Here is a 144,179-nt window from a genome sequence, read left to right as displayed (position 1 = left end):
GTGAGCAAAAATTTTAGATCTGAGTGCTGTAAAGGGGCAGTGAACTCAAAACACTTCACAACCAGTAACAGTGTGGTAGATTATCATGAATTGTTCAAAAAACAGCATTCAAAGTGTTGACTGCCACTCCTGGTTGACGTTTACTGGCAAATTAAAATTCTGTTTTGTATTAAGGTGGCTTATCATGGTGCCGAGCCGGGCCACTTTAAGGCGTTGTTCATTGCTGACATCGTCCGGTCCACTTCTGAGGCAGAGATTAGGCGTCGTGGCCCGGCGCTGCAACAAGCCACCTTGGCCGACAAGGCCAGCTGTGACGAGGTGGCTGCCGGCCTTGGTGGCTCGTTGCAGGCGGTTGGGGTGGCTCATTTTTGCCGCCGAGGTGGCTTATCTTAGCGCCGAGCCGGGCTGCTTTACGGCGTTGTTCATAGCCGCCGCCGTCCGTGAAGGACAAAACCATCGAGCTGGGGCCCTTTACAGCGATGTTCATAACCGCCGCCGTCCGCGAGCCCGACACACAGCCTTCGCTGAGGCCGTGACCGGCGGACGCGGTGCCTCGGGTGGGGTGGCTCATTTTATTATTGGCTGGCACCAGTTTGTTGATCTTCATGTCCCGTTCGTGTGCTCCGTTATCCCTGATCGAACCTGTGTGTACCGACCATTGCATGTTCTCCGACCAACCTTGTAAGCCTGACTCCTTTGATACTTCTGCCTGCGTTGATTGTTCCCCTGTGTACCGACTCCTGCCTGCCCGCTCATCTGCTCTCTTCGCCCGACGTCCCAACTACCGCTGCTGCACCGGACTGCCTGCTCGATCCCCTACCTCTGCATATAATAATCGTTTCTCCTTGAACTACCTGGCATCTTCCGAGTCCTGCATTTGGGTCCTACTCCCGTTCCGATGGGACTTGATAGAACGAACTGACCACAACAGGACCCAGCAGGAAAGACCCGGCGTCGCCGGGACCGACGCAAGGTAGACCGTCTGCCGGAGGACCAAGCCTGTCCGATCCGGGTAGGCTCCCTGATGTCCTCCGCTTCCGTGTCTTACGCTCCGCCAGCGAGGTATGAATACGTCCCGAACACGACCCGTCCGGCTCCTCATATTGTTCTGGACTCTGACTTTTCGGAATATGAGGAGGACCGTGCTTTGTATGACCGTCTGCCGGAGTACGACTCCGATTATTCTGATTATGAATCTGCTCGTCCGATCTTTCATCCCAGTCAGTTTGTTTCATCTCCCCGCATTTCCAGCACCCGAACGTCTTCGCCCGGTAGGTTTAAGTACACCAATCCGTATGAGGGAACCCGCTTGGCCATCTACCCGGGACCTCCGCGTGGCGGCCAGAGGAGACGCCCCGTCCGGGCGCTTCCCGGTGCCTCCCGCTGCGCGGCAACTAAGACATCGTCCTCCCACTCCTCGCCGGCAACGGCGAAACCGGCAGACCCGCAGCTGGTGGCGAAGCTTCTAACCCAGAGGGAGGAGGAGTCGCCAAATCACGAGGCGTTCCGCCGCGAAATGCGGGCAGAGATAGAGCGGCAGAGCGCGGAATTGGTGGCTCTCATGGCCCAGGTCCGGCAAGGATTGGCGAACCAGCCGAGCTACGCTGACGTCGCAACGGCGACGGACTTGCTGCTGACGCAGGTTCACGTGGCAGTTCGAACTGACCCGCTCCCGAGACACGCCCACGTGTCAGTTTCGACTGACTCTCTGCCTAGTCTTGTTCACGTTGTCATGGAAACCGACCTGCCCCCTCGCCAAGTGCACGCCGCAGTGGGTACGGACTCGCCACCTTGCCAAGCGCACGTAGCTGTGGAAACTGACCCGCCTCCTCGCCATTCCCACGTCGAGGTTTTGGCTGTTCCGAGCAGAGTTCACGCGGCAGTTGGAACTGACCCGCTCCCGAGACACGCCCACGTGTCAGTTTTGACTGACTCTCTGCCAACTCTCGTACACGTTGCCCTGGAAACGGATTCGCCACCGCGCCACGCCCACGTTGCTATTTCAATGGATGCACTGCAAGCTCACGTGGCAGTGGGGACCGACCCGATGCCGCCTCACGTTGCTGTCCAGGAGGTGGCGACGTCTCCACAGCTGCTTCTCGTCCGTGCTCTGGAGTGCCAGTGGCGACCGGCCCGCGGACGCTCCACACTCCTGCTCTGTCGGCGACTGGCCCGCGGTCGCTCCCCGTTCCTGCTCTGTCGGCGACGGGCATGCCCATACGTTCCTGTCCAGGAGGTGGCAGAGGTGACACTGACTCTGCCTTCTCACGTTGCTGTCCAGGAGGTGGCGACGGTTCCCCAGCCGCCTCACGTTCCCGCCCAGGAGGAGGTGGAGTTGGTGATGCTGCCTCCGCCTTCTCACGTTGCTGTCCAGGAGGTGGCGATGGTGTCGCCGCCTTCTCACGTTACTGTCCAGGAGGTGGCGATGGTGTCGCCGCCTTCTCACGTTGCTGTCCAGGAGGTGGCGATGGTGTCGCCGCCTTCTCACATTGCTGTCCAGGAGGAGGCGATGGTGTCGCCGCCTTCTCAGGTTGCTGTCCAGGAGGAGGCGATGGTGTCGCCGCCTTCTCACGTTGCTGTCCAGGAGGGGGCGATGGTGTCGCCGCCTTCTCACGTTACTGTCCAGGAGGAGGCGATGGTGTCGCCGCCTTCTCACGTTGCTGTCCAGGAGGAGGCGATGGTATCGCCGCCTTCTCACGTTGCTGTCCAGGAGGAGGCGATGGTGTCGCCGCCTTCTCACGTTGCTGTCCAGGAGGTGGCAATGGTGTCGCCGCCTTCTCACGTTGCTGTCCAGGAGGTGGCGATGGTGTCGCCGCCTTCTCACGTTGCTGTCCAGGAGGAGGCGATGGTGTCGCCGCCTTCTCACGTTGCTGTCCAGGAGGGGGCGATGGTGTCGCCGCCTTCTCACGTTGCTGTCCAGGAGGAGGCGATGGTGTCGCCGCCTTCTCACATTGCTGTCCAGGAGGAGGCGATGGTGTCGCCGCCTTTCAGGTTGCTGTCCAGGAGGAGGCGATGGTGTCGCCGCTTCTCACGTTGCTGTCCAGGAGGGGGCGATGGTGTCGCCGCCTTCTCACGTTACTGTCCAGGAGGAGGCGATGGTGTCGCCGCCTTCTCACGTTGCTGTCCAGGAGGAGGCGATGGTATCGCCGCCTTCTCACGTTGCTGTCCAGGAGGAGGCGATGGTGTCGCCGCCTTCTCACGTTGCTGTCCAGGAGGTGGCAATGGTGTCGCCGCCTTCTCACGTTGCTGTCAGGAGGAGGTGGCGATGGTGTCGCCGCCTTCTCACGTTGCTGTCCAGGAGGAGGTGATGGTGTCGCCGCCTTCTCACGTTGCTGTCCAGGAGGGGGCGATGGTGTCGCCGCCTTCTCACGTTGCTGTCCAGGAGGAGGCGATGGTGTCGCCGCCTTCTTACGTTGCTGTCCAGGAGGAGGCGATGGTATCGCCGCCTTCTTACGTTGCTGTCCAGGAGGAGGCGAAGGTGTCGCCGCCTTCTCATGTTGAGATCCAGGAGGAGCTGGGGAGTTCTGTTGAGCCACCCTGGAGCTGGAGAGACTTCGGGATGGCGGTCATGGCTCTGGTCCTTCTCTCCATCATCCTATTCGCTCCAGATGGCTCCCAGCCGCTTCATGACCTGGCCTCATTGGTGACCAATCCACGGCTGCCAACTGACCAAGCCTCGGTGGCGACCAATCCCCGGTCGTCTTGCAACCAGGGCGTGGGAGGTTCTCGTCCGGAGCAGTGGCCTGCCTTGTTCTGGTTCCTGCTTCGCCGTTTGGTTCCTCACAGAGGTCATCTGCCGGAATCGCCCCTTGGCGACCCTGGTGCTTGGCTTCTGGGTCGTCCTCCTGACCTGTCCACCCGTACGCCTTGTGTTTGGTGGCCTGGATGGCCACCAGACTGGGGTTCTGGGGGGATGGGCGTGCCCTCCTCCGGACACCCCTTCCGCCCACCCCTACCTGTGTTAATTATTGTCTGTTTTTTTTTGTTTAGGCACGTCTGGGAGCTGTGCCTTTGGGGGGGGGGGGGTACTGTCATGATCCTGCCACTCCAGCATGAGCTGTGTGGGTGTCCGTGCAGGTGCGCTGATTGGGAGGTGCACACCTGCGCCTCATGCAGCCTGATTATGCTGTGGATTTATATGACCGCGATGACAACTGGCCGGCGCCAGCTCGTTGATCTTCATGTCCCGTTCGTGTGCTCTGGTATCCCTGATCGAACCTGTGTGTACCGACCTTTGCATGTTCTCCGACCAACCTTGTAAGCCTGACTCCTTCGATACTTCTGCCTGCTTTGATTGTTCCCCTGTGTACAACTCCTGCCTGTCCGCTCATCTGCTCTCTTCGCCCGACGTCCCAACTACCGCTGCTGCACCGGACTGCCTGCTCGATCCCCTCCCTCTGCATATGATAAACGTGTCTCCTTGAACTACCTTGCATCTTCCGAGTCCTGCATTTGGGTCCTACTCTCGTTCCGATGGGACGTGACGGCGACGATTGTACTTTACTCCCAAAGTCCATTTCCTTCACACGATGCTTTCAATGAGTTATGCTGTGTGTTGCGTATTAGAAGCACTCAAACCTCAAATGCATCCATCATGCATACACACGTGAGAAATCCATCATAAACGGATTAATTAAAATGTGAGAGCCTAACAGCCCTGTGACATAATATTCATCAAATTCATAGCGTACCGTACACGCCAAGCCATTTTTGCTCCATGAATCTTTTTTTTTTTTTAATTCACCGCTTATCTCTTGCAAGTAAGTAACTGAGCTGCAGTGTAATCTGTGGCTTTAAAGTGAAAATTTCTTTGTGACACAATTTACTCTGTACCCCATTTCAAACGCATTTGATTTGCGTTACTATCTTGAAGTAGCAGCACAGCTCCTTCCTCTCAAAGGAAAGGAAAAAAAACACACACACACAGAGAAGTGACACCTTTCTTGCTATTCTTCCTCTGGTATGACGTGACACAGCAGTCAATTAACTATGACACCGTACATTCGTCTGTGGGTAGTATCCGGTATCAGACTGGGAAGCCGTTTTAGAATTTATTTCAAAGATTCTATATCCAGCTTAAGATCCGTGTACTAGTTTGGGGTGGAACACTCGATACCAGTCTTGGGACTGGCGGGAGCGAGACATGTCCACTCATCCATCCATCCATTCATTTTCTTAGCCGCTTATCCATACGAAGGTCGCGGGGAGTGCTGGAGCCTAATCCAGTTGTCAACGGGCAGGAGGCGGGGTACACCTTGAACTGGTTGCCAGCCAATCACAGGACACATGGAGACGGACAACAATTGCACTCACAATCATATCTAGGGGCAACTTAGAATGTCCAATTAATGTTGCATGTTTTGGGCATGTGGGAGGAAACCGGAATGCTCGGAGAAAACCCACGCAGGCACGTGGACAACATGCAAACTCCACACAGGCGGTGCTGGGATTGAACCGAGGTCCTCAAAACTGTGAGGCCAACGCTTTACCAGCTGATCCACTGTCCCGCCCCATCTCCGGTCACTCAACAGTAATTAAATTTGTTTTTCTCAACCACAATGACTTCATATTTGAAACAATATGCAAATGAAACACTGCGGTGTGCAAATTCTTCTATAGTGAAGTGCTTTATGAATTGATTGATGTATTAATGCTAACAACATTTTGAAATAGCACAAGTAGTATTCGTAGCACACAATTTTACCTAAGTAGTAATGTGGTGTTCTAATGTTGTGTAGAAATTGGGAAAAATGTCATACAGTAGTCACTAGTGGAAGCCACTTCGGAAAAAACAGAGCTAGTAAGACACATTCGTTCTACTTCTGCACCCGAGTTGTTCTGCTTGTGGGAATAAATGTCTTAATAGGTAAGAGGTAAGTTGAGGTGTACTAGTATGCTAGTTTACATCCTAGCAGTGCATCAGCATGCATATGTCAACTAGTTCACAGTTTTTACCTCACTTGTAACATGTAGTTGTCTTACTATTATGCAAGGGTTTTCTTAAAAGTGTGAAGACGGAGCATACTAGGATATGGACCTTAAGTTGGATATTGGTCAATTGACTTGCTATAATCAGACGGAATGGTTTTATGGAGATAAAGTTACCCCTCAGCAAACAATCAGAATAAAAACTCTCCCGATCGGAAGCAACATGTCATTTTGGAAAGGATGAACATCAGCTGTGGAACGGGACCCACTCCCCCAAGAGATAAGAGTGGGCAGTAGGCTGTGAAATGAGGAAACTTTCTGAATCCCGAAACACCTCTCGCCAAATAAACACATGTACCACAGGGAGCGTTTGACGTGGGTTAAGCGAGAGCACACGAAAAGGCCTGGCACATCTGGCGACAACAATTAGACATGGAACGCCGACCACAACGCGGGCCACTTGAGAGCACAACAGCTTGTTTTTGGTTTTCATTTTTGGCGCACGCAGCCAAGTGGCTTGTCGCATCCCAATGTGGGGCAAACGTATGGAAGTAATCGGACAGGGAGAGTTTGTGAGAGTTTTATCCTACTCCATCCTCATTTTGCTGCTTTGAACTCAGACATCTCAACTGCGAGGCAGACGCACTCACCACTCGTCCACTGTGCTGTCCGTGTAGGAAACTCATTTCAGGCAAACCCAAAGAAATGAGTGAATATATTATTCGTTCAAGGCAATTCATCATTTGCCATTTGTACATTTCTGACTGTATTTCCAGTTCCCGGATTTCATTCCAATTTAAAAGCCTCCGGGAGACTCCCGGCGAGTCGGGCAGACTTATTGTCCTCCCAGATGTGGCGACCGATGCAGCATTAGGATATTCACTTCTCTGGCTGCACCTGCTCCCAATCTGTAATGAGCTTGAGGTGTGCACATGCACGACCTAAATACCACCTCCCCCCTCCTCCTAAAAAAAAACAAAAAAACGAAACAAAAAAAAAAACAGCTTGATAGGAAGCTGGCGCCAGATTGTCACAAATAACAACAATAAGCCATTTATAACTTGACTGTCAGTGTGGGTGTTTAATTAAAGCGAACCCCCTTGACTGCATCTGCAATGTGAGGAAGACGTGTGAAATTGAAAGAAGCTGTTGGAGGCATAAACATTACTGGCTGCCAAGCAAATGAATGGCCATTTGTTTAGTCTTAAAGGGCGTCCGCTGCATATTGAATGAAACCTCATCAATACTGCTTATGTATTGGAACATCATATATATTTTAAGAAAGGCATTAATTAACTACTTGAATATTAATAAACAATCCAAGTTTGCTTTAATGAGATAATACTTCACCAGAAAGTATTTTGTGACAACTCAAACTATAACACACACGCACAAACACACAAAATGAGACTGAGAAAGGGCTTTTAATGGCAACATAATTACTTATTTTTAGAAATACAACTAAGATCCGTGCTGTGAGCGACACTGACTCACCGTATGGCTCACGTTGAATGTCGGCGACTATATTTATATGGTTTTCACTTGATGATCTGCGTCATCTGGTCTCACAATTTTGAGACATCGTGACACATTATACTATAAATGCTCTGTTTGAGTGTCAGCTCCCTGACTTGTCTGACTTTCAACGTTTCAGAATTTATTTTCCTCATAACTGACTTGACTGCCTTAGATTCACCCCCAATCGTTATTTTCCACTCACAAAATGTGCTAATCTCAAATCCAAAGGAATGCGATGCCACTATTTACATTGATCTGTTCGTCATTACGAACTGGAATCTCTCCACAGGGGGGTAAAGGATAGACCCAGGTGGTGGCGCACTTTCAATCCCTTTCTTGAAGAAAATAACCACGTAAGGATCACATTCGTTCACGGGCTGTTGATAGCCACAATTTACACAGAATAACTCAACATGTGGAATAGCGAACAGTTAGCCTGAGCTAGCACGGCCAACTGCAGACTTTCATCGCTGACTCTGGCATCACTCAACAGGCCAGCCCCTGCCTCTTAAGACACCGCACAAATTCACAGATACTACACAATGTGAGGATGGCAACACCAAATGAACAAAAAAAAATACCTGCACCTACCATGGATATTTTTTTAATTGGTAGTATGTGTAAAGCTAGATATAGTATTTGGTCACTCTTCTGCAGCCTGCAGTTAAATGCACGCTGACCTTGGTTTTCCCTTGCAATTCAATATGAATCTGATAGTTTGTTGACATTTCCTTTCATCACATCTCCATCTTGGACACATCTAGCTGCATCTGCATATCTGGCAATCCCCGATTGTTAATGAGATATCGTGTCAAACAGCCATTCTCTGTTTTCTTGACTCATTTCACTCACATCAACAAAGAGTTTTATCTGCGGCAAACAGTCGGGCAGATGGCATTTTTCCAGCCTACTCTCATTTGGAGCTGCGTTCGTGTCATTCCTCAAATGCTCTGATAGCGCAAGTCGTCCCTGTCAGGCAGCAGACAGACATTCCATTAAAAGAGCACGGGCAACTCGTTTCCTCACAACATTCATCCCATTCGGCCTCACTTCACCGCGTCCAGACGAGAGAACTTTTCAATCTGCCGTTCATAGGAATTGATAAACATCTCCTCCGGGAGCTGTCGTGTGCTCAGCGTATCGTCGATTTGGAAAAGATCAGCCTCAGAGAAGCTGTTAAATATAAAATACTTTATTTTGTCACGCTGTCTAATGTGGCGCTCGGGAGCGCGAATAGGTTTACTCTCTTGGATCAAACATCCCTTATCCCTGTGTAATGATGGCTCTCAATCACTGAACACGCACAAAACTACGGTGGGCGCTTTGTTGTGATCGCTGCTGTGAAATGAAGGTGAAAATAATCCCTGAAGATTCCAATGATTGCGGCTCAAAGGATTAAATCGACCGTATGCTTTACTTTACTTTAGTATTTTCTTAGTTTATTTCCCCCCAAATGAACAAACTGCGTCATGCAGGAATCCCAAACCTTGGAAGACAATATACATATTTTAAGTTCTACAGGCAGATTTTCATATGCAGCACTGTGTTTTAATAAAGTCAAGTAATATTTATGACACAATAAAGTTTTTTTAAAAAAAAGATAATTGGGCCTGGCGGCAAGGTGGGTCAACTGGCAAAGCATTGGCCTCACAGTTCTGAGGTCCCGGGTTCAATCCTGGACCCGCCTGTGTAGAGTTTGCATGTTCTCCCTGTGCCTGCATGGGTTTTCTCCGGGCACTCCGGTTTCCTCCCACATCCCAAAAACATGCAACATTAATTGGACACTCTAAATTGCCCCTAGTTGTGATTGTGAGTGCAGCTGTTTGTCTCGATGCGCCCTGCGATTGGCTGGTAACCGGTTCAGGGTGTACCCCGCCTAGTGCCCGTTGACAGCTAGGATAGGGTACAGCACTCCCCGCGACCCTTGTGAGGATAAGCGATGAAGAAAATGGATGGATAATTGGGCTTTGATCAGAACGGGACAATTGGACTCAAACTAATTTGTCTAAGAGGATGTGCATCACCATCTAGGTGCTCCGTCCCGTGTTTGTTTTGGTAACCATGTGGGGAATATGATATATACAGAGATACTGCACGTAGATGATAACAGTAAAAAAGATTGAGCTATAGTAATATTAATCATTGTATGCAGAGGATAAAGAATATATTATGTGTATTGTTGTACGCGCTACCTGCAAGTGTGTTACTGTACAAATATAAGTTGTTTAAAGCTGTAGAATTACCACACAGCTGATGCTATTTTTTTTTAGCCTGTCTGTGACTTTTTTTGTGTGTTTCCATTAAGCCAGCTGACTTTTTTTCAGAAAAGCTTATGTTGTGTGATTCAATACACAATGTGTCTTCCTTTTTTTTAGGTTCAGTGTTAAAGTAAACTTCAACTGGGAGTGGCAAAAATAACTTGAGGCAAGCATTTGGCATTTGTGACATGCAAGTTTTTCTTGTGAGAGATACCTCGTATATGTTTTATGTAGATGTGAAGACATGTAAATAACGTGAATGGTGCAAAAACAATACTCATGGTAGCACATCATTGTTTTCTGAATAACTCCAGTGTGAAGTAGGTTCTGCATCTTGAAGAGGCGTTCACCTTCACATCAGTCTGCCCCACCTGCCATTAGAGCCGTGCTGCATTCAAAGGCTAATGTGATGTGACAGTTGTCAAACCACGCGGCAGGTCACCTCACATCCTTCGAGGAAAGCTCATTCTGCGGTTCCTGCTTTTTATAGCATCCCTGTTTTGAAAAAAGAAAAAGGAAAAAAAGAAATGTGACCGTGTCATATCTGCGAGTGGGCTTTGCTCATACAACAGAGACTGAGAAGTCATTGAGGTTACAGTCAATTCTACCTTGAACACAGTAAATAATGCCCATTGTGATTGTGATTGTAATTCGTCGACGTGGACAATTCCATCCAGTTCATCGCTGCCTCGCTTTGAAAGATGCGTGGGGCCAGACGGCAGAGACATTGTAGCCCTTGTAACAGAAAACAGGTCAGGAAAGATGTATTTTTTTCGGGTTGCGGACATAATTTGATGGCTAACTATATTTTTAGAAGTGGCCAAATAAGGAACTGGCAATAAGGAAGCGGCGAAACTCGTACCTATGAATTTGTCCCTACTGAAATGAAGAGAAAACACATTACTCCATTCCAGTTCACCCAAAATGCGAGTTTAAAAAAAAAATATATGTAAAAATATAATATTTTCATCCATCCATTTTCTGAGCCGTTTATCCTCACAAGGGTCGCAGGAGTACTGGAACCCATCCCAGCTATCTTTAGTAGAGACGCAGGGGACACCCTGAGCTGGTTGCCAGCCAATCACGGGGCACACAGAAACATACAACCATTCGCACTGACATCCACGCCTATTGGCAATTCGGAGTCTTCAATTAACCTACCATGCATGTTTTTGGGATGTGGGAGGAAACCGGAGTGCCCGGAGAAAACCCACGCAGACACAGGGAGAACATACTAACTCAGCGGTCACCAACGCGGTGCCCGCGGGCGAATGGTAGCCCGCGTGGACCATATAAAGGCGCCCGCGAGGTTTGTTTGCAAGCAAAAGCTGCTTATTTAGGAATGGGTAAATTTGTATACGTTTGGATTTTACATCATGTTAATTTATATCCATTTCCTCTTTCCAATAAACCTATAAAATATTTGAAATGAGAACTCAAACGGGAGTTCCGCTTACATGATCATCTACGAACCAGAATGAGGGAAACATTTGTTTTGTCGATTGCTGAGTCTTTGCGCAGGATTTACTGTGCTTATGCAAGTCACTTGGGAGTCTACAATCCTCATTAATAGTGAGCTATGCTTTTAATAGAAAAAAAAAATGCCATGCAATTGCTATTTCTTCTCTGGTAAGAGATTTCATCTGCACTTATGAAGTCTCTCTCTCTCTCTTTCACTCTCATACTCTATCTCTTGCTTAGACTTCCATAACAAGATGGCCACAAAGGAGTATTTATTGAGGAGAGGATGATCCCATAGGCAGCAATGTACATGAGAAGCCGTTAAAGACAACTTAAAAAAAAAGGCTCAATCTTATTATTGGTTACAAACCAATATGTTATTAGCGTTTGAGTAATATAGAAAGATGTAATACAAAAATTGTGTAAGAGTGCAAGTATGGCTTGCTACTTGTCACCATCCCTGACCGTCGACCTCTTGTCTCAGAAGCTCAGTCGACATCATCACTCTTCACTATACACCCCCCCCCCCACACACACACACACACTCTATCCTTATTAATCTATCCTTATTATTGCAGTCCAATTTACGCTCCCTTCTGCCTACGGCTTTCCGTCAAGCCTTGATGACAGAACCGCCGAATGTATTTTGTGGAGTTGATGTTAATAATGTGCTTTAGAGGAAAAGAAAGGGAAGAAAGAAGAAAACAATACGCACACACGTTAATGCTATTACAATTTCAGTTTCAAGATGATTCTGACAAAGACCATTACCGGTTTCTTAATCTAACAAACTGGTAATTCTAAAATTCATTAAAAGAGACGTGGGTCAAGTTTGACCTTTGTAATTTTGATATCACCTGTACGCAAGAATTACATTATTTTATCATTTCCATTTTTTTAGTGTACTTTGGCACACTTTAGAAAAAGCCATAACATTATAAGGTGAAAGAATGACAGGACATTTATTATCAATTGTCAAAACGGATAACGCTCAAAATATATAGTAATAAAGAAGACATTTTGAATATGTTATACAGTCACAATGTCATTTAATGATATAATTAGGAATATGCCCGATAATGGAAGGAAAAACAACGTGTCATGTAACAGAGGGGAGGACGTGCCAAATAAATTGAAGAATTGAATCCACTCTAAAAAAGTCAGTTTTCACAAAAAAGCCTACGAGAACTTTATCTGGATTAATTTGAGGTATTTTATAGCGTGGGGGGGTAGGGGGGGTCTCTGACTCCCACTTAACACGAGTTTCAATACCGTTGGATGATTGTGAACATATGGCATATCCCCAGTTATGAGAGGGTGTGTAGACTTTTGCCACCACATTCTCAGTTGTTTACTTTTATCTCCCTTCTTGAAATAATTTCAAAAAAAATCCTTTGCGATTCTAGGTGATATTAGTGGTGATTGTGAAACGTGAAACTCTTGATCTTTGTCTGATTTAATTTTTTTTTCATTTGAACCGGCGTGACAGGGGACAAATAATACACCGGAAAGCCGATGAACACTTTTAGTTGGATGGACCGCCTCAGACCTGACTGTACTTTGCTTTTTACACTGTTCTTTCCTTGACGTTTAAACCATTCGCTGTCAAAAGCAGCTCCCTCTAGAAATGGCCTAGTGGGTTCTCATTATATCTTAAAATGTCATCGCTGCATCAGCAGGTGACCAGCACAGTGACGCGCAGACAGCTTGTCACACTCTCCCTGAGTTTGTGTCCTCGTCGGCATTTTGACAGCTTTTGTGTGTGTGTGTGCACGAGCGCTGGTGTGCGTTGCTTCCAGCGGGATTTCTTGGGAGTTCAATAACCTCCTGACCCCTTCCTAATGCCAACCGCATGGCTGCTCCAGGGGCGACTGCTGTCACTTCCCTGTCACATGGCATCGCTACATAAGAATACGTACGCAACGACCAGTGGGGTGGAATAGCGACGTACAATTGTAGTAGCGCCTTGAGAGATGAGTTTAATACTTTCCATGATTACGCTCCGAAGATAAATCAATCGTATCTCAAACTGTCTTTCCCCATTAACGTGTTAATATGTCCTATTTTTGCAATGGAAAATAGCACTCTATAATACATGAACATAATTAATATGAACGTAATGATTTAATCAGTTAATCAGATTCGTTGTGGCTCTTTCTGGTGTGTTGTCTTGCCACAGTATGATAAAGTTATCTAAACAAAGGGAAAAAGTTTCACAAATATTGTAAGTGACTCAGGAAGTAAGTTTTATCTTGCACAGGGAAAGAAAAATGCCTGTATCGTTATATATTGTCTGTACTTACCTATTTTTCTGATGTCTTTTTTACATCTTTTACTTCCTTCATTTGGAAGCATACCAGTACTTTATACTCTTTATTTTGTCAAAACAGTCTCCTTTTCTTCAACACCCAGGGACAGCTACACCACATAAAAACGACAGAAAAAAAGAGAGACAGAGAGATAGAAAGTCAACAGAGATTGAGAACATGATTGGCAGATTCTAGTTCTAGTTCTAGACTCTAGTCTAGTTTTTTTGACAAATGATTTATTGTTAAGGCGGAACAGTGGATCAGCTGGTAAAGCGTTGGCCCCACAGTTCTGAGGACTCGTGTTCGATCCCGGCCCCGCCTGTGCGGTGTATCAATATTCTCCCCATCACTGCGTGGGTTTTCTCCAGGCACTGCGGTTTCCTCCCAAATCCCAAAAACATGCAACATTAATTGGACACTTGCCGCATTGATAATCGGCACAATGAAGGCTTTCCAGCTCACTCTCGATGTGAATGGCACGAGCGCTACGATATCGACATGGCTGCCGTCTTGTTTGATAGGCCGTGCTTTGACAAATTGTGCCTCGGCTCCCATTTACTACTCCTAATAAGAGCTACTAATTTGCCCCTAGTTGTGATTGTGAGTGCAGCTGTTTGTCTCGATGTGCCCTGCGATTGACTGGCAACCCTTTCAGGGTATACCCCGCCTCCTGCCTGTTGACAGCTGGGATAGGCTCCAGCACTCCCCGCGACCCTCGTGAGGATATGCGGCAAAGAAAATGGATGGATGGATTTATTGTTATGAGACATTTTTAAACTTAAATGGTTCAAATCCTCTGATTTCAGACTCTCTGTAGCAAAATATTCTCCAATTTCTGTAATTTGTTTTAAATCTTTTTTCACACCATCCAGTTATCAATCCATAGTTAGTTATGAAAATATCGCAGCATAGTCGTTTTCAGAGTTTGGTCATGTCTGCAACGCAAGTGTGAGAGCAGTTGTTATGTTCAGTTCGAGTGTGATATTTCATTGTTGTTCCACAAACGCTATCAATCTCGATAAGTAATGTATTCTACCTGTACTTCTACTTTAATGCAAAACGTGTGTACTTTTGGCACCTCCGACAACAACACGGGAGGGTGGGGTAGTTCTCCCCGGGTGCTGTTGGGTTATGATGTGTGGCCGGCCAAGATGAAAGGTGTTGTGATGTGTACTTTCACCCGATTCAATCTCACTTTCTCCCGATTGGAGCCGCCGTGCTCCCGTCACGTCACATCCACGGTGTAAAAATAACCCGAAGTGACATCGTTGCTGCAGAGCTACTCAGAGTGAAAAAAGGCAATTTTGCCCCTGCTATAATATTTTGTATACAGTAACAGCAACTGAGCTTTGCCAGGAATAGAAAAAAAAAGACGATGATCTGTAAAGACCTTCATATTATTTTCAAAATCAATGTATTTAATTTTAAACTTATAGATAAACAACTTTTTTTTCCAATACACTATAGGTACAGTATATCTCCACACATCTTTTTATTTGTATGATTTTTGTGACATAAATAATAAAACCAAGATTAATCATTTCAAAACGTTTACCACCCTTAATGTGACCTTTGACCTGCAGAACTCATTTGAAATAATTTGGGAGGAAAGATGTAAAAATAAACAACAGAAATAATGTGATTGAAAAAGTCTGCTCATCCCCTTATCATTGAGATGTGGTTGTCATCAGAAATAATCACATTTCATCTCATGTTAAGTGGGAGTCAGAACTCACTTGCCACCACTTGATGAGCCTCACATTCACCCAAATGAAGTTTAGATGTTTTGGTAGGCTTTTCCTGAACGTTTTTGAACTTCAAAGCTAGTTTTAATTTTTTTTAAATAGCTTTTACTACTTTAATCATGATGAAAGAGTTCCTCTCACCCCAGAATAAAACATGGTACAGTCCTGTCATCTTATGTCATCTCCTCTGTATCACGTGTGCATTTATGATTTGTGTTATTGAATTAGGCTAATTGTTGACATCCATGCTTCCATCCATCCATTTTCTTAGCTGCTTATCCTCACAAGGGTCGTGGGAGTGCTGGAGACTATCCCAGGTGTCATCAGGCAGGAGGCAGCATACACCCGGAACTGGTTGCCAGCCAATCGCAGGGCACATAGAGACAGATAACAGCCGCACTCACAATCACACCTTGCCACAATTTAGAGTGTCCAATTAATGTTGTATGTTTTTGGAATGTGGGAGTAAACCGGGGTGCCCGGAGAATACCCACACAGGCACGGGTACAACATCCAAATTCCATACAGGTGGGGCTGGGATTGAACCCGGGTCCTCAGAACTGTGAGTAAGGCCAACACTTTACAGCTGTGTCACCACGTTTACATTTTGTTTCAATTTCAAAAATTTATGTTGCGCCAGGGGGGCACAGTAGCCTCTTGGTTAGAGCAGACCCGGGAATTCTATGGCCCAATGGCTGACTGTAATCAGGCTCTGTGAGGCTAATCATAAATTAGAAAATAAATGTAAAGAAATGGGGATGTCGTGCATGCAATACAATTGTGTTGGTTTCATTTTTTAAGACATTACATTCATATTTACTTCCGTGTGGATGCACATGCAAGCCGTGCTGTAAGTAAACGGCAACAAGTGATGCTAGCTAGGTTACCCTCAAGATGTCAGATGACACCAAGAAAAGACAAGTTGATAACGAATGCTGTGTTTTCAACAAGACATGGACTGCCAAGTACTTCTTTACAGAGGTCAAATGTATCATATGTTTAATTTGTGGTACATAGGTCGCTGCGTTAAAAGACTACAATTGGAGTCGCTACTACATCACTAAATACAAGGATTAATTCACAAATCTGTCTGATGAAGAGCGCGCAAAGCAGTCTGATACGTTGCTAACAAAACCCAAAAGTCAACAAAAAAGTAGGGCTTTTTATGATGGAGAGTACGTCTTAGAACCTTTTGCGCTGATATGCCCGGAGAAAGGGGGAGCATTCGAGGACGTGCCGCTCTTTCGACGCACTGTAACGGAGCGGGTTGAGGACATCGCTGAAAACGTGGCGCTTCAGATGAAGAACAGAACCCCGACTTTATTTTTCTCTGACGTTGGATGAGAGCTGCGTTGCGTGTGCCACTGCCCAGCTGCTCATCTTCTTCCGTGGGTCAACTGCAGAGTTTCAAATCACCGAGGAGCTAGCAGCCACGCAATCAATGAAAGTGACCACCGCTGGGAGGGACTCATTCACAGATACAGTGACGCACAGTCTCAGTCACAATGGAAGTCTTTCCAACCACCTCATGGCCATATTGTTTGCCATCCACTGCCTCATTCTTATTAGGTCCCAGAATGCACAAGCTGTCACTCACGTGTCGTAGGATAAACAACTTAAAAAAAAAAAAAAAAAGAAAAACAAATTCTCTCCATTTTTTTTTATTGGGAGAGATTTTTGTTCTGGTAAATTTTAATCCAGCCCGTGCTGTTATGTTTGTGAGGCATCTGACAGTCACTGGTGAAGCCGTGTTGCGTTACAAAACACGTGACCTGCTGTGTGGGCCAGCAGTGGAAAATCCCATGGAGTCATACGCATTGATTCGAATTGTGTCTCATAACAAGAAGAATGAATGTGAGGGAGGGCTGTGGGGCTTTGGTGGGGGAGCAAATGCAGCATCTTGTATAGCCAATAAACACGAGAAATTTGTGTCATCTTGCTGTATTACAGTAAAAGGAAGGAGATTTGAAAAGGACACAGACATGAGGACAGATGCTCGGTGTCAGACGGCGAAGCGGGTAAACACGCCGATGAGATGAGTCGAGAAAGGTAGCACGGGGTCCGGTGACCGCCCCGAGGCACTGTCGAGGGAGATGATGGCCCGTGCTCGTGCATGCGTGGAGGAGTTCAGGACTCTGAGACTCGCACCAACTGCAGCTGCTCAGATGGTCTCATCAATGACAGCTCATGACATTGTGCATGCACCTGTCCAACAGTCACTTTGGATGAAAATGGACAAGCTTGACTGGGTTCTGACACTCCTGCATGAAGCAGGATATAGTGAACCCCCACCTGTATGGGGGTCACCATTCACAAAGTTACATTTTCACATTTTTTGGTGGAAATTGCACGTATTTGTCATTTTGCGCTCTTTCTCTGCAACAAAATGCCACCAAAGATCAGATCGGAGCGGAACAATTAGTGTCAAGTATGTATAAGTAATACATCTTGACCGTTCTAAGTACTGTACAGTGGTGTCTTGAGATACTAGTTTGATTTGTTTTGTGACCACACTCATAACTTTAAAATGACCGGAAATGTAAATAATCCACTCCAGCCTCCCAATTAATTATAATGTATAGATAGATAGATAGATAGATAGATAGATAGATAGATAGATAGATAGATAGATAGATAGATAGATAGATAGATAGATAGATAGATAGATAGATAGATAGATAGATAGATAGATAGATAGATAGATAGATGGATAGAAAATGTAAATAATGAAACATTTTTGCCACATCATCGTTTGCCTCATTTTAAAGAACATATTTCTGTTTGTGCATTAGTTTCACATCTCAGTAAATTACACTAATATTAGTAATTCCGTACAAAAGATAAAGAATAGGCAACATGGTGGAAAACTGGTTGGCGTGTCTGCCTCACAGTTCCGAGGTCTGGGGTTCAAATCCTGGCGCTGCCTGTGTGGGGTTGGCATGTTCTCCTTGTGCCTGTGTGGGTTTTCTCCAGGCACTCCGGTTTTCTCCCACAACCCCAAAACATGCATTATTCGGAGACTCTAAATGGCCCATGAATGTGAGTGTGCAGTAATTTTTTGGGCAATATTTTTTTGTATTTCGGCCACAAATAAAAAATAATAAAAAACCCCAAAACAAAACAAAAACACCACCAGAATAATGTCATGTATCTCAAAAATTTGCAAAGTGCTCAAATCTCAAGGTGCAAGTGTAGTGCCACGTCGTGGAGGAGCTACTGTATGTTTAACTGGTTCTTCATGCTTGTTCATAAAGAGTGGCAGATGTATTTATAGATTTTTGCTCTCTGGAATGGCTATCAAAAAGTTAACAAGCTCAGGACCTTTCTTTATTGCGTGGCATTTGGAATCTTGAGGGTTTCTGAAGCTGCTCTTCATGTGCATTTTTCCCCCCCAAAAGCCTCTAAAGAATTCTTATTTAGGGAATGTTTTAAATAAGTTTGCAAATATAAGTGTTTTGGAACTATAAAAGATTCTCCTGAGTGATTCTTCTATGGTATGAAGTGTTTTAAGATGAATGGTATCCCCCGCCCCAATCTTCGTGCAAAATGGCTGGGGCCCACAATTTGAAATGTTAAACCTGTTCACTCTTTACAATGGAAAATCCTCATGTGTGGTCAACCGAGATGGAACGAGCCATGGAAATAAATATCGTTATGTGTGTGGTGTGCCCAATTGATCCTGAGTACATCAAAAACAACAAAAGAAGCAAGAATGTAACACACACACACACACCACACACACACACACAAAATGATAAGAAAAAAATAAGAACATAAGAAGAAAAAATTGGTATCCACGTACCCCGCTAAAGTCAGCATACTATAAAACGGCGCCTTTTGGCCTCCACGTTAGCCCTGGAATCAGTCTTTGTTGTACAGGCAGAACCATGGTTGGAATTTTAATATAGACAGGGAAACAAAGCTTTTGGGAAATAATGTCGGCTCGACTGTTTTTCTCAAATTGTTTTACACGCACGTCTGTTAAAGGCCGATGAGAGAGAAAGAGCAATAGAAATATTTGCCTCCAGGGATTTGCGGCAAATCAAGCTCAACACCTTTTCTTATTTGCCGGAAAGTAAGTCTTGACAAAATGGAAATGGCATCGCGCCACTCAAGATCCCGCGTGCATGTAAACATACAGAAGCATTCGTTAGTTCAGTCTGGAAAGTTTTATCATTTTAGGATGGGCAATAAGGTGGAGTGGAGGAAGGTGATCGTGAGTATACATCAATATGGAATCTTGCAATATAGAGGCCATTTTTAACAACAACTGGGATATTACATGCATCCATACATTTTCTAATGAGGTTGTGCAAATTAGGAATAGTTCATCATATATTCCCCCCTTCCCTCTTGAATGGCACAAAATCTCAAAATTCAATGTAGATTTATACCTGAGACTTCATATTAGTGAGCATCAACAGGTTTAAAACTGCATGTGGGTTTTGTGGCAGCGTGCCTTCAAGCCCCACCCATCATAGGGGTTTATGGAGCCGTGATTTGTCTAGTCTGGACCCACAGGATCTGTTTGTCACAATTTAGTCCTTAGGATCATTGATAGAAGCAGCCAAAATGAGTTGCCTCTGCAGGGTGTTGGGGCACTCCCTTAGAGATAGGGGGAGAAGCTTGGTCATCCAGGAGGGGCTATGTGTCGAGCTGCTGCTCCTCCGCATTGAGAGGAGCCAGCTGAGGTGGCTGGAGAACCTGATTCGGAGGCCTCCAGAACGCCTCACTGGTGAGACACATCCCACCGGAAAAACACCCGTGGATGCCCCAAGACATGCTGGAGAGGGTATGTCCCTCAGCTGGCCTGGGAACGTCTCGGGATCCCCCCAGAAGAGCTGGATGAAGAGGCTGGGGAATGGAAAGACTTTCCATCGCTGCTGGAGCTACAGCGCCCGCGACCCAACCAAGAGAAGCAGTAGAATATGAATGGTTTTGTGGCAGTTCATTTTACTTGTGCATGACAGTAAAGAAAGTAACAATACCACGTTAATAAGGATTTAATACAGATTTTAATACAGTTGCGGTTCCTGGTATGTGCTACGTGTGCACACAAAATATTTGAACGCCATCAGATTCAGGATTCTTTTTTTTTTCATTGGGTTTCTTAAGTGAATCCAAATCACCACTGATTCATTTGCAGCTTTAGCCGGGAGTTACCAAAAGATGAAATACCACCTGCCATGGCAGTCTCTATGCTTAAGCCTTCAAAGGCCAACATTGCTTACAAGCTTGCTGTAGTAAAACCCTGTAAATGTCTCCTCAAATGATGTGGATGAATTTATTAAAACCAATATCATAACGAAAAGCTTGGCAAGGCATAGCTTTAAAATCAGTTTTCTTGTAATTACATCTGAATTGCATCAAACCAACCTTTTTTTTTTGCATGCTCTCACTGCCCTGGTCACAATCACACTGTACTTATAGACACTGTAAAGGCCAGTCCACTCCTCCTCTTTTCCATTCTAATCACAAATCAATTTCCCTCGAAAGGAAGCAGAGGGCTGTTAACGGCTCCAAAGAGGCAGAAACACACGACGTAACAGATCAAAGCGTCGCTAATACTCATCCAGGTGTAAACCTTTTATATGGACACACGAGCAGCCGCATTGATAATCGGCACGATGAAGGCTTTCCAGCTCACTCTCGATGTGAATGGCACAAGCGCTACGATATCGACATGGCTGCCGTCTTGTTTGATAGGCCGTGCTTTGACAAATTGTGCCTCGGCTCCCATTTACTACTCCTAATAAGAGCTACTACAGTGTAAACATTTTTTATTCTTGATTTAAATGACACTCTCAATGGGGCATCTTTCGCAACACTTTATTAATTCCGTGTGTGTGTCAAAAGCCGTAATGGTTATTACAGCCTGATGGCATTTTCTCGATGACTGCAGGCAAAATATTACAGAAATCATTCGGTTGGAAATAATGGAAATAGAATTCATCTATTACGTGAAAGTGACCATCATTAAACCCTTTTTAGATGAACAGATGGCGCGGTGTTTTAGGTGATATTGACGCACACAATTAAAAAAAAAAAGAAGAAAAAAAAAGCCCAAAACTTTTTCGGGTATGAAGCCCGATTTGACCACTCACCGCCAAGCTGTATGACAGTATATGACAGTGCTTTATATGTTGTATTTTATAATAATACTTAATCGTATAATTTCATATGTACATCTGCTTAAAGTTGAAGCTAATGTCGAGAGAGTTTTTGTCACCGTAATGCAGTTTACAACTAATATTACGATAAAATTTCAGGTATGACGTGAAACTTGATTGAAGCAAACAAGACGTTCTTTAGTACACTCTGAAAGGAAAGTAAATCTTCATATTCCACCATAAGCACCAACCATTTGACAAAAAGATCCATGGAATGAAAAACCTGTTCAAGGACCTGGTCTGGGATGTCGTTCAGAACCTCCTGAATGTGCCTCCATGTCTTCCAAGACCACTGCTTTCCATTTCCTTATTGATTCAGGTTTCATGAGATTTTAAAAAGTTTGATGTCTGTTTTTTTGGGGTGTTTTCTCTATGTGTCTCTAACCCACCGCCCCACCCCCGCCACATTTCCACCATTGATGCTCCTTCCGAAAAATGAAAGAGTGCAATATTTGTGGTGAGAGTGAAGTATGAGTGTGGACTAAGAAATGTGATAGCTGGACCATGCTCAAGGAGCCTCATATCCCCGTTTGATCTTTGATGAGGTCCGCATTGAAAATTTTAGAACATAATAACGGGAAACTAGTTTTTGACGTACAGCGTGAAAGCTCCTTTCACAAGCATCTCCCGCAATTTTCCACGCACAACCGCATTAGTGTGAGCGCTTGTCGCTCAACAACTGAACGTTGGGTGCGTGCTAATGCGAACTGACAGCAAATAAGGGATAAGAAGAGCAAAGCGCCCCGGTGACTCAGATCCGCTCGAGGGGAAAAAGCAGCGGGGACAAAAGAACTGCAGCGGTCCGTTTGCCTCCCGCACCGTCCTTCGGGCCTGAGGCGGATCCAGGGTGACAGATGCTGCGGTAGAAGATGTGGATATGTTTGGTGGGTTGTCAAACGCACAGTGGCATGAGTACGCTCTGAGTACTTAGAAACGATACTGGCATGAGTACGCTCAGGGTATTTAGTACCTATACCGTCTCAGAAGCCAACAAGGTGATTAGGGATCAGTCAACTTCAAGGTTGGAAAGTCTACATGGAGTAGCCAAGTCAACTCGTTCATTAATCAGTTCAGCGGCTTTTGTGTCTTTTGCGAGGGTGAAAACCAAAAACCTCTAACTTTGGAAAACTCTGTAATGTGAAAAAAAAAGTTAGCATTGGCAAATTTTGCACGTTTTTAGTTCACAATGTTCGCAAAGCTATGGGATGACTTGTTCTGATTCCGTAGCATAGATATTGCACCAATGCTAGCTAGCATGTGATTTCATAAAACATGTCATGTGAATTTTTTTATTCTTCTTATTATATATATATATAGTACTGTATTTCCTGCTCTATAAGGCACACAAAAGCCTTTAATTTTCCCAAAAATCGTCTTGGTGTTTCCATTTTATGAGAAGGCGCCATCTCTCCATCCACACAAGGACTACTGTGGTGCAGCAACTGCTCGCCGGTTACAAAGAAAATATAGATTAAAAAAAATGTGTATTGTGAGTGTATTGTCAAATAGTAGATATGTTATGATATAATAGTATATATAGAATATAGTTTAATTAAACTCACTTTTGCCTTCGTTATCTTGTTTCGGATAACATGTTTTAGTATGCGTCCTAGCATACAACAAATATTACGATAAAATTTCAGGCATGACGTTACAACTTGATTGAAGGTCATGTATATTTTAAATACAGAAATAGACCCCATAATTGAGTCTGCACTTTCTAATCTGGTGCGCTTAATGGTGCAGGAAATAGGATATCTGTACTTCTAAGTACAAAGTGTACAAAGTGCAAGTATTTAGCCATTTATACAGGCATACATACCTCATATTACACACGCCGCAAACTCAACTAAAATTTCCTTGATCAAACTTAAGATGTAATAAAGAAACAATGTACAGCCGACTCGGAGTGCAGTACACACAAATTTAGCCTCCCGCAGTGAGCAGCCACAGCTTGATATTAGTGACATTTACAAACATCATCTTGTTCAGACGCTGTGAAGCCGCACAGCTTGCCAAGTGAGTGATTCGGATGCGGTGTGACGGGAAGTGACGTCATCGCCGGCATTTTCTTGGATTGCGTTTTCCTTCTCTCAGGAATGTTTATTTTCTCTCCCTCTACCATTATTGCCATAAGTTTATGATCGATCCTTTCTGTCAGCGCGAACTGCTTATCGTTGGCCACGCTGCATCTTTCATGAAATATGATTTATTTAAGAGTCAAACATCAAGTCAGTTTGTTTTTATTCTCTTAACAAAAAAAGAGAATTTTCCAGAAAAAAATGTTTGGCTACTTTATGTTTCATGACAAATGTTGTTTTTTTTTTTATTTTGGGAAGAAATCTGTACCTTAACTGCAAATTTAACTGTATATATTTGCGTGCCACAATTTTGGATATCTACTGATTTTAAATTTGATTTGTTGTTAAATGTAATAATCACTTTTAGGGGCAAGTGTTTATCTGTAAGAATATAATGAGATGGCTACACATTAAAATTTCATAACAGCTCTCTGCCGTAAACCATAACCAAATTGTGGCCTGCCAGCAAAGTTAGTTTGAAAATCATTTCATCCCTGATGGCATGGAATATAGATTGTGGAATGTAATACACTGTGGTCAACAGAAAAAGGAGTTTGCAACCACAAAAATGTAGTTGCCAGATAAGATAACAATTAGTCTCGTTTCTTTACCAAATACTCTCCTCTTTCTTCTTTGTACTTTCCACCAGTATGGATACTGCCTCTCGTATGTCAATCTTTCGACAGGCATCTGGTTTGGGGGAGGATACTTGTTTTTGTCGATGGACATACGCTCATATGTTCAGAGTGCTGTGTTGGTTATCCTGAGTACACAACACACTAAAGCAGCAATTTTGTGTGGGGTTGCTCATGCTTAAAAAAATCAAGATGATAAACATCTGGGGGTACCCCACTTGGGAATTTTGCAAAGTACTATTGTACTAGTCAAAACAATATGACAATGTTTAAAGTTTCCACGACGTGCCCAAAGTTAATGTACTGTAGGCCTACAATGGACCTTTCTGACTGGCGGTCTTCAGCTCCGCCCCCCTTAGCTACAGTTGCCTCGCCCACAATCTTCCAAAATGGAGATTGAACAGAACATGTTTGAACTGGATCCTCTGTCGCGTATTCCAGATAATATTGGGGTATGTTTTTTGCCAAATGCGTCAGACTTGTTCAAGAGAGTGCTACAGAGAGGTCTCAACTATTTCACACAAGGATATGTACACGGAATTAAGATTTTGGACAGAGCAGGATGCAATGTCAGAGATACAGCGAAACGTTGGTGATTGATGTTAAAAAAGGATAAAATAGTGGAATCGTACCGCACATTTAAAGCAGGGTATATACTTACTTATAATTTACGTGGAAAGATCACGAGTAATATCATTGTAGTCTTTATAAGGGAGTGGGTGTATTCATTCAACTTGGCTCATAATGGAACCCAGTGCCCCGTCTTAAAAGTCCGATGCGATGCAAATAGACATTTCTCTTGCATGACATCGCACATTTACGTATCACTAACCCGACTCGTCGGCATAAAATATTACTCACTTCATTCTGGTCAGTGATACACTAACAAAGTGAAAGATGTTCTCCTGCAAAGTATAAAGCACTGATAATAATGAAACCAAACTCAAAGACGATACTTCTCCCTCAATTACCTTCGAACATACAGCCTTGTGTTTGTTATTGTACTCACTTAGTTGTAAAACGCGTGCTCTTTCGCGAGCCTTAATCCATCGTAGACACTTCCTCAACTGTGTTTTAGGCTTTGGAAAATAAATCAACCGGGACCCTTGTAACCTAGCCGGATGTCTTTCATCAGAATTGCACATTCCCCAAGCGCATCTGAGGACCATTTTGTTCGTAACATTAACTTTTCCAACCGCACGCGACCGATAACTTGCTTGTGGGACATGAGTACAAGAGGGTCAGGGCAAGCCAGGGGTTAAGACAATGCGGCTATCTGATTGGTGATTATTGTACGAGTGATTGACAGGTTGGAAAGCTCCATTGTACCTTGATTTAGGAGGCAGGGGTACACCCTCAAGTGGTTGTCAGCCTATTGCAGAGCACATGGAGACAGACAACAGTCATAGTCACAATCATACCCAGGGGAAATTTAGTCTCTCCAATTAATGCAGGTTTTGGGGATGTGAGAGGAAACCTTTACAATCTATTTGAATATTTTATTACTGTATGTTTTAGAAAGTACAGTGTAGTTCGGTATTTTAAACATTACAATTTGTTCAAAGTCAAGATACCACTGTACAGACTGAAGGCATACAATTAGTGCATACCAAATGAGAAGACTTTATGGTTGCAACTTCCATCGGGAGGTTAGCAGATTCCTCAGATTACTTATTACAGTATTTATATGCTTGTACGCTGTACACAGAGCAGCAGAGGCAATGTCTGGAGCGTGTAGCGCTTGCAGACAGAAGCATGTGATAATGGAGGTGGGCCTGAGGGAGATCAAGCTCCCAGCACTGTGAGACGCATTTTGAGGAAGCTCAATAAGTCATGACCCTGAAGAGGTGTAGCGGCCTTACTACGCTCATGAGCTGTGACAGAAGCAGGAGGTGCACCATTAAGCATGAATTCTCAAGGTACAGCATCAGACAAAAAAAATTCAGGACACTTTGCTCACCCTGCAAATCAGATTGGAGCTAATGCAGACAAGATTCTGAGTGCAATGTGAGACCATGTGCTCCCATAGAAACCTGAGCCACACCTCGACAGCATCCTGTCAGTGACAATGTTGAGCAAATATTAATCAAATACAATTTACACATTTTTCTACTTAAGAGCCTTTGCTTGGTCAATGTTTGTGTGTGAAATTTGAGTTGCGAGAGAGCTTCGTATGTCCTCAAGTAGGGATTTGTGAGTAGTACTACTGATACTAGTTATCGGTATCGGGATGATACCCGGATATCTACCTGGATTCTTGTAACGGCTGCTGATACAAGCCAATGATCCCTCCTCTGCAGCTGTGCCACCACGCTTCCATATTACATCCAACCATCCAGTTTCTGAGCTGCTTATCCTCACAAGGGTTGCAAGAGTGCCGGAGCCTGTCCGAGCTGTCAACGGGCAGGAGACGGGGTACACCCTGAACTGGTTGCCAGCCAATCACAAGGCACACAGAGACAGACAACAGTCGCACACACAATGACACTTACGGCCAATTTAGAGTGTCCAATTAATGTTGCATGTTTGTGGGAAGAAATCGGAGTCCCCGGAGAAAACCCTCGCAGGCATGGGGAGAGCATGCCAACTCCACACAGGTGGGCTGGGATTGATCCTCAGAACTGTGAAGCCAACGCTTTACAGCTGAGCTACCATGCCGCCCAAGCCATTGATATTTAAGGCAAAAAAAAAAAAATCTGACATTGATTAAGTCCTCCTCACCAGTAGTTGGCACTACACACTCACTGGTGACTCATCATGTGTGTGAGAAAGGAAAAAGGTATTATTTTGTTCACTATTATATGACATAACACTAAATTTAATTGTATCTCCAGTAGTTGTATGAGTGAAAGGAAGTAGAATGAATACGAGTACTGTAGTGGTCTGGAAAAAAAGTGTATTCGAACACTTACACTCGAGGGAAGGAAAAGAAGAAACAAATGTTTATTGAATGCGACAAACTGTCAAACACATGAATACGAAACAAGAACACTCACCTGGAGCAGATCCTCGTCGCGAACAATAACGGGACAACTTTATTCCTGGTCCACTAACGAGGCCTTACCCCTGAAAGGCACACCTCCAACACATAATTATTTTGACAATTTAAAAAAAAAAAAAATCTCTTTAATTATGTTTTTACAGAATACAGGGGCGTTTTTATGGGCGCTGAGAAGGTATTAATAAGATTTAAAAAGATTTCAATCGGGAAAACGGATTCACTTATGCAAGTAAACTGATTTACGAGGTCAATCACCGTACGAATAAATTCATATGTCAAGGTACTGCTGTACTCGGATTGATACTTAATGCGTGAAAACACCTGCTTCTACGACTTGACGACAGGGGAAGGCGGGCTCGGCCAAAGGTGCTTCATTACTAGCTCAGTCGGCGAGCACATCTGACAGCCGAGGCAAGGCAGCGTGCGCCACATACGGAGGCCGGGAACTGCTACCTGGCGTTGATTCCGAGCGTCACTTCTGAAGTGAAAGAGGGTCTTCTCATCAGTGTATCTTTGCTCATCTGAGAGTGCTGCAGAAACCTTTTTACGCTACTGGAAATGGAATCATTTGCGGTGATTGCTTGAAGATATGTGATGATGAAATTGCATCAACATTGCATTGGTGAGGTCTTCTGCATAAAATATGAATCCTATGAAGGTGATGTCAAAGCTGCGCTATCAGCAGAACTGGGCCTGGCACAAACTCCTGGAACCAACATTAAACAAAGAGAGACCTATACAGCAATGATATTCCTATGTATTTTTAATACATGAATCATAATTGGATCAAATTAGACTATTGCCACAATTTACACTTTGCTGTGAGCTCTTAATAGAAGATTCATTTACCAGAAATGTGTCATGTGTCATTCACTATAAAATGTTTTCCCTGAAATGAAACTCCGTTATATCCTGAATGCATCATTATTCAAGATGTCTGCAGAATCTCTTCACAATAGGAGAGCTAAAACTTTAAACTGCTGGACATACAGTACGTATCCAAAAGTTGAGCAGCCGAGTTAAGTTCACCTGGAAAGGTTATAGTGCATTTTAGGATTTTCCTCAAATTCCACCTGGAAGCAAAATACTGTATTCCTAACTTTTGTGAGTTGTTTATTTGACGAATTCAGGAGTTCTTCTAAAAGGAGGAGGATTGGCCGAGATTATCTCAATGTATGAGTTGACCTCGAGGGGGCTGAATAAAATATAAACATCATGCCGAGCGAGGTCACGAGTCGCTTGGATAAGGCATGTTTCATTTCACATCCTGCTGTATGTTTAGGAAACATTTCACTGGATTTATAAAATGACGCCTAATGGCATCTTTAAGCTGAAGTCTTTAGAGCGCACTCTTACGAATATACGCGGTATACGTACCGTACGTGCGGGCAAAGGAATACTTCAGGCACTCCTGATTTTACCGATATAATAAAAAGCCAGCCAGTGTGCTGACTCCATTGGGACAAAGTGTGAAGACCTTGTCTAATATTATTTATACCAGCGATAAGTTCTGGGTCCGTCTTCTGCGGGGCAGTTAAATAGCCCTTGACTAAAGTTTATTCCGGTTTCTTGAAGAGGCCGCAACCCTGGCCCCGACGAAGCCCTCCTCCAAACGCTTGCGGAACTTTTCATTTTCCAGAGGTTGTGGTCTCTTGCGTCGTTGAAGAGTTGCTTGATTAGAGGGTCGGACACATGCCCACGCAGGAATGCAAATGGCTTCCGGAGGTCAATAACACATCTATTACATTTAGAAGCTTCAATCTGCATGGCTGAAATGACTAATGAGCAGGTCATGGCCTGTCTGCAAGTCCAGAATTATCTCGACCTGTTTGCGCTCATTAAAAAAAAAAAAAAGTTTAATTGTCCTCATCCAGACAGCTTAGCCAATGTCACTATAAGGTGCCTTTTCCACTGAACTTTGTATTAATTTCATTAAGTAGATGTTATGCTGTTACAAATGCATATTGGTCAAGCTGTCACATTTAAAAAAAAAAACGCAAAAGTAAATTAACTGCAAGCAGACGATGGACACGCAAACAGTAGATGATCTGAGCATGCTGACAAGTGTTTTTATTTTCTTAAACTTGCTTGTGTTTGTTTCAAAGAGGTTATGGAAAGTTCAACACTCACAGAAACAATAAATGGATGTTTCGTTTTGTTAAATATGCAGTAAATTTTTGTTTACTAGTGTTGGCATCAACTGTCTATGAATGTGTAGTCAAAACAAGCAGAAATATATCTGCTATTTGTAAGACTCCATTTCCTCTCAGTTATGTCAAGACATGATTCATCATCCATCCATCCATCCATCCATCCATCAATGGGAGCAGGAGGCGGGGTACACCCTGAACTGATTGCCAACCAATCGCAGGGCACATAGAGACAAACAGCTGCACTCACAATCACACCTCGGTTAATGTTTTAATGTTGTTAATGTTTTTGGGATGTGGGAGGAAACCAGAGTGCCTGGAGAAACAATTTTAACAAAATAAATGTCTGAAAATCAACAGCTCGTAAAAAGTAGATACAAATGTATTGGCGTTAAAAAGTAAAAATACACCCAAACTTGACTGGATTTTAAAAATGTGAGGGCAACGTTGCTGCTTGAAATGTAATCCTTTCACTTACCGATAAATTATTTTCCGCGTCACTCCATGACGGATTGATGATTGCGTATATAGCCCTCGTATGTGTTTTGAGATGTTACCATCTATCGATGGGATTCCTGCCGCCATAAATCAATCAACTCACCTCAAGATAGACGCATTTCACTCTGGGTTGGCTGCACTCATTACCGCTATTAGTTCCTTTCCGCCAAATATTTTTGGCATCAATAGAGTGTTTTATGTTGATGGATTTCATACCACAATCACACACTTTCTCGTTTTTTATAGGCTCTCTGGCCAATTCATGAAGTACACGTGCATAATCTGGTTTGAGATTATTTTAGTAAAAAATATTTGTGTAAAAATCTTTTTTTTTTTGTTTGCTAACAACTTTCCACTGAGGTGATGTGATGCCTTTTTATTATAATGTCCCTTGATTGGTCAGAGCATGTAACTTTGACTCTAAAGTCCTTGCACTGGCTTCCAGTCAGCTTTAGAATAAATTTTAAAGTTCTGCTACTGGTCTATAAATCACTAGATGGTTTAGGTCGTGAATACATGAAAGAAATGCTAATGGGATCCAAACCCAGTAGAGCTCTGACATCGACTGACTCAGGTCAAATAGTGGAGTGGAGAGTCCATAGCAAACATGGTGAAGCAGGATTTAGCTATTATGCTGCAAAAAAAATTAATAAATTGGCAACAGAGGTGACGTCAAATGCAAGTGTGAGTGTTTTCAAATCCAGATTAAAAAGTATTCTCATGCGTTTTAGAGTACTTCCACTTTTTTATTTTTGTGTTTGAATGCTTTTAATCATGTAAAGTGCATTGAGTTACCTTGTGTATGAAATGCACTACACAAATAAATTTGCTTTGCTTTACTTTGCTATGATCATCATCCATGTAACAAAATTGGCACATAAAAGATGCATGTAGATACGAAATGTATTCCATTTGTTTTCCACCCTGCCTCCTACCCAATGACAGCTGGGATTGGCTCCAGCACTTCCTTCATGAGGATAAGCATCACAGAAATCGGATGGATGGATTGATTATAACTGCTAAAAAATAAAAGGGAACACTTAACATCCTCAATATCATCTTTATTCATTCTATAGTGGAATCCCTTGAGAACAAAATAACATTGGAATATTTCATGGACATCAAACTCCATCCCAAGCAGGTCTGGATTCAGAATGACACACAAAATTCGACTTCTGTGGAAATCAAATTGAGCCTCAGTGGTGTGCCTGGCCTGTATGCACTCCCTGCAACGCCAGGGCCTGTTGCCGATGAGACGATGGATGTTCTCCTGAGCGATCTTTTCCCTGAACCGGATCGGAACATAATCAAATTTGGAAGAATGAGTGGTGCGATGCGGCGTCGGCGGATGGAATGAGACGCGACGTCCCAGATGAGCACAATTGCATTCGGGTCTGGGGAACGGGCAAACCAGTCCATAACGTAGATGTCTGACTGAGCTGCACTATCTGAGCAACTTCTGTGGGTTGTAGAATGGGCAAAAGGAAAACGTGACCGGAAAGGAGGCAAACATGCGAATGGTCTGTAGTCGCCGTCTACAGATCCGTTCCTTTGTAAAGTCGTCTTGCTAATTTCCGCTCATTACCACCTGTTGTCTGTCCTGATTGCACAACGGACATGGAGCATTTTGATGCCCATCCAAAACCATTTGGATGCCCCTTTCCATGTGGACGCCCAGCCCCCCTGCATGCCACAAGTCCAACTTTATCCCATATTCCAAAAACATAAATGTTAAGATTAAATTGTCCAAAGCTGTTTTATGGTTGTTTATCTAGACATGCCCAGTGATTGGTTAGCAACCAGTCTAGGGTCCACTCACCCCCATGCCAAAGTAAGTTGGGATAGGCTCCAGCTCAGCCTATAACCTATAACGAGGTTGAGCACCAGTACGGATGTGAGAGGTTGAGCCGTTGCAGATCTATAGAAGAGAAAATGATAAAAAACGACTCTATCGACAGTACATCGCTGTATAAAAACAGTTTTCCTGTCACAAACTAGTAGGTGTTAAGTAACAAGAGGGCAGAGTGAAACGTGAGACGAAAGAGGAGGCGTTTGATAGTGTCCTCCTTCCTGCTACTTCCTGCAGAGCTTTTAGTCGCTATCGGCTCCATCGACTGGACCGCTGTGAGCCAGCCAATCACGCGCTCCCAAGCCAGGACCTGAAACCTCTTTTTAGCCCGCAATCAACGCCCTGCAGTGGCTGTGGTTGCGGCCGTGGAGCACAGCCGTGACTGACTTTCTGACCCGTGGAGAATACACTGAGTGAGATCCTACTGCGACGTAACACTTGGTCTGTGCATCCAGACATGTTTTGTGGGGTTACACGCATTCCTAAATATCCCGGGAGGTATCACTCACAAGCTCTATAGACAGATCAGTTTGTTGTGCACTACTGACTGAATGCTGGCACTATATCTTACATGTCCCTCGGTGTTAAGGTGTGTGTGTGCTTGGTGCTAAGGCCAGACTGTTGGGACATGAGGAAAAATGTCCACAAAGACACTCTAATCTCCACATTTTCTCCTCCTCAGAGACTCTACTCCGAATAAAAAAGGTACGGGAAAGACGAATATTGCAAGCAGTATGCTGCAAATTGATAATACTTCATTTAAATGGATGATGATTACAGTGTAAGGGACCATAAGAGAACTCGAGAAAAAAATGGGTTCAAGCTGCCCTGAAATGTTCTTGTGCCCTCCCCCCACCTCCAGAAAATTGGTTTGTTTGCCATTATTAGTCCTATTTTCTCCTTAAGTCCCCACAAAATGTTTACTTCAAAAAAAGTTAATCTACGACATTCAAATTAGATCTACAAGATGAGGTCAGAGAGGTCTGACTTTTCCAAAGATCACTTTCCTTATGTACTCCTGTCAGGTCATAATGACAGATTTAGTGAAAATGACCAAAAGTGCTTAAAAAAATGAATACACATTCCATGCAAATGTTGCATTTATTATTCTCAATTAATATTTACAATAGGACATTAAATCTTACTGTCATAGTATCACAGTTTTTGCCCATTTTAGCATAAACCTACTTTGTAAGTATGCATCTTTTGGTGGAACCACTGCCCAAAAAAAAAATCTCATTTTGCCAGCGCGCAAGCAAGCACACCACGCATTCCAAAAAAAGACTCCCATTATTTTCTATTTTACCCCTAAACTTTATATGGAAATTTTTGAAGCAGGAAAATGTAAAATTAATGCAGATGATATACATGTGATAAGCATACTGACTGGTTTGCGGTGGTAGACCCAGATTTCCAATTTTAATATTCCTCTACTACTTTCTGGACAACTGGCAGAGACCAAAGGGGAGAAAAAAATAAGAAAATCTACTGTTTATGTGTTCCTCAGTCTGCTTTGAAGAGATCATGCAATTAAGCACACTTGTTGCTGTCCAATGAAAAGCATATTTCGCCACATTTCGTTTTTAATCCAAAAGACACACACGCATGAAACAAAATCAACATTCAATTGATATAAATAAATAAAATATATGTTGCTTTCAACTTGAAAAAAAAAAACAAGTAAAAGCTTTAGAGACCCATGCTTTTTCATTGGATAGTGATGTTAAGAGCGTTACGTATTATTTCAGATATTGGTAAGTAGTATGAATGCATTTTCAGCTAAAATAGAAAACGTGCTTTCACAGTTATTGTCATACAAATACTGTAATACCTGAAAGGTGAAATATGCTACATCCCACCTTTTTCAAATACCCTGTACTGAGCTATACCGAATAAGATGGGTTTTAGGAAGTGGGTAGGTATCTAATATGCAAAAACACCTTAATTAAAACTGGGGTCTTTAATTACAGAGTGAATTTATTCTAATTAAGCAGCTGTAATGCTCTCTCTCTCTCTCTCTCTCTCTCTCTCTCTCTATCAAACACACACACACACACACACACACACACACACACACACACACACACCACACACACACACACACACACACACACACACACACACGCACACGCACACGCACACGCACACGCACACATACTTGTGCTCATTGTATGCAAAAGATACAGTTCATATTTACATGATGCTCCTTTGCCACCAACATATCTAATGATAACAAGGACTGCAACTATAGTGACATTACAACAGTGAATACGGTATAGAAAAAAAAGACCTCTTGAAAAAAAATACAAAAAATAATAATAATACAGCCCCACAGGAGTGACCAGTTTTTACCTCCTGGATCAATCTCATTGTGCACGGGCAGGAATCCCAACTCCCGAGTCCCAATCCGGGGGTTTTAGTTCAGTATGCCCCAACAATGACCGCCTCGGCCTCTTTTGACGGCCTCCTGTCGGTCACCAAGAAGTTGATCATGCCCTCCGACTTGATGAGCAGGTTGCAACCCAGGAAGAAGATCCCGAAGACCACCGTGAGGGACAGCACGCACATGACGGCGATCTGCACCACCCGCATGACGAACAGGCTCCTTTCGTCGGGGGAGGCGCCCGTCAAGCCTTCGTCGCTCACCACGGATGACAAGTTGCAGCACAGCATGCCCTCCGTGTGGTTGAAGCCGGTGGCGTTCATGGCCACTTCCGCGGTGTTCTTCTTGGAGGAAAATTCAACTTTCCAATTGTAGGGTGGAGGTGATGTGTCGAAGTTGGATCCCGAGTGATGAGGATGGGGAGGATGGGACTTGGAGAAGTTCACACAGAGGTCTTCTGCTGGACTTCAACACTCTGCTCCGGCTTTGCATCTCGTGTGTTACCCATCGCAGATCGGAAGCACAGTTGATCATCACCAGAGAGAGAGAGAGAGAGAGAGAGAGAGAGAGAGAGAGAGAGGAGAGAGAGAGAGAGAGAGAGAGAGAGAGAGAGAGAGAGAGAGAGAGAGAGAGAGAGAGAGAGAGAGAGCGAGAGAGAGCGAGAGAGACATGGAAGCGGGGGTTGGGGATTGGGGGAGACAGCCTACACTACACTACACACGCATACAGACCGGCTGCGTGCCTTGGAAGCACGCACACGCGCCGCCCAACACAGCAAGAGCGCCCCCATGCGGCCTGACAGCTGTCACATCTTGCCTTGTGCAAGTGGCCCTTCTATCTACGGTAAAATCGCGTGTTTCATTTATAGCTAAAGTTTGTGGTTTTCAACGTAAACCTTTTGTTAAAATTAGCCAGTTTTGGCCCTATCTTGTGCATCTGATTTTATTTGCAAGAACCACGGAATCCGAGAGAAAAAAAACAAAACGATCAAGAAAACTAAAAACGGGGTTCTCCAAGTAGCAGATCAAACGAAAAGGCTGAGGCGATATGTTGAGAAATATTTTCTATGAATGAAGGAAATTGTGTACAGTTCAAAATAGCAGCTAATGCTACCACACAAAACCTTTAGGTTTCTGCAAGGAAGAGAAAAAAATCCTGCAAATTTCTACTAATGTCACGATCCTGCCGCTCCAGCACGAGCTGTGCGGGTGTCCGCGCAGGTGCGCTGATTGGGAGGTGCACACGTGCGCCTCATGCAGCCTGATTATGCTGTGGATTTATATGACCGCGATGACAACTGGCCGGCGCCAGTTCGTTGAGCTTCATGTCCCGTTCGTGTGCTCCGGTATCCCTGGTCGAACCTGTGTGTACCGACCTTCGTCCGTTCTCCGACCAAGCTTGTAAGCCTGACTCCTTCGTTACTTCTGCCTGCTTTGATTGTTCTCCTGTGTACCGACTCCTGGCTGCCCGCTCACCTGCTCTCTTCGCCCGACGTCCCAACTACCGCTGCTGCACCGGACTGCCTGCTCGATCCCCTACCTCTGCATATGATAAACGTGTCTCCTTGAACTACCTTGCATCTTCCGAGTCCTGCATTTGGGTCCTACTCTCGTTCCGATGGGACGTGACAACTAAATTGATTTGGGGTGAATAAATGCATTTTAAATGGGGCAAGGTGTGTGCTGAGTCTCATTTAACATAAGTTTGAATGAGGGAATTCTGAATGCAGCAACATCCCAGTTCGAAGAGGGTGTGCAGACTTGTACAAACACATTATTTCAGCTACTATTACTTCTCCAAAAAGTTCAGAAACGATATATGTTGGTCCTGCTTTTTTTTCTGGTTGTCTGCCTTTCACACAAAGTTAGCTAGGATAGGCTCCAGCACTCCTGTGTGGTGAGGATAAGTGTCATGGAAAATGGATGGAGGGATAGATGAGTCACAAAACCCCGGCATTCGAACAGGGGTTGGTAGACTTTGTTTTTTGTTGACTGTATTTAGGATTCATCACCAATCAATCAAAGCTGGATAAACCCGAATGAAACAACTAATAGTTTTTGCAGTGACAGCAAATTTAGTTCCAACTGATTCAGCATTGGCAAAGTTCAACAAGTTTGTGGAAATATTACACTTCGTTCAAAACTAAATTCTGCACCAAGATGAAACTAATAGGTCGCATCAGGGATCGTAGCTATTTATCATAGATACTTTTGCAGACGTTGGGCTGTCTCTGTTCTTTCCCAGGATTGATCACAAATTGGGGTAATTATGGAACTGTAAGATAACTGTTCAGGAGTTGCAGCTGGATAAAATAAATATCAAGAATCCAAAAGGTGGGATAAAACATTGCACCACCCCCAGAAAGTTGGGAGTACTGCATACTGTACACTGTAGACAATAAGGACTTGTAGTGGTGACATCTAGTGGATGTTTGGAAACTGGTATCTGGATATGAAGGATTTATGAATCAAATGTATTACTTGAACTCAGTGTTTCAAATGGGATATTCAAAAGAGCATGGCTATAACAGTCGATCGCAGAGTGACAAAGTACCTACTCTATCAAATCTACCGCACAAAAAGACTATATAAAATACACATAGCAACATTTGGCTCTTCATATGTTTCATGTGACAGAGAAAATAAAATCTAATAGCTAGTCAAAAGGTTACTTCCCTTCTATTGCACCTGACTTGATTTTGCAAGTGTACCTCATGTTGTAGCAAGGCAGCAGGTTTCGTCTTCCAAAATCAGAATATCGTAACCGTAACTTAACTCAATTTAGTTGTTAAATAGAAAAAGTGAAACATATTTACAAACCGCATTTCCAATTAAGTTTGGCTGTTGTGTAAAACAAGTTATTTATTTGCAAATGCTTTTCAACCAATATTCATTGAATCAATAGAAAGATGATACTGTTCAAACTGACAATTTTTATTTTTCACAAATATTGACTTAATTTGAACTTGATGCCTGCAATAAATTCCTCAAAAAGTTCCCCACAAAGACTGCAATAGGCCATGTTTAGCACCGTGGTGCATCACATTTCCTTTCAACGTTCAATAAGCATTTGGGAACTGAAAACACCAATTGTTTAAGCTTTGCGGATGGAATTCTTTCCCATTCCTCCTTGATGTAGAACATCAGATGCTCAATAGGTAGTCTCCATTGCCATATTTTGTGCTTCTTACTGAGCCACACGTTTTCAATGCTGTTGTTACATGTTGTAACATGCAGAATGCAATTTGGCGTTGTTTTGCTGAAATAGACGTCCAAGAAAAAGATGTTGCTTGGATGGCAGCGTTCTGTATGTTGCTCCAAACCTGTACAATATGTACCTTTCAGCATTAACGTACCCTTCAGAGATGTGCAAGCTAATCATGCCATGGTCACTATCATAACCATATCCCATCACAGATGCTACCTTTTAACCTTTCAGGATGTTGTTGATATATGGCTTTTGCTCTGTGTGGTAGAGTTTCAACTTGCATTTGTGGATATAGCGATGACTTGTGTGAACTGGAAATGTTTTTTTCAAATGTTCCTGAATTGCTGTTGTTGTTACAGATCAACAGGTTATGCATAAAATATTAAAGCAATGAATATTTTGACATGGTACATGGGCTCCACCTAGCAGTATATGACGAAAAAAAAAATCACTATAGTTCAATCAAGTTGTATTTAATTTCAATAGTACTTCTTCAATAAATTCATTACTTTTGCATTTGATCGTCAAGAACTGTTTTTTTTGTATGTTCCTATATTTTAGTGCAGAATTAATGTTCAAACTGCATAATGTTCGAGTGGCTTACAGTTGTACCAACTACTGTACGCTTTTTAGAAGTACAACTTGTCTTGAGTTTGATAAACGCTGAGGCTTACTGGTTACTGTATTTCAATGTTGCACGTGGAGTTAAATCGTTTTTTTTTGTAAGAAGTTTGAAAAACACCCTTAGTTGATTTTAGACATCCAAAAATACACCCCAAACCACAGTATCCCTTCCTTTTGAGAGTAGTCATGTGTAAATTTCACTATTTGGACTACATTAATGAAATATATGTTCCTGTAATGTTCTACATTATTGAGGTACATCTTTACAATAATACAATGTTTAAAATGGATAATATTGCAGTAACATTACGCCAGTGTTCTTTACTACTGTATTCCATTTTGACTTTTTTTTTTTGGTTTTGTTTTGCAAAGAAATTGAAACCTCAGGGTCGAGCCCCGCCTTTCCAAGTGGATATCCCCGATTGACGTCATTCTCGGCCAATCAGAGAGCAGACACGGACACATTAGCGGGTCGATGCGGAGCCTTTAGATTGCACCGAATCTCTTCTCTTCTCTTTTCCTTTTCCCTGCGCTCATCGTTTCCGTCGCAGACGAGGCGCACGCGCGTCCGAACCAACCCCACAGACGTACTAGTGCATGTATGAAGAAGAGGAGGCTTTTTGAAGCGTTGACTGCGGCGATCTCGTGCCAAGGAGCCCGAACAGGTAGCGAGCGCAATGATGCTGAGCGACGACTTCACACCGGTTTGTTTACTGTGTGCTGAGACCCACGCCAACTTAGTGTGCTTTTCACACGCCACGGGAGGATTCAGTCGTTGCGCAGACGACTCCTTACTAGGTAAAGGATCACGTGGATACACTATATACATATACACGCACAAATACACACAATTACGCGTGTGTGTGAAATATTATGTGATGACGCCTGCATAGCTTTCTTTCTACCGAAACAATTTCTTCACGTTGCACCATGTCTGCACGCATATGATGGACGTAGTGTGCCGTCATTTGAATGAGAATATGTGCAAATAGTCAGCACATGTGTATCTATCTATCTATCTATCTATCTATCTATCTATCTATCTATCTATCTATCTATCTATCTATCTATCTATCTATCTATCTATCTATCTATCTATCTATCTATCTGTCTATCTATCTATCTATCTATCTATCTATCTATCTATCTATCAACATGTTGTTTGTGGAAAATGATACTGATGTACTGTGCCAATAAGACTTTACATTAATCAGAAAAGGCTCCATTACATCTGGCGAGAGATTCTGTGACTTTTAAAGGGGTTTCTGAATGAGTCGTACGATGGAGTCAGACAGCAGACAGGCTCGAACATCGCATCCCGAATTCGAACAGCACTACAAAATGGCGTAACCACTATAAAGTGATTAGTGAGTGATTTCAGACATGGCCTTTGTGTGTACCTGCATGACACACACACACACACACACACACACACACACACACACACACACACACACACACACACACACACACACACACACACGTGACTTAATTTAACACAGTAACTGAATAAAGAAATATAATGTGGAAAAAAAACTTCTCTCACATGATATTGTCCTTAATAGTGAGGGTTGGAGTTATATTTTTCAAAAAGATTTAGTTTGTTTTAAAAGCTTCGGATATCCAAATTTCAGGCTACGATGATAGTCTTAAATTGAAAATGGGGCAAAATAAAAATCCAGAAACTCCCCAGTATTCTGACTTCTTTTGCATCTTGTGTCTTTCCAGTAGCATAATGCCTGTTGACCAAACGTGGCCAGTCTCCTTCCAAAGTCCTCAGACCATCTTCAGGTGTCCAGTGCTTCACTAGCGCACTAAGCTCTCTGAGCCGCTGGGCCCGACCGCCCCCCCTCAGGCTTTGGCTGGCCGGCATCCAGCGGATTTGATGCGCCGGCTTGTCTACTGCAAGGTGGTCTTGACCACCTCTTTAGTTTGGGTGCTGGTGGACGTCTTCTTGCTGCTGTACTTCAGCGAGTGTAACAAATGTGACGACAGGAAGGATGGCTCGCTGCTTCCTGCTCTCCGCGGTGAGTTCATGGTTTCACAACAGGGGATTGAAGTATTGAGGAATTAAATTGGCAATGAACTCGGTCTGTCACCTTTTGTCTGGTTCCTTCAAGAACTTGACTTTAACTGGGCTGCATGATGGTGTATTTGTTCCATATGATTGAGAATTCTGGAATGCACAAGGTCAACCTCAGCTCACTGCTAAAGGAAAGCAAACCGGCACATATTCTAAACCCAGTCCCAATTCCATACTTTGTCCTTAGTAAGGTCCAAGTCAAGTTCTTTTCCATTGAGCTACTGCCAACATCTCCTCAAATACTGACGTTTTAAGACTGCACACTTTCTTTGTGTTTTGGGCCTGTTGAGCGGTTCATTTCCTTACATGCCCTCCACTAAGCTGATTTCTAAGCTGCTTTTAAGTTAAGACTGAGGCAGAGCTGCCAGCTTCTGACACTAATTATGATCCAAATGTCTTGAAACATCAAGTTGTTTTGCTTGAGAAATAGACAGCACTGAGCTATCGTTTATCATCTTGCACAGGTTTGTGTTTTTAATGTTGTTACCTGGGTCGTTAAAATGTTCATTGCTGAAGTTGAGTAATCTTCGAGTGGAAGAAAAGCACTGTACATCATGAAAAGATGTTCGAATCAAAACGCTATCATGTAGGTTGGGACGGAACAGACTCTACCCAATGAGGTCATTGGATTGCAGACAACTTTAGCGAGTAGAAGAAGCAGTAAATTGCAGTTTAATGGCATGCGGGAATTCTTGACTATTAATAATGTGTACTTTAACACTGACAAACAGTTAACATGCTTCAGACTATCTGAACGTTAAAAAAAAGTGAGATATGAAGGGGTGGAAAAGAGAATATCGTTCGGATTTACTTGGCTGAGATACCAAGATACAAACATGATGAATAATAAAGGTGTAGGTAGATTAGGTCAATGTAGACATCTTTTGGGTAAGTTTAATTGCTACAAATGAGCTATAATGTTAAGACCTATTATGCCATCCACCTAAAGAAGAATAAAATTATAATAAATATTAATACAATAATAATAATAATTAATAACATATTAATGATTTGTGCACAATGTTGAGCCTAATCACCCAGTGTGGATTTATCACCAAAATGTTTAATGCAATATAATTTATGCATCATTTCATTCATCTACCGCTTTCTCCTCGTTGTGGGGTAGAGGAGGGGGCTTATTTGGTGTTATACTTTTTAGTAATAATAATGAATTAAGTTACCTTTGGGCCCATGTTAAGTTCCATTTAAAACTTAATCGTATTAACTAATTTTGATAGACCACAGTACTTTTAGCATTTGGTAAAATTACCTAAAGGGGGAAGCGACCGGCAACAGACAGTATGTAGTATGAGTACAAACTGAATGATGTTTTTTTGTTAGGAAAAACCTTTTGGTCATGGTCTGCAGTGAATTTGCATTTCAGAAGACCTTGATGAATGAAGTAATATGCAATATTAAGCAGAGGGTCAGACTACCAAGCAGGTGAGGAGGTACAAAAAAAAAAAAAAAACACGATGCAGGCTTTTCTATTTTAGAACAGAAAATGAAGAATTGTTTCGAGGATGTTCGAAGTACAGTGTTTGTGCACTTTTAAAGCTGAATGCAATGTGCCTACATTCATTTTGATTATAAAGAGAAAAGGTCAGTGCAGCAAACTTGAGGCATGTTATCAGGAAAAATGATATACTGTATAGCATGTGTGGAAACAATTGCTTCAGGGAACCTATAATTGCACATGCCTTGCAGAAAAAACCCTGAATAAAATCTTGCAAGTTTCACACAAAGGACAGACTGACACGGGAGTCAAATGATTCCTATTTAGTGCGTGTCCAATAATGGTTCAAGTTCAGGTTATCCTGTTCAGCTTCAAAATAAGTGAAATTGTTGCTTCGTGCAAAGATGTCTTCAGCAAGACATCTTTGATAAATCAATTGGCAACACTGCTCCATTCATGACCTAAATACAGTACTTTAAGAGCGTTGTGGTGTTGCAAAGGTCTCTGTGGCTCTAGCTCAACTTTCTTTAGCTGATGTCATGAACATATACTTCTTTAGACACATTTAAGTCAAACGAGCTGAGGCTGAATCATATCGTCAGGTTGGTTTGCAATAAACTCTGCAACATCTGTGGGATGCACTTTCAGTTCAATCGCCATCCTGAAACTGGTTTTGGAGGTGCAGTGGTTTGAAAAGTGTTCTCAGATATATTTTGGGGTGAAGATTGTCAGCTCTCAAATTGCATCCGTCAGATTTAAGCCTGCATTCTCATGGCGATCTTCATAAAATAAAATAAAAAAAAAAAAATCACCTGAGGTTAACTATCATCTGACACTTGTCCATTTCCATTTGCAGGGGGTTGAAGGGAATCCTCTTAACCTGCAGCCATGAAGCTAATGTGAGCTGCGTGACCCCCTTTCATTGCAAACACCGCCTCTGCTCTAAGAGATTATTAGAGAGAGACGGGTGTCGTCATAAATCCAGGGGATTTATTTACATTGGACTAATGGTGCTGGCTCTAATGTTTCTTGGCCATCGGGCTGTGAGACCTAACAGTGGGGAGGGACTGGAATGGTTTTACTTTCACACTTTGTCCATTTTAGTAAATTCATAGAAATGTCCAAAATCAAACTAAACAATGGGTTAAAATGAAATAGCATGGGGCACTCAGACAGGGTTGCATTTAATACCATGGCCTCCTAAATCGTAATAATGGGGAAGTATCTTCAGTGTGGGATTTCTGCTGTCTGCAAATAGAACATAGTATGTTCAAATTTTGTGATGAGTGAAGCATCAGTGAAGTAACCCAGTTTCATTGTCGTCCATAATCTCATCCCGCATTCCATATGGCCGCTGTAGGGCGGAAACCTTGGTTCTCCAAAATAAGTGCTTTTAAGGAAATAATCATAATAATTAAAGAAAACACCATCCTGCATAGTTCAAGTTCGTATTGTGTCCTGTATTGCTGTCATATACCGTAACGTAGACATGTTTTAGCCATGTCAGTGACTGTGTCTATCATGAATTCTCAAATGTTTTGGATTGTCAGATGCATATTACACTGTTTTTTAGCCGTGATATCTCGTAGCCACGAGGGGCCCGGTGAGATGGGAAAGTCTGTGAATATCCCCAAGGAGGACCACGAGAAGATGAAGGAGCTTTTTAAGATAAACCAGTTCAACCTGATGGCCAGCGATATGATTGCACTCAACAGGAGTTTGCCGGATGTCCGCTTGGATGGGTGCGTGAAATGTTCATTTCTTTTTCATCTATTAATAATTTGTGTGTCAAGTATGGTGTTATTGTGCATCTCAGTTTAATATTGTGTATCAAGTATACATTACATTTTAATGTGGAGAGTGATCTTAAGTATAAATCCCAAACCAATTTAATGTAAAATCAATCAAGCACAACAAAAACTGTCAGTGTGTAAGTTCTAGTGAAGTAAATGCTCAAAGAAAAACAGCAAAACATACTACCAGTCACTTACATTTGAAAAATGTACAGGTGTGGTCAGTCATACCCGCAAATATAAAGTCACGGGTGTGGTCCACCAGTCATGCCTCCAGATATAAAGTTGCGGGTGTGTGTTCTGTTTGTAATTATGAGTGTACCCCTTTAAGAGCGGAGGGGGGCGGTGTCAGGTAAACCAGGAAGTAGAAGTAGGTTGTTAAGAGAGCGTGTGTTTCCGGGTTTAAAAAAAAAAGACGTCATACTGTGCTTCACTGTGCTTGATCGGTTTTCATGTGCGCTGAGGGTGTGCGACAAGTGCGCAGTGGTGCAACTTAAAGGGAACATTAGTCAAGACTACACAAAATAAGTGACATCTTTCAATATCTATGTATTTCAACTCGTAACAAATTTTACGCGTGTGATTTCTCGTGCTCGACTGTGCAGATTTGCGAGGGCGATGGTGCGCGGGCGCATACGCGCCTGTCAAATCACAGTGACTGTACTCTAGTATATGTATAGCATGCCACCTATTACCTTTATTAGTCCATCCATCAAATTGCTTTCGCTAACCTGTGTTGCCGGGGCATTAATCGAAGAATGGATGGGGGATTTTCACGTCCTGAATCACCTTCTTGAGCTCGACCAATGTGGTCAAGGAGGTGGTCCAGGTTCGGTTGTGAGACACTGTAGGTCTTCTCAGAGGTGTCCTCTAGGTTGGACCTGACTGGAACACTTGACCAGGAAGTTATCCAGTAAACATCTTGTATCAAATCTGTGTGAATATCTCAGAAAAGGAATCGGTCTTCATCCTCTCCCTTGCCTAAAGGTTAGATGTGGATTTTGTTTATGTCCATTCAGAAGGCACTTGTGCATTTCATAAGAATCCAAAGAGCAAAGTATCAACTTTTAGATTCCATACAATTCTTTCTTGTTGCCAAGATAGTTCTTTTTTGGTCACAAACTCATCCTTGTGCGATTCAGGTTTACATAATCCAATTCGCCCCAGCCCTTTCATTTAGTGCAATCCACACTGTCTTCCCATGGGAACTAGGCCATGCACTTTCATCCCCATCCTCCAACCCCCATTGTTCTTGCTGTCGGGGCATGTACACATGAAGTGCTGAGACTGCACATTTTAGAATATAAAAATCATTTTGCTGCCGAAGTATAAAAGACAGCTACCTTTCCCTCTGTATACATTTTGCAATACCTTGTCATCTTTTCAGCGGCTATGTGCCAAACACATTCGAAAGCTGCAGGATTTCTGAATCGCTGACTCTGAATGGCAATAACGGTTTTGTGCTAGAGGGCAACCTCCTGTCCTAGTTGTGTCAGTCATTCTTGTCACTCTCAAAAGACAGGACTAAAGTAACCAGGCTGTCTGCTCTGCTGACTTCTTTCACCATCTAATACCTCCCACTGCCACTCCAGCCTGTCCAAGCTCATTAAGTATTCAGCCACATCCATTTAGGTGTCATTGTGAGTTCACCCCAATCGTCAATGCCAAGGTTGAATTGGGGATTAAGTAAATATTGTTTTAGCATTTGCTGCTTACTTTCAAAGACATCTGTTCACTTACCTCAACGGCTGTATCTCGAATAGCAACAAGGTACATTACGGTGTCCTTGGAAGTTTCCGGGATCCGGTAAAGGCAGAGGACCAAACGTAGTGGGACACCTGCGACTGATACATTTGCAAGCACCGATAAAGAAAAGTATCACGATGTTGCTGTCTTTGAACTGTTTCCTTGAGAGTTTTCCTCCATTCACCGTAAAAAAAATTTTTGGTTTCAGTGGTTACTGATGGAAGACAAATCTCTGATTTAGTTCATCCCAAAGAGTCGGATGTTTGAGATGCCTTTCCCACACTTCTCCCAAACTGGTGACATTGAATTGTTCATAATGTCTTGCTAAAATAAGAAAATGGGTTTAAGCATGATGCAAGTGGTCGAACCCAACCCCTGACTATATAATAAATACATCATGTTAATGTGTTAGACTGACAATTAGAAAGAGTAACTACTTTATGTTTTAATCAATTGAAGTGCATGAGAGAATCTCGTCTGATATATCGACATTAACTATTACTAATGTACCTTCCAAGATCCAACACAACTGAAGTACTGGTCATTGTCACAGACAGTGTCTCATCTTAATCACCTAAGAAACATGATGATGACTTCATAAGCCTGATAGTATGAAAGAAGATTTTGTTTTTAGAATTGGTGAAAAATCATTTTTTACAAATATCATCCTTTTTAATGCTCTACTAATCATGAAATGAAAGTGAACATTTTGACACTTTAAATGTGCACTTTCGCAGGCTCTTCTCAGAAGCCAAAGTAAGAACTTCAGTCAGAGTTTTGAATTAAAGTGTGTTACTTGTGTCCCATTTATTTATTGGCTTACTTATTTGTCTTGGCTTTTCTCTCTATTGGATTTCCCACCAGGTGTAAGACCAAGGTATACCCAGACAACTTGCCAAACACCAGCATCGTCATCGTGTTTCACAACGAGGCATGGAGTACGTTGCTGCGGACAGTTCACAGCGTCATCAGTCGCTCTCCCAGACACTTAATCGTGGAAATCCTGCTCGTGGATGACTTCAGTGAGCGAGGTTGGTGAATAACGCTACGCTCTACCAGGAGCAGGAGAGGGTCAATCTCACAAATAACAAAAAGAGAATGTCCGTCAAACAAGGGTTTTTACTCTAATGATATTGTCATCTCAGAGGGACAGTGTGCAGTTTCCATACTTTTAGCAATATTTGAATTGGGCCTCATTTCAGTCCCCGCCTTGTGTCTCTCCAGCAAAAGAGAATTTTTGCCACCTCAGAGTTGAGTTCAGGGTTGGCTTTGAGTGTGCAACATTAAACATTACTGGTTGAGCTTTAGTTTTTTGGGAATATAGAGTAAGTAAGCTTCTTTCAGCTTGTCCCGTTAGGGGTTGCCAGAATGTGACATCTCAGAAGGACACTCATATTTGTTTGGCACAGTTTTTAACACCAGAAGCCCTTCCTAACACAACCCCTCTTGGGGTGTAGTAGAGGCCCCAGTGGGATCCGAACTCATGATCTCTGGTTCCCCAAACCAACGCTCTAACCACTGAACTCTGGGGCCTCAGGGAATATGCACTCAATTAAAAATAGACCGAGAGCTGATCAACTTACCCGATGACTGTAAAAACGGTGACATGGACGTACGCTTTGGTTTCCAAGACCACACACAGGACAAATACAATATTTATACATTTATCTTTACCTTTGATTTTAAGTAGAGGGCTGTCCAAATCCCTTTAGTTAACCTTTACTGCTAACTTGCATTAAGTAAGTAATCCTGCCAGCAAACTATAATAAATGTTCGGTGAGAGGCTGTTGTATGTTCCTGCAAGCCTACTTGTCCGCCATGGGTGTGTACGAAAGATTGGCAGGCTATTCGGTCACGCCTCCTGTCTTTGACGCTCTGATCCTATCCTTCTCCTGTCGTACCTAGTTGTAAAGTAATAATTTCAATTAAATTAAAAGTAGACGCAGAACCATTCACACTCACATTCCCACCTACGGGCAATTTGGAGTCTTCGGTGAATCTACCACGCTTGTTTTTGCAATGTTGGAGGAAGCTGGAATACCAGGAGAAAACCCACCCTGGGATGGGGAAAACATGCAAACTCTAGACAGGCAAAGCTGGATTTAAACCCGGGTCCTCAGAAAAGTGAGGCTGATGTGTTAACCAGCACATGCTTAGTGAAGTGTCTCTTGTGGTATTTTAGACTTCTTGGGGAAAAAGCTGGAGGACTATGTACAGACTCTTGATGTTCCAGTGAAGATCTTGAGGATGGAGCAGCGTTCAGGTCTTATCCGAGCCAGATTAAGGGGGGCAGCTGCCACGAAAGGTCAGGTTATCACTTTCCTGGATGCCCACTGTGAGTGCACTGTGGGATGGCTTGAACCCTTGCTCGCCCGCATCAAAGAGGACAGGTGAGCGTGTTGACTTTCTCCTATCAAAGGTCCAATCTAACAATACAACCTTTACCTTTATAATCAATGCACTGCTTCTTTGGTCCCTCTCATGTTAAGAAAATTCCAGTTTACATAATTTGTTCGTTGAGAGGGAATACTCATTAAAAATTGATGGTGAACAAACTATTTAGACATCCCAGTTCCGATCCATCATTGCTTCCTGTTCATCTTTTTGTGTCTCTCTGTGTATCAATGATTGTAGTATTACTGGGCTAAATTATACATCAATTTACTAAAACTATGTATACATTATAGAGTTATAGCAGTTTTAAATATAAATACCAACCCATGCTGTAGGAGCTAATCACCATGGACAGAAAATGAGATCAATTGATTAGTACCTCATGCTACGAGCTGCAACTTTACACCTCACTTGTACATTCACGTCTGTTTCAAACATTAGCCGACAAAGAAAATCAAGACCTGGGGTCAGACGGTGGTGCCTCCCTGTATGCTGCACAAGGGGTTTGGGTTTAATCAATCGAAGACTGTAAGGAGGGAGTCAGATCACCCCAGAAGAAGCCATGCATGGAAATGGGACAAAAGATAATTTCCAAAAAGAGAAGCTGGAAACAAGATTCATCCTTTTCTTGCGACACTGGTGCTGACCATGAAGTTTTATGCTTCTGATTTTTTTTTTTCCAGGACAGCAGTGGTGTGCCCCATCATCGATGTCATCAGTGACGAGACCTTTGAATACATGGCAGGCTCAGATATGACCTATGGCGGATTCAACTGGAAGCTGAATTTCCGCTGGTACCCCGTTCCCCAGCGGGAGATGGATCGGCGGAAGGGGGACAGAACGCTTCCTGTCAGGTACAGTATGCAAAACTGTGGTCTCAAATTTGAAGTACAGTGGTACCTCGGTTTTCGAACGTCTTGGTTTTCGAACGAAAGTTTAGAGATCTTTTTGCTTTGGTTTTTGTACGAAAATCGGTATTCGAACACCCCGACCAGCTGACCCACGACGATTTGTTATTGTACTGTCGAACGCACCCCCGAAAAAAACGGAAAAGACGTAATGCGCACGACTCCACGCAACTAGTTGACTCACACATTCCTTTTCTCGCGGACGTTTCCCCGTACTGTAGTGCCTTATTTTCTTCAAATTGAGCAACACTAACCCCCGATCATGGCTCCAAAGAAGGCAAGTGGAACTGCTGGTGCTGAAATAAGGAAAGTGGTGCATAAAACTGTAGACTTCAAGAAGGATTTGATAGCCGAGCACGAATCTGGTGTGCGTGTTTGAGTTATCGAAGAAGTATGGCATGGCAAAAACAACAATCAGCACCATTCTGAAACACAAGGTTGCCCTCAAAGCAAGTGATGTTGCTAAAGGAGCAACCGTGTTGACCAAGCAGAGGCCACAGATCTTGGAGGAAGTCGAAAAGTTGCTTGTTATTTTCATGAACGAGCAGCAGTTAGCTGGGGATAGTGTTGGCGAGGAAGGGAGGAGATGTCGTCTGATGAGGCTGAAGGCAGGAAGGATGTCTCAAGTGCCGATATTAAAGCTATCTGCACTAAATGGAACGACATCCATAATTTTGTAGAACTTCATCACCTGAATAAAGCTGAATGTTGCAGAGCACTTCAAAATTTGAATGATGTCGTTATGCACCACTTCAGAAAATTGCTTAAAAGATGGCAAAAAAAAACATGAAATTCGTTCTTTGTGAAAAAGGGGTGAGTCACCCCACCGAAGACATTTGAAACTGTTTTGCATTCCTTTTTTTCTTTTGTTCCATTAACCCTACCTCTAGTTGGAAGTTTTTTTTTAACATTATGTACTTTCTCTGCAAATAAAAAACAATTTGTCCCCCCCCCTCATTATTGCTTGTTTTAAAGTTATTCTGCACTTTTGTTAGTAAAAAAAGGTTTACAAGGCTGCGGGCCGAGTCGCTACAGATACAGCAATGCACTCCTTGCCTGGCATACTCCACTAGGCTAATGTTAAGCAAAAAATAAATCTATTTCTTAAATGATTTAATTATATAAAGTATTTAAACCACACATGTATTTCTACTATGCAGTCTATCATCAGGAAAAGTTAAAAAAATGCTTTAAAAAAACTTTTTAGGCTTGAACGCATTATTTCATTTTCCATTCATTGTAATGGGAAAATGTGCTTTGGTTTTCGAACGATTTGGTTTTCAACCAACCTTCCTGAACGGATTGTGTTCGAGAACCAAGGCACCACTGTACCACTGCCTTCTCTCTTGAGTAAAATGGTTTAGTCAGAGCCAGAAAGGAAGTCAGATTTCACAAAAAGGGTTACACCATAGAAAAGACACCGACATTTAATTTCAACACAAAAACACTTGACAGAAACACATCCTATTTTATCAGTGTTATCTGACACCACTTGCAATTTTTTCTCCGTTACACCAAAAACACGTTTATTTTGAAACTGAGATATGTTTACTTTTGTTACCTCGACATGAGGTCTCATGTAAGGTCTCTCTAACCATACTTCAGGATGAAAGATCTTAACTGTCGTTAGTCTTAATTGAACATAAATAATTGATTCTGTAACAATCTTTTTCCCTTTCTTAAAGAATTTGTATTGACCTGTGAAATAAAAAAAAATGGATAAGGTTTTGGATGTTGTCCAAATGTATTGTGTGTTTCCTTTAGGACCCCCACCATGGCAGGAGGGCTCTTCTCCATAGACAAAACGTACTTTGAAGAAATAGGAAGCTATGATCCAGGGATGGATATCTGGGGTGGAGAGAACTTGGAGATATCTTTCAGAGTGAGTGAAAACACTTTTTGCCTCGCTTATCTGTCAAAACGCTTGAACAACTTCATTTGGGACCATGTGTCACATAGTGAACAGAACTCTTTTCCAAGCGCAGCATTTGTGGTCATTTTTCCTTCCACAGCCGAGGCCATTTGTTCAACTTGCTGATGCTGAATGTTAACAAAAGCCAATCTTCTGGATTTCAAGCAGACTATATAAAATGCAATTTTTCTCGCCTTTTTGTTGCCGTGTCGTATTTCCAATCGATTCTGTTAAGTGAGGAGAAAAATGGCAGAAGGAGAACTTGGCCGAACCACCTTTGAATTTATGGGAGTTCCACCATTAGTGCAGTGCTGATGATTCTTGGCAACATCTTTAATGAGCACCTCAATCATTAGGGCGTGGGAGTTTCTCTTCGAGTGGCAGAGATTGGCCTCTCACAAACCTCCCCGTCTCCATAGTGACAGTTGTTCCCTGTTGTGGTCATTTATTATTTGGATTAGGATATACTGTAGAATCTACAGTGTAGATGAAGAGTTGAATTTCTATTATTGAGAGAAACATTTGATGACAGGGTAAAATATATACTCTAATGGGTAATTTTAACTGCAGACTGGTGTCGAACCGATTATTCTGATAATGGACTTGCTTTTAGTGGTGTCTACGGCACAGGGGTGTCTAAATCATTTTGATTGCAGGCCACATTGTAGCGGTTTTCCTCAGAGGGACGTTATTGCCCTGAGCTCGTGTACATGTCCGTGTCATTGCTTCATCACATTACTGACAAAGTATGCAAACAACTGTTTGCTGACGGCTTTTGACATCAGAAGTCAATCAAGGACAATAATTTGTTCAACTATCATGCAGTTTACCGTATGAAAGTTTTTGGTACTAAAATCTTTGCAATATCCCAATGTTAGTGTTAATTATAATGGACAATTTGATATTTTTGCAGAGATTTTAGCAAGAATCATGCATGTTGATGCACAAAAGTTTCTATTTCGGGCCCCATAAAATCATGTAGTGGGGCCAGATCTGGACCCCGGGCCTTGAATTTGATACTTGTGCTGTAGAGTATTTTTTCATCCACTGATCACAGTGATATTCAAGTAATTCAAATTCAGTATGAATTGCACAATGGGAGTTTGAATTTTTTTAAATTGCTAGCGAGATTTGAATGTAGCCTCACATCACTAACCCCCCCTCTAAGTCTCCAAACAAAGCATTCTCCCTCACTAACATGCGGAACTCAAGTCATTCATAAAGTTATGCAATTATGAAAGTGCAGAGTAATGGAGAGAACGTATATTCAGCTTCAACTAAATAACAGCACTCACAATACTAAACTGTAAACAATCCAAGGTTAGCCATCGCTACTATGTTGGTACCGTGACATATTTGTAATGGTGTAATACTAAAATGGAAAAATTAAATATTGGCTTGAAGTTTATTTCTTCATGTGCTATCAATTAAAAATCAAAAAGAGGTGATAATCTTATCTGTCTAGGAGAAATGTTGCTAATTCTATGTCGCTTCTAAGCCTCTCAGCTGCCGGAAGTCGATTTGGTCTGTTTCTGTTTGCTCGTCCTTTGCCCAGTTGTTGGCAAACAAGGGATGGGCAGTTTTCCATTTTATGGAAGTAGCTATTCTGCCATAATTTTAGCAAAGCTCCTGAAGCTCAAGGATACAGATCACAAGGTCGTGCCCGCTCTGCATGTCCCTGCGAGTGGACAAGAATGATTGACGCCTTGTCACTCACACCTTGTGTGTTCAGAGAGCTGTATTTTTCCTTTTTTTTTTTTAAACTGCTAATCCTCCCTTCAAAGAAACGAAGCAACAACTTATTCGGCAGCGGTCATGCAAAAACAGCACTGACTCGGCCATTTCATCTTGAGATGGCCAGTTTTCCAGTTGGAAAGAATAAAGTGAAAAATTTTGTTGTAATTATGTTGTAAATGACTTACAAGTACAAGTAGTATTAATATTAATATTAATATTAAAACTAATAGAAACGTTTGTACTATAGAGCCTGATGCTTAACTGAAGATTTTCAATTCAAGTTTATGTGAACAGTTTTATTTTCTTCTGTCTTTTATGAATCTTTACTGTCTCTATATCTGTTCAGATCTGGCAGTGTGGCGGTTCCTTGGAGATTGTCACGTGTTCCCATGTTGGCCACGTGTTCCGGAAGGCTACTCCCTACAGCTTCCCCGGAGGAACGGGCCAAGTCATCAACAAGAACAACAGACGGCTGGCAGAAGTCTGGATGGACGATTTCAAAGATTTCTTCTATATCATATCACCAGGTGCAGACCTAAAGAGTCCTGTAAAGTTCAGTTTTGATTGGCACTGTCAGAAAGGTATTAGTTTAATTAATATGTACATTTTTGGGGTTGTAGCTTACAGTGCACAACTGCACTAAATCGTGGTATGCAAGCAGTTCACATTTGTAATTTACACATTAGTAAATTAATAGTAGCAATCAAAAATTTGTTCTGTCTTTGCAAACTCCAAAATTGACAAAAGTATTCTGTTTTAAGTACCGGTTGGGAAATTAACCTGTGCTGCAGTTTTTATAGAGGACTTAATCAGTGTTTTACATAGTTAATATACTCAAACCTTACCGGTTATATCGTATGTAAAGTACAATTGTACAGTTGTCATAAATTTAGATATCCAGTCCGAATTTGTAAATTGTATAAAAATCTTGAAAGAAAATATGAGATTAGGTAAACACATGTATTCTATTTTTAATGGGATTGAAATCAAACTAAGGCAGTTTCATTACAATCATTAAACAAAACATAACAATCAAGAAAAAAATATGATGTGCCTCGGTCAGTTACACCCCCCCCCACAAATATTGTGTTTAATGAGGCAAAATGGGATATTCAATTCTAAAAATATTTGATATCCTGAAACAGGATTAACATGAAGTCAGACAGCTCCAGTAAACGACCACAGTTGGCAACAACGTTTGGGTTTGACAAAGCTCATCCACTTAAAAGTACACACGAACAATCTGACCGTGCAGACTGCGAGAGGCCCCCCCACCTCCCCTCAATCTGTCCACTTGCTAATGTGATTAGCCTCCAGCCAGGCTCTGCCGGAACTCTCCACCTAAATGTTTTAGATATCTGTCGACATTCCAGTGATCATCAGTAAATCGTCCGTCTTTCCAGCGCAAATTGCAAGCTATCTACTTCACCTTTAGCAGGCGGTGTTACAGGTGGGGGTGGTGTGATGGATGAGCGTTTCTGCAAAGTGCGGCCCCTCAATAGCTAACCAGTCCCGCTGGGGAACGATCAGGGAATACTGCGTGTGAGTTTGGGAGCAGCGCCTTGCGATGCTATTAAAAGTGCATCTCCGTCCTGGTCCCTGTGCTCCGCCGGTGATTTCGAAATCAAAGAGGCCATTCATCATGTGCAACGCGATGTTCCGAACAAACGCAAAGAGAAAAAGAAAGGAATTGAGAAGCCGGGGGAGCGGCCTTCATCGCTTTTATCTGAGTTGATTTTCAATTTAATTTGCCCTGATTAAAGTGTGTTGTGTTAATACAGAATGCTCCCTTGTGTGGATAAGCAGCTCAGATAATGGATGGATGTCCTTCAACGATTGACTCCACGAGTGTTCTTTAGCTTTGTTTTGTTATCGCAACAGAGAAGGGTACCGGCGAGCTTTCAAACCTGACCTAATAATCAGGAGTAGAACATGGGTTGGTTTCACCCCCATTCCCTCCCAAAAAACGCATTGACCAAAGTGAGGAGAAAGCAATCTTTTTGTGAAAAGAAAGACTTCAAGACAATCGGTGATCTTGATGGTATTATTTTTGCTTTTTTGACTCCTCAAACTTTAAAACAACAACTAGACATGGAAATGGCCTTAAATTGCAATATAACGATTTATTTACAGATATACAACTCAGAAACCCTCCACGAGCAACGCTGACTCACTGCATGGCTTGACTTGAATGTTGGTGTCATTTTTACATGCCATTCATTATTCACTCTATGAACGTTATGTCATCTTTTCTCATGATAGTGGCACATCTTCTACTTATTTCCATCACACATTTGTTTCAGTTACACATACAGTACATACCCTGTTCTAATGGGAAGTGCCTAAATGTGTCCATCTTTCAATGTGTTGGCCTTTCTCTCCCTCATCTGTTAGTCATTAAACTGATCTGCCTGTGAAACCAGAATTACATAAGTATGCTGATTGAGACCCTCTTCTATGGCCTATCTGTTGGAAAAATGTACTTGATGTACTGTGTTCTGGATTTATATTGGGAGTAATAAATAACAGATATAAACGTCCGTGGCTGTTAATGAGTTGACTCCAGCAATCTCGGTATGACGCCACAAGCTGACAGTATGGCACCGTACACATTTACTTGTTCCCTATGCATTATGTGTCAGTCATTTATCAAAGCTGTAGTTGAAACGAATCAACTCACATTAAATTCTTTCCCATGGGTAAACTGTTTTGGAATTAGAATAACTTGAAAGTCAGCCAACATCGAAACTTTGGAGTGCGTCAACTTGCAGGAGCCGAGAGACGTTTTCACGACTCACAAAGTTTGAATTGTGCCTGCAGGAGTGATGCGAGTGAACTACGGGGACGTCTCTTCCCGCAAAGCCCTCCGCGGGGCCTTGAAGTGCAGACCCTTCTCCTGGTATCTGGAGAACATCTACCCGGACTCCCAGATCCCGAGAAGATATTACTCGCTTGGTGAAGTATGAGCTTTTTTTGTCCACTGATACTACTGATACGATACGATGCCTCGCTGTACCCTGTATCACGTACTTGATTACTTTATTGCTTTGGGACAAATTGCATCTGAGGAGGGCTTAAAGAAACTAGATGAATTCCAACCGTCTTGAGAGTTTGGGTTGTGCTTGTGTAAGAAATAAACAGTGCAGTAGGCAGGTATTGCTCCAAGCGTGTTTACGCAGAAAGGCCGCGTACTGTGAGTGTGTGTTATACGTAAGCCCTGGGAAAAGATGCTGTGTAGACTTATTGCATTCTATATAGAAAACGTGTTTATACATTATACATCTGGAGACCAACTTCATCTTTGTTGGAATCATGTAAAAAAGGCAGTGGTGCCTGCGAAATGTACAGTTAAAGTTTAATGTTCGCGTCAGTGTAATGACTGTCGCATGAGGGTGTCTTTCTCGGCCTGCTGCATGTAGAAGTAACTGTAAAACTAAATGGCAATGTTGGAAAATTGGCCTTTAATCCTACAATGTTCCCGCACTGGTGTCTGTTCAAATTCCGTACCAGAACTGTATTGTTTGTTGTTCTCCCATGGCATAATATGTATACATAAAATCATCCTAACTAGCCAACCATTGGCTATGTTAACACTCATGTTCCATGGGGGGATGGAGGTTTCATGGCACCCAAGGACAAAACGTGATGAATGTGAGACGACGTAGGGACACAGCTTGGGCAAATGCGACAGGCCGGGAATTTTATCGTCAAAAGTCAACTGACAGGGGTGGTGCAAATGAGAAGCCGTAGTTTGCCGTAGTGAAACCGGGTGAACGCATCAAAACTTGACAGTACGGCAAAGCCTGTATCTAAAATCTAAACTTGGAGGAACAGTGTGGCGTTTCAAGTTGTGTGACGTTCTGGAGGCTTTGATGCACATTTTGTCACAGTAGGGTCTATTCAATGGGCTCCAAAGCTGCTCGGTGTTCATATTTAATCCGTAGAATGCCTTGAGAGAAACGCGAGGGAGCCCATCAGAACGTGATGATCGTACGTACTATCGTCTGTGGTAAACGTGGGTCAATACGTAGTGCGCATTTGAGATTCTGGGAATGTGGGAAGCCACTTCCCCCACAGGTTGTCACGGATACCATGACGTACCGTGAGAAAACCGAGCAAGAATTGAATACGGCATGTTTAATACGAAGTTAATGCAGCCTTAGGTCAGTGTTGAAAGGATCTACAATGATTTCCTCACATCATTATCGGGCTCTGTTTTAAACGATGTCATTGGATGAATGCACTTGATGACACTCTACGTGATTTTAGGAACTCTGAAAGTGAATCAAAGTGGAGAAATTTGCCAGGACAGTTTTCACAGGACACAGAAATCATGCGAGTAGCCGGGAAAACATCCATAAAGAAACAACCAATTTTTGGAAAAATCTTCAAGATGCTCAATCTGCTTTAACACTTTCTCCACATTCACCTACTGATCATACAAGATCAAGAGCAACATTGAGTTTTGTTTCTTACTGAAGGGCACTTTGACACAGTCACATCAGCTGAGGGTCGAACCCGCAACCTTCGGGTTGGGAGACGACCCCAGTAACACCGGAGCCTAACCCTTTGTCTCAGTAAAGATTCAACACTCATTTTTGAATGTGTTTGATGTGGACAGATCAGGAATGTTGAGACCAACCAATGTGTAGACAACATGGGACGAAAGGAAAACGAGAAAGTCGGGTTCTTCAACTGCCACGGCATGGGTGGAAACCAGGTGAGGAAAAACTGCAGGCATGAAAAAGTCCACTCAATTTCACAAATGATTCAGCTCCATTCATCCATTTTCTATAGAACGTGTCCTTATTATTCAGGTGAGCTGGAGTATAATTTTGGCAAGCTCACTGCACGTAGCCGATAAACCAACGACCATGTCACACGTCTTAATTTTTGAGGTCGCAACGTAATGATTACTCAGATCACTCATAATTCAATTACAGTCAACCCTTGCAGTTTCACAGCGCTCATTTTTCCCACATGTACTAATATTAGTACAGACACACGTACCACTCTGTGTAAAAATACGTTGGAGCGATGGCATCAAAGAGAGAGGGAGACAAATTCTTGAAACTTTAGGAGCATTTCAGAATTTTAAAAAATCCTAAGAAAATAAGAAAAGTGCAATGTGTCTACAGCTTCAGGTGAACTTTGATTCCCTTTATTGAATGCACCGTAACAAAAAAAACCCACCTAATAACCATTCATAAATGATGGTCACAACTGACATGCAAACTTGCTAACAGTTCGCCGGTGAACAGGCAGCAGCTAGCACGAGCATGCAACAGCCAATTTGATCAGATTTGAGATTTGATCATTTGAGAGCTCTTCATGCAAAAATAACCAAATACATAAAGTACAGAAGTGACAAGGCTGATGCTTTTCCCGGTCGGGTTTGATTTCAGGTGTTCTCATACACGGCGGATAAAGAAATTCGCACAGACGACCTCTGTCTGGACGTGTCCCGCCTCAACGGGCCTGTCGTCATGCTCAAGTGTCACCACATGAAGGGCAATCAGATGTTTCAGTACGATGCCGACGTAAGAAACGAGATCTTTTTCCTGCATTTTCTGGAGGTTTTCCTGGGAATTTGAACACAAGGTGGTGCTGTGTGTCAGTATTTTAGCACACATTTGACCGGAGCTGTTGTTTTCCCATTGTGTGCTCTGTTCTTTCGCCCAGTATGTTGGCAAATGGGAGTATGATTTTGAGGTAAGCAGTAGAATCACTTGAATGATGTTTTCCCGTTCGTGCTAGTTTGTGATTCCTACATAGTGACATATTTGTTCCTCCGCACCGTGTGCAGTGTTGGTGGTGGTTAGATTAAATCATTGTAGACTTGTTCAGCCGTCAGTGCAAGCCTGCGCTCCTTTAGATTAAAGCCGTGGTTGTCGGAGTGCTAGCAGTGAAAAATCTAGATGCGGGGAGGGAGGGGATCTGGGGGAACATGTCAATCTGCGGTGCCCCCCTCCCCCCCTTTCATGCATGCCCCCAGTTTGAAAACCTCTGGATGAAAGAGAAGTGTTTATCCTCATGCATTGCCACATTCTGTGTCAAATCTAAATGTGTCCTGGTGTCCTCGTTCCAGAAATAAATACAACAGGGTAAGGTGTAAATTGAGTATAACTTTTATTTAAGATGTTTTACATGATGGAAAGCTGTAAAAACTATCTTTTCTGTTCATAATATTTGTATAACTTGGTATATAGACCATTTTAAGGCCTCGTAAATTGGAGGACATTGGGTTAAAGTATTTAAGCCTACAAGAATGTATGGACCAAGATATATAGGTGTGCGTGTGTGTGGAGAAGCAATGAAACTACAAACGATTTTTTAGGCACTTGAGACATTTTCCTCAAAAATCACAGCAATTAAAACTTTAAAAATGTGCTGGCTTTTTTTTTGTATGTGTAATTATGGATGGCCAGTATCTCTCAATGTTAAGGACAAAATTTCAAAGTTCTACGACTGTCAGGCCCTTCCTGTGCACTAAATCTTAGTGTAATCCATTAGTTTTTTGTTCATGCAGATATAGATGTATGGCCTTGGCAATGATCATGAACAAGAATACTCATCAAGGTCGATGTGCGTTTTGAATATGAACCAGACACAAGATAAAATTAAATAATACAGTTTGGAATGTCATCAAAAGGTTGTTTAGAGGAGCGCAGAGAAGTGTTTTCCAACAGAAAAAAATCTCCCCCACACACCAGCAAACAGAAATGCCAGAAAAAGTATTTATACTGATGAATATTGATGAGTTTGACACAGTTTACTCACAAATGCACTGTACCACATTTTTCTGGGCACGGTTTGATACAATTGTTATGTGTTTAGTACATAAAGAGAACAACTTTTTTCTCCTCTTGTCTTTTCTGTTTTGGGTATACTTATTGTATACACTTGACAATTTAGTCGTATTAAATACGTAGAAAAATGAAAACTGCGAAATCTAAACAAAATCACGACTTGGCTGTGTCAAAGCTGGATGAACCATGGGGTCAATCGGCCACTCTTTTTCCCTGCACGGCACCCCGCAGGCACGACCAATTGACCAACGCTTAATCCGTCTGATTAAAACGTCGCTGAAATGTCCACGCCACCAAGTGACCAAACCGACTCGAGAAAAGGTGGTGAAAAGGTGCTGAAAATCTTTCCTATCAAATCCTCCCACTGTATGTTTATTTTCTCGTGTTTATCTTAAGTGGCGCCGTAGGTTCGAAAGCTTTTTCGCGAGGCACTTGTTGTTTCACTGGCGTTACCTTTTTTCTGTTTTTTTAACCCTCCCATAGTACTTAACGCAGTAAAAATTGGATCATGACTTATTCTTTTTTATGAATGGTGGATATAGTGTTATTTTACTTTTTGCCATTTAATGGAAGCTGATTTATTCGTTCTGCCTACCACTATCACAAAGACAGATGAACAAATATATCGTAGTGATTAATAGTTATAGTTCTTTTCTGACAAGTTGGGTGAGATTGGATAATTTTCCATGAAGATCTCTCACAACACTCTGACAGGATATCATTGGTGGAGAGAATCCTGCGCTGAATTCTGAACAAATGAGTTCACCATTTGCTCATCACGCTTAAATGTTACTTTGAATTTATCACAGATTGTCTACGGTTGGCATCAATTCTACAGGGAGAGGAGAAGTGGGGGGACACACTACACAAGTTCCACAAGAACTTTGATATTTTGCACGCCGCAGGAGAAGGGACACGAGGGTCCCTCAAGGACTTTGATTGATCAGACCAGACACATGTAGAAGAGCTTTCTCTTTGAAATGGCACAAGGTGGTATTAAATGTTCTTTGGCTCGGAGCATTGAACACTAGAATCCAGGCTCTATTTTTAGAAGAATGATTCCTGGGAGAATGTTGATATTTGTTGCACAATGGGGAGAGGGTAACGTTTTCCATATAAATAAAGACGGACAGACGAGTATGGTTAGAGCGTTTTAGATTGGAGATGGCACAAAACAGTTGTACGAATTTGAATATATTTCTTTGCTTTATCTCGTAGAAAATAAACAGGTTATTTTTATATATACCTAGTTCCAACAAAACCAAAGCTTGATTTAAAAGCCGTTCTTTGGTTTGAACTCCCATACTGTTTTCTGAGAAAATCATTCTTGTTCTGACTTCCTTCCCACGGAAGAACTTACCATGAGACTATTGATATTTCTCGGCCAATCGCATTCCCTGAAGAATATTAAATCAATAAGATAACACATCTGAAGAAATAGATAGATAGATAGATAGATAGATAGATAGATAGATAGATAGATAGATAGATAGATAGATAGATAGATAGATAGATAGATAGATAGATTGTATACATTTCCTGGTTTTAACTTTTTTTTTAAATCAAAGTTAAGAAAATACATTCTGATCTTGGCTTGCTACCACTGGGGCTATATCGGTCTTTTGGACTGTGAAAGTGGGTCGAAGGCGATGCCTTCCTATCGGAAAGCATAATGAGGAGCACCTTGATTGTGAGAAATGCCCTCAGCGTTCACCGCCATGCTGTCACTCAACCACCAGGAGACAGATTACCTTCCAAATCTGGAATATCACGATGGTTCCGTGCCCCCATCTTAAATAACATGCAAGACTAAGTACTGCTAATGTCATCTAAATGGGTCCAGGCCCCAGCAGACACGCTTTCAGCCATGTTCAACACCTATAGCATTTCAGTAAGAGACAAACTTGGAGCGGATGTGTGCAAGGTGGGATATTTCCGATGACTTGAAGGTGACCTGCTTGTAAGCGCAGACCACCCTGAGCTCATTTGGCCAGAGCATGCAAGTAAACAGGGAAGTTTTATTTCTATCCTAGTACTGGAAGTTTCATGATTATAGACTTAGCTAGAAAGTTCATATTTATTCATACAGTGGTGCCTTGAGATACGAGTGACAAGTTTTTCGAGAACCTCGCTGTCATTCGACAGTTTTATGTTTTGCTTTGAGTTGCAGTGAAAGCAGGGAGCAGGCATGGAACACTTAGAAAGATGGAGGCACGCACTGGAAAGGAGAGGAATGAGAATTAGCCGAAGTAAAACAGAATATATGTGCGTGAATGAGAAAAGTGGAGGGGGAAGAGTGAGGCTACAGGGAGAAGAGATAGTGAGGGTGGACGACTTCAAATACTTGGGGTCAACAATACCGACCAATGGGGAATGTGGTAAGGAAGCGAAGAAACGGGTCCAAGCAGGGTGGAACAGCTGGCGGAAGGTGTCTGGTGTTCTATGTGACAGAAGAGTCTCCGCTAGGATGAAGGGCAAAGTTCAGTGAAACAGTGGTGAGGCCAGCCATGATGTACGGATTAGAGACGGTGGCACTGAAGAAACAACAGGGAGCAGAACTGGAGGTAGCAAAAATGAAGATGTTGAGGTTCTCGCTCGGAGTGAGCAGGTTGGATAGGATAAGAAATGAGCTCATTAGAGGGACAGCTAAAGTTGGATGTTTTGGAGACAAGGTTGGAGAGAGCAGACTTCGATGGTTTGGGCATATCCAGAGGCGAGAGAGTGAGTATATTGGTAGAAGGGTGCTGGGGATGGAGCTGCAAGGCAAAAGAGCGAGAGGAAGACCAAAGCAAAGGTTGATGGATGTTGTGTGAGAAGACATGAGGACATTGGGTGTTAGAGAGGAAGATGCACGAGATAGGCTTAGATGGAAAAAGATGATGCGCTATGGCAATACCTAACAGGATAAGCCGAAAGGAAAAGAAGAATAAGAAGAAGAAACTTTGACTTGCAAGCAAAATTTGAGATACAAGTGTTGTATGCGTGGTGGCTGTGAACTCAATTCAACACCCTTGGCAGCAACTCAACAATTCTTAGGAAAAAGTGACTTTATTGTCGTTGTCAATCCATACCACACTTCATCACCAGGTTGCAAAATTCTGTTTGCCTATTGTGCAGATCCGTTATTTGGTGATTGTGCCCGAAAGATGAGCTTTCTCATGATTAGCTTTCCAATAGTCTTTAAAATATGGTCACGCCGCATTTATGTTCTGGTGGAGTGGAATTTTTTAGTCCTATCCAGTATGGTAGTCTTGCTAATTTGAAGCATTTCTCTAGTTTCTCAAGTTCTTTTTATTTATTTATCAAAGACAGTGAAATTATTCATCCATGGGAGCCTGTTATTCATGGTCAAAATGATTGTATTAAAAATATTCGAAAGGGAGTATGTTTTTCTCCAACTAAGTAAAGCATGGACATTAGTGGTATGCAAAAATAATACCAAAAATGAATAGCGATTCATCACATCTTCTCAAGTATCGCACCTCGCACTCGACCGAGCAACAATAAAATGATGACAAAACCAAGCAACAATAGCATGAGGCCAGCGCCTCCAACTTTTAAATTTGATGTCTGGAATCATTTTGGATTGCTGCTGAAATCCAGAACACATCAACTACACAAAACTAAGGTCTTTGGTTAGCCTTGCCAGGTAGAATTAAAGTGCAGCATGAGGACGGCAAACCACATATTCCTACTTTCTAATGAATCCAAATCAAAGCATTTAAATACATTTTCAATCGGATCAATTTACAGGGAATCAAAATGGACTTGAACTGCAACTTACATAGCTAGCTGAAAGTCAATCGAATCACGAGGTTCTTCTTCAATCCTCTGCTCTAAGTGGCAACATTTCGAGTCCTCAGGAGAGAACACACACGAGCCTTTTGGTCTCCAAGCAGACAAGAGGAGTTGATGACCTGGGCAGTGTAAATGTCACGAAACCCTTGTTCCGTCTCTTTCTTTAACATCAAGTGCTTTCCCAGAAAACCAAGTAAGGAGACATTAAAAGACAATTTCCCTAGTGCTGCTGGTGAATATGAAGGCGTCGCCCCTTCCCTTGAGGAGTGTGCCTTCCAAAGATTATTTACAGCAGGCTCTCATCCAGCAGTTCAGCACATAGAATCATTTTGAAATTGCATTTCATTACACACCCATCCTTCCAATCAACCCCTGTAGAGAGTAGATTTGCATAAATAACACATTAACGTCCAACGAATGTGACATTTGTGTTCTTTGCCTAGGAAGCTGCAAAAACATTTTTAAAAATATATTAGAATTGTTGGTCCATTGGCGATGTTTGATGGTGATTTGTATGTTTTTACATTCTATATGTAAAGAAAGCTTGATTGCTTTATTCATGAGGCTATTTGTGTTTTCACCAACACTGACACTAAAAGCTTCTTCCTAATGGTAAGATTCTCCGTAGTTTAACTTGATGAGTTTAAATTATGCCTGAGACTGAGCACAAAAGAAGAAAACTATTTCCTAACGATACCACTGTGACTTCCTTTTCCTTTTGCTCGCCGCAGAAGCACACCTTTCTCCACATTATCACCCAGTCATGTCTGACCATCAGCCGCCTCGAGGACGGCACCTACGGCCCCACTGTGGAGTACTGTAACAACAGTCCCCTTCAGGCCTGGATCCTGCACAACTACACGCGGGTGGAGGTCGCTAGGCGCCTCTACTTCAGCCCCACTGATTATTTTCTTTAGGCTTCAGCCTGGTCTGGAGGTGTTTAGAGGTGAGCACCGTTTATAGATATAAAACTCGTAGGAGTAGAAGCAGTAGTTGTTTGTATTTGTAGTTAGAGTACAATGCTTGTTGGGGTTAGCGACCTACAGTGGACACTCAAACACAATTGGGCTTCAGTGCCTTGCTGAATGGCACCTCAACAGTCGCCAGGATGCAGATTAGTTTTTAAGGAACTATTAAGCGTGTAGTAAATTGGACGACTTGATGAGTTGACTAGTTGACGAGTAAGCATGGACCAGTATCAGTTTCTGATGGTATGGTAAACTTGATCAAAAATATTGCAGTTTCATGGTATCACTGGATCGTAGTTAAACAAGTAAATGTAAAATGTATTATCTGAACACTTATGGGTAAATAAATTAGTGTACAAATTGGTACATTAGTAAAGATAAAATCAAAATAAATGGAATAATCGGATTTTGTCAGTGTATTTTCAATTGAAGTCACCACACCAATCAAATTCAGAGAGTGCACTGTAGTTTGTGTGATTTGCGCTCATGTTGGTCTTTGTAGTGGGAACAGATCAATGGACATCGTGTACTGGTGAGGTTGATGGCTTTACGAAGCGATAAGTGGTTTTTACCGATGACCTTTCAGGGAGAAGCCCTGTAAACAGGGAAAGGGGCACATCAGCGATGACCGATAGTATCCATAAGCCTTTGTTGGTTTTCACGCTAAATTAGATCTCATTTGACATTTGTTTTCCATGACAAATATTTAATGTTGAAAATTCACTTGGTGTCGACTGGACTGCCGGCGAGCGGGCGACGCCTGTGATGGTGGAGGGCACGTTTATTTTTAGCTCATTATTGTTTGTGTGTGAGGCTGATTGAAAGGGGGCTGACCATTGTTTACAAGTTCTTTTGAAGTGATCCTTCATTTTCAACCATGCCTTTTGTGGAGCTGGCCCTTCAGGCCTCTCAGCTACTGGCCCGCAGCAGCTGTGCACACTGTGCGCCACGCACATGTTATAAAAACCCACGAATCCCAATTATCAGGAGCATTCTGCCCGCTCATTTGCATGGAAGCCTTTGTCTGTTTGTGTCTTTCCAGCCAGGTGTCTATCCAGCTGTGTCTACCCCCCACTGTGTTACCGGGAGTGTGAATGGTGTTTTGTTGCGCCGTTAAAAGGGGGAAAAAAATCCCCCAAAAAACGATGGAAATAGCAATTTCACTGGCTACGTTTTTGTGTCCAGGTTGGGTAAATTGGGTAAGGATCTCCCACAGCTGCTAGTGTGTGTTGGGAATGCAGTCGTCAAGTGACCTGCTGTTTGATGGCCTGAATTGCTTTTCATTCTTGCTTCTTTGTACCATAGCCGGAGCGAGAGCTTGTACACACAGGAGAGCCGCGCCATTTAGAACAAATAAGTCTGTCGGCCATCACCGCGGAGAGACAAAGGGAACTGGTTTCGTTATTCCCCCTCAAAGCAGCGGACCTCTTCTGAAAGTCAACACAAGGCACACGTCACACACGGAAAGCTTTTTCAGCGGGTCTTGTGAGCTGCCGGGCGATGGAGGATAATGTTCCTCAGCTGGGGCTTATGATCAGAACCTGTCCTCATTTAATTAAACCAGTCTCAGCTGCACACACATTCAGCCGCTTGCGCCAAAGACACTGCTTGGTTCGCCGGGAGGCTGAGGTGAGAGTTTCCTTGCCCAAGACGGGACATGAAATAATTATGAGCAAAGACAGGACTCTCGTATTTTTCTTTTAAACCTAGAATGATTTTTTTTCTCCCATAGGCTCCGCTGCAATATTCCAGAGCCATTTCCATTTCGAGGAAATGACTCTCATTATTAGAGAAAATCCTTCAAAAGAGCATAAAAAAAAAAATCACATTCTGGAAGCAGTGTCACCGCAACTGTTCCGTGACCACACTTCTAACTAATCCCAAATCATCATTTCCGATTGAAATGAATGCCAATGGAACTTGTCTGTTCCAGGCTCCGAAAAGACCCAACAAAAACTTGAGAAATGTATCCCCCCCACACCAAAAAAAGAAAAATCATTGACATCTGCTGCCTCATCTCTGTCAGAGCACTGATTCCAAAAAGCGTCACTCGCCACAATGTAGAGACACCAACAATCACAAACACCATTTTTTGAACTTAAGCAGACCTATGAGTTGTACTAAGTGCTATTCTCCCTTTTAGTTTTGGAGCGGGGAGGGGGTCATGTTGTACAACACCAGCTCTCTTTGTTCTTTGCTTTGAACAAAGATGCAGGAAAAGCTCTTCTGTACTGCCAGCTTCATGATGTGTGTGCAGTTCTTTGTATCTCGGCAGAGGAGATGAGGCTCTTGTGTTTTATGACCCAAGTGCAAACATAGTTTGAGTGTCTGTGTGTGCGCATTAGTTTAGAACATCTTCCTACAGCTGAAGCACAATCTCGCGTTCGTAAAGAACCTAAATGCCAGTTTGATCATGTTAATGCCACATCTTCACATCTGCAGAAAGAATAAGGATCAACTTTATTGGCCAATTATGTTAAACACACAAGGTGTGCAGTCCCACAGTAGTATGCCCTTTGTAGGATATTTACACCAGTGTGCACATCGTAAAAAGTCAATATAACTCAAGATTTAAAATGAAAAAAGTGCATTAATGCAAAAATGAGAAACTCACAGTGACGGGCAAATAGTGTGCGGTCTGTCTTCCACCGAGCATTTTTGCCCAAATTGTTTTCCTGAGCAGAGGCACTGCTTGTGATTCTGTCAAGTGAAATTACTCTGCTGAGGACCGAAATTGTGAATTACGAATTCACTTAAATGCTCTGCTCAGCTTATTCGTGGGTCCCTGAGCTCAAGACAACGTGAGGAACATTCTCATGCTGCGCTTAAGTTTGACTCATCACATCAGCTCTGTTTTTCTTGTCTGGACGTTTTAAAAGCACTTATTCCCTCCTCTGGCTCCTCCGGTGCGTGTGAGAGAAATACAGCAAAAAGGGGAGGCTGGATAAGGAGGACCAAGGCCATTCTTTTGTATGCATGAGCTTGTGAAGATGTGGCATTTGAGCTCAAAAGAGTTTGAGGTTAAATTCCCTTAATAAACAACAAGCGCCTTGTTAACTGATTCAATGGTGGCTATTTTCAAAACAGAGATGCCCGTACTGGAAGCCCTATTAGACCCTCGAGTAGACCAGAAAAATAAGTTTGTTTCTACCTTTTTCTTTTCTTTAGTTATCAACAAAAGAACAAGGGTCGGTTTCAATAGTTTCTCACCAAAATGCGTTAAAAATGAGGTTTTCTGAAGATGATAACGCACAACAACAAAACGTATGCAGTCCTAACTGATGCTAATATTTATTGCTTTTGTGACACCTTCAAAATAGCACGATTGAGAGGGCTTTTGATGCTAAATAACTGATCACAGACTTGGGGGGGTTCTTTCAGCTTGTCCCTTTCAGGGTCGCCATAGTGTGTCATCTCAGATGAACACACATATATGTTTGGCACAATTTTTACTTCCTGAGGCTACCCTTCTCAGGGAGTGGAGGCCCCAGTGGGATACAAACCCACAACCCCTGGTTTACCAAACCAGTGCTCCAACCACTGAGCTACAGACTACAGATCACTAAAACGCCATAAGCAATGTTGTCTAATCGCATGGCTCGAGTGTGGCCTTTTTACATGCCGTTCACGCCATTGTATCTTAATTTCACACGACAGTACACAATCTACTGTGACATATGTTGCGTTTATACCTTACATATACTGCACAAACTCTGCTCACATGTCAGATGCCTAAACTTGTCAGACTTCCAATGTGTTGGCCTTTCTCTTCCTAGAGGTGACAAGTCGAGACTCACCGGCTAATCTTTATCTGCGCTGACCCCAAATCCAAAGTGATGAAACGGCACTGTCCGTTTGTCATCGCAGTGGTTTACAAACCTGAATTGCGCACACAAGCTGGGCGACACCCCTTCGACGTCCACCCCTTGAAAAAAAATGTTCTTGGATTTACAGTGTTTGTCAGTGGCGGTAAGCGGTTGGATTCCAGTCAACGGATACAGACATCCTTGGCAATGAATGAGTTCCAAATATTTGTGATTTTAACCTTACTTTGTATTGGTCTGATTCTGGTCTTTGTGTTCGTCCCATCTGCCTGCCAACTTCTGAGCATAGCTCTGTTGGGTTTGTCAAATACTAACTAAAAAAGATTGTCTTTCATTTTTTTTACTGGGCAGGAAACCTAAAATGATCTTCTCAATTAGTTGACTCGCCAAAGCCTTTCCTGGTGTATCATTGGCAGTGATCATACCATTGCAACTCGTACAGTTCCTTCATCCCTCCATTTTCTAACATTCATTTTGTTCAGTGCCAATAATGACAAAGAACACAACAGACATTTGTGTATTACAATAAACATCATTCAAAAAGCTATTTGTAAACGCAATAAAATAGCTGCTTGCACTTTAGACTCAATAAAGACCCAGTGGAAAGGTTTTCCACAAATAGTACAGTAGGATTCCGGGTATGGATTTTACTCTCTGGTAGAAAGAGGGCTTCATTTAAAGAGAAAACTCATTAAGTATTAACGATAACGTCTCTGCGAGTGAGAGCTTAATTTCTGCGTGTACCTGCTGTGTTCGATTGGAAGTTACTGCCCTCTTAACTTTTTTTTATTTTTATTTTTTACCCAAGCAGAACATCCTGCTCTCCTGTAGATTCTGTTTATTCTGTCTACGGAGCATAACGATCTGGCCTGGCCTAATAGTTGAATGAATAATTTTAAGTTTGAAGATTGAACTTGTGTACTTCAGTTGAGGTGGCAGTGTGTCGAAATTAAATACTTGCATTTACCGGTAGTTCTCCTTGTAGTGGACTGAATGGGTGGCAACAATGGGGAAATGAAATGCCAGTATGATCCAGTTCATTTTTGGACTGGTGAACTGAGTTGACAATTTCTATGAACTGAACTAGTTAATTTTTGGAATGGTGAACAAAAGAAATTTTTCAACATGGCGTCTATCCTAAGATCGCACATCTCCTCCGTAAGGTGCTCCATAGTACTGTTTATGTTTTTGTTTTTTGTTCATTTTTGGACTCACATACCCAATGGAAGACTTTCTAACCATAAGGAGTCTACTCCCTCCTTTTTTTCAACAACTTTTGCAAATCCACTGAGTCCCCCCCCCCCTTACTCACTAGAAGATCGACTGCGGTTTAGTCTGACTTTCACAAAGTTTGATTCAACCACAAACTCCCCAAATACAGGCTGACCAGGAAAAATAGCTCTTTGGAGCACTGATGTACTTCAGTACACAACGCATACCGTGCCATTCCCTGTGCATCCAACCACTGCTTAATCTACTTAAAACGCCCATACAGGCAAGTACTCAAATGCATGTAGCCTTTGGTAAAGTCAGTGAAAAAGTGGAAAAATGGAGCAAAATTAGAACTTCAAAGTTGTTTTGACTGAAGTGGTGGAAAATTCAGCTGGCAGCCTGGACGACTATACAGATGCTGTTAAATCATATATCATTTTCTGTGAACCGGTGTACCAACAAACACACACTAAATAACAACAAGCCGTGGTTCACTGCCAAACTTAAAGGTCCACTGTCATGAAATGCTTGATTTTGATGTTATTAATGAAAAAAATGGCAGCCGGTATGGACCCATCCGTTTTTTTTCACCACAAAACATGATTTTGAAGTATATGGCTTTTTTGTAACTCCCGCCATGAAACCCTCTCGAGGGATTTGTTTTTGAGAAGAAGCAGGAAATGACGTATAGGGCAGTAGTGCACTCAAGTGGTCTCGTCTGTTTATACTAGTTTTACCTGCTGGAAGGTAGCTCGTTGTTCCTTTGTGTTAGTCAAAATGCCGGCTCGTTGTATTGCTGGATATTGCTCGAACTCTCAGGAGGATGGATTCACTCTTAATACTTTTCCAAAAGACCCGGTTCGTCGTGAAAAATGGATTCCACAGGTGCAAAGGACAAGAGCTACGTGGGCTCCAAATGACAGGTAGTTGTGTATACAGCTACTCAAAAAAAAAACAATAGTTGGGGGGGGGGGGATAATGCGTAAATCAGGGGTGCTAAATGTGTCGATGTGCCACCCCAGCCGAAGCCGTGATTGGCGGACATGGCGCTGCCGGACTGGCTCATCTCCACCGCATGGAGGTGGATCGGACGGGGAGGCGGTTTGGCCGCAGCGTCGTCGTCGTCGCTCACAAGCGGCATTGTTTTTATCACTGCCGCGCGGAGGTGGCTTGGGCGGGGAGGTGGTTTGGCTGCATGCGATTTGGCGGTGATTCGCATATCATCTAAACATGACTCGAAACGATAGGGTAATATTGACCCGGCACTTCATTCTGTTGTGAGATGTTCTCTTCTTCGAAAAGAGCTTCCGTGTCAGAAGGGGTGTGTTCATCTCCCATAGTAGGTGGCACATCGTGTTTTCAACGGCGAATGTCCCAGTGTGACATCACGGACAGAAGATGCAGCCAATATGGCGACCACTTGGATGTCGAAAGAGACTTCCGCAACTTTGCGCATGAATGACGCGCTCTTCGCTCATTTTTATTTTTTCGTATAGACATTGAAGTGAATAATGTTATATGTATTTTTCATTACAATATCTATTTTAGAATGTTTATAGGGATGACAGTTGACCTTTCAGTAACTTTGCCAGGCTAAATAGGTATGGTGCTGGGTATAGGGCCGTGTACAGCTGCACTAATAAGACCAAAGAAATCAACATTGCAAAGAGGAATAATGCAGCAAAGCTGGAAAAACAATTTAGCACTGAGTGAAATAAAGATCCATTATTGCCAGATTACTGGGAACTCTTTTTGCTCCGTGACTGTTACCGTCTTTTGCCGTCATGTATGTTGTACTAGAGTGGCTACAACCACCAGAGAAAAATTCCTTGTATTTCCAACACACTTTGCGAATGAAGATGATTCAGATTCTGAACTTTCAACTAGTTTCCACAGAACAGCAACTTGTCCAACATTAATCATGTGTTATTTCACATCATAATATATAGATCAGGTATAGAAAAAATAAATAAATAAATAAATAAATAATAAATAAACAAACAAACAAATAGATGCAACATGTTGATTAGATAGATAGATAGATAGATAGATAGATAGATAGATAGATAGATAGATAGATAGATAGATAGATAGATAGATAGATAGATAGATAGATAGATAGATAGATAGATAGATAGATAGATAGATAGATAGATAGATAGATAGATAGATAGACAAATAAATAAATAAATGCAATGTCATTCATCTTAACCACCATTGTCCTTAGCATTGCCATTTGTGTTGTGATGTATACAGTCACCATAAAAGGTATTAATTTTATACCATGATCATTTTTAGCCCATATCACCCAACCCTACTGCCCATGTCACCATATGCATTACTGTTTCTCAAGTATCACACAGAAAGAGTGTGCTGGCTTGATCATTTAAAAAGGGGGTTCAATGTACATGCCACGGACTTGTCGTCACTGCCTCCAGCCTCTGATTTAAAAGGAATCTTCCCTCTGGACCAGCAACTGGTTTTTAGTTTGGCACTAGTTTTGAGATGTCCAAGTGGGAGCTTTTGCTGTTATAAAAGAACCAGTGCTAATCTTGGCTCTTGCTCTAAAGCAGTACTGGCACCAGCTCAATGGGACAGTGCTATTTACTGTGCTCATTTTTTTTTTCATTTTGTGCTATTTACTTCACTGTTTGTGCTGTTTGTACAGAAGAGCAACCACAAAAATGCTTGCTTGATCTATCTTGAATTGAGTAGGTATTTAGAAATATATATACATATTTTTAAAAATATATATTTTCTGATTCCTCAACTACTAGTCCAAGATTAGCATTTGCAAATTTGTCGAATTTTGGATTTTGGGGGGAACCTATCTTCTATTATATGCAGGTGTTCTTGCCCATTTCTTTTTTTTTTTTGTGGACAGGGGACTCAAGCCAAAGTTCAAATATTGCTTTGGTGCCATCTTGGGGCCAAGGAACTATGTTGAAGTCAGGGGAGGAGCTTCATTTAGTCAGGTCACGGCCTTGTCTTCTACAAAGAAAGGGATTTGTGCTTGTGGCTTCTGTAGGCAATTGTCAATTACTTGAAGATTTTCGCTATTCTCTGTCCCTAACACGCTAGTCTGGCCTTCACCCAAAATCAGCCAGGATAGGCTCCAGCTTTCCTGCAAACAGATAAGCGGTTAAAAATCCATGAATGAATGAATGAATGACACGGCTGTTTCATTCTCTTTCCAGAGACTCACCTTGCTGCATGTGAACAGCAACCAGTGCTTGGACATGCTGTTGGAGGAGGACAAGATGGTCCCCACCTTGCGGGACTGCAACGGAAGCCGTTCCCAGCAATGGCTGCTCCGCAACATGACCCTGAGTCTCTGATTCCTCTGCCATTGTGTCGTCATATCACTCAGTCCCGATTCTTCACGCCTTCATCAGGTGGCGCCAGCCTTACTCCTCTTTTGCTAATTGCCTCCGTCATCATATATAGAGGACCCTGTAGCACCTGGTCACCTTGCACTTTGGAGGATTTTCCTTTTACAGGTTCAAGAGACGCTGCCCTTCAAGCTACATAACAAGCCGCAGAACAGGCAATTAAATCTGCTGCTAGTTGTACAAACACTGCTAGAAAAACCTCTGCTTAGCTGCTAGACATTGAAAAAAGGAGGATCTGTGTTTCAGTGTGCAAGACTTTGAGTTCGCTGGTACGATCCTTTCAACAACATAATCCTTGTTGATGTACTGTAACAGTAAATCATCCTTCTTTCATATCAGTTATTTGCATCAAAATGAAACTGTTAATTGTCCAGGGACCATTTTCCAAAAAAAAAAAAAAATCTGCTAATGCCATATGAGCTTATATTTTATATCTTTTTTTGATGTGCAAATATACGTACATATATTAACTTAAAATTGTTAGGGTGTGAAGGTTTGTAAAATGTTGGACTGCAAAGAAGTAACCGAGCCTTGTTGTAATAAACCAACAGTCTCTATTTGGGAGGCGCTGATACCACCTTTTCAGAGTACAAGTACTTACAGTCCAGTACTGGCTGTTACCAAGTACCGATACTTAATAATCTCATAAGATTTTGCGATTGTGATGAAAAATGATTTTTTTTTAACATTGCATAGGTTTCACTCAAACATTTAATATCACTTTTCAGAGTAACATTTTGTCATTACTGACATTTTAATATCCAAATGTATTTTTACTTTTAGTCTTAGCCACAGATTTCCATTTGTAGTTCTTAACTAAAACTGGCAGGAAAACTGAAATGATAAATTTTTACACCTTTGGTTATGTTTTGTTATTTTGGACTATGTTTTCAAAAGGTTTTAATGAAGCATGTTCTGTACAGTATTAGTTATAGAATTGCCAGAGTTATTCAAATAATGTTGAAGCGACCAAAGGATCCGTAATTGATTTAATGAGCCATTCATAGTTTCACTGTCCAGGACGTTGTGTCGTTACATTTGCATGCCTTAATCTTTGAGGTTATATGGATATGTTACAGGTAAAATCAACAATGATAATTTGCAAGCGGCTAAAATTGTCACCATCCAAGTTCACCTTGAGTTGTCTCAACATGGCTTACATTGCTCCAACATGAAGGCTGGTGAATGTTTGTGGTGTTGAAGTATCATTTCTACAATATTGGCAGATGTAATAATACTGCTATTGGTGTATCCCAAGGGTCTAAAACAAAAAACTAAAGAAGAGGGTGGAAACGGCCCAAAATTCACAGGAGAAATAGGGTGAAAACCTGTCCCATCAGCTATTGTAAAGAAACAAAAAGACAATCTTGGTAACTGATTGGGAGCTGATTATTAATAACTTCCAGGTGCGTGCCTCTTTGTTCTTAAAGGGAAAAAGGAGAAACAAAAAGGTGAAAAAGGAGAAACAAAAAAGAAAAGTCAACTGACTCAGACAGAACTTTAGGGAAAATGATGTCTCTGGTTGAGTATTTCCCATGGCAACGGTTGAGTGACATTTAAAAGTGGTGTTGCTAGGAGATGCACTGTAAACATTGTGGAACATATTGTAGAAAGGTGTTTTATGAGCACACCGAAGCACAACTCTCATCAAAAAGTCAGTAGTCTATCAGCTGTCCTTAAGCAACCTTGAACATTTTTCAACAGTCGTGTTGATTCCTGCTATTCGAATACCTGTGTGCTTTTAATTATAGCGAGACGTCTACTTACGAACGTCTCTTGTAACGAACAATTCAGGTTACGAAAGCCTCCTCAGAAAAATATTATCTCTAGTTATGAAGGAAAATTCAGGACACGAAAGGAATGAATAGGCGCTACATTCGGAAGACCCAAATTCCACGGAACGTAAACATCCTGTATCTTCTTTTGTGTGGCGCAATAGAACTTTTCTCCCATTGGCTATTGCCATAGCATCTTCCTGGCATCCCATTGGGTAGGAGGGACGTCAATCTTGAGCTATGATGCTTGTCGCTTCCCTTGGACACTAGACTGTCCCCAAATCACGCTAGCGCTGTCACGAGCTAGCACACATTAGAAAAGTACAACTTTTTCATTTGTGTCTTTTGCAAGTTCATTCATCTTTCTTCACGATGGGCGCCAAGAAACTTTAGTGGAACTAAATTGTGTGTGTGCATACATTTGTACGTATGTTTACTCTCTGCTGTCAAAGTTTGTCGTCCTCCCTTCCCAATGATGCCTTTTGCTTATCACTCACCCTTCTTTTCATATGGTCACCCAACACAAAGGTAAATGAACATAATTTTTTTATTATTATTTACATTATGTACTTTAAATCCTTATGGGGCAGCTTGGAACAGATTAGGCTATTTACATGTAAAAAGTGCTTCTACTTACTACTACTTAGGAAACGTCACGTTATGAAACGACTTCCAGAACAAATTAATTGCTTAAGTAGGGGTACCGCTGTTTTTTGAGGGTCTGTTGAAACAGTTGTATTATTGTATCCCCCCCTGGAGATAGACACAATACAAAGCATGTCAGTTTGAAAACTGATGAATACAGATTCACATTATGCATGGAAAAAAAAAATCTAAAGTGCTTATATATGACCTTTTTAGAGATTGGAAGACTTCAACAACATAAAAAAAGAAAACATTTCAAGTGTCCATTATAATTTTCAGACAAAGACAAAAGGAATTGCCATATTTAATCATAGAGTGGCCTCAACTCTGCTAATTATGGTGTATGTCCCAAAATAAATCCCGTTCTTTTCCCCCTCAGGATATTAAAAATGGTGTAAACTGTAATTACCACGTTCATAGGCACTATTATTCTCACACGGACATGAAAGACTTAACTACTCCTTTTCCCTTTGCTGCAAACCAAAATGGCAGCAAAGCACAGGAACTCTGCCCGATTAATTCAATTGCAATTTCTGGACTCGACCTCCCTCTTGAGACCTTGCATCACGTCAAAATCGGTACTACGGCACTGAAGATTTTAGATGAAGAATTACCATTACATATGTGAATGAAACTCAGTCAGTACAGCTTTTACTGTAAAAAAAATAAATAATTGAATTGAAATTTAGAACGAATTCCAACATATTTTCAGATCGGGCAATAATCGTAAAATGAATAGTAATCGTACCTGTGAATGTGCCTTTTTGCAATATTTCTTTATTCTTTTGGTAAATTCCATTAGAACCAATTAGTATTACAGTATTTGTTTCACAAAACAAAGATCTAATGAACGAATGCTGCTTAAAGACTGCATCCCTGCTAAGTGCCTGTTTGGCATTCAGACCAAGGCTCCCATTCATTGTTTGCTTTGTTTTTTTTTTTTAAATTTGGTTCAATGCATGATGTTATAATTGGGATGTATTTTTTCAGTGTACTGGTCCCTAAATGATGTTTCCTGTTTGTACAGTCTTCTTTTTTTTTTAGATAAAAATAAAAAGATGATTTAAAAAAAAAAATTTTTAAGTGTCAAGGAAAGGATCCTCTGTCCTTCCACAAAGATTGTGCTTGTACAGCTACAAAAGCAGTGGAATACCAATAATTGGTGTCTACTTCAAGTACCACTTACTGTACCTTTTGGTGACAGGATGCACTGCCTCCTACCCTCTTGGCTAACAAGACAGATTAAACACTGCAGTATTTTCAATTTTGCTTCCATCTATTATGTCATCTGGCCTTTGATTTAGCAGGTCCACAAACTGTCTGACTCCAAAGATAATGTATGTCAAACTTTCTTTCTATTAAGCACAGCGTTGGTAAGATTTTGAAAACGCCAAGCTTTCGAGTACTAGTGCGGGTGCAATTTAGTAAGAGAAGCTCACAGTCAACTGAGGACTTGGTGCTTTGCTTTCTTTATGAATTCCATCTGGTGCAATGTGGGCTTGCTGGAAGTTGAGGGTGTCACGTCCCATCGGAACGAGAGGTAGGACCCAAATGCAGGAACTCGGAAGACGCAAGGTAGTTCAAGAAGAGACACGTTTATTGTATGCCGAGGTCGGGGATCGAGCAGGCAGTCCGGTGCGGCAGCGGTAGTTGTGACGTCGGGCGAAAACAACAGATGAGCGGACAGGCAGGAGTCGGTACACGGGGAAACAATCAACGCAGGCAGGAGTGTCAAGGAGTCAGGCTTACAGGGTTGGTCGGAGAACGGACGAAGGTCGGTACACACAGGTTCAGTCAGGAATACGAGGGTGCTGGAACGGGACATAAAGCTCAACGAACTGGCGGAGGACCAGTCGTCACCGGGTCCTATATATACGGGGGATGATCAGGCCGCATGAGGCACAGGTGTGTGCCTCCCAATTAGCCCAGCCGCACAGGTCGTGCTGAAGCGGCAGGATCATGACAGTACCCCCCCCCCCCTAAAAGGCACGGCTCCCAGACGTGCCTAAACGAAAAAAAACAGACACTAATTAACACAGGCAGGGGTGGGCGGAAGGGGGTCCGGAGGAGGGTACGCCCCCCCGAAACCCAGACTGGTGGCCATCCAGGCCACCAAACACGAGGCGTCCGGGCGGACAGGTCAGGAGGACGACCCGGACGCCAAGCACCAGGGTCCCCACGGGGCGATTCGGGCGGACGACCTCTGTGAGGAACCCAACGGCGAAGCAGGAACCAGAACGAGGCAGGCAACTGCTCTGGATGAGAACCTCCCACGCCGTCGTTGCAAGACGACCAGGGATTGGTCGCCAACGAGGCCAGGTCCTGAAGCGGCTGGGCAAACTCAGGAGTGAAGAAGATGATGGAGAGCAGGTCCAGAGCCATGACCGCCACCCCGAAGTTTCTCCAGCTCCTGGGTGGCTCCACAGAACTCCCCAGCTCCTGCTGGACAGGGACGTGAGAAGGCGGCGGCGCCAGTACCGCCCCCTCCTGGACAGCAACTTGAGGCGGCGGCGCCAGTACCGCCCCCTCCTAGACAGCAACTTGAGGCGGCGGCGCCAGTACCGCCCCCTCCTGGACAGCAACTTGAGAAGGCGGCGCCAGTACCGCCTCCTCCTGGACAGCAACTTGAGAAGGCGGCGCCAGGACCGCCCCCTCCTGGACAGCAACTTGAGAAGGCGGCGCCAGGACCGCCCCCTCCTGGACAGCAACTTGAGAAGGCGGCGCCAGGACCGCCCCCTCCTGGACAGGAACGTGAGAAGGCAGCGACCCCGTCGCCGCCTCCTGGACAGGAACGTGAGAAGGCGGCAGCAGCATCACCAACTCCACCTCCTCCTGGACGGGAGCGTGAGGCGGCTGGGGAACTGTCGCCACCTCCTGGACAGGAACGTATGGGCGTGCCCGTCGCCGACAGAGCAGGAACGGGGAGCGACCGCGGGCCGGTCGCCGGCAGAGCAGGAACGGGGAGCGACCGCGGGCCGGTCGCCGACAGAGCAGGAACGGGGAGCGTCCGCGGGCCGGTCGCCACTGCCACTCCAGAGCACGGACGAGAAGCGCCACCTCCTGGACAGCAGCGTGAGCCGGCATCGGGTCGGTCCCCACTGCCACGTGAGCTTGCAGTGCATCCGTTGAAACAGCAACGTGGGCGTGGCGCGGTGGCGAATCCGTTTCCAGGGCAACGTGAACCTGAGTAGGCGGGGAGTCAGTCGAAACTGACACGTGGGCGTGTCTCGGGAGCGGGTCAGTTCCAACTGCCGCGTGAGCTCTGCTCGGAACCGCCAAAACCTCGACGTGGGAATGGCGAGGAGGCGGGTCAGTCTCCACAGCTACGTGCACTTGGCGAGGTGGCGAGTCTGTTCCCACTGTGGCGTGCACTTGGCAAGGGGGCGGGTCGGTTTCCACGGCAACGTGAACCTGAGTCACCAGTGAGTCCGTCGCCGTTGTGATGTCAGCGAAGCTCGGCTGGATCGCCAATCCTTGCCGGACCTGGGCCGTGAGAGCCGCCAATTCGGCGCTCTGCCGCTCTATCTCTGCCCCCATTTCACGGTAGAACGCCTCGGGATTTGGCGACTCCTCCTCCCTCTGGGCTGGAAGCTTCGCCACCAGGTGCGGGTCTGCAGGTCTCACCGTTGCCGGCGAGGAGTGGGAGGACGGTGTCTTCGTTGCCGCACAGCGAGAGACACCAGGGAGCGCCCGGCCGGGGCGTCTCCTCTGGCCGCCACGCGGAGGTCCCGGGTAGATGGCCAAGCGAGTTCCTTCATACGGATTGGTGTACTTAAAACTACCGGGTGAAGACGTTCGGGTGCTGGAAACGCGGGGAGGTGAAACAAACTGACTGGGATGAAAGATCGGACGAGCAGATTCATAGAATAATCGGAGTCGTACTCCGCCAGCCGGTCATACAAATCACGGTCCTCCTCATATTCCGAAAAGTCAGAGTCCAGAAGAATATGAGGAGCCAGATGGGTCGTGTTCGGGACATATTCATACCTCGCTGGCGGAGCGTAAGACACGGAAGTGGAGGACGTCAGGGAGCCTACCCGGATTGGACAGGCTTGGTCCTCCGGCAAACGGTCTACCTTGCGTCGGTCCCGGCGACGCCGGGTCTTTCCTGCTGGGTCCTGTGATGGCCAGTTCGTTCTGTCACGTCCCATCGGAACGAGAGGTAAGACCCAAATGCAGGAACTCGGAAGACGCAAGGTAGTTCAAGAAGAGACACGTTTATTGTATGCCGAGGTCGGGGATCGAGCAGGCAGTCCGGTTCGGCAGCGGTAGTTGTGACGTCGGGCGAAGACAACAGATGAGCGGACAGGCAGGAGTCGGTACACGGGGAAACAATCAACGCAGGCAGGAGTGTCAAGGAGTCAGGCTTACAGGGTTGGTCAGAGAACGGACGAAGGTTGGTACACGCAGGTTCAGTCAGGAATACGAGGGTGCTGGAACGGGACATAAAGCTCAACGAACTGGCGGAGGACCAGTCGTCACCGGGTCCTATATATACGGGGGATGATCAGGCCGCATGAGGCACAGGTGTGTGCCTCCCAATCAGCGCAGCCGCACAGCTCGTGCTGAAGCGGCAGGATCATGACAGAGGGGTTGTTGTCGTTATCCTATTTAAACCAGATCGATCATCAGAGCCATAACAGAAAGACCTGCATTAAGAAATAAAAGAAATGTGACTTCCCAGTGTTTAATCAAGCATTTACAAACAGCTCTGGAACATACCAGGAAACCAAATAGTCAAATATTACTAATCAGTCCCCATCATGCCAATCCCCTCTCCACTTTACAAGGTAAACCTCTCCACTGCGCCACTATTAATAGCTGCTGCAGAGCTGACAACACATCAGTGCCTCACCCCGCTCACTACAGGCGCTCTGTTGGGACTCATACAGCCTCACACCTGTAGGGAGCAAAAACTCGGCCTTGTTAACTAGGCCTGGGAGGATAAGATATAGCCGGTCTGTGGCTGGACCAGGGGAGTCCATTAAGGGCGCAATGCTTTGAAATAATAGCCCTAATGGAGGCCTTATCTTGGACTTTGTGTGGCTCAGTGGGGCTTTCGCCAAGGTGGAGCGTGATCGCGGTTTCTCACCATGGTGACTGAATGCTTCTCGGTTATATAACGGGTGAGCTCCTCTTTGAACAGGAATGATTCAACGAGGATCTATACTGTTTGCTTTTAAGAAAGTGGAGGCAAATTCTCTCGTTGTATTTGTCTTTTAAATGAAGAGCTGTCATGGTACTTTAAGAGGGATCCTCAAAGTCCGTAATCCAAATCACTGCAACTCGATTTTAACACCTATAGTACATCAATGTCAGCCTAATGTTCTAAATAAACAATGACAAGAGTTTTCCTCTTGATTTTATAGTTTGACAGCATTTGTCAATCTGAGGATGCTTTTAAACGATACAGATCAGTCTGCGCCACAGATAAATGCCACCTTATTTGTGGCTTGGGCGAAGCCAATATCAGCTATTAAGACTGTTGCTGATAAATAATTTGATTATCCTTCAGAAAAGTGCTTTAGTCACCCAAATTGTGGGCTTGAAAACAGAAACCACTGAGCAAATGCCGTCTGATTTAGCATCCCGTACAAATGACACGCAGCGAACAACTTTGCGGAGTTGCAGTTCGTTAAAACATATTCATGGGTTCCATTTGATTCTTTTACGAGAGGTGTGTGAAAAGTTCCAGGACTGCTGTCTTCAGGTGTATTTCATACCCAAACTAAAATCCACAAGTTTTCCGCTTCAATTTGGGCAAAATGATCAACCAGCAAGTCTACAATGAGATCTTACCATGTTTGCTTCGTTCAATGCATGAGTAGAGGGAAGCGTTGTGGCAGGACACCTCGTGGGTGCTCTCCCACAAGCATCGGACAGTTCCTGACTGAAAAGAACACCCCTGTGCTGTCAATCTCGCTCCCGACAACCAAACTCTCTTACTGTAATGACATTTGCCTCTTTACTAAGAGCTTTTGTAGCGCTATGGTCAGAACTTCTTTCAGTTACCACCTTCTCTTCCAGCCCAGAATGACAACATGATCCGGAGAAAGCGGGTCTTATCCAAACGGCAGTTGTGACCTCTCGAGCCAGCGAACTAGTTGAGCCCAGGTCAACGACGGCAATACTTTTCACTGCCTGAAAGTCAAGGTTGGTTACGCAATGTGGCTTTGCAAAACCTCTAGATTTTACACAATGAATCAAAGAGAGAGTAATTGAACCTCCCCCTTTCATACTCTGATTATCTTGCTAAGCTGTTTGACATTAGACCAATGTGATGACCCCCTTTTAAATAGTTTTCGTGACTGGACTGCAAACAGCCTGCTGTACCAAAATGTCTCCGATCCCACCAATTTTCCCTGATGTGTCTGATTGTATGCCGTTCAGCCTGTTTCTCCCGTCTTCAATTTAAGGGCTTCCATCACTAAGTGAATCCAATCATGTCGCTGAGGCAGCTCGAGAAAGGTGTGGAATAATCAAACAGTGCCTTTTTTCCCCCCATAGCTGACATCCTGCAACTTCTTGTCAAGTTAGAAATCCAGAGAAACTGAATTGAAAACTAAGATGGTGCTGATAAGTATGTTCGCACTAAAATCCGCGTTTATGCTGAAAGCTAATGTCATGCGTTAAAGTTGCTTTGATGCATTCTCTGATTATTGGATTGTACAATGGAGACTCCAAATTCACCTTAAAAGTCATAAAATTTGGAATTCGACCAACGGGTACACTGCATTTTTTTTACTTTCCATGGACACCATTGGTTTGTTACTATTTGTTTGATTACGGTTCAAATACAAAATACATTTGTATTTCATCTTTAACAACGATTTGTTTTTAACTGTTTATTTTGGTACAATTTTTAACTATAACACGTTTTAATTCTATCATTTTGAAATTAGTTTTCATATGTTTGAAACTGCATAATATATAATATCGATCCTATATTTCATACCTTTTACGAATAAAACCTATGCCTCATTTTTTAACACTTAGGCCCATTCGTTTTATATATATATATATATATTATATATATATATATATATATATATATATATATATATATATATATATATATATATTAGTCGTGAAGGTGGAACTTGGAGAGTTTTCGTTTTGGTAGAACTTGGTGATTTTTTTTTTTTTTTTTTAGAAACACTGAAGAAGGTGAAAGCTCCAAGTGTTTTGCTCGTTTTTTTTCCGTGATGTTACAACAGAATTGTGATGGCGAAAAGGAGGAAGTGCGATGAGAGATGGAAACAGAATATATTTTGACTGGCTCCTCAAGAGTGAGGCTGTCAGCTCTAAGATTACAACTTTTTGAGGTAACGAGCAGTCTAACACATTACTATTTAAAGATCAGTAATCAGATGAAAGTTATTTTTTAAAATGTGTTATTACATTGAATTTCCTGAAAAAAGACTACTGTTTAGCTCCTCCACTTTTACACCTGTTCTTAACAAGCTCTTCAAGTGTGCGCACATACAATTTATCACCCGCTGTTTGGGATCTTAAAAAATCAGATCCCAAGCGGGGACACACACACACGCCTCCACATCGAGGCTCATTGTGCGGGGTACAATAGCAGCATCTTCTGGCATATACTCTTGTGCAATTCACTATTGATTTGAAGGATAGAAGTGGCCCTGAGTAGCATCTCCAATGTGATAATCTTCATTAGGGGATCAAAGCAGTGATTAGGTTGAAGGGCCGTGCTGCTTTGAACGGTAATTGTGTCGTAATCAATCAACGGCCTCCAGGAGCATTGTCACAAAACTCTCCTGTTTTAAAGCTATTTTTGGCATCAAATAAAATCACTTTTGTCGTTAAATGCTGCGCTTGTCCAATTTTTGTATTTCATTCCAAGAATATTCTATGAGACTAGATGTTATCCTAAATTGATTTTCATATTCCTTGCAAGGTATCAGTGTGTCTTGAAGATGTTGCTTTTATCACATCTCCCATATACACAATTTCTCGGGTGCACTTTTTGGGCTACTTGCTTTTGACCCACATGGATTCACATTGCTTGTCAATCGCAGCAGTGCACCTGCTGGTGCTTCAGCATCCTTCCAGTCACGTTAAAACCTCATCTTGATAGCAGAAGATTGTTTGCTATCGAGCCCAGCCACGTGCAGTGGTGCCTTGAGCTGCAATTGACCGATACAAGATACAAGCTGTTATTCTGACATTTCTTTCGTTAATCATTGACTTGTAAGCAATAATTTGCTGTATGGTAGGAATTAACTCAGGTGAGAACAGAACAAGCAGTCGTTTGGCAGATAGCTAATTCTTCCAGTTTGAGGCTTCATGCTGTTTAATGCAACTCCCACTTGAGGTTTACGGTCAGATCCGCCTGGACTTTTTAAAAGCACTAGATTTTCTGGTATGGTTCTGGTTGATAAGCCTCTGCAATATCATATAGGCATCAGGGAAGGAATTTTTTTTTTTTTTTTTTTGCATTTAGGTGGAAATTATAATGGAAGACGGAAAGTGAGGGATTGGCCAATCTGACTGGCTGATCCACTTGGCAATTGACCTCCACTGCTGTCTGATTTTGAGAAGAGCAGAAGTGCATCTCATGTACTACTTTGCTCTGATTGGATTAATAAATCAATTTTGTCCACATCCGCCCATCTGGGGCTCTCTCGGACTATTTTTATGAAATGGGTTACACAGGAGCTTCAAAGTATTTGTCATTATTGGCTGACAAGTGTTGGACTGCGCTAATATGGGTTGAAAGATTGCAGTCTGAATAACAACAGTGTATAACACATCTTTGCATTACCGCTTTGCACGTGTTCATTATGAACAACTATTTCCCAAGTCTCAGTAGGGGTAATGAAATTAGCAAAAATAAAACAACATTAAATAATACTATTAACCCAATATCTACGCTCCTTGAAATGATGGAAAAAAAGTATTTGTATTTTATATATATATGTATAAAAAAAATGACCAATGTAAATAATTCCACCCTTAATGTGACCCATGACCTCTATAACTCATCTGAATTAAATTGATTCAGTAAACATCTGGAATCTTGGTGTGCTGATCTGACTTTCAGCAGTCATATCAAATTAATCACTTAAACCGCCTTTTTTCAGCTGCGGAACATGTCCAGAGTTGAGAGCTGCAGATTCCAAGCAGACCTGGAGAAGCTCATCAATGCTTTTATTTTCAGAAGACTTGACTGTTGTAACAGTCTTCTGAATGGACTCCCTTAAAAGAGCATTAAACAGTAGCAGATCATTCAAAATGCTGCAGGTCAGATTCTGACCAGGACAAAGAGGCCAGAACAGATCATTCACATTCTGAAGTCTTTATACCGGCTGCGAGTCAGCTTTGGAATAGACTTTAAAGATCTACTACTTGACTATATATCACAAAATAGGTTATGTCCTGAATACAAGTAGAATAAGGGTCCAATAGAACTGAAGTCAAGTGTCATTGTTTTTAAGTCGAGGTTAAAAACTCTCTGTGGGGCGGCACGGTGGATCAGCTGGTAGACCGCTGGCCTCACAGTTCTGAGCTCCCGGGTTCAATCCCAGACCCGCCTGCGTGGAGTTTCCATGTTCTCCTCGTGCCTGCATGGGTTTCCTACGGGCACTCCGTTTTCCTCCCACATTCCAAAAACATGCAACATTAATTGGACACTCGAAATTCCCCCTCGGTGTGATTGTGAGTGCGGCTGTTTGTCTCGATGTGCCCTGCGATTGGCTGGCAACCAGTTCAGGGTGTACCCTGCCTCCTGCCCGTTGACAGCTGGTATAGGCTCTAGCACTCCACGTGACCCTCGTGAGGATAAACGGTGAGGAAAATGGATGGATGGATGGATAAAAACTCTTTGTTGTTTCCCATGCTTAACGTGACGCATTTTAATGCATTTTCATTAAAAATAGAAACTTTCCTGCACAGTAGGTTATTTTAGCAAATTTAGTACGTTTTATTTTATGAACTCAAGTTACAATGTATATATCTAAATAAATTTGCACAAAAACAGCCTGAAAGTTTGATGCAGCCCCCAGTGTGCTTCACTGTAGGCCTGGTGTTCTTTTGGTGATGAGCAGTGTTGTGTGTTTGCACAAAACAATTAAGATACCACAGGCTGGAAACTCAAAAAAGTAATGTCACAGTTGACTAACTGTTGGGTGGGGTTTAACAGCCATATAGTGAACTCATATTCATCCACCCATTCATCTTTAATCATACACTAACATCACCAACAGGAAAGAAAACGACGCTTACGGTGCTGTTTTTGTCACTAAGCTAAGCTATTTTGCATAGAGTCCATTTTAGAGCTCCATGTTTCACATCAGCTGCCTCCTGGCGTGTGACAAGAACAAGCCTCGGCATGATCCTCCTCCTTTTATTTTGCTGTCACAAGCACAGCCTTTGGGGGCTCAGTAAGAGGTGTGGTGAGAATTCTTCTCTTATAACTACTGAAAGGAGGACGATTGCAAGCTGATAACCATCAAAAATAGATTTTCCTTTCATTATAATTACTTGTGTTCATCAAGCTCAATAGTAACAATGTCACCCCATGATTCAAATGGAATCAAGAGATTAAAAAATGTTTGAAAAACCACAAAATAGATATTTCTGACAGATAGGCTTGAGCCCAAGATAGGATAAGAGGCCTAGAAAATGAATGTACAGTATACAGTACGCGACGAAGAATGGCGCTGTCATGGAATGTCATCAGTCTGCCTAAAAATTTCTCATATCACCCTACAAGATCTCCACCCATACATTTTCAGAGCAGCGTATCCTCACAAGGGATGCGGGAGTGCTTGAGACAATCCCAGCTGTGACCGGGGAGGAAGCGGGGTACATTCTCAACTGGTTGCCAGACAATCGCAGGGGATGTGCAGACATCAATTGCACTCACAATCAGGCCACACAGGTAGGGAAGAGATTTGAATTTGCTCATTGCATCGATCGGCAGATCATGATCGACGCAATAAGCGGCCCTGGGTTAGAGCGTCTGGCTCACAGTTCTGAGGGATCAATGCCGGCCCCGCCTGTGTGGAGTTTGCATGTTCTCCCCGTGCTGCGTGGGTTTTCTCCGGGCACTCCGGTTTCTTCCCACATCCCAAAAACATGCAACATTAATTGGACACTCTAAATTGCCCCTAGGTGTGATTGTGAGTGCCACCGTTGTCTCTATGTGGCCTGTGATCGGCTGGCAACCAGACCAGCGTGTACCCTCCCTCCTGCCTGTTGACAGCTGAGATAGGCTCCAGCGCTCCCCACGACCCTTGTGAGGATAAGCGGCTAAGAAAGTGGATGGATAGATATTATCTGACTCTCTAGTTGCGTTCTTGCAATGCATGTGCATGAGACAATTGGAAGACACTTCTAATGAGCCCATCAGTGGAGAGGCATTGCACACTGCGAGCATACGCTGCCCGTTGGCCAGTCCCGACTAATAGCCCTATTTTTTGCTCTGCAAATATGTGAATAGCCGTCCTCTTTCCCCAACAATTCTGACCGACTCTCCCCACCCACTTCCTTTTACAACTCATTATAAAAAGTTGTGCTGAACTGTAATGTTCACTCGGCAATTAGGATGACCTGGTGTCTGAAAGAGTGTGTTAACATTTCTCCACGCCGCTATATGCCATCATGTATTTGGGTCTCCGAACTCCAATTTGGACTCTTTGGTGTCAGACTATTGATCATGTGACAACTGATCCAAATGTTGTTGGAAAATAGCACAAAAATCAAGCCACCGAGGTTGACATTTAACTAAATGAAAAACTGAAGATGAAACTGTGGTGCATATTTTTCACCGTAGGAAAGAGGCCAGCTTTGAGGATGCGGAAAGTCATTTTGATTGTTTATTGACTTATCAATCTAATAAGACTGGAATGGCTTCTTCTTTTGTGATGTACTGTCTCTCCATGGAGATGGGTTTCTTGTGAGATATACAAGCAGCTGTTGTCATTGATTTTATGGATTAGGCCAGTGGTTCCAAAACCTTTTTTTTTTTTACAGCGCCTTTTTTTGCATTTCGGTACAAGCGGTAATAGTAGACGTTCTTTGCAGAGGATAAAGATTACATGCCTGTGAATGTTGTATTTTCTGTCTACATGTGATGCTCGGGGAACAACACAGCAACGTAGATGCTAATTATTAGCCCGTGTGCCTATTGAGTTTTAAACAAGCAACGTGTAAATCTTTGTTTTTGCGGTGAGTTTGACTCGACCTTTGTGAGTAAAGCCTTTGGAATTTGAGTTGACACACTTCAGATCACATAAATTTGCCACAAATTGGAATATCTGACCTTATTGGTCTCTTTATGTAGATGAGATACTGCAAGTCAGATTGCGTTAATCAAGTGACTTGACTTGCCTAAGAAAATGACTTGACTTGCATATTTGTAACAGGATCTCATCCCTGGACTGTACCCATATTTCGTCTGGTATCTAACATTACAACGTTTTCCTCTGTGACCGTTACACTCGTAACCTTCCCTTCCGAGAGCATGTAAAAAAAAATTCAGGGAGTGTCAGCAGCATTCTCCTCGAAGCGCTCTGCTCTGACAAGACATTTTCTGAAGGATTAATGGAATAATGCAGGTCCACGTTCCCGTGGGATGGTGAAGGAGGGGACTGTGGGGTCATGAGAAGTCGTTTTGCGCAGGTGACCCAAAAGCAGCTGTAACCAGGCATGCCTGGTGTGCTTGGTATAAACGGCTCAGATAATGGATGGCTGGAGCTTTCTACTATGCGTTGCTTTTGCTGTTGCATGCAACTAAGTGCACCTCAACCCTGTAACTGGTCAAACATGAGGGAATCCACCCAACTCATTTTCTGAAAGTAATATACCGTAATTAATTAATTAATTAATTAAACACGACCAATATCGTTCCGCCTATGCAAATTTCAGAAATTCCGAATTATTGTAATACAGATAAGATTTTTAGGTATGATTACAGTATATTGGACCTCAATTATTCGGCACAAAAAAAGTGTGCCCAATATTTACAAGTCAGTTTTTATGATATTGTAGTTGCATGGATGGACGGGCAGTTGAGAAATCCATGCAAACCTCCAACTCCTCAGGGCAGGATTAGTTTTTTTCTCTGTACATCACTGCTATGGAAATGAGAGTTTATGGCCATTCTGGCATGTAACTCAAATATTAAAAATCTAATATTTATTTCCAAAGGACCTCCCAGGTTTGTGTGGGTTTTTGTACCCTGGCTTCCTCCCACATTCCAAAAACATGTACTTTTTACTCCGAAGTTGTCCTTGTCTGTGAATGTCAGCGTGCATGCTTGTTTGTCTCTATGGTGAACATAAAAAGTCTACACACCCCTGTCAAATGCTTGTTTTTTGTAATGTATAACAATTTCCAAACGTTTTCCACCATAAATACGACGTATAACTTATACAACTCAATTAACGTGCAAGTAATTAACCTCTAATAACATCCAGTTGGTCCAGTAGGCTTTTCCTGGCCTGTATTTCGAACAGTTCCTCATCCTGGTAGCATTAATCTGTCTCCAGTTGTAAGTGGTGGGCGGCCGGTCTCAGGTCTACACCCTCCTCTTACCCAAACTTACCTGGGATAGGTTGCAGGATAATTTCCCAAGGATACGTAAACAAATCCCAATCAGTTACCCATCGATCCATCCTTATTCTATGTCACTTACGGGGGTACCAAGAGAAAACCCACACAAACTCGAGAAAAACATGCAAACATCACACGATAAGACCGGCGCACGGATTCAACCTCACGGCATTAACCGGAAATGATCCAAGTGTCAATTACAATGCAACACTGATATTCTTGTTCCACGCCGGTTCGCCTTTACCTCCCACTAAATTGCTCGTCATCGTGGCACCGCCAGGAGCCAGTGAACGCACCACCGGCAGCGTGTACAAGTGCGCAGGAGCAGCTCGCAGAGAAGTCAGATGGAGAGAAGCAGCAGAGGAGGAGGGCACCATCGTGAGAGTCCGCTCGACGTTTGCCTGAAAGAGGAGAGAGAAGGAGAAAGAAGACTCACTAAAGCATTGGGATACATGTGTTTCCACCTTTCCAGTCCAAAGCAGGATTGCAGAAAGAGAGTGAGAAGACCGCAGCGAATGCGCACGGAGCCTTTCCCCAACCCTGGCAATCGAGCTCACTTACGCGCCGCTTTTAGGACTGGACCCAAGCGATTAGATTTGGATTTGGAACAATTGAGCACTAATTTGAGCAAGTTCTCTCTCCTGTGATGAGGAAGCCCCAAGAAGTGGACACCTTAGCTTCTCGTGCGTAATTTTTTTTTTTTTTTTTTGTCTCCTCCTCTCGGTTCTTGTAAGGTTTCCCTCAGCTGGCAAGTGAAAGTACACGCGCACTGGTGATTATTTCATGGCTGTGGGGCGCAGCGGGAGTCGTGCGTGGAGAAAGAGGACGGTGTGAGCAGAAGGCAAGCGAGGCAGCGCACTTTTCTTTTTCTGCCCCCCCCCCCAATCCACCCCCCGCAAAAAGATGTATTTTCGTCTTTGCGCACGCTGAAGAAGGAGGAGGAGGAGGAGGAGGCGGCAGACTTTTATTTGTACTGTATTCTCAGCATTGTCGTCATTTTCCTCACTCCCTCTTGTTTTCTCTCCGTAGTATGTCTGCTCTCCGAAAGAAATTCGGGGACGACTACCAGGTAGTGACCACCTCGTCCAGCGGCTCCGGCTTCAACAAGCAGGCACCGGCGGAGAAGAAGCGCAAGCGACAGCGCTTCGTGGACAAGAACGGCCGCTGCAACGTCCAGCACGGCAACCTGGGCGGCGAGACCAGCCGATACCTCTCGGACCTGTTCACCACCTTGGTGGACCTGAAATGGCGCTGGAACCTGTTCATCTTTATCCTCACCTACACGGTGGCCTGGCTCTTCATGGCGTCCATGTGGTGGTTCATCGCCTACATCCGCGGGGACCTCAACAAGGCGCACAACGACAAGTATACGCCGTGCGTGGCCAACGTCTACAACTTTCCCTCGGCCTTCCTCTTCTTCATCGAGACGGAGGCCACCATCGGCTACGGCTATCGCTACATCACGGACAAGTGCCCCGAGGGCATCATCCTCTTCCTCTTCCAGTCCATCTTGGGCTCCATCGTGGACGCCTTCCTCATCGGCTGCATGTTCATCAAGATGTCCCAGCCCAAGAAGAGGGCCGAGACGCTCATGTTCAGCGAGCACGCGGCCATCTCCATGCGTGACGGCAAACTCACGCTCATGTTCCGCGTGGGAAACCTGCGGAACAGCCATATGGTCTCCGCGCAGATTCGCTGCAAACTGCTCAAAGTAAGTCTCCAGAGTCTCTGGGGTTGTTTGCGTTTGAAAGTGCATTGAAATTGCCAAGTTATTTGGTTCCTCTTCATAGCACATCTTATTATTATTATTTCTGGACATGGTTTTGAATGAAAACCTTTAATGATGAAAACAAATGTATCCTTTAAAACTTACATTTTAAGGCATAAACAATATGTTACCTGGAGTGAGACTAAACTGGCCCTGATCACCAAGTTAACAAATTCTTCCCCTTCATCTCAAAATTTCTCTTTTTCATGCATTTTGAATACTCCTTTAAATTGTCCTAATTGTTTAAAACGTACACTTTGCAGTTTAAAATTGTATGACTTCCATCCATCCATCAATTATCTACCACTTTTCCAGGTTGGGTCGCGGGGGAAGTAGCTTCAGCAGGGGTACCCAGACTTCCCTTTCCCCAGCCACTTCTTCCAGCTCTTACGGAAGGCTCACGAGGCGTTCCCAAGCCAGCCGAGAGACATAGTCTCTCCAGCATGTCCTGGGTCGTCCTTGGGGTCTCTTTCCGGTGAGACATGCCCGGAACACCTCACCAGGGAGGTGTCCGGGAGGCCTCCGGATCAGATGCCCCAGCCACCTCGTCTGGCTCCTCTCAATGCAGAGGAGCAGCGGCTCGACACTGAGCCCCTCCCGGATGACCGAGGTTCTCACCCTATCTCTAAGGGAGAGCCTGGACACCCTGCGGAGGAAACTCATTTCGGCCGCTTGTATCTGGGATCTTGTTTTTTCGGTCACAACCCACAGCTTATGCCCATCGGTGAGGGTTGGACCCTAGATTGACTGGTAAATTGAGACCTTCGCCTTTCGACTTAGCTCCCTCTTTACCACAACGGACCGATGCAAAGTCCGGATCACTGCAGACCGATCCGTCTGTCGATCTCCCGCTCCATTCTTCCCTCACTCGTGAACAAGACCCCAAGATACTCAAACTCCTCCACTTGGGGCAGGATCTCATCCCCCGACCTGGAGAGGGCACACCACCCTTTTCCGACCCTTGTATGACCTGACAGTAGAATATTAATAAAAGTAACTTTTTAAAAAAATCATCCCTCCCTGGCCCCGTTTTATGAGTCTGGTTGCATTTTAATTTTTATTTGAACACAGGTCAGAGTGTAATAAAAGTAGCCAATCAGAGATGCCAGAGACAAGAGACTTGATCAAATATTCTGTGAGCCCTTTGCTCACGCACACTGTGCTCACAGGGCCTCATGGGGTCACACGGCAGTCTCTCGCAAAGACTATTATACTGTAGTATCCTGGTCATATTATTTGACTCCAATTTCCTGTTAACTTATTTCCAATTAACCTCTTTCCCTGTGGAATGGCCCAAACATTTTTATAATGTAAGATAGTAAAAGTTCATCAGCTTGAACATGAAATGTCTTGTCTTTGTAGAATATTCAATTGAATATAATTTGTATTTTTGCAACTCATTGTACACTTTACACAACTTAATTGGAATACGTTTTTGTAGAATATTTGAGATGGTTGAGTCACCCTCACTTGGTCCATGTTTACAGTGTTTGCAATTTTTTATTCTCTACTGATTTTGCTCGCGATCAGGCCACTAATGTGAAAATATTTTTGCCTTTGAAAAAAAAATCTTTTGAGTTAGTTTACAGAAAAGGGATAGGGTTCTCCTTCTGCCTGCACTCTCGAGACAGCTTCCTCTCAGTTTTGAGGCATTAGTCTGTATGTGAGCAGGGAGTATAAATAGCACTGTACACCACACAATTCATCTTGCTACTTCTGTCACATCATCAATAAACACCAGTGAACCCGTTCCACACTCGCCCACGTGGCACATGTAAACCATGAGGTGTATGGAGCTACAGTGGTACTTTAACTTACGAATGCTCTAACTTTAGTTTTCCGTTATACGAGCCATTGCTTGATTATTTTATTGTATTTTGTGAACCAAATTTTCAGTTTTTGAGCGAAAGACAGATATGGTCTAACTCACGTGAAGCGTTAAAAAAAGGTGGAATTAAGATCCTGTGGTGCCCTGGCATGTGGGCAAGGAGAGCTCACAGTTACTGGTGTTTTTTATCGAACGCAAAAACAAAATGAGAACACTTGCAAGGAGCTGCTGTTGGCCACAACTCACACAGAGGCACTCACACGCAGTCTGACGGTCAACTTGACTCCACTTCCTGATGACACTCACTGGGGCACGCCCCTTAAAGGCATACATCCAACACACAAATACTAAAGTACAGTAATCCCACTTTATAAAGCTATTTTATGTCTTTATACAGTGCATTTTATTTGTCTTTATTAAAAACTGTGTTGTTTTGTGGGCTGGAATAGATAATGCCATTTCTATTCTTTTCAATGGATGAAATTCACTTGAAAAAAAAGAAGGTACCCAAAAACTATTGTTTTTACCTCTTTTTGCTATTTTGACCCCATTTTCATTTTCTGCAGATAAATGCTCTTAATGACTATTTTTAATATGGACTTTGGGATTTGCATGATTTTAGTCATTTATAGAATAAAAGAGAAATGTTTTAGATTTAGAGTCTGAATGTTCTCCCCCTGCCTGTGTGGGTTTCCTCCGGGAACTCCTGTTTCCTCCCACATCCCAAAAACATGCAACCTTAATTGGACACTCTAAATTGCCCCTCGCTGTGATTGTGAGTGCGGCTGTTTGTCTCCATGTGCCCTGCGATTGGCTGGCAACCGGTTCAGAGTGTACCCCGCCTCCTGCCCTTTGACAGCAGGTATAGGCTCCAGCTCTCCCTGTGACCCTTGTGAGGATAAGCGGCAAAAAAATGGATGGATGGATGGATGGTTTACGAGGTGGGTCACAAAACACCAAGTCAAGTTACAACTGTAATCTGCTTTAAATGGATGCCGTTTCTAAATGTTAAGTTACGTGATTTTGTCATATTAGTATTCTTAATTTCAAATCTTGACTTGACAATTTTCCCTTGCCTACTCCCCCCTCAGTCTCGGCAGACCCCCGAAGGCGAGTTCCTTCCCCTGGACCAGTTGGAGCTGGACGTAGGCTTCAGCACAGGGGCGGACCAACTCTTTCTGGTGTCGCCGCTCACCATCTGCCACGTGATCGACACCAAAAGCCCCTTCTACGACCTGTCGCAGAGTTCCATGCAAACAGAGCAGTTTGAGATCGTGGTGATACTGGAGGGTATTGTGGAGACCACGGGTGAGTACGGACAAAGTTGCGCGTTGGCTCGAGCCCGGTGCAGTGTTTTGGTTGGTTTTCCTGAGATGCCGCGGCACCAATTTGTTTGGGTAAAATATGAATGAAATTGATCTTTTTCATCATCGGCCATCTGACAGACAAATGAGATTGTCATTGAACCCAAGATTGCGTTTTATTGATTTTGGCGTCTACGGCATACGCAGCTGGTAATAGTAGCGGTTAGCTTCTATACATCACGGATGATTGATTTTGGTTTCAAGTGACGTCATTTACAAGCAATATATTTGAACACCAACTGGATGATGAAACGGAGCTCGGTGTCAAAGTACGCTAGGGAAGGAAATGTCGATATTGCTATATATAGAGCCTCTCTCGCAGCACACTACTGTATGAATACACCAACATTCATACTATTATTAGTTATGTTATTATGAGAGAAGAAGTCATATTTTCAAAGTCCCACTACAGTGAACGCTCATTTATTGAACATGTTTTTCTTTACCCTTTACCCTTGCCACAGTTTTTTTGGAACTATTCCTTGTCACTTGTTCTAACTGTCTCACTTGCCTCGAGCTGGAACAAACGTCCGCTAGCATAATGCTAATTTGTGAAATGCCAGAGATGGGCTATTCAAATTTAGAATCAGTATCGTCTTTACTTGCCAAGTATGTGAAACGCACAAAGAATCTGTCTTCAAAAGTTGGAGCCACTCTAGTACGACAACAGTTAATTGACAGATTACTTTTGAGACCTTAAGCAATAAAACGTTACCAGTAATGTGCTAATGCTCACATATATTTTTTTTTACAATTCTTCAAAAAGATGCAGAGTCCTCTAGCAGTTACAGCAGTTTGAAATGAGTAATAGAACAATACTCCAGTGCAATGACCTTGGTGGAAATGGGCGCTAAGATTTAAAGAATGCAGTTTCAAGTGCGATAATCTGGGATAGTGTTGACTGTGCAAATGTTGCAGATGTGACTCGGGCATATTTGTGGTCACTGTTGGTCAACAATAGATAAGCAAATAGTGCAGCATGGAACTCAGTTAGGGACCTTCTCTACCTCGCCTTCTTGCTCTTAATTATACTGCATCACTCCCAGTAGATGCTAGTGCTGCTTGGAATGTTGCAATACAATGTGGTACTACAAGGAATGTGCACAGCGCTAAATTGCATTTGCAGATGTATTAAAAAAAACATTTTAAACTAGCATAGAAGTTTTGTATATCAGAAATGTTCATTATTAAGGTGGAACCTTAACGTGTGAATGCCTTAACTTAAAAGTCACTAGGTTGACTTTATGGTCTGTATTGCTAGCAAAAATGTGATTGAATTAATGAATGAATGCCATTTATTGTCATTATAGGACGGTACAGTGAAATTGGGGAGTGAAATGTAATTTACGAATCAGATTTTTACATTTTTTCTTTAAGCGTGCTGGAAAAATAGCAAAAATAGAATTATGTATATATTTACCCAAACCATTTACGAATGTCTATTCTCTTAATGCTAGCACAAAATATGGAATACCATAGTTGGGCTAACAAAACCAGCACTGTTGGTATAAACGCTGAAAGAACTGAGATTTGAAAAAAAAACAAAACTTGCAGCAATACACCTAGACACACCATGTAACAATAGTGACAGGCACATATAGTATTATAATCTGGAAAAAATAAAAAATAGCACTCGACATTAGCTCTGAAGGTCTTTGTATTTCAGCTTTAAATCTATATGTTTCTTTTCATTTTATTTATGCACTTATTATATTGCCACCGGCGGCACGGTGGATCAGCTGGTAAAGCGTTGGCCTCACAGTTCTGAGGTCCCGGGTTCAAATCCCACCCCCGCCTGTGTGGAGTTTGCATGTTCTCCCCGTAGCTGCGTGGGTTTCTTCCGGGCATTCCGATTTCTTCCCGCATCCCAAGAACATGCAATATTAATTGGATACTTTAAATATTGCCCCTCGGTGTGAATGTGAGTGTGGCTTTTTGTCTCTATGTGCCCTCCAATTGGCTGGCGACCAGTTCAGGGTGCTCCAGCTCTCCTGTGTCCCTTGTGAGGATAAGCGGTGAAGAAAATGGAAGGATGGATATAGTGCCACCTGATGGTCAATTAGGGCACACCAGCAGCAGCACAATGACCATTAGACCAAAGTGTTGCAAAAACTGTTAAATTCTTTACATTCTATTTAATTATGCTCTTACTTTCTTATTTTATAGAGTATAATACTATAGAGGCCTGTTTTTTTTTTGTTATTATGTTATAAAAATGTTTGTGCTTTTGGGAGGGCTAAGATGGATTAATGGTGCTGTATTTCCATGTCTTCCATCTTGTAAAATTGATATGAAATACATCTCATCTGAGTTACGAGTGTCCTCACAGAACACATTTAACTCGTAATGTACCACGATAGTATTGAAACTGGGGGATGTTCTGGGTGCATGAAAGTTTTACTGCAATATAGAGCGGGAACATTTACTGCTTTTCACATAATTGTTATATCATAAACCCTCGTATTTTCACAGTTGGCTCTACACAATTTGACATATTCACAGATTTGGTTTTGATATCTATGTTACTGAAAAGCTCCTCAATTCAAACTTTCACTTCCGGGCCGAACCAATCGAATCACCACTTTGGTGCAATCTTGTAGAATTTGGGTGTTGTAGTTTGTTTTAGGTGTGTTTGCATTGGTACGCAACCTGAGTTGTTACGGAAAAATGAGTTGACCTGTTGTGTTTGTGGTCCTTGAAAGCTTCTAATGCTTCTATGTAGTATACTTCCACGTCACAATTTGCGTGCATCGACTAACTTTTATTATTGCGGGTAAATGCAGTTCTGTTTGTGTTGAATAATCGAAGACCGTTGTTTATGTAACATGGGTTCATGATTGTGTACATGCAAGCTGCGTGTATGGAGTTGATGCTTTATGGTTCCCTCCATTTTAAGTGCTTTGCCACCATCTTATGGCATCCATACAAATTTACGAAGTCTTTTTAGGCGTGGGCGTTCATTATTCGTGGAGTTGCATTGACTTTTTTTAATGGGTAAATATTGCAGTAATGTGATTCCCATCCTGTGCGAGCCCTGCATTCATACAGTTTGCCTCTCCTCAGCTTCTTGTTCTGTTCATCCAGCGAAGATATTTCACACGGGGGATAAAAATTTGCTTTGTACGGTCCCTTTGGAATAGGGGAGTTCCATTTTCCGCGATGAGTAGCGCCTCAAGTATGGTTCCTTTGAATTGACACAGCCGGTAAAGTGTGAGGGAAATCCTCCAATGAAAGAGGGTGACAATGAGGAGATCAGTGGCGGCAGACTTTTTAAAATGAAAATGAGCTTTTCAATGCCTAATGGAAGGTGTTCGTAGGAAGTGAATGCACTTTCATTAGCACCCAAAGGCGTTACGCGTCTGCCTTTATTTGCACCTTTTACGTGCGCGTGTGTGCCCACGTGTCGTTGTGGGAAAATTTGGTCCTGGAGACAGATCGACTGTAATGAGGACTGCTGAAGTCAGCCTCACTGCCAAGATGTCTGCCCATGTGTGGGACAGATTATCTGCAGTCCACTTCCTGCTCAAATTATTTCATACGCAACTAATGATGTACAGTGAACCACTGCGATATTGTGGTTCTTTGCTCAAAAAGAGTCTTCTCTCCATTTCTTAAAGAGATGTTTTATGAACAGCGTCCCATTTCTTGTTTAAAAAAGAGAGAGAGAGAGTAAAAACAGCCACTAAGGAAAACTTTAAAGACTGTATTTTAATTAGTTTAAATGGGTTGAAAGTATGCCGGGAGGATAATTCTCCTGAAAAAATCTTTTTCAATATTCTCTCTCTCTATTGTACAGAGTTTGACCCATTGCAGGTGTGTCTGGAAAATCTATCTATCTATCTATCTATCTATCTATCTATCTATCTATCTATCTATATCTATCTATCTATCTATCTATCTATCTATCTATCTATCTATCTATCTATCTATCTATCTATCTATCTATCTATCTATCTATCTATCTATCTATCTATCTATCTATCTATCTATCTATCTATCTATCTATCTATCTGTCTGTCTGTCTGTCTGTCTGTCTGTCTGTCTGTCTGTCTGTCTGTCTGTCTGTCTGTCTATCTGTCTATCTATCTATCATCTATCTATCTATCTATCTATCTATCTATCTATCTATCTATCTATCTATCTATCTATCTATCTAATTTCAGCAATGTTCTTTCCCCAGAAAATGCCACTTTCTTTTTTCAATCTTCTGACATTTGTTTCTTATATAGTATTTTTTTCATTATTTGGATATGACATTGTACTCCTTTTGTATACTGTTTGGCTACCTCATAGCCAGAATATTATGAACAATTCTAATTAGTTTCATTTTGCCTTGAAACACCCCCTCCTCTCAATAAATATATTCACTATTGGGATCTCTAAATACTCCGTGACAATAGTACCACAGTGACCGTGTAAGAATTGCAACGTTATTTCCTGAAAGAATACAACTCTAGTCTTCTAACATTCCCTCTTTACTTCAAAATCATGTTGCAGAAGTAACAATGAACACACAAACATGGTGACTGACGTTGTGGATGAAGATTGACGAGATTGCCCGTAGACCGCACGAACAGTGAGTAAAAGTCTGAACAACAATCGTCGACTTTCACAGAAACGCAGGTACCGCATTTGAATTGCAGCCGGGTGTCGATCTGCAATTCCATGGCCGGATTTAGCGACAGCAATGGCGGCGTAAAAGTACAAGAAGCTGTCATCAAAGAGTACAGGCCAAATCAATACACAGGCTGCGCTCCAAAAGGGCTGCCAAAGGTTCTATTTAACAACAATGACCTCGATTCCATCTTGAAGTTTGACTCCTACAGTCAAAGCTTGACTTCTCCGTTAATATGTAAAACAAAATAGAGTGGTTTGATCACAATGACAATGACAATAAAGATGAGAATTGCTTGCTAGAGACTTTACTGTGAGACGATCCAATTGGACATGTGGTAAATATCAGACAAGCTCTTAATGGATGTTGGGTTCTCGCCATATTTACTGTAACCAATTGGAATTAATAGTGACAGCCAGACTAAGCATTGAACAAACAACATGCATCCATGTATTTTCTTTCTCTGCGCTCATCATCATTTTGGATCCTGGGTGTTCCGGAGGCCTGTATCATTGACTTGGGGCGAGGGGCAGCATTCACACTGAACATGTTACAAGCCAGTCGTGTGTGTTTGGAAAGCTTGGTCACCCTGCCAGTGGAGTTCTGAAGACTTCGGAAACATCAAATCCACAATGTCGAACCACTCAGGCTGAATGATACCCAATTCTGATTTTGCGCCTATATTTGACTTTCATGACCTTCTAGTTCCAGCTATTTGAAAGGGACACTTTTCAAAACCCACTCTTAAAATGACTTCCTTTCATAACGGGTCAAAGCTCAGCAATTTTCACAAATGCGGGCCAGTAACTGTCTGGAAGTGTTATGAGTAGAAGCGTTTTAAAAAAAACAAAAACAGCTCATTTCATCAGTTCATTGTCCTCTTATACGTTGAAAGTGTATGTGAGTGTGCGTATTAATTTCATTTGTCAATTTCTGATCTGTTCATTGACTCATCACATCGGCGGACATCAGAGTCATATCTGATTGGACGCCTGAGGCAAATGTGGAGTTGCATGTTGGACACAGCGATATCATGCGTCGGGAAATTCTGTTTGAAAGGGAGAAGTCAAGAAATTTTGGCTCTCCTATTGTGCTTCTGGTACGCCGTGAAAGTGGCTCAACTAACTCCGTGGCATACTTTTGGGAGAAAGATGCATTTGGTTGGACCCGCCCACGGGTGACACCACGTGACATTGCTGCAATGAAAACAAATGCCTCTTCCTCATTACGATTCCCATCGTCGGTGCCATCTTTTTCCGGCCACACCTCCCCCAGCAGCTTGATTTGACAAGATTATCCCAATAATCATAAAAGACAGGATACAGCAATACAGCACATTATATACAGTATGCCGTGTAGTGTTGCTAGTGTTCCGACTCAGAGACAGCAGAGTTTTATGGGAGCAGTCTGACATCGGGCCATTGTGAGAGACCAAATTTGTCCTCGAGACCCAAGACATAGACTGGAGTCTCATGGTGCCAAGTCCCTTGGTTGTAAGTACGACACATCATTTGTTAATGCCAACAAACAAACTATGTGGCACATCCTCTGGAAAATTATATTTCTCCTTTGAGCAGAAGACCTATTAAGTATAATAAATGTGTACATAGATTTCCGATGACATCCCCACAGTCCCAGGATTCCCTCGTCTGCCATCTTGTGTGTCACTACTGGTAATTGCTAAGTATTGCTAATTTTGTCAAATGTTCTACATCTCTCAAAATTTATTTTTAGGATGAACCCGATCATGTAAATGCACATTGTGACTTTCACAGATGTAGCTTCAAAGATTTACAGTGTCGACAGAGACTAATGTGCGGCATCGCAGTCATAGCTTGTATTTGGGTTGTTTATTACAGGGCTGTTACGCACTCTTGTTTACCTGGCGGACGAGTGGCGGTAGTGGTGGAGAAAAAAAGGGGGCTGACTTAGAAACAATCCACAGTTAAAAATTGATGTACAGTGAAAAGTCGAAATCCTCAGACGCTTTCATTTCTGGCCAATGCAACTCTGTTTCCATGGCAACTTCTCCTTGAGTATGCAGGATTGCAGCACTGCACCTAAACTTAGCTTGTTTCATTCCTATAATATGACAACGATAACAGGATTTGTGTAATAAAGCAGGCAAATATGAGACGGCAGAATAAAATTGCTTTGTTATGATGGCGCAATGGCGACGCGCTTAAGGAGGAGTCGAGTGAAATGGGAAAATTACCCACAGGCGTGATTGCAGCACAATGGGGGTGTAATAACATGTAATATTTACGTGAAGGTTGGTGTTTATTAGCAAGGGTGTCATCCGATTCAGCTGGTTTTTGTGTCTTTTCACGTATCAATTAAAGCCTAACAAAGACGTAGTTTTGGCTCGCTGCGAGACAACAACTCGCTTTCTATGGTGAACTTTTGCGCCTTTGCGACAAAATATCCAGTGCACAGCATGTTGGATTGCTCTACTTTGTACTTTTATTTCCAACCTCTACATTGTGTAAGAACGTCCTAGCTTCCTTTTGAGTCGGAGCCCAAGGTGTTTTGATCACAACTTCATGCGCACTCCAAATGAGACGTGTGGGTTTGCTCCTGGAATAACGCCAGGCGTACAGGCTCTGTTGTATTTTTTATTTATTTTTTTGGTCTAAGTTTTGTCTTTGCGCCGTGGTGAGATAGTGAATGTTTTCACATTGTTGTGCTCAGTGTATCAGCTTCACATAGCACTGCAATTAACGCAGGGGCTGAGACGGTTTACACCGAGGAAAAACTGAAGCCTCTTCCATTAAAAGTTGGGGATGACTAAACAAGAGGCATTATCTACTGTATCTAGTACAAATTGTACCACCTCAGCATGTTGGGTTTGCAGGAATTATTCAGGTCCACAGCCAATGCACACAACAGGCTAACGACACACACAATTTCCCAAAGGATCAATAAAACATCTACTTGCACAATCTAATGAGATATAACACAAGAGGCGCCTCAAAAGATCCGCAAAAAGTCCAATACTACAATGATTCAGTAAGAAAAAGTTTTGGCCATTAAGAAGGAGTATTACAATTCAAAAGAAAAGTATGGGGGGGGGGGTGAAAACAATGAATATATATATTTTTTTCATTCAAGAACCATGGTTGGATAATTTTTAGATTACATTTTTAATAGTGTGCGAATAAAGTTATGTAATTCGGCACGGTGGTTCAGCTGTGGTTTTGGCCTCAAAGTTCTGAGGTCCATGAGGTCTGGGATCTCCAATTTCCTCCTACATCCCAAAAACATGCAACATTAATTGGACACTCTAAATTGCCCCTAGGTGTGAGTGTGAGTGCGGCTGTTTGTCATGATGTGCTCTGTGATTGGCTGGCAACCAGATCAGGGTGTACCCAGCCTCCTGCCTGTTGACAGCTGGGATAGGCTCCAGCACCCCCCGCAACCCTCGTGAGAATAAGCGGCTAAGAAAATGGATGGTTGGATGGAATTCGAAATTGCTGTTGTAATCTTATTAAAATAGAGTTTTTTTGTAGACATTTTTATGAATTAAAAAAACATTGTCTTGCTGAAGTTGTAATGTCACGATAATAAATTAATCTATTGCTTTTGAATAAAAATTGTGTAGTTTTTATATTAAAGTTGTAATACAAGAAAAAGTAATCCATTTTTGAGATCTTTTTTTTAGATTATAGTTGCAGTGTAATTGGAATGTGTTGCATATTTTTTTAAATGAGTGCTATGTTTGAGATGCATTGTAGAGTTTTAAATTGCTATTACAGGTGTTGCGTCAAACTGTATTTACTGACATTGATTTTCTGAAGAGTTCCTGAGCCCATGTGGCAATGATGTTAGTTTGTGATGCCGTGCTGCTTGACAAATTCCAAGTCACCGCTATTCAATGTTGTTTTTTGGCCTTGTCGCTTACATGCAGTGATTTCTCCAGATTCTCTAAACCTTTTAGATGATATTATGTATCAGATGATAACATAACTAATTTTTTAGCTGATCATTATTTGGTAAAACAATAAAATTGATAAGTTTGAACATTAAAACTTGTGTTTGTACTGTATTGAATTAAATGTACGTTGAAGATGATTTGCACATAACTGTATTCTGTTTTCATTTCTGTTTAACACAAAGTCCCAACTTCATTGGGATTGGGTTTGAAGTACGAGAATCAAGTTGTACATTTTTGAGGAAAATGAAATGTTTTCTTTAGACAAAAATGTAAGTATTATGAGAATTACATAGCAATACAATCAGAATCTGAATCCTCTTTATTGGCAAGTATGTCAAAAACACACTAGGAAATTGTTTTAATTTGTAGAGCTGTAGTCGGAGCCACTCTAGTATGGCAGCAGACAGCCATTTTGAAAATACTTTGAGACATAAAAACTTCAAAACACACTACGGAAAGTCACTTAGCCTCTAACAATTTCAGCTTTCGGAATATCTGTTGGTTTTAGTTTGTGTAAACATAATGACATACAAAAAATGTAAAAATGCAATCATATATTTTTGAGTCAAAGGGAAAGATTGCAATTATCCCCGCAAAACAGTGTTTTTCACATTTATTAAAACATTAGATGTGACTTCACATTAGTCACACAAAAACTTTTTATTTGCAGATGATCTACGTGACAGGAGGCGAGCAACAGGGAGCGGAGCTTGGCACTTGCCGGGTGGCTCGCCAGCAGAATATAAATATGCAGTCGGCTAAAAATATTGTCACAAGTGTTTACTTTACAGTGTCTATGTATGTTTGTAAAATTTCTAAAATTGTATTGATTTACATGAGGAGATGCAGAATTTTTAATAGTAAATTTTGGATATTGCTGTCCGAGGTTTGTGGCGCATGTATTGAAGGGTTCTTTCTGTCCATTTTTACGATTACGAGTAAAGTGCAAATAGATTTATTCATTTTTGTAGTTATAACAAATAGATTTTTGGTGTAAATCTGAAATTGAATTTCATTGGATTGTGCAGCTGTGACAAATGTAGAGACAGAAGGAACGTGAGATGTTAAAAGACATTAAATGTAAAATAATTCATTGATCTAACATATCCAGTACACTGAATAGCTAGGCCGCCAGACTCTGCGGTGAAGCTGCAACGAGTCCTTTATGATTTGCTGAGTGTGCCGAACAAACGGACCTTTTCCTTTTTTGAAGCCATGTTGATAATGCAATTATCCGCAAGAGTAGCTCCAGTTTATGGGAAATCTTTTTATAGTAATTGATGCAATGTCGTGACGCTGATGTATAAAGAAAATGTTCACTGGCGGCTCGGAATCACATCGACATAGCCTTGACGTGGTTAAATACCGTTCAAGTCGTGTATCTTATTGTTTTAAATACAAAACATAACCGATGCAAGGATTTTATTGCAGAATAATCTGAGTTTCGCTTGTAAAAAGACAACAATCTGCCCCTGACTGACCCGCCATGTTTGGCTTATCTGTACGTGAGATCTCTCGGCGGCTACTGCGTGCGATTGATGATTTTATTGCAGGTCACAAAGGTAACGAGTTTTTTTTTCTTTCTTTGAACAGAAAAAGTGTCATACGCAAAGGGTTTTGAGTCAGTGCCCTCTTTAACGTGAGCACTCCGGATGTCATAAAATCACAAAGAAAAGGAGGTTTTGTTGCCGAAATGGTAAAATCATCATTTGTGAGCCGCTTTTTCTTCATGTAAATGAGTTTGAATGTACTCCTTACTGTAACCGCAGCTGAGGTGATGCTCTCTCAGCATAGAAAGAAATATGAAAGCAAAAAAATGAAAGCAATTGTAATTGGATTTTACTTTGGACTTCCATAATTATAAAAGTCCTTATCGCCTGCACTTAAAAAGCTGGAATTTTAATTTTATAAAACAGTCTTACTTAAATGCAGCGTTCTTTGATTTTTTTTTTTTACGAATTCAAACATTTTCCCCTTTGCCTAAATATCCTGATAAATTTGTAGTTTGGCCATCATGAATTCACTTTTTTAAAAATCTTCCCTTTTCGCTTTTTTTATGCTCAGCTGCTCGCTCCAATCTGTTCACTGCTCTTCCCAGTTTAAGTTTGCACTGAAAACAAAGATATGTATTGAGTCAAAGCACAAAATTTTAAAAAGTCCACCAGATTAATGCTAACACACAATGTAAAATGCCATATGTGAGGTAACAACACTAGCATCTCTGGTTCAGTACTTAAAACACTCTCAGCAATGGATATTTGAACACAAGTGGCGCAGCACCACATGCAGACAAACACTACTGAAAACAAATACAAGTTTGATCTTACTTGCAAATTCCTCCTACTTTATTGTGTATGCCTGTATTAAACTGCCCCTGGTGGCAAAGGCAAACAGACCAGAAGAAGCACAATGTCAACGGGGCTCGAAGCAATAAATCATGGTGCACAAACTGATTTTTCTTCATTTTCATCTCAGTTGCACGAAAGTTATAATGGGATGTTTTGGTTTTTTTTTTTAAATCAATTACAATATTGTAGAGTGCTGTTTTTCATATTAAACAATATTTGGGGGTGTGTGGGAGGTGAAATAGATTAAAAGCAGGTACAATCATTTTGGAAATTTTAGTGTTTTGAGTTACTTGGTCACAGATCGAATTCAACTCCTAAGTCTGTAAAGCACATAAAATAAACCACCATGACTTTGCTGTCAAAAACATTATTTAATCAAGATGAGGAGCTTCATTTAGACATACGTAGTGTTTTTCTACCATCTTGGTACCCCAGAAATATCCATCCATCTAGTCTCCATACCGCTTATCCTCACCAGGGTTGCGGGGTCTTGTAGCCTTTCCCAGCGTTTTAAGAATACACAATGACAATAAACATTTTTAAGAAGGTAAATAAATAATACATATATACATACAAACATGCTATGTTACAGCATGTATGTGGGTGTGTGTTAGGTTTTTAGCTTTAGTTTGTCAAAATGATCTCTACTTTATTTTGCCCCACATACTGCCTGGTTGCTATAAAAATTAAAAATGGGACACTCACACGCATTTGCCTTTTCAGAAAAGGCTAGATACATTGCGATTTTTAATTTTTTGTTACATCTTGGGTGGCCGGGAACTCCAAAGATTCCACTCCAGTATTTGCATACAAGCAATTACAAAGTCAATTTTCCATTATGTATACCTTGGATGAGGTGGCAAGTACCATTCAGACACTAATCGTATTACTGCTCCATACAATGTAGAATAAAAAAATAACAACATAAGGATGTCGGTATAATACAACGTTAGTCCACTATCCTACTTAGAATTGCTGTTTCCACAACAGTAAATACCATAAATTGGCCCTTGTAGAGTACCCGTAAACCAAAAAATTTGAGATGTGAGTGCTGTATGGAGCTAGTGAACATAATTTACTCAACAAGCAACAGTATGGCAGATACTGAACAATAATTGTTAAATAAAACAATCATGCCACTTACTCTACTATTACTTAATCTCTTATTCTATTTTCAATCCCTTCCATAGTCTTAATTGTTTGTCACGCCTAGCCCTAATACATGCAGTGTTAATTAAAGGAGATTTTCATAACTGAAAACGGGTCTCAGATGAGCGACTTGATGTCCCGTCTCATCCAGTGCAGGGCCCGAGATGATTGCGGATTTCATTATCATGACAACCATGGATGGAGTTAGGGGAGCGCGTGTCAAGCAAGTGACTTCTACTTGTCAGGAGCAGAGCCCAGATTGTGTGGGTGTGGAGGGTGGGGGTGGGGGTGTGGGGGGGCAAGCGGGGAAAAAAAAGGGAGCAGGATTTTCACTCGTGGAAGCAGCACTTCATTCACTACACTGCTGCGTTGAAAAAGTCATCATTCAATTTGGTACTGCACCTCAGAACCTAAGGGGAATCTGTGTTGCTGACAAAACAATGCAACTTGGCCTACCTTGCATGAACCTACAGTTTGTTAAATCCATCATATTCCTATTTCATCTCAATTTCTGTCTGACATTTAAAAAGAAAAACCTCCTGCGTACAAACAGTTTGTCGTTCTAACCTCTTGGAGGTCTAATGCATGCAAATGTATGAAGAATTACTGTGGTGAAATCTATAAAAAGGTTGAAATAAACCAAACAGTGGTCATAAATTTGTCACAAGTTTTTGACTTCCCAAATTTTATTCTATGTCGAAAAGGATTTCACTGATGACTCCATTTGAGTATTGTGCTGAGATAATGTGGAAAGCGCAAGTAGGACAACAACATACATGTTACTAGTGAGGCAAAACTGTGCAGTAGTTGAGATCTGCGCACAGGTCGTACTATTAGTAAAGTCCAAAATGTTAACTAGTAGTTTTATGAAGCAAGTGTAACGCTAAGATAAAAACAAACATTGTCTTCCTCTGCATTCCTCATTTTTATTGTTGTCAACCCCCTCTTCCTGGTCCTGGAGAGAGAAAAATAGCATATCTGCTCATTTTAAAGTGGGTGTGGGCGGCAAACGAGGGAGACTGGATCAACTGGTCATGTTTATTCATGGGTGAGAGAGCCGTTTGAAAATAATGCACGTTATCCACGCCACCAATTAGACATTTCGAAAGGAGCTTTGTGTAGGTGCCATTGCATTGTATCTATAAACACAGATGCATCCGTTAGATCCCGTGTGCATAATTTGATGCGTGTGCTTAAATGGGCTTCTACAATTCAGCTAAATTATTATTATTAAAAAATTACCTGTTTTGTGTCCACGGGGGAAAAAAAATAATGCACCCTTCTAATATTGCCATCCTACCTTGGCTTGATATATTGTTGTGCAAAGGAAGCTTTAAACATTGAATTAAGAGTAAGTGTTGCATGCAGTTGTTTTGCTTCTTTGTCTGGAATAGAAATCAGCCGTTGTAATTAATTGGAAACATTTATCGCAGTTGATAAGCAAAGGAGCCAATATCTTGGCCTGATGCACGCTTTTATTATCCGCACGGGTAATTGAAAGGAAAATGGATAGTTTTCATTGGTATGGAAGCTCGTGTCCATGAACGCACTTGAACTTTTCCCGACGACTTCATCGTAAATGCCAGTTCGCGCTGACCTGTAATTTATGGCGAGAGCGCGTTGTCTTCTCAGTGTCGCGCTCCCGGTCCCGAAGGGTTAAACTGACTTCAGAGAGGAAGTAACAACTGCAGGACTGTTACCTGCTGTACGTATAAGATGTGCTCAGGGTGACGACCCGGGAGAGTCACTGCTGTCCATGTTGAATATAAACCGGTTGGTGACTGCGAAACTAGAGTTCATGCTATTGGGTTATTGACTGCATATATTTCCGTGGAAGGCCAACAGTTGGGCACAATCTGTTGCTGACATTGCATGCACAATACATGTGCTTGCTGACATAGCATTCATCCATACATTTCCTCACAAGGGCCGTGGGAGTGCCTGAGCCGATCCCAGCTATCATCGGGCAGGAGGCGGGCAATGCCCTGAACTGGTTGCCAGCCAATCACAGAGCACATTGAGAAAGACAACAGTCGCACTCACAATCACACCTAAGGGCAATTTAGAGTCTCCAATGAATGCATGATTTGGGGGTGTGGGACAAAAACCCACGCAGGCACGGGGAGAACATGCAAACTCCACGGATGCTGGGCTGGGATTTGATCCCCGGTCCCCAGAACTGAGGAGCCAGTGCTCTAACCAGTCGCTCCGCTGTGCTGCCTTGTCTATGTGTGCCATGTGATTGGCTGTCGACCATTCTAGTTTGTACCCTGCCTCTCGCCCCAAAAAAGCTGGGATAGGTCTCCTGCTCACCTATAGTCCTAATGAAGACAGTTGCAATGGAATACAGTATACAGTCGCTAGATGGATGGTTTGGGGATGTGAAGAAGCTAAGAATCATCACTTCATTGTTCTTGACAGTAAAACGAACCTTACACTTAACAATGTGCCACATTTTTTACACCGTTATAAAGCCCTCACTTTGATGAAGAGACTGGAGGAGCTCATTATGTGTTTGGGATCTTTTTCAGGGAAAGTTTGCCTGTCCTTTAGGTGCGGAAGTAAAGGAAGGAGCCACAGTCTGTGAACGTCTGATTGCCACATGGTCTCATAACCTCCTGAACCATGTCGGTACCGCTATCTCCTGTCTGTCTGGTCAATTCTGTCGAGTCCTCAGAGAGATCTCACAGATGCGCTAACACTTTACATTGTCCTCCATCCTTAAATTATTCAGGCACCCTCATGGCTCACCTGCATTTAGGCTTAAATATCATAAGAAACACTTGAAGTTCATGGTTTTTTTTCATACAAATATCTCCACTTACTGGGACTTACAGATAAGTGCAACAGACAATATCTTTGTATTGTAGTATACTGACAGTGGTGCCTTGACTCTAGGGTGTCACTCGGTTTTATGGATTAGGTTTCTTAGCAAAAGAGAACAAAGAAAAGCCGCTTTATTTATATAGTCGATTACATAGAGGAGGTAACTGTACAAAAACAGATTATAAACCTTTAAAAAAAAAGTCACATTAAAACAGCGGTTGCAAGAAATGCAAGAAAACAGTGCAAGAAATGTTTAAAAGTGAAATTCCTCTGAAAAGCTCTTGCATAAGAGTAGTTTTTCAATTTAACTTAAAGATTCACAGTTGGGGCTCACATCACTTCTGTTGGCAACTTATTCCATTTTGGTGAAGTGACTGTCTCAAAAGTATTTTCTGTCAATTGACGATCTGTTGTCGTATTAGAGTGGCTCCAACTACTAGAGCCAAATTCCTCGTGTGTTTTTGACATACTTGGCAAATAAAGACGATTCTGATTCTAATTGCTACCTGCTTTGTACCCTGTGCTCTACTATTTGACTTGAGGCTGTTGATCTCGGACCCCCTACTGCCCTACTGTGTTTGTCTTTTAATAGCCTCTCTTTCATCTTCTTCTTCTTTTCCTTTCAGCTTGTCCCATTAGGGGTCGCCACAGAGTGTCCTCTTAGATGAACGCATATTTGTTTGGCACAGATTTACGCTGGATGCCCTTCCTGACGCAACCTCTCTGCATTTAGCCGCGGAGAGAAGCTTAGAGTACCTGGTATTCCCAAGCGGTCTCCCACCCAAGTACTAACCAGGGCCAAACCCACTTAGCTTCCGAGATCTGACGAGATCAGGCGTTCTCAGGGTGGCATGGCCACAGCCTCTCTTTCATCTATAAGGACCTAAACCATTTAGTGACATATAGACAAATAGCAAAAGTTTAAAATCTATTCTAAAGCTGACTGGGAGCTGCTGTAAAGACTTCCGAATTGAAGTAATATGTGCCGACCTCTGGTTCTGCTCAGAATGCAAACTACAGTATTTTGAATAAGTTGCAGATGTTTAAAGCTCTTTTAGGGGAGTCCAGTCAGAAGGCCATTACAATAGTCAAGTCTCCTTGAGATAAAACCATGAATGAGCTTCTCCAGGTCTCCTGGCACACGCAAACCTTCACTCTTGATATGCTCTTCAGATTTTAGAGGACAATTTTAGTAATTGCTCCTTGCTTGCATAGCTTCGTCCTCAAGTGATGCACAGGATGTAAGCGAATGTACCGCTTAAGTACAAATATACATGTAATCTTTGTGTTGGATCAGTAGCAGATAAAAAAAAATGCTTTAGGAGTGGAAAAATCTTTATGCGTCTACCTGGCCTTAGACTCATCCTTAGAATCTTTTCAGACTTTTGAATTACGTAACTATTTGTGATACTCGTGACTTTGAGATTGTCTGGTCCCACCCTCCTTACTTGTGTTAAGTAAACCTTGATGTGTAAATTATTGGTTGAGCCACTATGGAATCCAGAAACACACCTGATACATTTATCTTTCAAATTCTGCTCATTGCAAAAGGTTGGCAAAACATTCAATGAAACTTTAAGATTTCTTTTTTTTCTTTTCTTTTTACTTCCAAGAGAGTTGACATTCTCGCAATATATTTGAATGCGATCATTACACTTCAGTGAAGATGTGCGTCGACATGTCGGAGTGAAGCCCACATAATGGGCACCAGACGTCCTGGATTCATTATCCCCTTTAGATGAACCATGCTGCCTTCTCGAAGGGGAAGCACGTTAATTGTGTCTTTAGGGATTTGTCAAGCCCCCAACGGATGGGAATAAATCACGGATGCATGAGCTGCGGGGATACAAGCGGGGTGAACCTGGGTGATGAAACCACTGGAGATCCATCCGTATCTTCTCTTCAGAACAGAAGACACGTTCGTTTCGGGGTATCAGCAGAGCGAGTGCTCACCATTAGAGACAACGGACACTCGGGACAAAGTGTTACATGTTGTGTTAGTATGATAATATTGGCAGCTTAGCTTTTGGGAAAACCTGTGATGCTCTTGGTAGGTAGAGCTGCCACCATCCCTGAAGGGCAGAGGAATCAATGGTGCAGCCGAAGCACAAAGCTACATGCACATGTTGTCTACCGGCAACATGCTCCTCTGGGATTTTCCATTTCTATTCTTGTCACTCCGACTCACTGAGTCTGGACTTGTTTATGCTCTTTCTTTCGACTTTACGACATCAAACTCATCTTTGTGCTTATTTCTGAAACGCTCAAGATATACCAAAAGTACCAAAAACCTGGGGAGCACCGCTGAATCACGATTTTAATCAGACGGAGATTGGAGCTAGGCATGGTATCTGATTCATCAGTCATTAAGGATTCAGTGATTGTTGACTAATAGCCTCATGAAGCAAATGACCAGCCAAGGCTCCATTGATTTCATCTGAACTAATTTGCAATTTAAAGAACAATGTGACCTGGCATTCTGAACATTGCTTTTCATTGGAAAATTGATAATTAAATTATCTTAAAGAGCCGATCCCACATCATTGCAAAAAAAAAATAAAATAAAAAATCACACTGCCAAAAATGTAGGAGGGGTGAAATGTTTTACACGGTGCCTCTATGCTGGAGATTTTTGCTGTTGTGCTTGGGTCTTAAACATATTTCCCCACAGTAGATGGGGACTCTTTGAATAATTATAATAATAATTTTTCCCTTGAGGGTGAATGGGATTTCGCCCAAACAAGTCTACATGTGTTTTGTGGACTTGGAGAAGGTGTTTGACTGTGTACCTTGGGGAGTCCTGTGGGGGGTACTTCGGGAGTATTTGGTACCGAACCCCCTCAAATGGGCAATTCATTCGTTGTATGACCGGTGTTAGAGTTTGGATTGGGATGTGCCAAGGCTGCCCTTTGTCACAGCTATTTTATGGACAGAATTTCTAGGCACAGCCGAGGCGTAGAAGGGTGACCTCCATATAGCATCTCTGCTTTTTGCAGATTATGTGGTTCTGTTGGCTTCATCAAGCCATGATCTCCAAATCTCACCGGAGCGGTTCTCAGCTGAGTGTGAAGTGGCTGGGATGAGAATCAGCACCTCCAAATCTGAGACCATGGTCCTGATTTGGAAAAGGGTGGGATACCCTCTCCAGGTCAGGGATAAGAGCCTGTCACAAGTGGAGGAGTTCAAGTATCTTGGGGTCTTGTTCACAAGTGAGGGAAGAATGGAACACGAGATTGAGAGGCGAATCGATGTGTTCAAATTTAATTTTTTTACATTTCTCAAGGCCACCCTGTATATTATTCATTTTGTATCATAGAGTATTTTTGTTTGGTGTGTAATGAGATTTTGTAATGCAGCATTTGTGCTCCGACTCAGTAAAGACTGGGAATTAAATTGTCTTTAGCTGTGAATATGAATGCATTTGTGTCTGTTCATTTCCTACGATTGGGTGGCGAGCCCTCCAGGTTGTACCCCAACTATCGCACCAAGTGAGCTGGGATAGGCTGGAGCTCCCCTGCTCCCCTAATGAGGACAAGGGACACAGATAATGGACATTTTCGATGTGGTCGGATCCAGTGTCGTAACGGGTGGCCTGCATAGCAGTGTTGAGCATTGCCTCTACTTCCACTGGTACCTCGTGTGTTAATGGCCTGAAGCCATATGCTCCTCGTCCCTGCCCGACTCCCCACCTTGCCCAGGGTTGGCTGGCAGCCCCCGCTCGCAACGCATTCCGCTCTTTTGCCGACAGCATACCCACTCCAGCTTCCTCGGCAGCTAGGCTCTCCCCTCCCCCCACGCAGCAGTGCACTTCCCTTACTGTTTCCTCCCATCATCCCCCCCCCCCCCCACACACACACACACACACACACACTTTCTTCTCGCTCAGCTCAGCCTCCGATGTGCGGGAGCAATAAAACCTCAGAGCTGCCAACAACTATAAGCCACTTTTGCAAAAGGATCCCACACTTGGACACAATTTAAACGACACAAGGGAGTTACTTTCGTCTTGGAAAATTCATAGTGAGAAATAAGCAAGGGAATGTTTCTGGTTATGTTGTATTTTTTTGTTTTTGTTTTTTTTTTCAACACTTTGGTCACCATAGAAACAGCTGCTGTATTGAGCTTGAAACAGGGTTTATATTGAATTTTACTTTTAAATATCATACAGTCACCTAACCATCAGCATTCTTCTCCACTTTGACCTATTCATCAGCACCTATTATGGATCAATACGTGTCATTTGTTTTGCACAATGAATGGAATCCTATAACCACCGTCAGACCTCTCGCTCATCATACTTTGACGTCAACTGCTCTGCATGGTTCGATCAGGGTAGATTTTTTTTTTTCTCAAGCTAACAGTCTTGAGTTGAAATATTTGTTGTGGATATTACTCCTTCTGTTACAAATGGTGTCAGAAGTAAGATCTTAGCCGTGTGTGTTCTTCTAAACTTTAAACTTAGTTAACTTAATGAATGTTACACATCATATTGGAAAGAAAGTACAGTATACCTTTTTTTTAAAAATAAAATGCAAAATTTTCCCCCCTCAACTTCCATTTCCCTGTGTATAATACGCTTTGAATGTGTTTTTTGGGGGGTGGGCAATGGGTAGCATACAAGAGACAATTTTGTATTTCATTTTTTTGCATTTCTCTTTACCCATAACAATAATCCTTCTTCGTGCCTTAAAGCTTGTCAGGGGATTCTGCTGACAGCACTGCGCTGGGGAGTGTGTGTCACTATTTGTATGTGTTGCGTGTGTGTGTGTGGGTACGTAGGTGTGTGTGTGTGTGTGTGTGAGTGACTGCACGCAAGAGAGAGCGCGATAGGAAGAGACAAGGGGAGTGCGATGAAGAGGTACTTTGTGAGCTCTTCTCTAAATAGAATAAAGAACTCTTAGATGCTGGAATCCTTTTAAGAACCCATTTTCCACAAACAAACCCAATTCCAATGTCGCTTCTGATGGATGATAGTAATGTCTTCGAGACTGACACTCGATTGCCTCCAGATTGTCCACAGCGTCAATCTCCACCTGACGATGCCTGAGCCTTGTACCCAAAATGAATATCATCCTCCAGATTTTACAAACTGGATAAATCCCTTCACAAACCATAAGTCTGTGAAAACCAGTCGTGTTTTATTTCATTTCATTTTTTTTTAAACCACTATCAAGACTGGCCGAGTTCAGTGCTTTGCATTGCAGCCCCCATTTTATCTCTGCTGTCGCTGTGCTGACTCTGCAGTTGCCTCACTCTGTTAGGCCGTAGAAGCTGAAACTATTAAGAAAAGCAAAAGTCCATTTATTGAAAACTTAAATGGAGATAGCCTCAGGGGCATGGGAGTCTTAGAAGTTGACTCTCCTATGGGTAAAAAAAAAAAAATGCATGTTATGTTCAGTGAAGACTTCAATTTGTCATTGGGTGTGAATGGGAGTCACAATGGTTGAGGATAAGCAGTATAGAAAACAGGTTGATGGGTAGAATGAAGACAGTCAATATTTTCCATTCATATCTCATAACTAAGCTTTTCATAACTTTATTGGTGACAGTCGGGTTGATGTCAACTTAATCAATGATGTCATTGATCTTGTAACTCGGGTTTGGAAAAAAATCAAATTTGTTGCAGTCAACACAAAAGCGATGACAGTGATGATAGTCGATTTAACGTTTATTAAGAATGTTATTATTTTTGCAGGATGTATTTTCCATTAATATCTCTTAAGTAGTGGTGGGACAAATTCACTCACCAATTTAACCATCTCAATTATTTCGGTACAAGCAATTAAAAAGTAGATTTTGAATGTCTCCTTCAACTCTCGCTATTTAATATTTTATAAGTGCATACAAATATATAATTCTACCCTAATAAATTCCTCGCTCAGCACAGATAAATACCCCAAGCCGCTATATGAGCAAATATAGTATTATGAGTTTAATGTTAATGCTCATTTCTTCACATCACTATAAGTCATCGTTTTCTTTTTTCTTTCAAGATGCACTCCTTCTTTAAAACTCATCAGAGGATTATTTGAATGCTGTTACTGCTGTCTCATGGTTAATCCAAATGAGAGCGCTAAACTACAGGCTGAACTTCAACTCTGACGGACCCTCTGAAGCTTTTTTTTTTTCTTTCTCCATTCCCCACATTTGAGGTATGTTATTCATATGAAATGTTAAGACAGAAATGAAGCCACGACAGTCTGCAATCCCTCAAATTAGCAGAAAGCCCAAATATCCTCATTATGGTAGAAATGCGGGACTAGCTTTGGAAATGCCGTTGACAGGATGGCAGCAGTCAGACTGACCTTGGTAACACTGGATTGACTTGCAAACACCTCATTTATAGTAATTGTAACACAAAACCAGGAATCTGTCAGCTTTTCGCATCAACTGGAGCGAACGAGCCATTTGTGGTTTCTGGGCACCTGGTGAACAAAATATCATGAAGAATAATAATCAAGTGAAGCCACCACATGCTAACCACCAGTGTTAGAAATCAATCTTTTAACACAGCTGGTCTATTTTTTTTTTCATGACTGTTAGGCTGCCAGCTCTCCACACAAAGACAAGAAGAAATTGCGCCGTTCTTTGTTCAAGGAGTCCGATTAGTTGCTGGAGTTAACATATTTAAAGATGGAATTGTGAGGCAGCAGAAAATAGCACGTTTTATATTATGGACTATCACAAACAATGTGTTCACTAAGGAATGTTTTAAACATTCTATTGATCAAAAAATGTAAATGAGTGTAACCTCAGGTTACAAACAACGGTTTACGAACAATTCGGGTTATGTACAATATGTTTGAAGAAAATTTATCTCTAGTTCGCATTATTTTCAGTTTGCGAATGGAAGGATCTAAAAAGTATGACGTGCTTCACTGACTTTGTGTATAGCGCTTGCAACAACATCCTCAATCGTCCAATCACAAACCTAATTCTGTTTGTGATTGAAGCCGCAAAGAAAAAAGTTCAGAAATTGTTTCATTATCTTCCAAAAAACATTATTTCAAATACGTAGGTTACTCTATTGATTCCATTGTTGTATCTCTTTAATTAACACAACGTCAAAATATGTCTCGACGGAAATGTTTGTTCAGCAGAAATTCCACCTACAGTGAAGAAAATGAATATTTGAACACCCTGCTATATTGCAAGTTCTCCCACTTAGAAATCATGGAGTGCGTCTGAAATTTTCATCGTAGGTGCATGTCCACTGTGAGAGAGATAATCTAAAAAGAAAAATCTTAAAAATCACAATGTATGATTGATGAAAACCTGTCTGATTTAGAGAACATCTGTGTGGAGGAGTGGGCCAAAATCCCACCTGCATTGTGTGCACACCTGGTAAACAATTACAGGAAATATTTGACCTCTGGAATTGCAAACCAAGGCTACTGTACCAAATATTAACATTGTTTTTCCAAGGTGTTTAAATACTTATTTGCAGCTGTATCACACAAAGAAATTGTTAAAAAATCATACAATCAACTTGCAATATAGCAGGGTGTTCAAATACTTATTTTCTTCAAAGTATGAGCACATTAGGCCAATTAGATGCGACCAGCGGCCGCAATGTGAGATGCTCGCATGGAACTTTTTCCTAAAAAGTGATAAAGGGGCGAAAGAGTCAGAATGGCACCCAAGATACGTAAAAGGGAAATGGATTATGGTCGTGTTAGGCCAGCTTCCCACCGCAAGAGTGGTTGAACCCGACTGGAACAAACCTTTTCGTAAAAATATGACTTGCAAACACAACCTTACACATCTTTGTTGTTTTATAGTTTGAGGTGTTGAAGAAGGAACAAATATTAGTATCAAAGTTGATGTTGAGCTTGGCGTTTTTCCTGACAAGCTCATTTTCTCTCCCTTTTGATCAGAAATTGGTGTTTTTGGTGAAACCAACCCATCTTCTACTCCTGATTACTAAAGATTGGAAAATGCTTGCTGAAAACCTTTCTTCTGGTTAAAGAAGAGTATTTTTTTCATTTGCTTGACTCGGTGCTTAATATTGTCACTGACCACAATACGCTGTGGATCAAAGCCAAAATGCTGTGAAACTGGTTAAAACGGTCTTCACCTAAAACGTTTCGACTTTACAACGCCCGTCCCCCGTCCGCCATTTCGTCTAGCTAATGTGCATAGTCTGTGTTTGTGCGCCGGGAGTATCTTCGGATTTTTCGCCCTCCTTTTTAGACATTATGGCCCTGAAGAAGAAAGTTGCGTCGTTTAGCAATGCTTCTGCAGCCAAAAGAAAATCCATCTCCATGAAAACGAAGCTCAAGATCATAAAAAGATCGCACAAAGGTGCAAAACCGATGAACATCGGTAAAGAGCTAGGGTTCAGTCGGTTGACCCTGGTGACAATTATTAAAGACAAAGCCCATATTTTAGAGCATGTGAAGGGTTCCGTTCCTATGTCGGATACAATGGTCACAAAACAAAGTTATTTGATATTTGTTGAGATGGAAAGATGACTTATGTCATGGATTGAGGACTAGATTCCTTCACAATAGCTCAGCACGGCCTCCCCTTCTTCTTCTCCACTCACCTCTCAGGAGTAATGCGAAGTACATCATCTTGTTTAGTTCAATGTATTTGTTTTTTTATACAAAGTATTTTGATGTAAATTCTGATTTTAAGGGTGAAATCCAATTTACAACAAAATTCGAGTTACATTACCAGCATAGGAACGGAACTCGTTCGTAACCTGAGGACTCCCCATATCGGAAAGTTAGTTAAAGATAATGTTGTAAGATGAGTCTGAAAAGAAATGACTGTTATATTTACATTTAACTATTAATATAGGCAATTCTAAAAAAACAAAAAACAAAAAAAAAAAAACCATTTAGGTAGGAAGGTAAAGTAAAGCTTAATTATTTGCATTTTTTTGTGATTCACACCAGGCTATGGCCCCATTCACCGTCTCTCCTACAAAAAATAAGAGTTTTAAAATGAGAGTTCAGCCAAGATCCTGAAACTGATTGTAAATGGCCTTAAAGTTGTCACTGTCCAGCAGAGGTGCCTCATATGTGCTCACCTGGAGTACCGATGCACGAACACTACGGATTTGTCAGCGATGAAAGAAGCAATGTGTCAGCGTATCTCTCATTACGGGGCTCTTGTCTGAGATGGGCCACCCCGTTGCGGATTGAAATGTAATAGTATTGTCTTCTACGTGGTCTCACCGGCGAACACATTACCATTTACTGGGCGTAATGGATGCGCACTTACGCAATTCTTCGCTGCGCACGGCCTGCATGAGCAGCGGCACCGTCAGAATCCAATGATGTTTTCTTCCCCGCAGCTTCACTTCCAACACCTTTTTCTCCAACCGTTGTCATTTCGTGCTGTTGATGAGTCCCGCAATGACGGCGGCTGCGCGTGGATTCTCTCATATTGTCTGAAATGTGAGTAGGGTAATTATAACTCTTAAAATTGCGTTTTGTGAAAAGTCAGAAAATAGGGGGGTGGGGGGGAGTGCAGCGTTCTCATCCTTGAGCCCCCCCCTTCCACTTACTGTATTCCAATTGCTTTTACCGCCCACCAGCTGTTCAACCAAAGTATTTAATTTATTGTCATATATCGACAAAAGACACGCATCATCTTCACATTCAAATAAGCTGACACAAGCTAAATTTAGAAGGATCGGCTTTGGAACAACAGGGCGCTCACAAAAACATTCATTTCCTCCAATTGCTTTGCAAATTTGTGACCTTAGTGAGGATAAGCGGTAGAGAAAATGGATGGGTGAATGGTTTGTAAATGGATATTTTCATACGGTTCTATCAGCAGCAAATACATCTGCTAGTTTATACAACTAATACTCATAACATCTTCACCTAGACAGTAGTGTCCAAAGCACTAGTGGGAAACACACTTGGCTCCCAATTGAGAGCTTTCGAGTTCGAACCTCTGCCCTTTCTGCGTGGGGTTTGCATGCTTACCCTGCGCCTGTGTTGGTTTTCTCTATGCATTAATTATAAAAACTGTTTTGTTAGGGCCAATACACACACAGATTATTCATAGTCAAGGAAACCGATAAATGATCATACTTTTAAATTCTAACACAAGTTCTAGGAGCTCCCAAGTTTATCAGCATGTCTTGTGAAATGTAATAACTTACGCAAACAAAAGTTCCTGCCAAAAGTTTTCCGCAGTAAATAAAGTTTTAGCAAAATATCAATTTAACTGAAACGTTAACGTTCACTTACCTTTTGAAGTTGAAAAAGAGAAAGTCCTGGGAGACCCCAGAATCAGCAGCACCTTTAATAAAAATATATAATGTTAATTAATTAATTAATAGTTCCAGCGGCACGGTGTCTCAGCTGATAAAACATTGGCCTCACAGTTCTGAGGACCTGGATTCAATCCCAGCCCTTTCTGTGGGGAATTTGCATGTTCTTCCCGTGCCTGCGTGGGGTTTCTCCGGCCACTCCGGTTTCCTCCCACATCCCAAAAACATGCAACATTAATTGGACACTCTAAATTGCCCAAAGGTGTGATCTGTGCCCATTTCAGGGTGCCCCCCGCCTCCTGCCCGTTGACAGCTGGGATACGCTCCAGCACTCCCCGCGACCCTTGTGAGGATGAACGGCAAAGAAAATGGATGGATAGCTCATTAATAGTTCCCTGAAGTTTACCATGTTTTTTAAATACGCTACAAACCTGAGTAGCTCAACTACTTGGGCAACAGGAAAGCAAAAGAGTGCTGGGAGTTGGCAAAAGTCAATAAAATTGGGGTGTTCCCCTTGTTAAACTGCATGTTGGTAATTAGTCTATAGTATAAATTTGGTGTACAGAATGTGAGAATACAAAATGCTAAATGGTTAGCAATTACTATGAGCATTTGCGTTAGCAATTACCATCTTAGGTTACAAAAAAAGAAACCAAAAAAAAAAACCCGCTAACAATCATTCAACTCACATCTTAAATCATGTTGTATACTGTATACTATACACATCTTACAGTGGCTTAAAAATCACGTACAGGTGTTTATTCTGTCATTTTTTGGTCAAGTTTATCAGTATCATGACACTGCGTCCATCTGCAATAAAAGTCTGTGTGAAACATTTTTCCGGCAGCGCAAATATGATTGCAGTTGAAAAAATTTTCGGGGGGCATAGCTTCATGGCAGAATTTTTGCATTGATATAGGTATGAACTTGACTTCTCTGAGTTTTTAAAACATTTTATTAGATTTTTTTTTTCCCCAGCCCATTCTAAACTTTTCATGTAATTGCCTCGCCTAATTGTTCTCCGCCCCAACAGTCATTATTTTCCTTGCTGGATAAGAACGATTTCCCGGAAGTGTGAGTGACTTAGAGTTATGCTGCCATCATTATCCATCTGTCTATTTTAGAGCACATGTCCTCGCTAGTCTATCCCAGGAGAAATTTTGGGTACAGGATGATGACACCCCAGAACTAGTTGCATGGCACATTTAGACAAAGTCTTCAATTAATTGACCTTCCATGTTTGTGGAATGCGTAAGGAAGCCGAAAAAACTCGAGAAAACTACAGACAGGTGAGTCTGAGCTGAGACTCAAACCCACAACCTCTCAACAGTGAGGCAGGCATATGCTAACCACTACACTGTGCTTATTTTATGTGTTCTCTTCATTCACTTATATAGTTATTTTAGGATTGAGATTAAGGTAGGAGTAAAACGATTTATTCCAGCCACTAATTCTGAAGTACTGTAAGAGTGAATATTTATACTGTGCAAGCCAACTTTTGTAATATCAACTGTGGCCTTGTGGCTTTGTTCTAAAGAACTGTTGATGGTTAAAATGCTTTTCAAAATGTTACAAATACTTTTGCACAGAAATCCCATTTTCAAAAGAAAGCCCTGACTTTTGTTCTAGCGTGTCACCGCTTCTTTTCAACAAGCAGTGAGGAGGCTTATGACTTTGGAGTACACAGATTCCTATAGTTGGTTTCCATAGAAACACAGAGTCTCAGGCAAGCGTGGCTTCTTGGCGTTACATAAGGTGTTGCCCATAATATGAAATACACACAGATGTGGCTTTTCTCCTTTGTCTGAATTCCTATATTGAGACACAAAAGAGTCGTTTTTGCAATGATTTGGACTTTTAGGTTAGTGAGCTCTGGGTCTGGTGTGTTGTTTTACAACGTACGGGGTCAAACTCAAGACCTAGTCACCCGGGGGCCACATCCTAAACTGCCCATCATATTACGTGGTCCAGGAAAGCAAAAATTCCATGTCAACTTTCGGAATTGATGCTAAAATCTGGGCAAAATTTTGAGATTGTCATATGTTAAAAATAATGGTGATATATTGTGAGCATGAGTGGTACAGGAAATGGATGGATATTGCAGACATTTTTTTTAATTCCTAAAACATCCATTCATCCATCCTTTTTCTTAGCTGCTTATCCTCACAAGGGTCACGGGAGTGCTAGAGGCTATCCCAGCTGTCATCGGCAGGAGGCGGGGTACACCCTGAACTGGTTGCCAGCCAATTGCAGGGCACATTGAGACAAACAGCCGCACTCACAATCACACCTAGGGCCAATTTAGAGCGTCCAATTGATGTTGCATGTTTTTGGGATGTGGGAGGAAACTGGAGAGCCCGGAGAAAACCCACGCAGACATGGGGAGAACATGCAAACTCCTCACAGGCGGAGCCAGAATTGAACCCGGGATCTCAGAACTGTGAGGCCAACGCTTTCCAGCTGAGCCATCATGCCGCCTATTACTAAAACAGTACAGTAAAATTAACAATAATGGAACAAACTAGCCTTGATTTCTGATTTCATAACTTTCCATCCATCATTTTTTATGTACAGTATATATATAGTATTAATTATATATATGTATGGCATCTGTGCAATGTCAGAGGTGAGTAGCAACGCCCCACATTTACTTCATTACATTTATTCAAGTAACATTGTGCTCGTCAGAGTAGTTTTAATGAAGCAGACTTTGTACTTTTTCTCAAGTATTTATGTTAAGAAGAAATGGTATTTTTACTCAGTCACAAAAAGCTACAGATCACACACTGCTGTCATTTGTCAATAATTGCATGCGCGATCTATTTTTAGACTTTCGTTCTCAACCAATCGACCGCGATTACAATAGTGATGTTTGACTCAAATTCAAGAATCAAACAACAAAAGAAAGTCATAGGTCTGCACATCAACTTTTCTATTGGGCTTTGTAGGCCAATCAAAGTGAGTCGTGAGAGCCAGGTTTTACATGACAGACTATGAAAAACAGGTTTAACATAATTTTGTCACTGCCCAAACTTAGATATTTCAGACCACTTCTAATTTGAGACACACGCACGTTATCAATAAATCAGTCAGCAAACAAATTCTTCATTCAGTTATTTTAGAGGATAAACCAATTGATGTTTCTTTTAAGCATTGTGCATCTGTTGTTTTTTTTTTTTTTTACACTAAATAGTGGCAGGTGTGTGAGGACTCGCATTATACATGAGTTTGAACATGATCTGTTACTTGTGTACGGGGGCACATGCCAGTTATACTATAGGAGGAGTTCATCTTTTTGGAATCAGATTCATTTTGTTTTACTTAAACTTTATTTAAACAGGTAAAAGACCAGTAGAACAGAACATCTCCTTTGCAAAGGTGACCTAATATGAATATATGAATTAACTGTGCAGACAAACAGGAATAAAGTCAGCAGACTGACAAAACCACGGTGATAACTATGTTTATGGGAGGCAAAACATCAAAATGGCTGACTGCGAACTGGGATGATCACTCATCTCCTAGTTACCCCTCCGGTTAAATAGTGGAGTGCAGATTCCAAAGCAAACATGGTGAAGCAGCATTTAGTTATTATGCTGCACATAAATGGAATAAGTTTCCAATGGAAGTCATGTCACTCATAAGTCTGAATGTTTTTAAATCCACGTTAAAAATTTATTTTCCTTCATGCTTTTTAGAATTTTTCCATTTTAAAATCCTATTTCTTGTACCATACACTTTTAATAGTAATTAATTAATTAATTTAATTATTTAACTGTAATTTTCATCCATCCATTTTCTTTGCCACTTATCCTTACGAGGGTCACGGGGAGTGCTGGAGCCTATCCTAGCTGTCAATGGGCAGGAGGCAGGGTACACCCTGAACTGGTTGCCAGCCAATAGCAGAGCACATAGAGACAAACAGCCTCACTCACTATCACACCTCGGGCAATTTAGAGTGTCCAAATAATGTTGCATGTTTTTGGGATGTGGGAGGAAACTGGAGTGCCCGGACAAAACCCACGCAGGCAAACTCCAAACAGGTGGGGCCGGGATCAAACCCGGGTCCTCAAAACTGTGAGTCGAACGCTTTACCAGCTGTTCCACTGTGGCACCTGTAATTTTCGTTTTATTTTTTGTGTTAAACGTTTTTTTTAAATTAATTATGTAAAGCACATTCAGTGACTTTGTTTATGAAATGCGCTTTATAAATACATTAGCTTTGCTTAAGTAATCGTACTCTTACTTGAGTACAATATTTGGCTACTCAACCCAAATGTGGTTGTTCTCCATCGTTGGCAAATCTGTCACAAATGTAACTGCACTGGATTTCTCTTTGCCGCCACTGAATGTGTTTGTGTGTGTGTTACCGAACAGCTGCTCCATAGCAACACAATTAAACATAGGTGATGCAAGTGCCTCTTTAATTATACCGCGGCCCAGGTGTCAATCCTTGAACAACCTACAGCAATTAAGAAGATTAATAACTATGATTAAGGGTTGTAGCATTGTCCCTTTTCAACATGATTAGACATGATTTTTTTTTTTGCAGTGCGTGGCTGCATACAAGGGAACATGCTGTGGTGCTGCATGGTTGGCAGCACTCGGGGCGAGTCAAATGTTTACAGCCGCTAACCTTATTATGATCATATTAATGTAAGCACTGACAGCTGTTACCATTGAATCTTTTTCAAATCGACTATCCTATTGATTATTAATCAAATAAGTAAATAATAATCTCCCCCACGATTACTAGTTATTATGGGGTGTTTTTTTTTCATTTTATTTTCATTTATGAGGGATGGACTTCAACACTTTTAAACACAAATTAACTGCATAAATTGGTAATGTCATGCGCCTGGCTTCCTGCCCAGGCTGGGCGTGGCCAGCCAATTACTCAGCGCACACCTCCACCTCTGTACTGACCGCTTGTCTCTGGAGTCGTGCATTTGGGTCCGCCCTCGAGCCCCGTTCGTGACACAACGATCTGGCGGACATGGACCCAGCCGACTCAGAAGCCCCGCTCTCCTGACCGGAACGATTCTCAGGCGACTCAGGGAACGTCAAGCGTTTCCTCACTCAGTGCGATCTCAATTTTGAACTGCAGGCGTCCGCCTTTCCCACGTACCGCTCCAGGATCGCCTTTGTCATTTCCCACATGACGGGAAGGGCGGAGGCATTGGCCAAAGTTGAATGGAGTCGTAACTCAGAGACCTGTTGTTCCTGGACGTCATTCCTCTGCGCACTCACCCAAGTGTTCCAGTATGCGGCGCCAGAGCATAAAGCGGCAAACTCTCTAACGATGCTTCGCCAGGGCCGTCGTCGCGTCTGAGACTACGCAATCGAGTTCCGGATCCGCGCCGCCGAGAGTCGATGGAACGAGGACGCCCTGCACGACGCCTTTTTCCAGGGACTTTCTCCCCAGATCCATGGTCTTCTCATCGCCATGGATCTCTCTCCTTCACTGGACGCGCTCATCGCGTTGGCCCTCAAGGTCGACAAGCGACTGGTAATGCAGGGGCAACTAGCCGCAATGACCGAAGACGGCGATGGAAGAGTGGCGGCACTGGCTGGAGGGCTCGCAAGTGCAGTTCGTGGTCTTCACTGAACCACAAGAACCTAGAGTACCTGAAGACCGCGAAGCGGCCCAACACCTGCCAGGCCAGGTGGGCCCTATTTTTCACCTGCTTCCACTTTAGTCTGTCCTTCCCCCCAGCCCCCAAGAATGGCAAGCCGGACGAACTCTCATGGATCCACGAGGGGGAGCGCACGGAATCAGAGGCTGCTCCTATCCTGCCAGAGGCGTGCTTCGTGTCCGGCTTCACCTGGGCGGTCGAGTCGCGGGTGAAGGAGGCCCTGGGAGAGACGCTGCCGCCCGTGGATTGTCCGTCTCACCGCCTTTTCGTTGTTCCATCTCTATGGGGAGACGTCATCAACTGGGCCCATACCAACAAAACGGTCTGCAACCTGGGTATGGCAAAAACGCGTTCAGTGGTCGAACAAAGGTTCTGGTGGCCCAACCTCAGCAAGGACGTGAGGGAATTCATCAACGCCTACCCGGTGTGTGCGGCTACTGGCTTCCTGCCCAGTGGCCAGCCAATTAGTCAGTGCACACCTGCACCTTGTCCTGGCTGATTACTCTCAGTATATATAGGACCCGGGGGATGACTAGTCCTCCGCCAGATCGTTGACTATGATGCCTCGTTCCCACACTCCCGTTTGCCTGACTTCTGCTCTCCGTGTACTGACCCTGGCCCATGCCTGTCCCTTGACTACCATCGTAAGCCTGCCGTTACTATTACCTCTGCTGGTCTGGATTGTCTGCCTGATCCCTGACCTTGGACCGAATAAAGGTTACCTCTGTACTGTCCGCTTGTCTTTGGAGTCGTGCATTTGGGTCCGCCCTCGAGCCCCATTCGTGACAAATAAGCAGTGTTTGGTACAAATTTGGTGTAGCAAATTTGAGACAACAAAATTCTAAATTGCTAGCAATCGGGATTAGAATTACCATGCCGGTGGTTAGCATTTTAGATAATAAAAAAATAAATAAAATAACTACCATTCAGCTCACTTGTGGTATAAGTACATTACACATCAGGCAGCTTCTTAAAAATCACTTACAGATTTCCCTTTATCGGTTTTGCCAAAGTTTATCATTGGCCCAAAACTCCGTCTATCTCCAAAAATCGTTCATGTGAATAATGGGTTCTGTGCTGAAAATATGGTTTCACCCGGAGCTGTTTTTGTTGTTGTTCCAGACGAGCTTCGAGGCAGAAGTTTCGTGTGGACCTGTTTTTGAAGTCGTTGGCAGATAGGGAATTCTTCAAAAGTTGAAGGTTACTGTGGAACATAAAACAAAGGCAATTACAGTACACATGTATTTGAAACAAGCACATGGCCTTAGATCAGTCAGTAAAGTTTCACTTAATACTAACACAAAAAAAGCTGAATGCCATAGACAGGCTAACAAATAGCATAAGTGTCATGGTGTTATAACCTTTAAAGCAACGGATATTTGAACACAAACAGAGGAGCAACACGTGTAGAATGATAATAACACAGTCATTTCCTTTTTATCCACTGCAAAGTGTGACTAATTACTAATTATTGCCGGTTAACGAGGAGCTTTGACCTGCTCCATGCATATCTGTATGCATGTACTAAAATGCTTCCCCCCCCCCCATTTTTTACATTTTACATTTTACCAAGTGATTATTGATTTTTTTTTTGGAGTACAATATTATAGAGTGCTATTTTTCTCATTAAAATAACACATTACAATTGGGGGTTGGGTAAGGCTGGAGCAGATTCATGGGATTTCCTTTCATTTTGTTGGGGAAAGATAATCAGAGGTACGCATGTTTATCAAGTTACGAGCGTGGTCAGGGAACAGATTCAACTCCCATCTCAAAGCACTACAGTACATAAGCAATTGTTGCACCCCCAAGGGCCTCCACTGCTGTATTTCTTCTTGAGAATTTGTTGCTTACCATTGCCAAGCTAACACCAATTCCAAGAGCATCAGAACATTAGTAATTGATGTTGGATCGAGCTTCAGCTTTGTAGCAACCTTTTGCCTACAGCACATATTGGCTTTTTCTGTTTAGACTCCGAAGCTTGTTATTTTGATCTTGTGGCTGTCGGGGGGTGGGGGTGGAGGTCAGCAATGCAGCATCGACTGTAATATTCGATCACCCAACTTGTGGCGACATATTCCGCACGGTTTTAGAGAGGCTCACGGTTGCTCCTGGATTGTGATCCCACTTTACTCGCAACTGTGGCTTTATTTCTTATTATCTTTTTTTCTCTCACCATTAGCTTCATTGCGGCACAGTTCCATATGCCTGAGGCCTTGGGACTGGGAGGCAATTGTGCAGAAGTAATACTATGAATACCCTCAATGCTCTGAATGTTCAGTCTCATGCACATCTGTGCTTGTGTACAGAGGCAGTATTCTTTCATGACCTTGGGAATCAGGCACAGATGCCTCCGCTTCCAATCGTGACATCTGCATCTCACTTTGGACCGATGCTGCGTTCGCGGCTTCAAGGCGGTAATTAAAATCTATGATAATAAGACAGCGCTTTCACCAATTTCTTAATGGATTTCAACAAACCTTGACACCAGTGCCCGGAAGCCATTCCTTAATGCGAAAGAGGAGGGCTCCTTAGACTGTTAAAAACTGATGTCATCTTTTTGGTTTAGACGCAAACTCAATTATAGATTATTTGAAAGCTCACTCACGCTAATAAAATAAATAGGTAGTGAAATGGCTCAGAGCGATATCGCAAGCAAAGTGGCAAGATGTAATGCGAGAGGTTATAATGGCAGCTACTCAATAATGGCGATGGGCTGCTACCACTTAGCAGCCAATAACGTGGCCGATCCAGTCACATTATTCCAGGTGTGAGTTTTTCACATTTTCTATTTGTCACTTCAGTGAGAGCACGTCAGGAAGAATTCAGGCAAAAAAAAATCAGAAAAAAGCACATACATTAAGAGGCAAATAGTACACCGCGTGTTAATAAAAACTCTCAGCCACAGTCTGGCGGAATAAAAATAGAAGAAAATGTCATCTTGCTTCATTTAGCAAACGCTCCATGTTATTATTACAATGGACCCATGACATGGCATTGGGGGGCAAAACATATTCAGTGCACAGGTTATAGGTCACTTTAGAGGAGAAATACGTTTTGGGTTACGGTTAGGATAGGTTTCCCCTCCAAAAAAAGGCATTTGAACAGGGTTGTGTAGACTTTATATGATTATATAATTAAGTAAAAGTAATATAATTTCAATTGTTTTAAGACATCAGTGTTCTTAGACAAGCTATTGTAAAGAATCTTGCCAATTCAAATTATCCTTTAGTGCCTTAAAGTGCGACTGTCATGAAATGAATGATTTTTGGTATATTATTAATGAAAAACACACAGCCAATATGGTCTCGTGTTTTTTCACCACAAAACATGATTTTGACGTATACAGCTTTTTGTAACTCCCGCCGTGAAAATCCTCTCGAGGGATTTGTTTTTGAGAAGAACCACGAAGTGACGTAAAGGACAGTGGCGCCCCCAAGTGGACCCGTTTTTTTCCATTAGTTTTACCTCCAGAAAGGTAGCTCATTGCTCCTTCATGTTAGCCAAAATGCCGGCTCATTGCATTGCTTGACATTGCTTGAACACTCGGGAAAATGGATTTACCCTTCATAAGTTTGCAAGGCAAAGTTTACAAAACAGTGGTGAGGCCGGCCATGATGTACGGATTAGAGACAGTGGCACTGAAGAAACAACAGGAATCTGAACTGGAGGTGGCAGAAATGAAGATGTTGAGGTTCTCGCTCGGAGTGACCAGGTTGGATAGGATTAGAAATGAGCTCATTAGAGGGACAGCCAAAGCTGGATGTTTTGGAGACAAGATTCGAGAGAGCAGACTTCGATGGTTTGGACATGTTCAGAGGCGAGAGAGTGAGTATATTGGTAGAAGGATGCTGAGGATGGAGCTCCCAGGCAAAAGAGCGAGAGGAAGACCAAAGAGAAGGTTTATGGATGTGGTGAGGGAAGACATGAGGGCAGTTGGGGTTAGAGAGGAAGATGCAGGAGATAGGCTAAGATGGCAAAAGATGACACGCTGTGGCGACCCCTAACGGGACAAGCCGAAAGGAAAAGAAGAAGAAGAAGAAGTTTGCAAGAGACCTGGTTCGTTGTGAAAAATGGATTGCATGGGTGCAGAGGACGAAAGCTTCGTGGGTTCCAAATAACAGGTAGGCAGTAATGCGCCCTGGCTCGACGGTGTTCAACAAGTACTGCAGCGGCTTTGAACATACCCCGAAAAGCAGCACGACACGGCTCCATTATATGCCACCACGGCGCAGAAAATCAGTCACACTGGCTCAGGCGGCGCGTTCGGCGGTCACTGCTTCTGCAAAGGCTGCGCGTCGGGATTTGGGGATGGGGGCGGCTCAGAAGAACCCAGCCGAGAATGCGTCACTGAGCCGCATGTGCGCATAAAGTGCCCCGGCTCGACTGTGTTGCTCAGTACTGCGGTGTCTGTGAACACCGCCCTAAAGCAGGCTGGCTCGGCTCGTCATAAGCCACATCGGATGGCTGCGTGGATCGGATGGGGATGAGGTTTGGCCGTGATTGCATATCATCTGAATATGGCTCGAAACAATAGTGTAATATTGCTCCGGTAATTTCACTTGGTTGTGTGGTGTTTTCCTTTTCGTAAAGAGCTTCCGTGTCGGACAGGGCGCGTTTGTTTCCCATATAACTATGGGTGCACCGTGTGTTTTCATTTGCGAATGTCCGGGTGACGTCACGGACGGAGGACGCAGCCAATATGGCGACCACTTGGATATCGTAGAAAGACACTTCTGCAAATTTGCGCATGGATGACGCGCTCTCCGCTCACATTTATTTTTTCATATAGACATTGAAGTGATATGTAAGTGTGATATGTAACACGAAAATAGGAAACTGTCAATGACGAATTCATCTTTGGGTTATAATATATTATATTATGTGGCTTCTCGGTTTTCCTCTGACTCTGGAAAGATCTCGCGCTAATATCAATGGTTCCTCCGTCGATATGCATGTAAATACCCCTCGCTGAAATACTTGAAGCCCTGCTGTCTGCTTTTCAACGATATTTCACTGTTAGCTAAGAATGCGAGTGAGAAATCAGCTGGTAAATCGGACAGTTTCGCTCTAGTCTTTTCTTGCTGCACCGCCATTTTTGCTAATTGTTTGTCTGACGTCAGCGCATGTGGCGTGATTTCACTTCAGGAGGCGTGGTTAAGTGCCCTGTACGGAGGGGTCAATTAGCGCGAGCGCGCGCGCCCCCGCACAGCCCGGGCTGGAGCGGCAGGATCGTGACAGTATATAGGGATGACACCTGGGCTTTAAATTAAGTATTATATACTGTTATCCTCATGTCCTTACCTTTTTTTTTCTTTTTTTTAAACGCAGTTTTGTCAGTACAGTATAGAACTCAAATGTCTGTTTACTTCTAAAGATTGTTAGTCGTCATCTTGAAAAAAAAAAGAAAAACATTAAAACTTAAATTTGAATTTAATATTAAACTTTTTTCATTATAAACTTGGACCAAAAAATAATCTAATCAATATACACAGTACAGACATTTGCAGCCAGGTGGTCAAAAAAGAAAGACAGAGCTTTCAAAGGAGGGTGGTGGGGAGGGCCATGGGGAGGATTAAGGTTGGTCCTTCCTCTTGTGGGGAAAAAGAGTTAACAACGCTGCCTTTTGCAAGATTTTTGGAGCAGACTGGAGCCACTTTTTTTTAATCTACTTTTTCTCATAAAAACAAGTGTTGCAATTCATCATTAAAGCCCAAGTGTCATCCCTATAAACATTCTAAAATAGATATTGTAATGAAAAATACATACAACATGATTCACTTCTATGTCTATACGAAAAAATAAATGTGAGCGGAGCGCAAAGTTGCAGAAGTGTCATTCTACGATATCCAAGTGGTCCCCATATTGGCTGCATCCTCTGTCCGTATCATCACCCGGACATTCGCCAATGAAAACACAGGGTGCACCCTAACTATGGGGGACAAACGCGCCCTTTCTGACACAGAAGCTCTTTTCGAAAAGGAGAACACCACACAACCGAGTGAAGTTACCGGGGCAATATTACACTATTGTTTCGAGCCATATTCAGATGATATGGGATCACGGCCAAACCGATCCCCGTCCGATCCACTTCTGCGGTGGAGATGAGCCATCGCGGCTCATCGCAGCTGGCCGGTGTGCCTTATGACGGAGCCGAGCCGTGCTCCTTTAGGGGTTTGTTCATAGCCGCCCCAGTACGCGATGAACAACACCGTCAAGCCGGGGCACTTTACTGCGTTGTCGTCAAGCCGTACTGGAGTAGGGGCTTGTTCATAGACGCCACAGTACACGATGAACAACACCGTCGAGCCAGGGCACTTTACTGCGTGGACGCGGCTGAGTGAGGGATTCTCGGCTGGGTTCTTCAGAGCCGCAGCCGTCCACAAAGCCCGACGTGCAGCCTTCGCAGAAGCGGTGACCGCCGAACGTGGCGCCCCAGCTGGTGTGGCTCATTTTCGGCGCCGTGGTGGCTTATAATGGAGCCGAGCCATGCTGCTTTAGGGGGTTGTTCATCGCCGCCGCAGTACTTCGTGAACAACCCCGTCAAGCCGGGGCGCTTTACTGCGCGCACGTGGCTGAGTGAGGCATTCTTGGCTGGGTTCTTCAGAGCCGCCGCCGTCCGCGAGCCTGAAGCGCAGCCTTCGCTGGCGAAGCGACACAGCAGCCCTGATGCCATCAGACGTGCACATCGACATATTTCATACGTGGATCTTTTGTTACGTTATGAGAGACCGATTACGTGGTCCGCCCCAAAGTATTATTTTTTTTAGTAGCTGTATACATACTGGTGGAGGTATGGAAGCAATTTGGAGGGATGGCTGTGGAGTTTTTGACCAACTTATTCAACAGAATACTAGCGGGCGAAACAATGCCTGAAGAATGGAGGAAAAGTGTTCTAGTTCCCATTTTTAAGAACAAAGACGATGTTCAGAGCTGTGGGAATTATAGAGGAATAAAGTTGATGAGCTACACAATGAAGTTATGGGAAAGGGTAGTGGAGGCTAGACTCTGGACAGAAGTAAGTATCTGTGAGCAACAGTATGGTTTCATGCCTAGAAAGAGTACCACAGATGCATTATTTGTCTTAAGGATGCTAGGCAAAAGTACAGAGAAGGTCAGAAGGAGCTACATTGTGTCTTTGTGGATCTAGAGAAAGCCTATGACAGAGTACCAAGAGAGGAACTGTGGTACTGCATGCGTAAGTCTGGTTTGGCAGAGAAATATGTTAAAATAGTACACGACATGTATGATGGCAGCAGAACAATGGTGAGGTGTGCCTTAGGTGTGACAGAGGAATTTAAGGTGGAGGTGGGACTGCATCAGGGATCAGCTCTGATCCCCTTCCTGTTTGCAGTGGTAATGGATAGGCTGACAGATGAGGTTAGACTGGAATCCCCTTGGACCATGATGTTCGCAGATGATATTGTGATATGCAGTGAAAGCAGGAAGCATGCAGAGGAACAATTAGAAAGATGGAGACGTGCACTGGAAAGGAGAGGAATGAAGATTAGCCAAAGTAAAAAAGAATATATGTGCGTGAATGAGAAAAGTGGAGGGGGTAGAGTGAGGCTACAGGGAGAAGAGATACCGAGGGTGGACGAATTCAAATATTTAGGGTCAACAATCCAGAGCAATGGTGAGTGTCGTAAGGAAATGAAGAAACGGGTTCAAGCAGGTTGGAACAGCTGGTGAAAGGTGTCTGGTGTGTTATGTGACAGAAGAGTCTCTGCTAGGATGAAGGGCAAAGTTTACAAAACAGTGGTGAGGCCGACCATGATGTACGGATTCGAGATGGTGGCACTGAAGAAACAACAGCAAGCAGAACTGGAGGTAGCAGAAATGAAGATGTTGAGGTACCCGCTCGGAGTGAGCAGGTTGGATAGGATTAGAAATGAGCTCATTCGAGGGACAGCCAAAGTTGGATGTTGGATGTTGGAGACAAAATTCGAGTGAGCAGACTTTGATGGTTTGGACATGTTCAGAGGCGAGAGAGTGAGTATATTGGTGGAAGGGTGCTCAGGATGGAGCTGCCAGGCAAAAGAGCGAGAGGAAGACCAAAGAGAAGGTTTATGGATGTGGTGAGGGAAGACATGAGGGCAGTTGGGGTTAGCGAGGAAGATGCAGAAGATAGGCTAAGATGGAAAAAGATGACACACTTTGGCGACCCCTAACGAAACAAGCCGAAAGGAAAAGTAAAAGAAGATACACACCTATCTGTTATTTGGAACCCACGAAGCTCTCGCCTCTTTACCCATGCAATCCATTTTCATGACGAACCGGGTCTCTTGCAAACTTATGAAAGGTAAATCCATCCTCCTGAGTGTTCAAGCAATGTCCAGCAATGCAACGAGCCGGCATTTTGGCTAACACGAAGGAACAACGAGCTACCTTCCCGGAGGTAAAACTAATGGAAACAAACGAGTCCACTTGGGGGCCCTTCACTTCCTGATTTTTCTTGAAAACAAATCCCTCAAGAGGATTTTCATGGCGGGAGTTACAAAAAGGTGAATACGTCAAAATCATGTTTTGTGGTGAAAAAACACACGGGCCCATATTGGCTGACGCTCTTTCATGAATAACATACTAAATATCATCCATTTCATGACAGTAGCCCTTTAAAGGTCCAAAACCACACTAAAACTAGTATTACAATCGTCCATCGTCGTAAGTGTAGAATACACGGAGTCCTCGGTCTACGATTGAGGTCCGTTCCTACAGTCGTGACTTAACTCCGATTTCGACTTAAGTCGGATTCCACCATTAAAGTCACAATTTACATCCAAGTACGTTGTATAAAATACAAATACCTTGAAATAAACAAGATGATGTACTTAGCATTACTGCTGAGAGATGGATGGAGAAGCAGAAGGGGAGGTTGTGCTTCGCTGTTGCAAAGGAACCTGGTCCTCAATCCTCTCCATCTCGACTAGTATCAGAGAACCTTGTTTTGTGATCATTGTATCTGACACATGAACGAAACCCTTCACATGCGGTAAAATATGGGCTTGTCTTTAATAATTGTCACCTTCGACCGACTGAAGCCTTGGTGGTGTTGCTGATTCTCCTTTCTCCAATCTTTTTTGTGATCTTGAGCTTCGTTTCCATGGTAATGGGTTTTCTTATGGTTGCAAAAGCATTGGTCAAAGTAACAGCTTTCTTCTTTGGGGCAATAATGTCTAAAAAGGAGGGCGGAAAATGAGAAGATACTCCCGGCGCACAAACACAGACAAGGATTAGCCAGACAAAATGGCGGAGGGGGGACGGGCGTTGTAAAGTCGAAACATCTTAGGTCGGGACCGTCTTAACCTGAGGACTCCCTGTACTACTCCCCTTACTCATTTTATTTATTGCAAAGGAGAACAAATTCTCATTTTTGTTGCTGATCTGGAAACAGACAGCAGTGTAAATGGAAGCAAATACAAATACTGGAAATACAATGAAAGATGAGCCAACGATATAACGAGGGAACACTGTTCAGAGTTATGCGCGATCCTTGTACGGATCACTGTGATCAAAGATTTAGCTTTGTATATTCTTAATGTAACACAGCTCTGGATCGACTCGGATTCCCTTTTAGTCCCACTAAACAGCATCATGACTACTATCAAAAGAGAGAAAGACTATCTGAAGGGTTTTTGCCCGCAGCCAATTCTCTTGTGTTTTGCTTCTCCAACAAGTAATCCTTTATCTTTTTTTAGTGCGCTAAATGTAAGTAGCTCAGGGGACCGGTGTTTTAGTCTGAAAGTTTTATTTTACCCGATTTGTAACTGCTACAGTTAAGGAGGCTGTTTATTTCTCTTTTAGGTGATTTCCCATCCCCAAGGAAAGTGCATTTGGGGAAAAAAAAAAAAAGCACAGCAGAGTAAAGCAGGGTCCATTAATAGTTTTTTAAAATGTGAAAGACAAGGAAAACAATGCCAAATGTGTTCTTACTCTACCAGATGTCTGTCATAGTACCGAAACTGACCTGTAAGAAGTGTCATGGTGTTGAAGAAACACAGGCTAGCTATAGAAGCTCGGCTATCTCCTATCTTATTTGGTATTGGCACAAGCTTCAGGTTGCGTTCTTGTCGGCCATTGCTGTGACCTCAGTCTTAACTGCATACATAAGGATTTGGGATCAGAAATATTCAACAGTAGAAATGAGTCAAGTCTTTGGATTTTGAGGTATCAGTGGATATCAAGTCTGATACGTCACCGCGGCATATGATTTCCTTCACAGGACACACTTTAGAAGCATGTGTACCGATTAATCATATAAACGACCGTTCCATGCAGCTGCGTAGTAGATGCTAGAGTGCCTGACTCCATTCTAGAAAAAACAATACTACCTCATTAAATGACAATCTGTGTCACAAAATTATCCACACTTGTTCGAGTACTATCTGAAAGTAAGTAGTTTCAATGCATCATGTTTGTTAACTTGGCGCTCGTTTGAATTCTTGTACGATACCCCTACGATAGTTGGCGAGCCGTATTGTCATCCTGTTTCCTACTGTGATCTGTGTGTCCAGGATTATTTCGCAGTACCTTTCGGCTGGCGCTGTCTGCTTCCTCTCTTCGAATTTGCTTTATGATTTTTGCAGCTGCTTTCGTCTTGCTGTCCATCTCGCTTGCTGCCCTGAGTGCTCGAGGAAACAGCACAATAAAGTTACACTTCAGTCTACGACAATTCAACTATTGCCATCTACAAATGCATATTTTACAGCGAGAAACCAGATATATTAAAAGAAAGCCAGTACCGATCAGCTGAAAATCGCATAATCGGATTTTTGATTGGATCAGGACAACTCTTTTGATCAACAATTATGACTATCAACTTTGACCATTGTCCAAAGCGATCAGAGATTAAGAAGAATCACTCTGAACACACTGCACACCTAAGAATAATCGCAGGATAATCTTTGAGAGACATTCAATAATCGGCCCTTTGCTGACTTTAATTGGAAAGTTGCCAAGGTATCAATCAGTATGTGTATACCCGGGTGCACAACCAACTCGCCACTGCTTCTCCCAAATTATTCAGTTTCATCAGCAAAAAGGAACAAACTAGATATACTGGTAAGTACTCAAATTGTCAGTAGTGAGTGGAAGAATCTCTAGATAAATGTCTCCGGCCGATGTATAATGAAATTTAGCACATGAATGAAACATTTTAGTGGACAAATTGAGTTGATCGTATATGACAAGTGCGGTGAGAGTTAAATGCAGCATCTAGCTCGCACTCATTTTCAGGTTGAATTATTCTTTTTATGACTCACTCTGCAGTGTCTCACAAACATCTGGTTTAAAAAGTGACAGTAAATTATAAGCTTTTATTTTGGCAGCAGTGTCTGTGATGTCATGGATTTTGTCCTTTTTTTCCCCCTGTCAAAATGAAAAAGCTTCCCTAAAACTCAATAGTGGATTGTAATGGACAAGTGCCAAGCCTGTGATTAAAAGCAGCAACCCAAAATTTAATCATCTCCAAATATTAGTCCTTGCTTGGGTAATACAATGACTGATAGTTTGCAGTCACTGGTAAAGTCTCAGATAGGAGGTGCCTAACTCATGGCTTGGGAGCTCGATCCGGCCTGCCACATCAATTCATGTGGCCCCTCGATAACACAAGTGTACTAAATGATTCTGGCCAAAGACTGTTGCATAAATTTTCATTGTCTTCACTTTTAGTAATCAGACGTGCTCCCCCTTGAGTGGAGTTTTTAAAAAATGCTGATAAACTTGCAGCTATTTATTGAACAAAACTCACTGTTAAACACACAAATACAAAATACAGTACATTTGCTAAGACCAACAAGTAGATGCAAAGGATTTTTTTTCAACTAGATAAGGCTATGGCCTTACTAATTGAAGCTCCTATTCTCACTTTAACATAGGTCTTGGACACAAGCTAGCCTGAAAGCAATTTTATATAACTCATGCCTGTGACCTGAGAATAAAAGCAGCAAATAGGTGTCTTATTTAGTAAATAACAGAAGGAATGGGGGAAGTCATTTTGTGGCATCTGTTACGACCAGAACACAGGGTTGGACTCAATTGCATGACTCGGGAGATGTAGAGGCGGTTCAGGAAACGTTTTTATTCAGTCCAGTGTCGGGGATCAGGCAGCCAGTCCACAGAAGTAGCAGTAACAAGATCGTCAGGAATGAGAGGCAGGTCAGTGGGCAGGCAGGGGTCGCTACACGGGAGATCAGCAATGGAATCACGAGACCATGACAGCAGGACCATGACAGCGTCTTGGTTCCAAGAAACTAAGTTGAAGTGAGCTGAAAAGCTTTATGTAGTCCCTTGCTGCCACCTGGTGGCTTCTAAACACAATTGGACACCTTTTGGGACAGGTCTCAATAACTTTAATAATTTTCACTTTTGTGTGTGGCTTTCCTCTTTATACTGTATTGTCTTTTATCATGATTTTATAGTCATAGTGTCCCTTACATCTACTGATAGACCAATATGATTTCATCTTTTTTTTTGAGGGAAAATTCCTCTACCAGTTATTAGTACAGTAGTCGAGGAGGCTGATATTTGATATACATTTGCTGTAACAGGAAAAAAATATTGATATCAACATTTTTTAATGATACAAACGCCAACTACTTGATAAAATGCCTTTGAGCATATATTTATTTGACAGCTTTTCAGATTTTCACCATTTTTTACAATTCTAACAAAACGTGCAGAGAGCACCAAGGCTCAGCAGCAAGTCTCATAAAGTTGAATGAAAACCTGAAAAAATATCCAGTCGCTCCCTAAATTTTTCCCAAATTTCAATATAACTGAAATGGTAATGTCTCACTTTACCTTTGTTTTCTGTTCAACCAAAAACAAAAGGTACAGGGAGTTCCCAGGGTAAGCAACATCTCATAAAGGAAACTGAAAATATAAATAAATAGTAGAATACAATAGTACCCTGAAATTTACCATCCATCCATCAATTTCTGAGTTGCTTATCCTCACGAGGGTCACGGGAGCGCTAGAGCCAATCCCAGCTGTCGTCTGGCATTTTAAATTGATTTCATCGGATTTTGAAAAAAGGCTGATGCTGGTACGCGTCTGACAATCTCCCCTGTCAAGTGAAAGAATAACTGCAATGTGGCCCTTGTCAAAAATGACCGTGACACTCGTGTCTGGAGTAAATTCTCTTGAAGCTAATACGACGTGATCATTTCATCTTGTGTTTGTGCCACTTGACAGGGATGACGTGCCAAGCTAGGACGTCTTACACCGAGGATGAGGTTCTGTGGGGACACCGCTTCTTCCCGGTCATCTCCTTGGAGGAAGGCTTCTTCAAGGTGGACTACTCCCAGTTCCACGCCACCTTCGAGGTGCCCACCCCGCCGTACAGCGTGAAGGAGCAGGAGGAGGCCCTGCTCCTCTCTTCGCCCCTGATGGCGCCGTCCCTCTGCAACAGCGGGGAGAAGAACAGCTCCCTGGACTGTCTGGAGACCCTGGAGGACAATGACAGCACCACCAAGCTGCCCACCAAGCTCCAGAAGATCACGGGGAGGGACGGCCTCCCCAGAAAGCTGCTGAGGATGAGCTCCACCACCTCGGAGATGACTTACAGTTTCGGAGACCTACCCATGAAGCTGCAGCGGATCAGCTCCGTGCCCGGGGTGTCCGACGACAAGCAGGGCGGGAAGGGCTCCAAAATAAGCACAGAGCCCATCAGCAAGTCGGTGGCGGACTTACCCCCCAAGCTCCAGCGACTGGCCGGGGGAGGCAGGATGGACGGACACCTCCCACCCAAACTCAGAAAGATGAATTCAGATCGCTTTACATAAGGAAGACACCCGTCTTTAAACTTTCCTTGTGCTATTCCTGATTTATGAATTGACAACATACTTCTCAAGATGTGCAAATCTGCAATCTGAGTGTTGTTTCTTCGTTCCATTTTCAAACGGCAATCTCAAAAGGGGATCATTATTTTGATATTTTTTTTTAAATCTAACTTTACACTAACTCCGCCCCAAAAAAGCAAAAAAAAAAAAAAATCTTTTTTTCCACGTTTCACTTTTACGCTCAGATTGAAAAATACAAAATGTACAAACGGGTCTTAGAACTGAATTTGATTCTAATATAGTGATGCCTTCAGGTAATGTACATGTCACTCGACTTTAAAGTTTTTCCAGATATGAGACATCATTTAGCCATTTTAAAAAAAAAAACTATTTGTTTGTTTGTTTTTCGGGGAAGGCTGAAACCCATTAATGCCACCTCATATCCAGTTTATAAACATATATTCATAGAAAACCTTGCCTTAATCAAGTTTTTATTAAGTACACTGTAAGTCTGAATATTTTTTTCATGGGAAGATATACTGTCCACAGTGTGTTTCTAAGTATTTGAAACACCACGAGCCTCGTCTTCTTTTACAATGATGCCCTGTGGTATGTTGATTGTTTGAAGTTTACTCTTAAAAATGCGCAATTCTAATCACTTTTTCAGGGGACCTCTGCCATTTGAAGATTTTTGCTCTTACCAGCTAGACGACGCTGCCCCGTTTGTGGCCTACTACTTTATTTTGACCGAGTTTATGATAGTGGCATTTGGAGAGCTATTTTTTGAGGTTGCATTTGGTGACAAATGTTTTGAGACCCGCACTTCTAAACAATGCACAACTAATTGTGGCAGCTAACACTAATGACGAGCGTACCAATGCCTGTCACTGAACATATTGAAGACGCAGATCAAACCATTACATATTTAACTCAATTTCAGTCAGTGGCCTGTTCTTCAAGTATTTTTGATCTGAGCCTAAAATTGAATTTGGAAAAATGGTTACCTTTCTTGTTTTAGATTAAATAAGAAATATCAAAATAATGAGAGACTTATTGCTTTTTTTATTATTATGATTTACTTTTTATTGCCAGGTGAAAATGAAAACAGCGAATGATACACGGATTGGAAGGACTGGAGCACATCTTGTCCCGGATGTACGGTGCGTACATGCAACGAAGAAAGACCTCGGACGCGATTTAGGACAGTGTACAATTAGCACAATCAGGCATGTAAGAAAACAGCGCATGTAGAACCGAATCTCAATAACTCCTGGCATGTTATTTATATATTAAAAAAAAAATCCATTAGTGAATTTACAGAGAGTGGAAAATTGCACAAAGCCATACAAAAACCAACATGTCATTATTCTAGTTTGTGGCGACGGGCATCGCATAACATTTGTTCCTTGAGTTTCCTGCTTTTGTTGTTTAATGTAAAGTTGTGGCGATGTTCTGTTGATTGCATGCTCCTTTTATTGACTATACAAAAGGTAATAGACAGATGTTTTAGCCTTAACCTATATTACCTTGTTTCCATCTCCATGTTCATTCACGGTATTTCTTTGCTCTCTCATAGGCGTGATACTTTGCCGTGTGCCATTTCTAATGACTCTGTTTGTTGCGCAAACATGGATATTTTGTTCAACGATGCCTTTAACACTGCATCTCATGTCCCAGCTGAGATGGGCACAAAAAGCTACGCAATTTCCACATGTTTATTAAAGTCAAATTTCAGTTCAAAGGGTCTCTCCCTCTACTTGATAAGGACAATGCAATTACTCGATGAGGTCAGCTCATATCAGTTGTCATTTAAGGAGGGAAAGCTGTTTAAGCGCTCAATTCATATCCATCTTAAGGTTCATGCACTGGTGCATTCTTTGTCCTCGCTAGTAAGACAATTCTGTAGAACGACTGTGTCTTCCAAGGGCCACTTTTGTCCTACTCGGACCCAATTAATTCTTAAATCTAAATGATCTTGGCGCACTACTATGCCAAACTACAGGAGCAGGCATGTGTCATGAACTAGTAGCCTCCTGGACCCTACTACTTACACCAAAATGCCCACGGGTCTTTGTTGTTAATGTTAAAGTTGTCCTACTAGTATGCCAAATTGTCATAGTGTAGCGGACGCCGGTAGTGGAAAACATTACTTATAAGATGCAATAGTTCGAGTACTATGCTTATTTGTCTTACTAAAAACTATAAGCAGCATACTTGTACCTAGATCTAAATGCTAATAGCCATGTATTTGCTATCCAGCTTGTGCTCAATGCATTACTATTTTCTTTCTCCTCAGTATTAGGACAAGTTTGGCATACTGTTAGAAATAGAGCACAGTTTTGCCATAGTAGTAACATGTATTTGATTGAGTACTATGACAAAATCGTCCTATTAATGTGTAGAAATGTCAACGAGTCCACACATTTCCAACTGTATCCTTAATCATCCCTAACCTGCTGCATATCCTTCCCATCTCTATCCCTAGTAGTAACACCTTTCTTAAGCTTTATATAATGGATTCTGAATAAATGCTCAAACCATACATGGAAAGCCATTTGAGCATTTATTCTACATCATTTGTAGCTATCTTAAGGTGCATCTACTAGTATTTCTACTCACTCGTAGGAGAACATTGGCATACTAGTCAGACAATTATGTTAGAAAGAGTGAAGAGAGAGAAACAGTGCAGTAATTGACAACTGTGTCCTACTTGTCTTAGTACTGGTGACATTATAAAAATCCATGTAGTACTAGTATTTTCCAAACGTCAACTAGTGCAAAGGCTTTCTCACTAGGAACGATTAGTTGTCATATTGGTGTACAGAAATGTAATTTCGTTGACGGTAGTAGTGCAAAAATTGTTACCAGTAAGACAGTCGCTCTTTCCCAATCCTGAATCGTGCTACTATTGAGGACAAAGATTGTACTAGTACATCGACCTTAAGAGGGATATCAAGGCCGTGGAATAAATGCTTAAATGGCTCTCGGTATTTATGGACATTTTGTCAAAGAGCACAGTCAGTAGATCAGTACTGGGCAGTTCCGTCCATGGATACACCCGTCGGTTTTCATGGTCACACATGAGTTCCTGTCAGAAGCTAGTGCGGCATTTTCCTTAATGAAAGCAATAATAGGAGACCAATAATCTCTATGAAGCCACAGCCCCATTTTCATTATTGACTGAACCCATCACTTTATGATTTGGTTCGCAATGCATTCCAAACGTTGTATAGTACCCAACCTCTTCAGGAATAAAGATATAAGAGCTTTGTGTTAGCACTCTTTTGACTGTACGCTACTTGTACGTTCACGTCAATAACCTCCAATGGCATTACACCTGACAAGCCGCCGGTTACCGAGGTAACACTCCGCCGCTTGCTCTTTCTATCCCTCTCTCTGTCTCGTTTTATTTATCTGTCACTATTCTCCCCTCCCAGCGGTTGGTCGCTCGCTGGGGTCGTTTCAAAACGTTTACCTTTGCTCATTTTGCACGCCATTATTTCACCTTCCACTTGGCAGCGAACGATCAATACGTGGTTCAGGTGTATCTCTGTCATACAATGACAATTAAGGGTTACTACCGTAGTGTAATTGATGTCTTTGTAGCCTCGTACCAGAACGGTTGGTGGTTCCCAGCTCACTTTTGCAAAATCCTCGTGCAAAAGGATAATTTTAACTAATTAACTAATTTGATTGGACAGAGAGTTTATGTTTATGACAGTTTATTTTTTCCATTCCTATGTTTTGTTTCTTTTTTCACACCGTTACCTGGGATAGGTTCCAGGACTCGTGTGACCCCATTTGAGGATAAGCGGCTCAGATTATGGATGTATTTTTTTGTAACTTCTGGTCATTAGTATAAAATCGGCATTAATTTTTATATGCAACCTCTTCAAATTATGGTTTGTTGGGACTAAGTGCTGGTTGTAAAAGAAACATTTTTATTAATCCTTTCTCAATACTAACTTTTTTTTCCTCATATAATAATACCGTAGTACAGACTTTCCACAGCCAGCAGTGAGAGCTTCTGCGTATTAAATTAAAATGTGTTTCTTCTTCATGGTCAGCACAGTCTTAAAAGCAAGTATGCATCATTCATTTGCTCCGTTGGAGTGCAGTAAGCCATTAAACGGTTCTTCAAATGGTGTAATCCTCTAAAAAACATTAAAGAAAAAGTCTAATTGAGTGCATAAAGAAAGCAATATCACCAAAATTGAATGATCAATCCATTAAATGACAAGGAATTAAAATGATAGCTTTAATGAGTTTCAATCTCCCGAAAGTGTCTTTGATGGAGCCACAAGGTGCATTTTGATGTGAACTGTAAATTATGGATATATTGAAAGAGCTGATGTTTGACTTTACAAAGTCAGAGAAAAGTTGCCCGCTTGGTAAGATTCATTACATTTGCATTTAAACAGCTGAAATTAAAAAGGAACTGAGGTGTACAAAAATGGTCAGCAAAGAGACGAGACAATTAAGCAAAGGATTGTATGAGGTGCGAACCCTGCTGCGTCTTATACAACCTCCTTTTTTTGAAAATGATTTTTTTTTTTATGTAACATTAACGAGATATTGTAAGTAGCAGTACAGATACATTGAGCGAGATTACAGCAAAACAATTCTGTCTCTTACTTGCACTTTGGCCTTAACCCTGTTGAGAGGTGGCCACAATGAATAATTCAGTTCCTTCTCTCACTGGCTTCCGCATATTCTGCAGTAACAACAGGTATCATTTGGACAGATGTGATGTCAACACATTTGACAGCTTGCAGTCTTTTGTAATCATATTGTCATGCCCGTGCCTCACGAAATGACACTAGCAAAATTGCAAGCTAGGAAGAGTTTTTTTTTTTTTTCTGTCCTTGAATGAGGAGGGAAACAAGTCTGCTAAACATGGATTTCAATTACGCTGGTGCAAAGCACCCAAATAAATCAAATCAAATCTGGGAACGACATCTCGCTAATCTGTCATATATCTGCAAATACAGTAGACATGTTAGATAATATGATCCCACCAGCTTCTACTCTTTGAGGAAAAACAGGTTCAAGTAATTCTGTAGATTTTTATTAAACCTACTTTGATCAATTTTAAGACCTCTCATTCATTTCATGTGATCATTAGGAGTAGGCGATATGAGCAAAGTATTATATCAGTATGAAAACCCCGCACCTTTTCTATGCTCAACAAAATGAAATATTGACTGTTTTACTGCCACTTCTCTTCTCCCCTCCTCTCCTGTTTGGAGAGGATCTAGCTGTCGATGAGCAAAGTAAGGCCGTGGCTATAGGGATTCTGCATTGATCAGCTGGGACAAGACCTAAGGAGGACCCCTTCCTTGTAGAGGTCTACCTACACTGTTGCATTTCAATAAATGGATTCCTATGCTGTTTAAATTAACATGTTACAATGTCGTACCATGATACATTTTGCCCAGTTTTCATCCATTGCCAGAAGGTAATTGACCCCTCCGTACAGGGCACTTAACCACGCCTCCTGAAGTGACGTCACGCCACGTGCGCTGACGTAAGACAAACAGTAAAAATGGCAAATACAATACAATACATTCTGAACTGAGACAGACTCTGTGCTTCTGATTTCATTCAAATCAACGATATATTATAGATTCTAAATACAATACATTCTTAACTGAGAGAGACGCCATGCTTCTGATTTCATTCAATCATTCACACGTAGCAATGTTATGCTAGCAAAAAACGTCTCATTCATTTATACGAGACGTGTATTAAAAATCAAATTTACGGCATATCTTTGTGCAAACACAGTCTGGTTAAGCTTCGGCCGCGAGCCAGCAAGAAAGCGACACGTTTGTGCAGTCCGATCATCGCTAAATATCGCTCAACAAAGAATAAGTGTGGCAATCGTTCGCACGTAGCAATGTTATGCTAGCGCAGAAAGTCTCATTCATTTATACGAGACGTGTATTAAAAATCAAATTTAGGGCATATCTTTGTGCAAACAAAGTCTGGTTAAGCTTCGGCCACGAGCCATCAAGAAATCAATATGTTTGTGCAGTCCGATCATCGCTAAATATCGCTCAACAAAGAATAAGTGTGTCAATCGTTCACACGCAGCAGTGTTATGCTAGCGAAGGACTTCGAATTCATTTACACGAGACATGTATTGAAAATCAAATATAGGGCATACCTTGGTGCAAACATATGTGTTCCGGTTGATATTAGATGGATTTAGTTGATGATGTGGTCTTCCACAAAGTTTGATCCATCGAAGGCATTTTTCGTACTGGGTCTTCGGTTTTGGAAAGGGTACGAATCAAACTCCACCAAGTAGCCTTTCAGGATACCTGTCGTCACTATTACAAAGTCGGTGACTACACCTCTTAACCATATTTTTTGTTAAATAACCCAAATATGCGATAAAACGCTAACTAAACCTATACTGGACCATTCAATGTTGTCAGAGAAAATGGCGGGAGCAAAAACGGGCTTTGGTCTATGCAGATCTCTGGCCTCTGATTGGTCAGTGACGCAGATTGCGCAATATCCACGGAGGGGTCCATTGTGGTAGGCAGATGTGTCCATCAATAATCCCTCCTCAACATTTTTTGTCCAGGTTTTTCCTTGTTCAGATGAGGAATTTGGGGGTCTTGATCAGGGGATGTCATTGATTTTGTGAGCTGTGAGGGTGGGAAGCCCTTTGAGACGCTTGTGACTAAGGGCTACGGTATACATTAAATAGTAAAGTTGGCTTGGCTGTTCTTTTTCTTGTCAGCTGGTTTGACACCATTTGACTGTGGCATTTTCAAGATTTTTAAAACCATGTAATAACAGATCGAAGGATTGAGGACTATCACTTTAAAAATG

General features: G+C 42.4%; 3 protein-coding genes, 1 long non-coding RNA gene and 1 pseudogene across 9 annotated transcripts; 2 read left to right on the top strand and 3 right to left on the bottom strand.

The window, feature by feature from the left end:
* Positions 1–10,328: 10,328 nt before the first annotated feature.
* LOC133512396 (uncharacterized) lies at positions 10,329–16,776 on the bottom strand. Its single transcript, XR_009798178.1, has 3 exons — positions 16,409–16,776; positions 13,469–13,583; positions 10,329–10,439 (listed from the first exon to the last, which is right to left on the bottom strand). It is a non-coding gene; the product is annotated as an uncharacterized LOC133512396 (long non-coding RNA).
* A 16,920-nt stretch (positions 16,777–33,696) lies between these two features.
* Positions 33,697–34,560, bottom strand: rprma (reprimo, TP53 dependent G2 arrest mediator candidate a). Its single transcript, XM_061841971.1, has one exon. The coding sequence runs from the start codon at positions 34,307–34,309 to the stop codon at positions 34,025–34,027; it is 285 nt and encodes a 94-aa protein (XP_061697955.1). The 5' UTR covers positions 34,310–34,560; the 3' UTR covers positions 33,697–34,024.
* A 3,741-nt stretch (positions 34,561–38,301) lies between these two features.
* Positions 38,302–75,533, top strand: galnt13 (UDP-N-acetyl-alpha-D-galactosamine:polypeptide N-acetylgalactosaminyltransferase 13). Of its 6 annotated transcripts, XM_061842157.1 has the most exons (14): positions 38,302–38,615; positions 39,546–39,844; positions 42,930–43,098; positions 45,760–45,926; positions 47,078–47,285; positions 47,973–48,143; positions 49,962–50,079; positions 52,193–52,373; positions 54,667–54,806; positions 56,468–56,566; positions 57,252–57,386; positions 57,529–57,558; positions 63,185–63,399; positions 71,655–71,785. In XM_061842157.1, exons 2-13 carry the CDS (start codon positions 39,703–39,705, stop codon positions 63,368–63,370), a joined length of 1,746 nt encoding a protein of 581 aa, XP_061698141.1. In that variant the 5' UTR covers positions 38,302–38,615; positions 39,546–39,702; the 3' UTR covers positions 63,371–63,399; positions 71,655–71,785. The 6 variants fall into 6 exon arrangements, with proteins under 6 accessions (XP_061698141.1, XP_061698139.1, XP_061698137.1 ...); XM_061842155.1 differs by lacking the exon at positions 57,529–57,558 and having other exon boundaries at positions 38,302–38,482; positions 39,549–39,844; XM_061842153.1 differs by lacking the exon at positions 57,529–57,558 and having other exon boundaries at positions 38,302–38,482.
* Positions 75,534–88,880: 13,347 nt separating this feature from the next.
* kcnj3a (potassium inwardly rectifying channel subfamily J member 3a) lies at positions 88,881–138,042 on the top strand. Its single transcript, XM_061841312.1, has 3 exons — positions 88,881–89,561; positions 92,538–92,754; positions 136,747–138,042. The coding sequence occupies exons 1-3, from the start codon at positions 88,881–88,883 to the stop codon at positions 137,334–137,336; spliced, it is 1,488 nt and encodes a 495-aa protein (XP_061697296.1). The 3' UTR covers positions 137,337–138,042.
* On the bottom strand, positions 108,427–108,545 carry LOC133512791 (5S ribosomal RNA; annotated as a pseudogene).
* Positions 138,043–144,179: the final 6,137 nt, after the last annotated feature.

Source organism: Syngnathoides biaculeatus, chromosome 14 (genome assembly GCF_019802595.1).
Source record: "Syngnathoides biaculeatus isolate LvHL_M chromosome 14, ASM1980259v1, whole genome shotgun sequence".
Lineage (NCBI taxonomy): Eukaryota > Metazoa > Chordata > Actinopteri > Syngnathiformes > Syngnathidae > Syngnathoides > Syngnathoides biaculeatus.
Note: the sequence above shows the minus strand (reverse complement) of the source record. Positions and strands in the feature narration are given on the sequence as shown.

Bases quoted from the DNA above. Each gene is read 5' to 3' on its own strand.
- galnt13 (XM_061842157.1), top strand. From the start codon at position 39,703: ATGCGCCGGCTTGTCTACTGCAAGGTGGTCTTGACCACCTCTTTAGTT. The intron at 45,927-47,077 runs GTTGGTGAATAA...GTGGTATTTTAG, and splicing joins GGATGACTTCAGTGAGCGAG to ACTTCTTGGGGAAAAAGCTG. The intron at 52,374-54,666 runs GTGCAGACCTAA...TTGTGCCTGCAG, and splicing joins CTTCTATATCATATCACCAG to GAGTGATGCGAGTGAACTAC.
- rprma (XM_061841971.1), bottom strand. From the start codon at position 34,309: ATGAACGCCACCGGCTTCAACCACACGGAGGGCATGCTGTGCTGCAAC.
- kcnj3a (XM_061841312.1), top strand. From the start codon at position 88,881: ATGTCTGCTCTCCGAAAGAAATTCGGGGACGACTACCAGGTAGTGACC. The intron at 89,562-92,537 runs GTAAGTCTCCAG...CTCCCCCCTCAG, and splicing joins TTCGCTGCAAACTGCTCAAA to TCTCGGCAGACCCCCGAAGG. The intron at 92,755-136,746 runs GTGAGTACGGAC...GCCACTTGACAG, and splicing joins GGGTATTGTGGAGACCACGG to GGATGACGTGCCAAGCTAGG.